The sequence below is a fragment of the Schistocerca serialis genome, chromosome 4 (genome assembly GCF_023864345.2).
Source record: "Schistocerca serialis cubense isolate TAMUIC-IGC-003099 chromosome 4, iqSchSeri2.2, whole genome shotgun sequence".
Lineage (NCBI taxonomy): Eukaryota > Metazoa > Arthropoda > Insecta > Orthoptera > Acrididae > Schistocerca > Schistocerca serialis.
Genome location: NC_064641.1, coordinates 802,029,937 through 802,174,115, shown reverse-complemented (window position 1 = coordinate 802,174,115; position 144,179 = coordinate 802,029,937). Strand labels below are relative to the sequence as shown.

Here is a 144,179-nt window from a genome sequence, read left to right as displayed (position 1 = left end):
TTGAAACCGAGCCAATGTTGCACGCAACATCCTTTACTACCAAGCAAGCTAGTGTCATCAGCAAACAGAAATATTTTAGAGTTGCCCGTAATACTAGAGGGCGTATCATTTATATAAATAAGGAACAGGAGTGGCCCCAACACTGATCCCTGGGGCACCCCCCACTTGACAGTACCCCACTCAGATCCCACATCACTGCCGTTATCAGCATTTGCTGTCTGTTGCTGAAGTAAGAGGCAAACCAAATGTGAGCTACTCCCCGTATTCTGTAATGATCTAACTTCTGGAGCAATATTTTGTGATCAACACAATCAATTGCCTTAGTTAAATAAAAAAATATGCCAAGCATTCGAAACCTTTTGCTTAACCCATCCAGTACCTTACAGAGAAATTAATATAGCATTTTCAGTTGTTAAACGACTTCTAAAGCCAAACTGTACATTTGATAGCAAATCATGTGATACAAAATGATCAATTATCCTTACATACATGGCCTTTGCAATAAATTTTACAAACACTGATGCCATAGAAATAGGTCTAAAATTATCTACATTATCCCTTTCTCCCTTTTTATAAAGCGGCTCTACTACTGAGTACTTCAATCGCTCAGGAAACTGACTGTTCCTAAAGGAATAATTACAAATATGGCTAAATACAGGGGTAACATGTGCAGCACAGTACTTTAATATTCTGCTAGACACTCCATCATAACCATGAGAGTCCTTAGTCTTCAGTGATTTAATTATTGACTCAATCTCCCTCTTGTCTGTATCACAGAGGAGTATTTCAGACATCAATCGCGGAAAGGCATTTGCCAAGAAAGTTATATGAGTTCCTTTAGAAACTAAATTTTTATTTAATTCACCAGAAATGCTCAGAAAATGATTGTTAAATATTGTACATATATCTGATTTATTAGTAACAGAAATATTATTACTGCAAACTGACTTTATATCGTCAACCTTGTGCTGCTGACCGGACACTTCCTTCACAACTGATCATATGGTTTTAATTTTATCCTGTGAATTAACTATTCTCATTGCATACCACATACTCTTTGCCTTCCTGATAACATTTTTAAGCACCTTACAATATTGTTTGTAATGGGCTACTGTAGCTTGATTGTGACTACTTCTAACATTTTGATGTAATTCCCGCTTTGTTCTACATGATATCCTTATCCTACTAGTCAGCCACTTGGGCTGCCCGTTACTGCTAGTACCCCATTTAGAATGTTCTAACGGAAAGCAACTCTCAAAGAGCATGAGAAATGTGTTAAGGAAAGCATTGTATTTATCATCTATGTTACCGGCACTATAAACATCCTGCCACTCTTGTTCCTTGACAAGGTTTAAAAAACTCTCTATTGTTGTTGGATTAACTTTCCTACATAGTTTGTAATTAAATATGACATTGGTGTGAGTACAAATGCCTTTTAGTGTTAAAATTTGTGCATGATGGTCTGAAAGGCCATTCACACTTTTACTAACAGAATGCTCATCTAGTAATGAAGAATGAATAAAAATATTGTCTGTGGCTGTGCTACTGTTCCCCTGCACCCTATATAGTAGGAAAAAACACAGTTTGCATCAGATCATATGAATTTAGGAGATCTAGCACTATCCTTTTTCTTGCACCATCACATACAAAATTTATATTGAAGTCACCACATATAACAAGTTTATGGTACTTCCTACAAAGTGAATCAAGAACCGTTTCTAGCTTGAGCAGAAATGCTCTGAAGTCAGAGTTAGTGGACCTATAAACAACAACAATTAGAAGCTTAGTTTCACTAAATTCAACTACCGCTGCACAACATCCAAATATCTGCTCAGTGCAGTGTCGTGATACGTCTATGGACTCAAAAGGAATACTGTTTTTTACATACAGAGCCACTCCCCCACCCCGCAAGGAACTCCTTGAGAAACAGCCAGCTAATCTGTAGCCTGGTAAAGGAAGCCTCTGAATTGTCAGATTATTTAAGCGGTGCTCTGATATACCAATAATTTCAGAGTTAACATCTATAAGCAGTTAACTAACTTTATCTCTAACACCTCTTATATTTTGATGAAGTATGCTAATTCCTTCTCTACTTGGAAACATTACATCCTCGGAAGGTGAGCCCTTAGTTAGAGGGACTTCCTTTATGCAGGTATGCCTATCAGCTGACTTCAATCTAAAAAAGGTGCACCTCTAACACCAACTACTATAGGAATTTTTCCATGAGTGACACCACCACCACCACTACCACCACCACCACCACCCACCACACTCACCTATAAGCTTTGCCAGCATTGCCTGTCCATACCTATTGAGGTGCAGGCCATGCCTAGTGAAACCCGATCTACTGATAGACACAACTGGCACCACTGAGATGTGACCCATGCCCTCTGCCATCAGCAGCCTCCCCAGCCCCAGGTCAACGCGCCCTACGGCCGCATAAAGGTGAGGTTGATCATGATGCTGAAACAGTTGTACAAAGTACACATTAGTGCCACCAGTTTGAGCAGCTATCTTTATCAGGTTACCACCTACATCATATTCCCCGTCCCTATCGAGATTGTTCCCTGCTCCACCCACTATCACTACCTGATCCTCCTTCGTAAAATTCTTATATAACTCCCCTATGCTGTCAGTCACCTGAGCCAACCCTGCACTATGCTTCACAATGCTGATAGCCTGGTACTCAGTCCCCAACACTTCCGCCGGCCACGGTGGTCTAGCGGTTCAGGCTCTCAGTCCGGAACCGCGCGACTGCTATGGTCGCAGGTTCGAATCCTGCCTCGGGCATGGATGTGTGTGATGTCCTTAGGTTAGTTAGGTTTAAGTAGTTCTAAGTTCTAGGGGACTGATGACCACAGATGTTAAGTCCCATAGTGCTCAGAGCCATTTGAACCATTTGAACCCAACACTTCCTGCAACTGCTGGCCCACACCTCTACCATGAGAACTACCTAGCAGCAGAACCTTCTTCTTTCTGATAGACTTTGTGACTAACCTAGGCCTCCTAATTGCTGAACACTGCTGCATGTTCCCTACATCTACAGCTACGTGAGGCTCCTCTCCACTCAGCTCTGACAGTTGGTCATATCTATTGCATGTAAAACTGTCTGAATACCTCCTCTTCCTAGCTGCCTTCTTGCCAACTACCAGTTCCCATTCCCCACCACCCTTCACCCTCCTCAACCTATCTGGTTCCTCCTTTGCTCATTGTAACTGCACCATTAAGGGCACAGATCTTACGCTCCTGCTCCTCTATCAACTTATTTCTACTACAGATTCTGCATTCCCAGGAGAGGATCTCACTAAAATGACCACTGGCTTCCCCACTGCTTTTCCCCCAATGAAAATACTTTGAACAAATCCCACACCATAACCCACTACTCACAAACCTACGACAAAGCCCATACTTCTCACTCATGGTAAAATTTTACAGTTACTGAAAAAACTATAAGTCTACGTTACTTAAGTTCAGTTCCAGCAGTAGAACTATTTAAGAACTAACAATAACAGTCTCGAAATTCTCTGCCTATTAAGAAAGAAACTACTCGTATTAATACTACTACACCACAGCTAATACCAATACCAACAAAATTTCACAAAATTATTAGCTAAAACCAAAAAATTCAGACGGCCACTGGAACACTATGCGAAGTTAAAACAGTGAATGAAAATTTTAATGAAATGTTTCACTAGAAACAATAATAAATATCAGTTGAAAATTAAAGCACAAAATTCACTAAATGACTTCGACGCACAGAAAACTCTGAGAAACACAGTGAGGAAACGATTACAGAAGTTTATTAAGTTGTTATTTCAGCACAAACAGCTGAAAAACATTAAATTTAATAACTGTATTACAGAGCACAAATAAGTTTGTCGTAATTAGCTTTAAAACCGCTACAGCTGCAGTGCATACCACAAAATGTAAACACACTACTGAGCAATAACAAAAAACAATAACTCTGCCGAAAACCCGGAAGCACACAATTAAACAATCACATTGAGAAAACTTGAGAGATCACATAAATAGAAATAATTTTGTGTCTTATATTGTGGTTGTGCACATCACAATTCCTTCAAAATTGATTTGTTTTATGAACATTAGGCTGTGATCAAAGGAATATTTCTCTGCCCGATACTTCATCTGCCAATGGTGGAGAGAATATCGAAGGGATAAATATGCCTTGAACTATGGGCTACTGCAGACAAATATGCCTCTGGCCATGACCTAATCACCTTAAAACAAATATCATCAAAAATGAGTTTGTGTCAGAGTTTCAGTAGTAACTTAAACCAAAGGAAATGTGTGTTATAAACTAAAGAAATTCTTTGTTTTCTGTGTTTACAGATGCATAATTTTCAGTTGCTTAATATTTGTTAAATATAATTCAGGCTTACGACTGAGTGCTTGTCAATTTTAGTCTCAATGAAGTATCACATTCTGCCTGAAAACCTCTCATTTTTGTTTGACAACTAGTTCTATGATATGATAGAAAGTGTTTTGTCCCTACAGTTGCAAATGTACTAAGCAAAACATTATGTGGCAACATAGCTGGAAATCAGTTTTGATGAGGTGAATTGATACAGCTGTCAGGAATTTGAACAATTGCATGTCTGCATCATGTGTACTGGTTTTGGTCATAGCAAACATTTCACAGCAAGATAATATCAACAGAAACAAATGAACAATGCACACACAGGTTAAAACAAGTAAGTTGTCGAGTTGATTAACATGAACATAAGGGAGTACAATCCAATGGAAAATTGAGTTCCATATCTGTATGAAGTACAGCTGTTTTGTTAGTATTCTCACATGTTTACTTTATCAAATTGGCAACTTTTTTTGTTATCCTGTGTGTACATTGTTCATTTATTTCAGTTGATACAGCCTTCTTGTGAAGAATGTTAGAAAATACCCTGATCAGCCAAAACATTATGACCACCTACCTAACAGCTTCTATGTCCATCTCTGGCACAAATAACAGCAGTGATGCATCATGGCATGTAAGCAATGAGACCTTGGTAGGTCACGAAGGGAGCCGGCACCTCATATGCTCACCTAATTCATGCAAATTGCGGGGAGGGGGGTGATGAGCCCTGACGCCACATTCAATCACATCCCAGATGTGTTTGATCAGGTTCATATCCGGCAATTTGGGAGGGGGGGGGGGGGGGCAGCACATCAATTGGAACTCACCACCATGTTCCTCAAACCACTACATCACACGCATGCTCTTGTGACATGGTGCATTATCTTGCTTAAAAATGCCAGGAAACATGATCATCATGAAGGGGTGTATCTGGTCTGCAACCAGTGTACAATACTCTGTGGTCATCATGGTGGCTTGCACAAGCTCCACAGGGCCCATAGATTTCCAGGTGAATGTTTCTCTGAGCATAATAGAGCTGCTGCCAACTTGTCTCCATCCCAAAGTACAGGTGTCAAAGAGATGTTCTCCTGGAAGATGATGGATTTGCACCCTCCCTTCGGAATCTTGAATAAAGTATTGGGATTCATAAGACCACACAGTGCCCTGCCCCTGCACCAACATCCAGTGCCAATGGTCATGTCCCCTTCAGTCACAGTTGCCAATGTCATGGCATTATGATTTGCATATGCATGGATCGTTGATGGCGGAAGCCTGTCATTAGGAGTGTTTCATGCACTGTGTGTTCAGAGACACTTGTACTCTGCCCAGCATTACAGTTTGATGTTAGTTTGACCATAGTTTGCTGTCTATCCTGGTTTATCAGTCTGTCCACCCTACAACATTTGACATCTGTAATTGGGGATGCCCACCCAACCCTACAGTGTCTGTACATGATTTCAGCTTGGTTTTGCCATGTGTTGAAGACACTCACCACATCACACCTTGAATGCCTGACAAGTTTTGTAGTATCCAAAATCCTCATCCCGAACCTCTGGACTGTCACAATCTGTCCTTGTTCAAACTCAAATAGATCGCATGCCTTCCCCATTCTACACACAGAAAGCTCGCTCTGTGATACTACATGCACCCTGCTTGTGTCTGACTAGCAGTCATTTCCTCACCAGGTGATGCTGCTATCACCTGGATCACTTTATATCAATAATAGGTCAGTGGTCATAATGTTCTGGCTGATCAGTGTAAATAATAAATTTTTGCATCTGAGACAATCAAGCAACTCTTCAAAGCTGATACAACCTTAAATTTTTATTTAATAACTTCATTATCATTCAGAAAATGGCATAACTAGCAATTAAATGCCTAAATAATGTTGTTTCAGTTATCCCACTTGGAGAATTTATTGGAACTAAAAAGTCAGCGCATAAATGAATTATCAACAGAGTTGCAGCATTATCAGCAAGAAACAGAGCACACAGCTTAATGGACATGTGATGTGGAGAACAAATTTTATCAGAAGCAGAAGAATATTTGATGTTTCTAAAATAAAAGAAATACATATAATTAAGATGTTGTTCATGAATTACTTTTTTAATCGATATCTTTTTCAAAATTTCAATATAAACATCATGTTTAGGTGAAGCTTTGTAGTTACTGTAATGTGTTTCTAGCAAAAATGATTTGAATATACATCCAAAAATATATCTACCATTGAAAAGTTACCAGAAGATAAATTAAAAGAATTGACATACAATATGTGTCATTATTATATGCCAGAATTAACTTTTCAAACTATATCAATCTACTACAAAGATGTGCAAACTGTATTTAATTGTTAATCAATATGTTTTGACACCTCACTCAAAACTGGACATGTTAGTGGACAATCTAAATTTAAATATTCTTTTATCACTCCATATAACTCTGTCTTTGAAGACCCAGTAATGAAATACAATCAGCTTGTAACTGAGCAGGTGTGGTGGTATATTGGAAAATGTATTAATTAATACTGCCTTACTATCATTGTAACAGGGAGAAAGCTATTATGTCAACAAAATTTAAACATGACTGGGCCAGAATTGTATCAGTTGAATGTCAGTGGCCAGTTACTTGAATACACAGGTACTATGCTATTAATTAATCATGCGGACAGTGTGCCAAGGAGCATCTCACATTTGTAAGATGCCACAAGTGCCACAACCCTGACATTTTACCATGTCGTTGATCTGACACTCAAAGATAGTCATTATCTTCTGCTCTCATAATTTCTCACTGTAGTTATTAGAGAGTTATCTTAATAAATCAAGGTGGCTTGGGAAGTGGGAGTGGTTAGTTAAATAAAGAGATCGGAACTGCAATAAACCATTCAGTATAACTGAGGAGCACTTCGTCCTCTTCTAATCTGCAGTTTACATCACCAATGATACTTGTAGTCATGTTTGGAACCTATGGTTTAAGATGAGAGTGTTACAGTGTAAAGTCAAGTGACAGTATGCAAGTTGGTAATGATAGAAAACAGATGTGTGTGAGAAGATGTCAGCCAATTGCACACTGGCTGACATCTCTCCAGGGTGACAAACAAAAGCAGCAACTCCTATGGGAAGAGGGCATAAGTGCTGTGAGTGTCTCTTATGGTGTTTTTTCTATTCAGTGTTCTCAGGGAGCGTTGCAGAAATTTTCTTTGCTTGTGTGCTTATTGCCTGCCTTGTCTGTTTATCACATTTACCTGTTCCACAATGAGCAACCCACCTCTCCCACTCCATGCCAGGCACCACAGCTGCAAGCAATAGATGCAACACAGCTAACACAGATGTTTCAGTTTCAGACGCAGCAGAACTCAACACTGCTAAACACAGTCCAGCAGCTACTCTCCAGTCAAGCCACAAATAAAGTGTAACATGCAACAATGGTAGCTCTGGGTGCCATACTACCTTTCCGCTAGTTTAATGGTAAAGAAGAGGAATGACTTGAGTGGTTGTAGCAGTATGAAACCCACACCATTGCTCACAAAGTGTCAGGTACTGTGAAACTACATTACTTTTTGTCAGCGGTAGGAAGTGCAGTCTTTCACCTCATTCAGAAATTGTTCCCTAATGCAACTCCTAGTGAACTTTCCTACAATCAGGTCATAGATTCTCTCACTTAACTATCATGACCAACAGGTGAATGTGGTGACAGCTAGGTACCAATTCTTTCCTTACAAGAAAAGGTCAGAACAAACTTATCGTGAATGGGTAAGAGATTTGCAGGGTATGACAAGGAAATGCAAATTCACATGCTTTTGTGGTGCTTTATATTCAGATGCTATGTTGCATGATTCAATCGTGTGCAATGTAACTGATGTTAAACTTGGAGAACAGATTTTGAAACAGTGGTCCAATTAATCATTTCAGCATGTAGTGTAAATACCATATCAGCATTATTCAAGTGCTGTAGTGGTCAATACATTTAAGCAGCCACCAATTTGTCAGGTCAAGTTGTCTCTTGCTTATGACTGGCTCAGTAGACAGCAATAGCATGCGTGCGCCATGCCGTATAAACAGTTCTCCACACCGTGTAAGCAGTTCTCTAAACAGGAGAACAGAATTAAGTAAGGCCTTTGGTGCTATTAATAGCACAAACACCAAGATTGCCCATCCAGACAAGCAGAGTGTTACACTTGTGGCATGAAAGGTCATGTACAATCCCTATGTTTGCAACGGAACAAACATAAGAATCCTGCCCACTCACACAAATCTAATCGCAAGGCCAATGTAATCAATGCAGAACATTCACAACCTGCTGCAGGCATTCACAACACTAGCAAGCAAACAGTTCCTCCAGTGCTATGCCAGTCTAACAAACTATTTGTTCATTTGCGTATTAGTGGAAATCTTGTGAAATTTCTGTTGGACACGGGTGCCTCTGTTACATTGCCAAATCGTAACATGTATAAACTGTTAAGCTCCCCATGCCTGTCTAAATCTAGCATGAACATGCTGGCTGATAATGGACCAGACATTCCTGTTCTCAGAAAACGTACTTTTACTGACATGTATCATTCGCATAAGTGAACTGTAGCTTCCACTGTGCTATAATGAAGCACAGTTTTCATATTCAGGACAATGTGTTGCCAGCGACTGCATTCAATGCAAAAAGACAGTGTAGCTTGCTTGCTGAAAGAACTCAATGAACTCTTTTCTGAAGGTTTAGGCAAGGCTAACAGTTTTACTACACATATTACTATGAAAGACAATGCTCAGCCAAAATTTTGCCGGGCCAGAACTGTTCCCATTGCATTACGGGACAAAGTAGCTGCTGAACTTAAACAATTGCAAGATAGTGGAGCTATTGCACCCATACAAGCTAGTCAATGGGCAAGTCCACTGGTTTTGCTCCCCAAACCTTTAGGTCACATTCACCTTTGTGTTGATTTCAAGTCTACTGTCAACCCACAAACTGTGATTGATACTTATCCATTGCCATGCCCAGAGGATCTCATGGACAGATTAGGTGTTGGTCCTACTTTTCAAAAATTGATTTGTGTGTCACATATCTTCAAATACCATTAGATGAAGAATCTCAAGCCCAGTGTGTTGTGAATACTCATTTGGGATTGTTTAAATACCTGTGGTTGCCATTTGGTAGTGCTTCTGCACCCACCATTTTCCAATGGTATTTGGAACAGCTGACTCCAAAGGCACCAAACTGTTCAAACAATTTGTATGATATTGTCAAAGCGGGTTGTACACCTGAAGAACACAATGCAAATTTGCGCACTTTGTTTTGTGTTTTATCTGATGCAGGACTAAAGTGTAGACTGGACAAGTGTAATTTTTTGAAATCTGAGTTGCAGTATCTTGGTCATGTCATAAACAGTCAAGGTGTACATCCTCTTCAGTCACATGACCTGCCAGTTCTTTGCAATGTCACAGAATTGCAGTCAGTCTTAGGGAAAATGAACTATTATATTCGGTTCATACCAAATGCTGCACAAATAACAGCTCCATTGCATTGTTTGCATCACAGGAATGTACCCTTTGTTTGAGTGCCAAGAAGCTTTTCATAAACTTAAAGATGCATTTCTCAGTAATCAATGCTTGGTTCACTTTGATCCTGATAAACCCATTGTGTTGCAAGCCGATGCTTCCTCTTATGGAATTGATGCAGTGCTTTTGCACAGATTTGGTGATAATGACAGGCCTATTGTTTTTGTGTCAATAGTGTTGTCCAAAGCTCAGTGTAATTATTCACAAATAGAGAAAGAGGCAATGGCTATTGTGTATGTTGTCAGCAAATTCTGCCATTATTCTTATGGCAGAAAATTCTACTTAGTGACAAATCACAAGCCATTGCCATTCTTGTTTCATGTGATGAAGCCGGTTCCTGTATGTACTGCCTAGATGCACTTTCATGTCTTCTTATTGGCTCTGATACAGACTTCGATGCTTTTGTTCCATCTTGTTGTCACATTGATGCTAAGGATTCTGAATTCCATCGATCCTCTCCTCTGAATTGTCAGAAAATTGCACAGGCCATGGAAGCTGATTCAGATTTGAACATTTTGCTAAAATACATTCGCACATCTTGGCCTCACTCATTGTGTAGCATAAAGAAATCTGTTGTACACCAATACTTTGCACATCAGCATAGCCCTGCCATACAGCAAGGTGTGTTTCTTGTTCAAAGTGACAGTGGACAGTTGTGTGTTGATCGCCAAAGCATTGCAAAAAGAAATGTTGCAATTACAACACCAAGGACACTGGGGGATTGTTTGTACTAAACAGTTAGCACATCAACACTGAACTTGACAGGGACTGGACACCAGAATAGAACTGATCACGTTACAGAGTCACGCATGGGCAGGAAATCTGTCCGTTCTACCACAAAAATTCTCTACTTGGCCTAAGTTGCAATCACCATGGCAACATGTGCACACAGACTTAGCAGGCCAATGAACTCGACAATGTCATGTAGCACAATTCAGTCGTTGTCCTCTATTTTTTGCCTTGACGGTTTGCCTGAGGTCATAATGTTGGATAACGGTCCTCAGTTCACATCAAATGAATTTCAAATATTCTGAGAATGCAATGGCATACAGCATCTAACTAGTGCACCATTCCCACATAGTCAAACAGTGAAGTGGAATGTTTTGTCAGAATATTCAAGCAGCAGATGACCAAACTTCGCACCACACACACCAACGATCAAGCATTGCACCTGTTTCTCACCTCCTATAATTCACATCCATGAGACGGACCATCATCGGCGGCATTGCTTCGTGGTTGCCGCCATTGGACACTGCTCCACATGCTTCACCATCCACAGCATCCAGCACTGTAGGAAGGCTGCAAGTACCACTTCGCACTGCATGATATTGTGTTTTTCAGGGTTTGCCAACAAATAGTGGGCATGAGGCGAGATCCTTTGTCGACTTGGCGCATGCTTGTATCTCATTTCAGGCCTGGACAGATTGCAACGCTGACATCACAATCAAATTTGGCACTGTCATGTGGATGGTGATCCTTCTGTATCTCTTCCCCCAGATTCACAGATCCCAAGGACAGCATGGCCACAGCAGCCACCAGAGGGCGTCATCACAACACCATGGGCTGAGCCCATGGAGAAGGAGCCTTTGTCTCTTCCACCTCCTCTCGTCCTACCGATGGAGCTGGACCTGCCCTCGGTGCAGCAGCTGACAGCTTCTACATCTTTGTGTAGGCCTTCCGGGTATTTTCCAGGGGACATTTGCACCAAAGCGATGGCCGGATGGTGGAGTATGACTGAAAGTCTGACGTCCCCAGCAGCCAAAGTTTCCAGGTCATCTTAGCATCCATGCTCCTGCTCCTCTTCCATTGTTGTGCTCCTTATTCAATGACAGTCTGTTAATTTGAGAGGGGAGGAATGTTATGTCGTAAAGTCAAGTGCCGGCACGCCAGTCAGGAAGGATAGAGAAGAGATAGCTGTTAGAAGATGTCAGCCAATTGCACACTGACCGACCTCTCTCCAGGACAACAACACGACAGCAGCGACCCATATGCATAGAGGGCATATGTGCTGTGACTGACTGAGACATCCCAGTTCAATAGTAGCTTAAAGATGAGTGATTGGGATAGAATTGTCAATGATAGTTACTTTGCTTGTACTGTCTATGTAGCACAGACTTGTTTATACCAAAGACAACTGCTTATTTTGTGTGTCGCCCTTTGCTTGCAACAATTCATTGCAATTGTCAAAGTTAAGTATTGTCATTTACTTTTTTGTAATAAAACTCATTAATAAGATTTGTTTGAATGTTTATCTAGCGAACATAGTAAGCAGGCTTCCTAGACCCCACATATTTGACAACAAGCATGGGACATAATAGAGAGGACATGAAAGAAAGCAATATTAGGCAAATGTCTTCCCTTATGCACCATTGATGATACTTCAATCAATTGTGTTAACAGTAATCTTTAGCATGCCCGAGGAATACATTACAGAGGGATACCCTGCATATGTTAGTCACTTATAGAAAGCCAAGAAGGCTACCTCATTGACTTTGAAATTTAGAGTGGCTATGATTCTAAAAAGCAATATGTAATTTAACTCTCACTGACTCATTCAGTATGTTGTTGTTGTTGTTGTTATGGTCTTCAGTCCTGAGACTGGTTTGATGCAGCTCTCCATGCTACTCTATCCTGTGCAAGCTTCTTCATCTCCCAGTACCTACTGCAACCTACATCCTTCTGAATCTGCTTAGTGTATTCATCTCTTGGTCTCCCCCTATGATTTTTACCCTCCACGCTGCCCTCCAATACTAAATTGGTGATCCCTTGATGCCTCAGAACATGTCCTACCAACCGATCTCTTCTTCTGGTCAAGTTGTGCCACAAACATCTCTTCTCCCCAATCCTATTCAATACTTCCTCATTAGTTATGTGATCTACCCATCTAATCTTCAGCATTCTTCTGTAGCACCACATTTCAAAAGCTTCTATTCTCTTCTTGTCCAAACTATTTACCGTCCATGTTTCACTTCCATACATGGCTACACTCCATACAAATACTTTCAGAAATAACTTCCTGACACTTAAATCTATACTCGATGTTAACAAATTTCTCTTCTTCAGAAACGCTTTCCTTGCCATTGCCAGTCTACATTTTATATCCTCTCTACTTTGTCCATCATCAGTTATTTTGCTCCCCAAATAGCAAAACTCCTTTACTACTTTAAGTGTTTCATTTCCTAATCTAATACCCTCAGCATCACCCAACTTAACTCGACTACATTCCATTATCCTCGTTTTGCTTTTGTTGATGTTCATCTTATATCCTCCCTTCAAGACACCATCCATTCCGTTCAACTGCTCTTCCAAGTCCTTTGCTGTCTCTGACAGAATTACAATGTCATCGGCGAACCTCAAAGTTTTTATTTCTTCTCCATGGATTTTAATACCTACTCCAAATTTTTCTTTTGTTTCCTTTATGGCTTGCTCAATATAGAGATTGAATAACATCGGGGAGAGGCTACAATCCTGTCTTACTCCCTTCCCAACCACTGCTTCCCTTTCATGTCCCTCAACTCTTAGAACTGCCATCTGGTTTCTGCACAAGTTGTAAATAGTCTTTCGCTCCCTGTATTTTACCCCTGCCACCTTTAGAATTTGAAAGAGAGCATTCCAGTCAACATTGTCAAAAGCTTTCTCTAAATCTACAAATGCTAGAAACGTAGGTTTGCCTTTCCTTAATCTTTCTTCTAAGATAAGTCGTAAGGTCAGTATTGCCTCACGTGTTCCAGTATTTCTACAGAATCCAAACTGATCTTCCCCTAGGTCAGCTTCTACTAGTTTTTCCATTTGTCTGTAAAGAATTCGTGTTAGTACTTTGCAGCTGTGGCTTATTAAACTGATTGTTCAGTAATTTTCACATCTGTCAACACCTGCTTTCTTTGGGATTGGAATTATTATATTCTTCTTGAAGTCTGAGGGTATTTCGCCTGTTTCATACATCTTGCTCACCAGATGGTAGAGTTTTGTCAGGACTGGCTCTCCCAAGGCCGTCAGTAGTTCCAATGGAATGTTGTCTACTCCGGGGGCCTTGTTTCGACTTAAGTCCTTCAGTGCTCTGTCAAACTCTTCACGCAGTATCGTATCTCCCATTTCATCTTCATCTACATCCTCTTCCATTTCCATAATATTGTCCTTAAGTGCATCGCCCTTGTATAGACCCTCTATATACTCCTTCCACCTTTCTGCTTTCCCTTCTTTGCTTAGAACTGGGTTTCCATCTGAGCTCTTGATGTTCATACATGTGGTTCTCTTATATCCAAAGGTCTCTTTAATTTTCCTGTAGGCAGTACTATCTTACCCCTAGTGAGATAAGCCTCTACATCCTTACATTTGTCCTCTAGCCATCCCTGCTTAGCCATTTTGCACTTCCTGTAAATCTCAGTTTTGAGACGTTTGTATTCCTTTTTGCCTGCTTCATTTACTGCATTTTTTTATTTTCTCCTTTCATCAATTAATTTCAATATTTCTTCAGTTACCCAAGGATTTCTACTAACCCTCTTCTTTTTACCTACTTGATCGTCTGCTGCCTTCACTACTTCATCCCTCAGAGCTACCCATTCTTCTTCTACTGTATTTCTTTCCCCCATTCCTTTCAATTGTTCCCTTATGCTCTCCCTGAAACTCTGTACAACCTCTGGTTCTTTCAGTTTATCCAGGTCCCACCTCCTTAAATTCTCCACCTTTTTGCAGTTTCTTCGGTTTCAATCTGCAGGTCATAACCAATAGATTGTGGTCAGAGTCCACATCTGCCCCTGGAAATGTCTTACAATTTAAAACCTGGTTCCTAAATCTCTGTCTTACCATTATATAATCTATCTGATACCTTTTAGTATCTCCAGGGTTCTTCCATGTATACAACCTTCTATCATGATTCTTAAACCAAGTGTTAGCTATGATTAAGTTGTGCTCTGTGCAAAATTCTATCAGGCGGCTTCCTCTTTCATTTCTTAGCCCCAATCCATATTCACCTACTACGTTTCCTTCTCTCCCTTTTCCTACACTCGAATTCCAGTCACCCATGACTATTAAATTTTCGTCTCCCTTCACTACCTGAATAATTTCTTTTATTTCATCATACATTTCTTCAATTTCTTTGTCATCTGCAGAGCTAGTTGGCATATGAACTTGTACTACTGTAGTAGGTGTGGGCTTCGTATCTATCTTGGCCACAATAATGCGTTCGCTATGCTGTTTGTAGTAGCTTACCCGCATTCCTATTTTCCTATTCATTATTAAACCTACTCCTGCATTACCCCTATTTGACTTTGTGTTTATAACCCTGTAGTCACCTGACCAGAAGTCTTGTTCCTCCTGCCACCGAACTTCACTAATTCCCACAATATCTAACTTTAACCTATCCATTTCCCTTTTTAAATTTTCTAACCTACCTGCCCGATTAAGGGATCTGACATTCCACGCTCCGATCCGTAGAACGCCAGTTTTCTTTCTCCTGATAACGACATCCTCTTGAGTAGTCCCCGCCCGGAGATCCGAATGGGGGACTATTTTACCTCCGGAATATTTTACCCAAGAGGACGCCATCATCATTTAATCATACAGTAAAGCTGCATGCCCTCGGGAAAAATTACGGTCGTAGTTTCCCCTTGCTTTCAGCCGTTCGCAGTACCAGCACAGCAAGGCCGTTTTGGTTACAAGGCCAGATCAGTCAATCATCCAGACTGTTGCCCTTGCAACTACTGAAAAGGCTGCTGCCCCTCTTCAGGAACCACACGTTTGTCTGGCCTCTCAACAGATACCCCTCCGTTGTGGTTGTACCTACGGTACGGCTATCTGTATTGCTGAGGCACACAAGCCTCCCCACCGACGGCAAGGTCCATGGTTCATGGGGGGGGGGGGGGGGGGGGGGGGGGGAGATTCCAACATAAACAATTGCTTGTTTGGGCATAACAACACTGAACAAATGAACAGAATGTAACACTACAGATATGCAAAGAATTGGCCATCTGTGTGATTAAACTTCACTTGAGAATGCATCCATACTGTCTTTCTAAAGACCTTTAAAGTTGGAGATGATACTTGCATAAACTGTCAAAGTAACTTCCTGTTTGTACACAATACTTGCATGTAACAATTGCAGAAAAACCCATTGATACTCAGATAATGTTTCAGACACTTGGAGCAGTGTCCAAAAAGCATTAGTGCTCCAAAAGCCCTAAAATAAATCCTAAATTAACATTTTTACAGAGTGCTCATTTTTGTGTCCTGCCTCTAAGGCAGCCCACTAATGACACATTGTTTTGAGTGTTCCAACACCTTAACTGGCACCCTGTCCACTGAACATATGCTCCTGCATTGGTGAGTCACATTAGATGTACTCACTTTTGCAATTGAATGAAAGACTACAAAATGTAATGGAAGTAACTAACTCATTAGGAACTGTCTTCTGTTATCTGCTTTAGAATACTATTAAAATAAATACTTTTTAACCTGCAGAGTTAAGAACTTCCTTCTTAACTTGGACTCACCATCTTCTATAAGAAATTTCCAGGAATCCACCTACTTAATGCCATTTCAAGTGCTCCTTCTTATGGACTTCTTTTCTTAGAATTTAGATGAAACCTTTAAGTTATTATTATTATTGTTATTATTACCCAAAAAATTTTCTTGTGACTTTTAATGAAAGTAAAAAGAAAAAGATATTCATACTCCACCTCCATTTTATTAAATGCTGCCAATCATTTAACACAATAACGAACTGATTTTGTACAATTTTGAAAATAAGAAAAAAACTTTGAACAAATTTTTAACATTTCCTAAAATTCCATTGAATATCTATCAGCTGAAACTCATTAACTTTCCAAAATCAAATTATTTTTGACATTATAATGTAATGCGATAGATAAAAAATCTACTCACCATGCGGAAGCAGGACAATATACATATAAAAAAAGGTTTTACCTATGCAAGCTTTTGGAGACAGTGGCTCCTTATTCTAGCAGAAGGGTTGAAGGGGAAGGACAGGGGTGAAGGGAAAGGAACTGGAGAGGTTTAGGAAAAAGGGTAAATTTCAGAAAAGTCACCCAGAACCCCTGGTCAGAGAGACTTACCAGACAGGATGAGAAGGAAAGATTGTTGGGGACTGCATCAGATGAGATCTGAAAACCTGAGAGCTTCAAGGTGGAACACAGGGTAATATACAAGACAGAGATTACTACTAAAACATTGCACACAAGTTAATGAGAGTGGAAAGCTAAGTGCATTAAATGTGGTGGTAGATTAGAGGGTAAAGAAAGGAATAGTTACAGAGCAGAAGTGCTAAGTCCAATGAAGTTAACATAAATAAAGGGCAGGCCAAGTGGATAGTGAGAACCAAGGACATATTGTAATGCCATTTACCACCTGCAGAGTTCTTAGAAACTGGTGTATGGGGAAAGAACTCAGATGGTGTGTGTGTGGAACAGGCATCAAGGTCATGACTGTCATGTTGTAGAGCATGCTCTGCAACAGGATGTTGCGTTTTACTGGCATACACTCTCTGTCTGTGCCCATTCATCCTAACTGATAATTTAGTGATAGCTATGCCAATGTAAAGGTCTGAACAGTGTTTATATAACAGCTGGTATATGACAAGTGTCATTTCACAGGTAGCTCTGCCTTTGACAGTATATGTTTTGCCAGTTACAGGTTCCAAAATCTTGCACAAGTAAAATCATTTTTTTATATGTGTATTGTCCTGCCGCTATTTGGTGAGTAAATTATTTTTCTATTAAATTTCAGTAATATCATATGAAAATTATTCTTAGATATGTCAAATTGCTTATGCAGTCCATTTGCTTAATATGAAATAAAAAATTTACACCATAACCAGAAACAAAATTGTTTAGCCATTTCTACAACCTGTTGTGACTTTGAAATCAGATATCAAACAAATGAAATAATTAAATGAACAACATATGAATCAGTTTCGGCATCCTTGGAAAATTATGCGCATGTGGTTCTAAGTATTTTAAAATGAGGTGCAAAAATCGCATGCGGGTGCAAAGGTGGCTATGTTTTTTACGTGTTAGATTGCAAAAGCAGCCAAATCCTACTTGGGTGCAAAAGAGGCAGAGTCTTAATGGGATAATGGCCACCGACAAAGGGTACAGTTGCAGAACCGGACATACTGTCACATGTAACACTTTTTAAAAGTTCAGATTTTTAGCAACATGTGACTAAAATGTTTGAGTTGGCAGTACTGAGTAGATTCTTGCATGTTTTTGCTTCTATTGCTACGTTGTAGGAAGGAAAGTGTGAGAAGGCATTGTTATATAATAAAAAGACCTACCAGCACACTCATTCCACTGTGTATTTTTAAATGACTGTGTAGGTATTTTTTAATGGAGTACAGTTCAAAATGGACAAGGGTAATGAAGAGGAAATTTCTACTACTGAAGTACATTTTGATGAACTCAATGACAATAGAGCTGAGATTATTGTTAATGATGAGAAGGAAGATACTATGAGAAACTCTACTTATAGGAAGAGAAGATGGAATGTACAGCAATGGAAATGAAACATCGAGAAATGGAAGCAGTAAGAAGGACCACTGCTTATAGTAATACAAAAATATTCATTAAATGTTTAATGTTGTTGGAATTAATGACCTAGCAACATTACCTAACGTTTTCTGGAACAGTTTCTTGTAAATTCAACATACTTGGAAATAGAAACACTGAACTTCTGATTGCATTGACACAAAACAACTATCAGTTGGCTTTCAATTTCATTTTTAATTTATCTATAGGTACCAACTGAAAGGGTTTCCACAGATGCCAAACTGTAAACATCCTGCTGGAAAGCTGAAATGTAAAGAACTCACTATGCAGGACGTAAGACAGATCCGTCAAAAATTTTATGAACAAAATAACTGAGAATGGCAGAGCAACTACATTCGACAACATGTCACTGTGTCATCTCCTCAAACATCTAAGCTTACAGAAGACAAAGTATGAAGAAAGCAACTAATTATGGAGTTTATACTCCTAAAAAAACCTGAAGGAGTTTCTATAAACAGCAGGGTTTGCAGAGCAGCTTTCATGGGGATTTTGCAGATCAGAAAAATGAGACTCATCAAAATTTGTCAGAGTATAATGAACAATTTCTCACCTGCAACTGCTGGAAGAAGAGGAGGTGACAGAAGAATGAAGTTGTATGAAGATAGGAAAAATGCAGTTGTCACACACATTGAACAATTCAAGCTGATCGAAAGTCACTACTTTAGAGGAAAAATGCTACACTACCAATGTTTTCCCAGTGAATTAAATGTAAAAATAATGTGGGAAATGTTCTGCGACAAACATCCTGATCTGGACGTAAAGCGTGACTACTGCTGGACAATATTCTGCAATAATTTTAATACTGGCTTTGGAGCACCTTATATTGATACATGCTCATCCCTATAAAGCATGATTTCCTTGGAAAATTGGCCAATGAAAAAGAAAAATTTTGAACATCAGCTTACAGCTCACAAAATTTGGAGTGATATTTTTTTATGAAAGACTGAAGGAAGAAATCCAAGGTCAACTAATTTTAAGTTATGACTGCCAGAAATTTTAGTCCTTCCAAAAGTCCCAGATCAGGTGGCTCATTATTCCAGACAGATGTACTTATATAATTTCACAGTTGCCGAAGTTCCTCTATGAGCAGTCAGATGAAAGAAAATGTGACCTCATATGTTTGGCTGGAGAATGAATTTGAAAAGGGGTTGAATCAGATTGCTTCATCCCTTCATCATCAACTGCTTAGCACCAGTTTGCGTTGTGTCACCAAAATATGCCTCTTTTCGGATGGTTGCAGTGGGTCAGACAAGAATGCAACAATTATTAGGATTTTGATGTACTGATTCCTGTGCGCTGCTCCAGTACACCTAGAGAGCATTGAAGTGTGGTTCCCAAATGTTGGTCATTCTTTTATACCCCCGATAGAGTTTTTGGAAACACGGAGAGAAAATGTTCAAAATTGAGCATAATTGAAAACCCTGTAATATACGTCGGCATAATGGAAAAATTCACCACATTGGTGCAGTTGGGGTCGGGCAACTAGAAAGTGAGAGACTGGGAGAAGGTTGCCACTGGCATCATCAAAGCTGCTGGATCCTGGCACTTCCAGTTTCAAAAGCCGAAGAGAATAATCATCATAAAGACAGCAAACAGAAAATTATGTCTTGTGCAAGGAGAAGCATTCTTCAATTGTGAAAGTGGAGAGCCAAAATCTATTCTTAAAAGAGGCAAACATATCATGAAAGAAACTCTTCCTGAGGATATTCCAAAAGGTGTCCCATTGAAAAAAGCTAAAATTATGGACATCAAGCAGCTCTTAGAACTACACTGGGGAGAGACATGGCCCAAGGAGGAAAAGTTAAAATTCTACACAGATGTTTTTGAGCAGCAGAAGATCATGGAAACAGATGAATGTCAAAATGTTGAGGATGAAGAACTTGATTTTGAGCTTTTAGATGACAATGATTCCCTGAACATAGCTCAAATGTTATATGCTTAATTTTACCTTGTTATCGTTTCTTTGCAATATTTCATTTTCCAAAGATTTCTCACTTTCATGACAGGTGTTAAGATTGAATTCAGTGATTAAATCTGAGTAATATTAATATTGTACCTTGTAGTACTTCATGTTTAGTTTTTTATGTACAGGTTACAGTCTTTTTGAAGTATTTAAAATAAAACAGTATTTCAGCACTTTGTTTAATTTCCTTCCTTTCACATTATTTTAGTATACTACTGTAGTCTACCATTCTTATCTAAATAGCCAGATAAACACAGGAATTAATTTTTTGGCTGGTTTTGCAACCAACTGCACTCCGTCATGGCTACTGAGGCCGTTGTAGAAGCGGCTAACTGGCCCATTCAGTTGCAAAACGTGCTAAGTACATATTTGTACATGAAATTACTAATAAGTGGTTAATGTAGGATTATAGAGACATTTATGATTTGGTCTCTATGTTTTTTCCTTTTTCTTTGAGACATTAACCATCGCTGTAATATTGCTGTGAGACCAAGGCTACGTTTTTCAGCTTTTCCCAAAAATCTTTTAAAACTGACTTAGCCACTTTTGCAACTGGTCTACTCAATTGAAATTATGTCTTTTCATCAGCAGAAAATTTTGATCAATAGTAGTGACTTAAATCTATCCCTCCCAAGTCCACAAATAATAAATGACCAAGCTTTTATACCACATTTTCTATGTTTGTCTGTTTGGTACACCCCTCCAATTCTATATCATAATTAGTATTCACTTACAGTTTTTTAGGCCTGGGTATGTTTCCTAACCATTGTTTAAATTTCACATGCTTTATACTTTGCTGAGATTTAGACCTTTTGGCTCTTTTACCTTGACTTTAATTGTTACATCTGCTTATACTTTAAAAGCTTCATTTAAATACCTTTGGCTTCCAGGAATTGTGCAGTGGATAAAAAAATACATCATTCCTTTCCTCATCAATTAAACAATTTTCTCTCATATCAAATTTACACATATATGAGGTCTGTTCAGATAATTCTGGAACATTCGTAATCTCTTGTCACTGGTGTGTTGGAGCAAAATGTGGGTGGCATTCCTGTACATGCCTGTGTTTAATGTATAACTGTTGGAAGTTTAATTTTTGTATGTGTGTTAGTTATTGTTCAGTGCTGTAGTGAGTAGAACATCATGTTGCAGAAACCCTGTGGTGATGAGTGTACAATGTACTTGCTGTTACGAATGGTTCACATCATTTAAAAATGGCCTTGTTCAGGACACCCTTCGACATCTACCAATGATTCTCTTGTCAGGAATGTCAAAGAAATTGTACATGCCAATCAAACAATGACTGTCTGAGAGACTGCAGAAGAATGTAACATTTCAGTTGTGTCATGTCATGAAATCCTCACTCAACATCTTGAAATGCATTGTGTTACCGTTAAGTTCATCCCACAGCTCATGAGTCAGGACCAGAAAGACCTTCACTTCACAATCTATGAAGAGCTTTTGTATCATGAAAATGAGAATGAGATGTTCCTTAAGAGAGTCAAAACTGGTGATGAGGCACGGGTGTATGGTTATGATGTTGAGACCAAGGTTCAGTATCCGTAATGGGTCAGGAAAAGTTCTCCAAGACCAAAAAGAGCTTGTCAGGTCAGGTCAAATTTCAAAGTCATGCTGATAGTTTTCTTTGACTTTGAAGGATTAGTTCATCATGAGTTCACATCACAGGGACAAACTGGTAATCAATGGTACTATTGGGATGTGTTGCAAACACCTATGAGAAAATGTGAGAAGGAAGTGGCCTGAAATGTAGTGAGACAATTTATGGCTCTTGCATCATGATAACACACCCGCATATTCATCCCTGTTGGTGTGTAACTACTGCAGAACAAACGAAATCACTGAGCTGCCTCATCCTCCATATTCTCCAGACCTGGCCCCTGCTGCGGATTTTTTTTTTTTTTTACTTCCGAAGTTGAAACCCCCATTTGAAGGATGAAGGTCTTCAACGATGCTGAGATAAAAGAAAATTCGTAGATGGTGTTTTATGTGACCCAGAAAGTGGAAATGGTGTTGGGAGTGGTGTATCAATTCTGGAGGAAAGTATTTGGAAGGAGACCATGCACAATAAGTAAAAGGTAAGCATAGAAAATGTACAAAATCTATGTTCTTAGCTACTTAAAAAAAAACATACACTGTGTACTTGGTTGCTGTCGCCATGACAATAAAAATGCTATTGTTGGGGGTAGATGTAGAAGTGCGGGAGATGAATGGTTGTGAAGGGTGAAGAAAACCATTCACCAGCTGGGGACACACACCTGCCAAACAGTGCACCAGTGACAGGATGACAGATCCCCTATGTACTTAATTCTCACTACTCAGAACATAATTCCTTAACTCTATGATGTTCCCAGTACCAAATATATTTTTAGATCTTGGAGGCATTAAACGATAAACATTTTCATGGAGACATGATTGCACTATGAAGGCACCATGATATACTGGAAGAAACCTTTTAGTTTCATTGGATTTCTTCTCTGATATCTTCTAAGACTAAATCACACCTGTAACTCTTCCATCATGCCTTGTCTTCCTCTATTGGGCTTTCTTTTTCATTTTACTCCTAGCTAGTTCTTCCCTCTCATCTTTTGTCAACAACTGGGGTCACAGGGAAACTCACCTTCTCTGTGACAATATTGGCTAGCTCTTCTCCCAATATTAATTCACAATGAGTAAATACTGCCATTTTACACCACAAATCATTGATTGTCCCAACAAAATCAGATATAAAGTTCTCTCATCCTGAGTTTTTCTGATAACAGAAAGTACTACACAACTTAGTCAATTTCTTCATAACTCTTTCACTATGGTTTCCCTGCAGAAAATAATGTGTTATTCTCACATGATCCACCCTTTCAGATTCTGAGAAACTTTTGTGTCATTTTTTTTTTGATATTTAAGCCTTTGTGATCAGTTAAGATTTCTGCTTTGTTCTTCAACATGTATTCATCAAATTTTTAGAACTCAAATATGGATGCCAGTGTCTCCTGTCCAGTTACATTCTGGTTATTTAACATTCCTACTGGATCACTCCCACCTTGTTCTTCTCCACTATGAAAAATCACAACACCAATCCCATATCCATACGTGTCAGTTGACATAAAACATGGCTTGCTAAAATCAGGGTTGTATGATGATCTACTAATGGCTGATTACGTTATCAAGCTCTGGAATGCTTCCTCACATTCTTCCATCCATACCTGTATAATAACTTTCTCACAAGCTGTGAAGAAATACACGATCACAATACTAGAGGTAGAGAGAGACCCCACATCATCTCTCATAGAAGAACACTTTATGAGAAAAGCCCTCACTATGCAGGCATAAAACTACTGAACTGCTTCCATCCTAATATCTCCAAATTGCCCATTACAAAACTAAAAACGAAATTAAAATTATGATTCCTAAACAATATTGTATATTCAATAGATGAGTTTCTAGATTTAGTAAACTCGTATGATGGAAGACCATCTATCTAAAAATAGATGTAATCTCAGATCTTAGACTGTGTCACAAACTGTAAATATTGGAATGTCAGATATGAATACTATGTCACAAACTGTAGATTCCTTAATTTAAGTATGGCAATAACAATTTTTTATGTATAGTCCATATATGTAACTCTGTTCAACAAAACGTTGTGCAGATAAAAGTGCCAGCCAGTAATATGTAACCCTAGTAAGTAAGTCTCTGACTCATCCAGAATACTGGAACAAAAAACCTTTTTTTGTAATCAGTTGATGTTGGATCAAAATAAATAAACAAATAAATAAGTTGTTCATGGATTAAAAAAGTGATCTAGGAGGTGTAGAATAAATTTATTTTCTTTCCATCAATGATCATAAAACATTTGGTCCTCAGGCTACAGGTTTTGGTCAGCAATGATCAGCTTCAGATCTGCTTTGTAATATGTCCTAATATAATTAAGCCATAGTGACATCATCACATAATATACTCAAAATCAGCATCATCACACACATTCAAAATATAGTGTAAGCTAAGCCACAGTGCTGGCAGAGTCATCCTGTCTATTGAACTGCTATGAACAGTAGAACTATTGGTAATACGGCTCCACCAGCACTGTGTCCTAGTTTACACTGCATTTTTAAAGTGTAGAACAATGCTAAGCTTATTTTGTACATATTTTGTGATGCTGCTGCTGAGGCTTTGTTATGTCAGAACATGTTATAAAATAGATCTGAAGATGGTCATTACTGACCGAAACTAGTAATCTAAGAACCAAAAGTTCTGTATCATTGACAGAAATAAAAAATAAAAAAAATATTCGTCTTTCTTTAGTAAAGAATTGAAATGTGAATTATTAAATGCTGGGGTAAAAAAATTTTTTTAGTAAAAGCAGAATGAACAAAACATGGTTTTTAAATGCTTCTTATTGTTAGTGCTGGGGAATTATAGTATGCCTTCCAATTTAGCTTCTTCTGTCCTAATACCCTGCTCACTACTGCACCCTAAGAATTTCACATATGTTTTGACAACCTGTCTTGCTCAATTTTAATCTCATTCCTCATCCTGACCTAGCACTCAATGCTTCTGTTATAATTAGCAATACTCTTCCCAATTGAGAGCAACTAAAATTATATCACCTACATAGGCGACCATTGTTCCATTAAATAAGGACCTAAAATCTGCTTCAAGGCCCTAACAAATGCACATACAGCAATTTTAAGCCCAAATGGCACTGTACATAACTAATAACAAATACCATAATGCAGAAAAACATTGTGTTTCATAGACTCAGAGGCCAATCTTAAATTCCAATATCTACATGTGGCATCCATCAAAGGCAGAAATTTTGCACCATGAAACTTTTGAAGCAATTGATCCACTGGAAAATTGCTCTTTCTGCTGTATCATTGAGCATTCTTGCACCTAAAACTAAGCTTGCATTCCCATTACACATAGGAAAAACTAAGAGTGGATTTATATATTCAATTCTAGATTGCTTAACAAATCCCTGGAATAGCATCCTATCTAATTCTCCTTTTACTGCTTCTCTTCGTACATACAGGACAGCATATATTTTTGCTGCAAACTCATCATGTGATATTACATTTAATCAACATTCAAAGTCCTTAACCTGCCTTGTAGATTCTGAAAATAGTTACTTGAAACTCATAATCACTTCCTTAATATCCCCTTTCTGTCTGTCAGATAAAACTTCAATTTTCTCTACTCTATTCTACATTTCTTCAAAAGTATCCTTCTGTTCAGATTCTCTTTGTATATACCTTTTCCTTTTACTTTTCTGAAGCTTATCTGGTTTGGTACATTGCCTACCAAGAACTGTTCAACAAATAAAATATCTGAATTGTCTCTTTCAAACTTAAATTAATTTTAAATGGAACTACTCTCAGTCTTCCACACACAGCTTCATATTTTTACCTTCAAACTCTAGAGATTATTTGCACTCATTCAAGAAATTTATACCTACCAATCATTTTACACTTAGATTTGGATTAATCAAAAAATTATGCTCTCTCTTCATGCCGTTCAGCACATACATAACAGTACTTCATTCTCCATGGCTCTAGAATGTTTCCCAGATGCACCTAAAATTTTCAAACCCCTAACTGGCAAAAGTGAAAATTTTTTTTCTTTGGGACAGATTCATAGAACTCTTCAGGCAAGGCTGACATCTTGAAACCACTATCTATTAAAATATCAGCAGTGACATCAACTAATTGAGCACTAAGTACATGACTTACATAATTCATAACATTTTCATTATCATCTTATTCTTCCAAAAGATCCTTAATGATTTCTCTCCCATTAAAATCAGTACAATTCCTTGATTCCTGATTGCTGGTAACAACTAGTAAGCAACAATGAAATGTGGCCAAAGTACCATGAAGCAATGAATTGAACATATTTTGAGCCTGATGCTGCTTCTCCTATGCATCCAAATGCTGAATATCCACATCAATAATTATTCTCTCAAAAGCATATTTGGAGAAGTTGGGTACAGTGCTGGCACAATGATGTACTAAACAGTGCAGTAAACTTACATTTCATTGAACAAATATATATTTAGGTAAAAGGAACAGGGCTATTCATCATGGACATTAAACTAACTGAAATCTGTGGCCAAGTCATGGATATTGCACTCACAGCCAATCAGCAATGTATATACCATAATGGATGTCCCCACAGAGACCCTTTGGAATAGTGGAGAGCACTGAATGGAAGATTAGAGTGGAGTCGGTGACTGTGGAAGTGGTAGGTACAGATTTACATGACTGTGGTTGGCACTTTCATGAGACAAGACCGGCCAATTATTCATAGTGATGCTGGGCAGATGCATGTGATCAGCCATGCCTAGCTGGCAGTTACGTGAGACATGACTCGGCCATTTCTTGATGTCACAGTGAACGTGGTATGAGTGCTGAACAGGTGGTATACTGTAGCTGATTTGGGAAGTGTCCACATGGGACACCAGTGATACGACTGAAGAGATGGGGGCACAGGATTGGTGGTGAGGATGCTGGCATGTGGAGGCCATGCATGCCAGGGAGACATTGGCCTGTTCAAAGTGACATATGTTGAGAGAGTAGTGCGACTGATGTGAGCTACTAATTTATTAGCAGGTGTGAACTTCGATGGGTGCAGCCTGTGGGTGGCTGTCTGTGACAGACTGGATACCATGAGGGAGCAGGAATGCTGAGTACTGACCAGTTTTGGGTCGTGGATGAAATTGGTGTTGACAGAGATAACATTGTAGAGATCACTTTGTTGTGGTAAGCTCGTGAAGGCACACCAAAGTTGTCAGTGTCAAATAGAGTCAAATTTTTCAATTGAAGGTGATTGAAACAGTGTCATGTTTTATTTGTTTCCTCTGATGTGTCGCGGATATCATCAGCCTGCAGTTGGTAGTCAACCATGGAACCAAGTGAACATAGCCAATGGGGGTCAGTATTGTTTTGTCAGGATTGGCAGTAGGCAGCAGTCAAGCTGCATGGCAGTGAGTGGTGCAGGAGAGACATGGCAACCATGTGCTGTACAGCTAGACAGGAATTACAGACGATGCGTGTGGAGGGGCATATGGGTGACAAGGCGAAGTGCAGTGCATCAATATGTGTGTTTCATGGAGTGTTTGGGATTGGTGAAAGCACAGATATTGGGTGAAGTGAGGAGTGGTCACAGTCAGGTTTCGGGTGGGTGTGACTGTTTGCCAGGACCAGGATAACATGTATATGAGGGCATCAGATATGTCATCATTACATTGTGGTAGCAATGTGTTCTTCATACAGAGTGTGTCAAATGATGCATGGCAATCAGCATAGTGTTGGTGAATCACAAAGAGCTCATCAGCTGAGGAGGCACCCTGCTCGAGTCTGTCAACAGATGTACTGTTGTCTTCTTACTGTTTGTTTTGAATGGTCAATGTACCAGGTAGGTATAGAGGTGCCAGGACAACAATTATGTGCAGATTGCCTCAAGGTCACAAATGTATGGGCATGAATTTTACCTCGTACATGGCCATTGCAGATTGTCGGGGTCACCAACGTAGAAATCAGGTATGGTGTGGGTATGATCAAACTGAGGTAGAATGCAGTACACTAGACTTACACTTTACTGGATGAATATACACACAGGTAAAAGACACACGACTATTCACCATGGGTGCCAAGAACAAACTGAAGTGTCTGGTCAAGTCACAGATATTACAATTACATCATGTTAGCAATGTACTTCATAGTGGATGTCCCCAACCAATTTATACTCATTACCTTCTTCATCTTCAAAAATAAAACTCCCTAATACCCTCCTTATTACAAACAGGCACATTATTATTATTATTATTATTATTATTATCATCATCATCATCATCATCATCATCATCATCATCATCATCATCATAATATTAGCTCCACATTCACCAATCAAATTGCCCTCAATATCATTTATCTTTCCATATTTCTCTTACAATTGTTCTTCAGTTTCAGCAGACCACATGTTCCATATTTCCATTGCTGAAGTTACGTGTACCCATTATGTTCTACTTTTAACTGACATCAAATAATGCTTGTGCTTTTGGTTCTTAAAATAATTCAGAAAGGTCATAAAAACTGCCTGAAATCTGTTTTCCCATAATTTTAATCCCATTATTTACTTTTATATCACTGCCAAGACTTAATTTCTGATTGGAGATGAGTTTTGTTGCCATGTACTGCAAGTGGAATAGACTGAATGACTGTACTGCCACCAGCAACCCCTCCCCCCCCCCCCCCCCCCCCCCCCCCCCCACCCAACTTCCAACATATTATGATTCAGTTGCAATGCCACCTCCAGTTTCTGCTTCCCAGTCACACAACATCTACATTTCAACTTCACTCAAGGGCTCTGCGTGTATTTGTGGGGCCTCAGATATCTGATTGTTGCTAGTCACTTCTGCGCTGAGTCATTCCTTAGTTTAATTCTCTGTCATATGTAGAATTGTCTTTAAAGTTGGGATTACACACAGGCTTTTGTCAATGATGTCCTTGACCCCTATCTGTGCACCCTGGATGTGCACATATTATATTTAGCTGCCTATGTTCCGCCCACAATGACTGCCAATCTCATACATTGTTGTTCTGCATCTGTAAATGCACTATCCTATTACGATAATGTGGATAGTTTTTATATGCCTCATCCATTGCTGGCAGCATAGTTTCTTGCACTGCACAAGGCAAAATATGCTCCAATCTACAACTGAATGAACTTATGTCCATGCCAGTCTCTATCAACTTTTCCTTTGCCCACGAAAGTTCACAGAAAACATTTAATGAGCCGTACCCTGACTGCTAAGGCTCTCCATTGAAGAAATCTCTTAAGTGAATCTTCCTGGAATTATCTAGACCTGTAATATGGCAAAAACTACTTCTGAAATGGCTCCACAGTTTTAGAGTTTGTGAAATTATTCACTCATGTAATGGCATCTTTTTGGAAGTATGCAACAATAAAAAATATTTGCTCTTTTATCTTTCAGGGTGTAGGTAAAACACTGTCAAATTTTGAATGAATAATTTTGGATGTACTTCTCCCTTAGCAATAAAGTAATCAAATTTTCTACACCTAATTAAGGCCATATCTTCTGATCAAGAAGCTGAACTATGCAAAATTATATGAGTCAACTTACTGGTCAAGATCTGAGATTTGTGGGTCTGCTATTTTATTAGGAGCAACCTGTGTGGCCTGAAACCATTTCTGTATGCCAAGCTCATGATTAGTTTATCTACATTGCTTCATTAATGATTTCTGCATCTTCTGTCAACACTTCGTTACTGAAAGTTACTAATTTATCCTCAACAGCTTGCTCATGGGCAACTTTTTCAGTTACAGTCATTTGCTGAAAGTCATCACATTCCTTTTTATGAGTTTTAAAATCTTTCAGCACTACTGATGTGGAATCTCTAAACAACTGTTTGCATTCATCAGAAACCAATTTTCTCTCCCCCCTTAATTCTTTACGCATTTGCAACAATTATGACTCACATTCTCTTTCAATTTGTTTAGAGTGCTCAACAAAACATTTAACTAATTTGACTCTTAATTTAGTCAATTCACCAGAAAGCTTACTCTTTACTTTTTCATATTGCTTCTTTAAGATTCTACTAGTCACTCTACATTTGAACTTACAGGTTCTACATTTAAATTAAATGTAAAGATTTTATTTTTGATTATACATTTGCATTACTACTATTTACAGCAATTAATTGAGCACTCAGTGCGCTCAAAAATGACATATGCTGGTTATTTCCATCGCCAGCAAGTACTTGTTCAGAATGCTTATATTGTTCTTACTCTACCATGATCCTACTACTTTCAGTATAATAATTGCCTGAATCACCTATTCTCCACTCCTCAATTATTCCCTCCCTAGTCTATATACTGGGTCAACTACATACACACTCTCCATTCCATTGCTTGGAGTGCCCGCTGCACTATTACCAAGTACTGTCTCATCAGGAGGTGGAAACCTATCCTTGTATGCTTGCTCAACCATTTTTCTACTCATTGCTAAGACACTTCCTAGCAAACAAAACAGTTTACAATGACTTTAACTTTCTCTTGCAGCACCTCACAGTGATGCACTGATACAGCATGCTGATCAACATAGCTGCTGCATGTAACTCACCTCATTTGATGAATTTCACGACTCTGATTGCTAGCTGCTCGACCTTACCTCCTCTCTGTTGATGATGGGTAAGTGATGAGTTACATTACATGTTGTTCTGTGCGGACTACTGTAACTCTCTGTTCTGTCTTCTGCTGGCTGCTAATGCACTCCACTCACAACATGCAATCAGTGCTTTTCTGGTGATGTCTGCTGCTCAGTGACTGATGCACTGTGGGATAATGATTTTGCACAGCAGATTACACTGAGGAAATGTGATATTTGTCTTTTCTAATACTCAGTAATTAATAATCACACTTTTTTGGCTAATGCAAAATTACCTTTTTTTGTATTTGCTTTTCGCCTACCAAGGGACTCTAAAGTAACACTTCTAATTCCAGGTATCACATTGAATATGTCACTACTGAAATTCTCCCACATGTATGCATCATGATTGTACTTTACTGGATGACTGCACCATGTAAGAACTGAGCAAGCACAGAAATATATTTATTGTGTATTAATTAATACTACAGAGTGACCAACCACCTTTGTAACTATAGTGGGTCATTTGCTACTACAAACTAGACACGTTTCTTGTTTTTTATAGAATTAAATCGTTAGTTAAAAAAGAGAGATGAAACATAAAAGAACACAAGATACATAAAACACAATTTGGGAAAGGAAGGAAAAAAACACAAATTTTACCATATTCTTAACAAGAAAATAATACATGACAGTAAGGATATGGGTAGCAAAAGAGGTACCTTTACCTAGCTATTTCAAGTAGGAGGCCTTTGGTAAACACTTCAAGCCTGTTTCACCAGCACTAGCATATTCTGTTCTATGAGGTTCATTCAAATGAAACCTGGTCAGGGCATCTACCTTTGCCTTACACAGAAGGTGACACCACGTAACTGTGGGTATCGTGGCACCACGTATTGGTAGAGACACTAATGCTTGCACAGTGTTTGATGTTGCATAGCGCCAGTGTGGTTTCACGTCAAAGAGAATGTGGTCATGCAAGTTATCATCCACTACCGAGTATGCAGGCAAGTGAGCAGGAACAACGAGGAATGATTTGATTTTTGGTGGTGGAGGGAGTTGGAGGCTGTGAAATGTATCAATGGGTGGATGCTGTGTATGGTGAGTAGAGTCTGAGGCACTGAAGTGTTGCAGAATGGCACAAATGATTCCTTGAGCAGAACAAGTCACTGGAAGATGATGCTCATCCTGAACTGGCTCATCGTGTCATCACACTGGAATGGTTGTGGAAGTGAATGCTTTAGTCTTGGAAAACTTCAGAATCACAGTGGGCAAGATCCATTGGTTACTGTGTATTAGTGTTGGCACTGCCCACATCATAATGCATCAACACTTGAACTTTTGAAAACTCTGTGTGCAGTGGTTTCCACCCCAACTGACTGCTGAACAGCACAATACTCGAATGGTGCTGTCTTTGAGTCATCTGCAATGTTATCATGAGGAGGAATATGGCTTTCTGTCATGTATTGTCACAGGTGATGGAACATGGTGTCACCATTTTGAACCAGAGCAAGCAGTGGGAACATTCAACTTCACCACCTCCAAAGAAATCAAAGGTCATGAACACCAGTTCCGGTAAGGTCATAATGTCCTCCTTTTTTGACCACAAGGTCCCACTGCTTGTTGAATTCCTGGAACAGCCAAAACGCCAAGGCATGTTGTCCAATGGTATCATCATCCTGCATGATAATGCGTGCCCACACATGGCCAATGCAGTGAACACAACACTGCAGCAGTTTTGGTGGGAAATGCTGGAATATCCTCCATACAGTTGTGATTTTTCACCATGTGACTTTCATGTGTTTGGACCTCTAAAACAAGTTATTCGCAGACATCAACTCACAATAGATGACATAGTGTGTGACTGACAAAGTGTGTGACTGGGTGTGACAGCAGTGTACTAGCCTCTTCATGGATGGAATCAAATGACTAGTGTCACAATGCGATAAATGAGCCAACAGCTTTAGCAACTATTTTTGAGTATGTGTACTATGTATAAATTTTTGAGTTAACAAAATCATTACCATTGCTTTACACTAGAGACTGGTATTCATTTGAATGCCCCTTGTACTACTGCTACTACTATATGTATGTAGATTAGATTAGATTAGTTTTTCGTTCCATAGATCCATGCTGAGGAGATCCTCGTGGATGTGGAACATGTCAACTTTTTTTTTTTTTCTTAGCTGAAATAACAATACTAATAGTATGAACATATACAATACATCATTTGTTTCTATTAAAAAATTCGTCAATGGAGTAGAAGGAGTTGGCCACTAGTAAGTCTTTCCGGCTCCTTTTAAATTGATCTTTATTTGTAACTAAATTTTTTATGTTTGCTGGCAAATTATTGAAGACGAGTGTTCCTGAGTAGTGGACCCCTTTTTGAACTAAAGTAAGTGCTTTTAAGTCTTTGTGCAGATCATTTTTGTTGTGGTACGAACTTTTCGTTATCCTTGTATAAGGTGTGACAGTACTATTTGTTAATACAGTTGCTTCCCTACTTGGAGGTGACTTTGAGTCTCATCTCCCTGAATGGGGCTTGTCACCTGTGTTGCGTGCTTATGTTTGTGCATTTATGTCTTATTATACTGCATATGTACATTATGCATAATTTTATAAAGTTCACATGTTTTTTCAGTCTGCTTCTTATACATTTCATGAATTATACAATTACATGCTTGAAAATAATGATTCAAAGAACTAAATAATTCTTGTTTTACTTGTACAAACAGGAAAATTCATTATTTTATTTCTATTACTAGCTTACTTCTAAATTCAGTGTACACTCCTGGAAATGGAAAAAAGAACACATTGACACCGGTGTGTCAGACCCACCATACTTGCTCCGGACACTGCGAGAGGGCTGTACAAGCAATGATCACACGCATGGCACAGCGGACACACCAGGAACCGCGGTGTTGGCTGTCGAATGGCGCTAGCTGCGCAGCATTTGTGCACCGCCGCCGTCAGTGTCAGCCAGTTTGCCGTGGCATACGGAGCTCCATCGCAGTCTTTAACACTGGTAGCATGCCGCGACAGCGTGGACGTGAACCGTATGTGCAGTTGACGGACTTTGAGCGAGGGCGTATAGCGGGCATGCGGGAGGCCAGGTGGGCGTACCGCCGAATTGCTCAACACGTGGGGTGTGAGGTCTCCACAGTACATCGATGTTGTCGCCAGTGGTCGGCGGAAGGCGCACGTGCCCGTCGACCTGGGACCGGACCGCAGCGATGCACGGATGCACGCCAAGGCCGTAGGATCCTACGCAGTGCCGTAGGGGACCGCACCGCCACTTCCCAGCAAATTAGGGACACTGTTGCTCCTGAGGTATCGGCGAGGACCATTCGCAACCGTCTCCATGAAGCTGGGCTACGGTCCCGCACACCGTTAGGCCGTCTGCCGCTCACGCCCCAACATCGTGCAGCCCGCCTCCAGTGGTGTCGTGACAGTCGTGAATGGAGGGACGAATGGAGACATGTCGTCTTCAGCGATAAGAGTCGCTTCTGCCTTGGTGCCAATGATGGTCGTATGCGTGTTTGGCGCCGTGCAGGTGAGCACCACAATCAGGACTGCATACGACCGAGGCACACAGGGCCAACACCCGGCATCATGGTGTGGGGAGCGATCTCCTACACTGGCCGTACACCACTGGTGATCGTCGAGGGGACACTGAATAGTGCACGGTACATCCAAACCATCATCGAACCCATCGTTCTACCATTCCTAGACCGGCAAGGGAACTTGCTGTTCCAACAGGACAATGCACGTCCGCATGTATCCCGTGCCACCCAACGTGCTCTAGAAGGTGTAAGTCAACTACCCTGGCCAGCAAGATCTCCGGATCTGTCCCCCATTGAGCATGTTTGGGACTGGATGAAGCGTCGTCTCACGCAGTCTGCACGTCCAGCACGAACGCTGGTCCATCTGAGGCGCCAGGTGGAAATGGCATGGCAAGCCGTTCCACAGGACTACATCCAGCATCTCTACGATCGTCTCCATGGGAGAATAGCAGCCTGCATTGCTGCGAAAGGTGGATATACACTGTACTAGTGCCGACATTGTGCATGCTCTGTTGCCTGTGTCTATGTGCCTGTGGTTCTGTCAGTGTGATCATGTGATGTATCTGACCCCAGGAATGTGTCAATAAAGTTTCCCCTTCCTGGGACAATGAATTCACGGTGTTCTTATTTCAATTTCCAGGAGTGTATATATTACTTGTAGTATTGATGCAATTGTGTGATCTGCTACTACGCTGTATGTGTATCTGATGGTATTGTACTATTTGTCTCATCGTCTATGGCTATATTTTCATCTGTGTATGAATCTCTTTTCCCCATGCATCATGTTAGGGTGCAGGGTATGTTTTGGGTCATGATCTTGCATTTGGTCATTGTTGCTTATAAGTCTTGTGTAGTGCACTTGACATTTCATCAGTGATGCAATTAAGGATGCTCCCGTTACCTGGGCCTCTTAAAGCTCTTTGATTTCTGATGTTAGCCTTACATGTTTGTGTGTGTGTGTGTGCACCACATTTTAGTGTTATGTGTTCAGGGGATCCATGCTGCCCACATTCACATACATCACACTGTGCAGGTATTTAGGGTAAGGGCCATGGCCTGTCAGGAAATGTACCATAGTGTGACTTCGATAAATACGTCTGAGCATCGACCATTCGCAAAGGAGAAAACCTGACTGCCCTTGTCAGATGTTTCCTGTTCTTTTTGCTATGTTTCAACCTTCCAAAGATTTAATTGACATTTTTCTGTAATATGCTCCCCTGTTATCTTACATATCTTATCCAGTCTTCCCCTTTTTAGCCATTATGCTGCTGCCCTGTGTCTGATGGTTATGTCAATAAGGTATGTTGCAAGTACAATGCATAGGGCTTCAATGGGCAGGGTGCCAAATGACCCTGACATTCTGAGCAATAGATCTCTTATTCCATGCCTCAGAATGGTTTTTCAATCAATGTGGCCATGCACTTGTTACGAAATACATTATATACTCAAAGAGGTCTGTATGATACATCCACAGTGTCTGCATAGGTAGTTTGTAGTGAGATGAGTTTAGCGTGGCGAGTTTGTGCATTAATCTAGTTGCTTTTTCAGTTGTAATTCTTATGTGCTCATTTAATGTTGGTCATTCATTGAGGTGTATGCCTAGGTATTTTGTTGTTAGATTCCTCTTTTGCTTTTGTTGTTCAGCTTAATGGTGGGATTTTTTCTGCAAGACCCCTTCAATTAGAAAATATACCATATTGTTTGCCATAATTTTGAGCTTGTTATGGCTGCACTAGTTATTATTTTTGTAGGGAGTTGTGTAGCTGTGCTTCCGAGTTGTGGTCCCAAGTTTGCAGTTATTGCTGCCAGCAAGTTGTCAGAATTTGGTTACTATACCCTCCAACGTATCATCTTTGTCTAGATTGTTTAGGAGCTGCTCTATGCAATACCACGGAAAATTGGTCCATAGATTGAGCCCTGTGATTGAGCCCTTTTGTTATTTTCTTGATAATATTTTGTGTTCCTGCCATATTTGCAATAGAGAGTAAAGCTGTTGTACAAGACAGGTGATGTCTGCATCTTGTAGTCTTGCAAACAAGGCAGGCCACCAGAGATTGTCAAAGGCACCTGATATACCTATTGCTATTGCTATTGCTATTGCTATTGCTACTGCGTATTTTTCTTGTGTGTCCTGTATTATTTCCAGTATGCAGTTATTTGCATCATATATTGAGCTTTTTGATCTAAAACCATATTGATGTGGACTGTGTGGCTGTTGTTGATTACATAGGAGCCTCTCCTGGAATTAGCCAAACTGTTGAAAAGGCAGATGGGCCTGCAAGTCTTTGGGTCTTTTGGGTCCTGATCCTCTGATTTTTTAATGATTACTACATTTCTGTTTTCCACATGGCAGGGACCTTACCTTGCAGCTGTGCTTTATTCAGTAAATCTGCTAGAAAGGGGGTGATACTGTAAAAGTATTTTTTAGTGTTTCTGAATGTATTTCATCTGGACTGGGAGTTTTCTTATTCTTTAACTGTTTTATTGCCAGCACTACCTCTTCATGGGCAAATGCGACAGTAAATGGGGCCATTTGTGTAGGTGTCATCCATTTGTCTTTGTAAGTCTGTGCAATGTTGCTGGTCATTCACCTTTTCATCATCAGGGAGAAGCTTGTTTGGCAGGTACTCTGCTGAACATCTCCAGCTCCTTGTAGTAGTGCCATCTGCGCCCCAAAGAATTGACTGTACTGTTGGCGTCTTTGCCTTACTTTTTAGAAGTTCCAGTGGTCCCCCCCCCCCCCCCCCCCCATCCAGGTATTGTTTTGTAGCTCAATTTTGACAAAATTGTTTCAGTGATCCTGTCTGGTCTTATTTAATTTATTTTTATATTTTTGCTTTGTATCATGGTATATTTCCAATATTATCTCCCTCTATTGTGCTGTTTTTGCTTTTTTTGGTAATGGTTTATTTTGTCTCTAGCATCTGTTTTTAGCTTTTTTAACTCAGTGGATCAGGAGAATTTCTATTTTGGTGCATGGTCAGTCTTTGAGATAGTTAATAGTTGTGCTTTTTGAAGCAGGTCCATCAGAATGTGCGTCATATAGTCTATGCTACCATCAACTGTATGGAGGGAAAATTTTTCAACTACATCCCTTAATTTTTGCCAGTCAGCCTTGTTTAGAAGAAGTTGTCATTTTTGTTGATGTGAAGTTCATGTATTTGTGTTTGTGTATGTATTTGTGTGGATGAGTATGGCATTGTGGTCACTGTGTGTGGAATTTTCTAGTGTTTTTCATTTGTTGACATATATTACGGACTTCACATTTACCAGTGAGATGTCAATACTGTTGGTTCCTCCTATGTTGTTCCAGCATGTAGGTGTTTGTCCTGCTTTGTTTAGAACAAAGAGGCTGCATTCATATACTGTGTCAACTACAATTTGTCCCCCATTGTCTGTTTTGTCTGCGTGCCATAGAGTCAACTGTGCACTGATGTCACTAAGTATGAGTAGTCTTTTGTCCCTTGAAAACTATGCTGTATCTCTTATTTGGTCAGCAAAAGGCTCTATGTCATATGAATACTGTGCATACATGGATGCGGTAATCCAAGAGTCTCGTCTTTGTTCTGAACATGTAGCCACAGCTGAAATTATGCAAAGTTGTGTTATTTTTGTGATTTTGTAACTTTTTTTTTCCTATTACAATTGCAGCCTTGGCATTTTGGGTAATTGTTAAGAGATGTTTTTGAAGGCCTGAAAGTCTCCTGCCATGCATGTATAGCTCTTGGAGACAGATTATATCTGCCTGTACTTCGTGCAGAAATCTATCCAGTTCCAGTCCAACCAGAGTGCTACAATTGTAATTTAGTTGTAAGACCTTCACAGCACAGGGTATTTAGCAATGGTGTAGCACTTAGGTGCTGACTTTTTAAGGTCATAATATACACACCCATGTGCTCTGATGAAGTCCTCATAAACTTTACATATGTTTAAACCTTCACCTCTTCATGCGCATGCTTGTCTAAGAATCTGCAGAGCTCATGAAGGTCAGTTGGCAAGTACTCTATCCTAAGTATCTTCCTGTCAGTCTGCTCTGTTGTAGGGAAAGATAGTTTTTCCCCTTCTACATGACAAGTGTGAAACCAGATGTAGAGCAGTCTGGAAAATTTCGCTAATTTCTGACCTACTTACATGTAAGCTACACTCAAGATTATCATAACCAATTACATTATTATTGTGTTGTTTAGGTTTCCTGTGTGTGTGTGTGTGTGTGTGTCCTGTGAAAGATCCTGACATTTGTCTTCCTCTATTGATTTTGTGTACACTAGGAATTGCTTGTGGATGAAGTATTTTTAACTTACAGTAACATATTGGAAAATGTATTAATTAATCCCACCTTACTATCACTAACTGGAAGAAAGCTGTTATATCAACAAAATCTGAACCTGAATGGGCCAGAATTGTATCGATTGGATGTCAGTGGCCAGTTACTTGAGTGCATAGGTACTACGTTATTAATTAATCAGATGGATGATCTGCCAAGGAGCATCTCACATTTGTAAGAAACCGCAAGTGCCACAAACGCTGACATTTTACCATCTCATTGACCTGGCACCCTAGGCGAGTCATGATTTTCTGGTCTCATAAGTTCTCACTGTAGTTAATAAAGAGTTATCTTAATAAATTGAGGTGGCTTGGGAAATGGGAGTGCCTAGTGACAAATAAAGAGATAAGAACTGCAGTGAACCATCGAATATAACTAAGAAGCACTTTGTCCTCTTATAATCTGCAGTTTACATCACCACTGATAATTTTAATTGAATTTTGCACCTATAGTCTAAGATGTGAAGCATACAAAAGACAGCAGTATCAGGCTAATGTCTTCCCTTATGCACCATTAATGATATTTCCATCAGTCAAGTTAATAGTAATATTTAGCATGACTCAGAAACACACTACAGAGAGAGACTCTATATATGTTAGTCACTTAATAGGAAACCAAGAAGGTTACTTTGACCAGGTTACTTTTAGAACAGGTATGACTCTGAAAAACAGTATGTATTTAAATTTGCAGTGCTATGTTGTACTTTCAGCAGTTGTTCTGAAATAAACAATAGCTTGTTGGGGCATAAAACTGAACAACAGATTGGGATGTAACACTGCAGACATGTGACCAGTCAACCATCTGTGTGATTAAACTTCACTTGAGAACGCAGTCCTGCTGCCATTCTAAAGATCTTCACAGCTATAAATAATACTTGGACAAACAGTTAAAGTAACTTCCTGTTTGTACACAGTACTCGCATGTAATAATTACAGAATAACCTGTCACTACTCAGAGCTGTTTCAGACACTTTGGAGCAGTGCCTACAAAACATTAGTACTCTGAAAGTACTAAATTGAGTAAAAAATAAATATTTTTGTAGAGTGTTCATATATGTGTCCTGCCCCTAAGTGGTCCACTAGCAGCTCACCATTTCAAATGTGGCAACACCTTAGCTGGCATCCCATCCACTGAACAATCCTTCTGCATCTGTGAGTCTCATTAGGTGTATTAATTTTACAAATGAATGTTAGATTATGAAATGTAATAGAGGACACTAACTCATTAGGAACTGTTGCCTATTACATTCTTCCTAATACTATTAAAAAATAGCTCTTAACCTGTATGTTTAAAAACTTATGGAACTATTTTATATCTTTTGCAACATCTCAAGATATGACATAGCAGACCAGTGTGGGAATTCCTATCTGACGTAGTTGTTCCATAAGCTTTTAAGCTGACAGAAAGGGCCTATCTATGTGAAGACTGTTCCAGAAGTTTTGAGATACTCTCTGCTTTACTATGCAAAAATGCCAAACCCAAATACTTCTAGCTGTGCTACTATCATACTTTGCAACTTGCAGTGACACACCATCTCCTACATGTAACATTTCGGCATTAACCAGCTTAATGTAATTTCAAGTGCTCCCTCTAATGTTTATTTGATTATAAAGTAAATAGGTTACATGCATTGCCTTGTGGGTGGCACAAATTCTCTTTGAATTTAGGTGAAGCCTTTAAGTTGTTGTTGTTATTATTATCAACCCAAAAATTACTTGAGACAAAGAAAGAAAAATGGATGAGGAGACATTTATTGTAGTTACTATGATACAAGCTCTTTAATACCCTTTAAAAATGAATTTATTTATTTGTGCATTCTGTGATTTCACTGTATAAACTGCAATGATGACCTCTAAGGTGAAGGAAAAGACTGCATGTGCCAACTGATAGCATGCCTATCATTGAATAAAGTATTGATTAGTCTGAATTTCTATTTCAAAAGGATCTTTCTACAGAACATGCCATCTGTCAATTCACAAATCAAAATTTAAATGGCAAAATATTACTAACTGGTATTTCCAGTGCCTTATCAAAAGCACTTGACTGTACAGTTTATAGCATTCTTCTACAGAAACTCAAATATTATGTTATCAGAGATCTTGTGGGTAACACATTTTCAACCTATTTGGCTAAAAATATTCAGCAAGTCATATTACGAAACCCAGAGAGTGTACAAAATAAAACATCATGTTCAGAATGGGCAATTATCACTGCAAGTGTACCATCAGCATTAGGTTTACACTTGTTCTTCTTATATATAAATGATCTGCCATTATGTATCCAAAAAGCAGAAATAATTCTCTTTGTTGATGCTGTGAATCAAATTTAATAGATAAGAGTCAACATTTGATAATGTAAATAAAATATGAAAATTTATAATTGATTCTCTGCAGATAAAGTGTAATTGAAGTCAGATAAAACACAATACACACAGTTTAATACTGCACAATATCTGTTCATGCCTTTAGAAACAATGCATGAGGAAGAAACAACAAATTTTCATTGAAAATAATCTCAGCCAGAAGTCACATATTATAGATCTTGACATCGAAGCTCTCAAATTTTGCATTGTGAGTAATATAATGTAACTGAATAGATAAAAAAAACTACTCACCAAGTGGCAACAGGAGAAAACATATACAAAAATGTTTTTCGTGTGCAAGCTTTTGAAGCAAGTGGCTCTTTCTTCTGACAGAAGGTTTGAAGGGAAAGGAAGAGGGGTGAAGCAAAGGGACTGGAGAGGTATAGGAAAAGTGGTATAGTTTGAGAAAGTCACCCAGAACCCTGGGTCAGGGGATACTTACTGGATGGGATAAGAAGAGGTACTGTAATTGTAAATTGACTTGTTCCTCTTCATAGTAAGAGATGGCAGTTATAACTTATGGAACATGCAAACAGCTAATTAATAACAATACCTTTTTTGATATCTAAAATTTACAGTCTTTAATATTTAACTGCTACTGTTTTTAATACTGTCTCTCTAGCCAAATGGTTAATTCAATTCAGTGCTCAGAAAACATAATTTTACGTGCATGTGCATTTTCAACTAAGTATACATTTTACATGTTTTTAGTTTACATTATTTCTTATTACATTTTAGTTCATGACAAATTCAAGTTATAAGGACATTTCTGGATAAGCCATAAGCCACTGCTTGACTTACTTTTTAAATGTATTCCCTGTCAAAATCTTAACTTTGTTTGATAACAGCTCCTTTGACATAGGGGATTTCTGCTGTTAAATTTAATCTCCTGTTAACTATATGACAATCTTTTCTATGAAATGTTTCATAGTTGTAAATACCCATGTTTCTTTTTGTGATCTTAATGTCTTCTTTCACTAGCATTACAGTTTCTAGTATATACATGGCATAAACTCTGAAAATATTTTGTGTAATGAATAGGGTTTAAAAGAAGTTCCTGGTTTTACTTTTGCTATGATCTTCAAGGCTTGCTTCTGCAGTATGAAAACCCTTTTCATATCAGTTTGGCATGTCCCACCCCACAATACAATTCTATAATACAAGAAACAGTACACCAATCCATAATATACAGTCATTAGGATTCCAGAATTAATATATGGTGATAATCTTCTAAATACATATAGACTGAGTGTTTTTTTTTCAGAAATAATCAGCTTGCTGCTTCCATCTATGCATAAACCCAAGAATTTACAGTCTGTACAGGTTTTTGGTAGAATTTCATCAATCACGGAATTTTGTCTGTTTGGACTACTTAGAAAAAACTAATATTATTTATTTTAAGCTATGTTTACTTTTAAGTTCTCTCTTTCAAAGTGAGCTTTTGCCTTTTCAGTAAAGTTATGTACCTCTTGAACTAGGCTGGGCTCACTGTCTGCATAGCAGACACCAGATGTATTGTCTGCATACACAGTGATCAACTGCTTAGTGCCAAGAGAACTTGGGAATTCATTTACATAGCATATGAGTAGGACAGGGCCTAAAATGGAGCCCTGAGAAACACCAAAATGTATGTACTTGACCTTCTCTTCTCCAGTATTTCTTCATAGAGTACATAATCTCCGTGCACTGTTGTCTACCCTTTAAATATGTTCCTAGAAATTGCATGAGTTTTCCAGTGACACCACTCTTTGCAATTTTTGATAAGAGCATGTCATGATATTCTCTATCAAAAGCCCTTGTGAGGTCAAGGAATACTCCTGCTGCTTGGTATTTTTCATTAATTTTTTCGACAACATGAAGGCCAAATTACACTGCTGCTGACATGGTACTTTGACCTCTTCTGAAACCATGCTGGAAATTTCTTAATATGTCAGCATTGTTGTACTGTTCCAGGATTTTTTTTAAATATTATTTTCTCCATCAGTTTGCTGAAAGTTGAGTTTAAGGCAGTGAGTCTGTGGTTCTGTACATGCTTTATTTCCCCCTTGTTGTGTATTGGTTTCACTACAGACAGTTTCAACTTGTCAGGGAACACACCGTCTTTGACAACACAGATTATTATATGAACTAGTGGTTTCATTAGTTCATGTTTGTATTTCTTCAATAGATATGGAGAAATTTCATCTAATCCTGTTGATTTTTTGATTCTGAAGTTATCAATAACCTGCAGAACGTCGTATGTGCTTACTGCTGGTAGTGTACTGCAGTTCTGTTTGTTACTGGACTCAAATGAGTACTGTATATCATGTTTCATAAACACATCATTTTCAACAGTATCTGTGAAGTAATTAATAAAAATATTGCTGACTTGAAGAGGATCAGAGATAAATTCATTATTCACAGTTAATTGTAGATTATTAATTTTAGTGTCTGTTTCATTGTTTCTGATTTTATTTACAACTAACCAGCAAGTCTTTACAAGCAGTACAAATATAAGTACCACAAAGAAGTCAGGAGATTGAAACATTATCTGAACCTCATATCTGTTGGCCGATTCTTTCTGATTTTAGAGTTCTTTGTGTAACTCTGAGTTAGTCACTCTGTGTGAGCTATACATGTTTTCCATTTTTTCTTTCAGATCTTTTGGTTTAAAATCTAATGGCACAGGTTTCGATTTTGAAGGTTGATTTTTCTGGATACTCACATTTTTTTAATGGCTTGGCTCTACTTAAGTGCTCAGTCATAATTTCTGTGAACATGTTCCATTTATTGTTGACTCTAATGGGAGTCATAACTGATTCCCATGATTCCTGGCTTAAGCTATGTCTTAGTGTAGCAATATTGTTTGCAAATAATATTCACCCGTCCTTGTACATTTTTCTTGGTTTGAATTTGGTATCACATTTTAGCACTAATGTTTGGCCCAAATGATCTGAGAGGTATTTCCCTGCCTTCAGTGCAGAAAGATGCGATAACTTCTCAGATTCTTCTGAGGTAGGGAGATCTGGAACAGGGCTCGATCAACCACTTAAGCCCAGTTGAGGAGCTACTTGAATAAAGAAGCAGTGGGAACATCAGGACTCATCTACTAGCAATAATGAATGGAGGAATTAGCAATATGCTGATCACATGTCTGACAATCATAGCTTGCTTGTCATACTGCCTTGAAAGCAGCAGTTCATCAGAACAGATTTAAGGTGTTTGCAATTTTTATTAATGTAATAATGTAAAACACAACCTCTCCATGCACTACAGTATATGCAAATTTAAAAAGGAATTACTGTCACACACTGGCATTACTGATAAATATCAGTCCAAAGGCCAACTTAGCAGCCATATGGAGTATATGTATGGCAGATCTCCACCTTTCTGAACAAATCTAGAAAACAATGTTGGTCATGTTTATAACTAAGTTTCTCATAAGGAACATCCACAATATTTTAGTATTTAATGGCTAACTTTTTTAATATGAAAGATTGAATGTCTGTGTACTATTCAAATTTATCAATGAATGCACAGTCACATGGCAACAATATTTCTCAGTATCAAACTGCAAATCCAAAGGTTCATGGCTAAGTTAACAATTTGTATCAAGTTTTTTCTCTCTGCCGCATGTTTAATCATGATACATACAGATTTTTTACGAAACTGCATATCCCCTTGTAACTTGTGTACATGAGTTCACAATTCTGGGTGGTAGCACATTATAAATGATTGCATCTATTGTATAAGTGGTGTCACAAAAGATCCATTTCTTGCTTGCTTCATCAATCCTTCATCATGATATATACCAGCATTGATATTATTGTTTTATCTTTAATTACAAGTGGTTTAACACAAGTTACAGATACATACATCCTTGTTTTTCATTGTCATAACTCCTGTTGTTTGTTATATGTGCTATAACAGTGTATATTTTATATTTTACAGAATGTAAATAAAGAGTTGTTAATTCTGTTCATTTTCACTGGTATTGTTTTCATTTCTTGGTAATTTACATAACAGTGCAATACTGAGTGGCACTGAGTGCACTTAGCTCTCTTTTGTAACTTCTATATTTATTTCCAATTCTGTTTTTTCATATCACCGATTACTGTTTGATTCAGCATGCTACTGCAAACTTGTTTTGCATATGCCATGTTAATGTAGAATGTTAATGAAAGACCTTTATTCTCTTCTACTCAAAATTCAAACAATCACAAATGACCATATCAACTTCTTAATGAACAGAAAAAAATTTCATTAGTCTGGTAAGAAAAATTGCTCATTGTCTAGCATAAAATCCACAGTTAAAACATCTTGGATGTACACTACTTCTAAATTTACTTTTATTCTTATGCTACAGTCTGATAATGTAACTGAAACTTTGCATTTGGTTTTGGAGATAAAGACACCACATATGCTATCTGAAGATGTGTTGCATTCCTTATGTTTGCCTTTAACATCTTCTAACTACACTATTCTTGAGACATATTTTAGTCACTTAATGACAAGAGCAGACATGGTTGTTTTATCTTGAATGATGTTGCATTTAATGTATCCCCATTTTGATTTTACATTAGTCTATTATAGTGAAACAGTTAGTATGTTCATCTGTTTCTTCCATACAGTTAATAATCCAGAAATGTACTTAGGAGTGCAATTACCACCAAAGTAGATTCATTTCCCAAATATGATTTTATGATCCACACAGTGCTAGATCTCGACTATTTGATAGAAAATTCAGTGGAATAATTTCTCTTATTTAGCTGCACCAAAACTCCATTAGTTAGGATAATGTAGTTTCTCTGAGAATTAATTTGACTTTAGTATGTGTAGCCACTTACTGTTAAATTACTTTATGGAACTGTGCACATGAGGGCATTTAGAGATATTTCCTTTATCAGTTTTTTTCAACAGTAAACTATATTATTAAGGTAGAGTAGCATGATGTGACTTACAGAAGAACCTAGTTTCAGGACCAGCTGACATAAGTATACCAGTAGTGCTAGGTGACCATAAAAGGAAAAAGGTTATACAACTGAAATACAAACAAATACTTGAAACAATCAGTGGGCAGAATTTCTTTATAACAATATAGGACAATGTTCATCCAGAAGGTTCTCTCAGAAATCTTGTTTCATCTTATGTTTATGTTTAATATGCCTTCAGTTCAAAGTGCACTAGGAAGGTTGAAGATAATTGAAAATTTTGACCTCATAAAGTAGGAAATTCAGTAAGTGGTTATCTCCATTTTAATCAGAAAAATAAAACAACTGTAATGTAACTACGAACAATACTGTAAAATTCTGAACACTAGTCAGAAAAGGAAATTGCATTAAAGCAAAAATTTCCAAGTATAGAATAAAATTCATCTGAGCATTGATATTAAATCATAAATTAGTATAAATGTTGAAAGAAGTGAAAATGAAAAGAAGCAGATGCCTTATGGATACAAATTTCTCAGCAGCTGTTCAGCACCCATTACACATTTGTAGCATACTGAAACAAATACCAGTTACAAATTTTTTATTACTGTGACATCAAAAGGTGAGGATAAAATCCTGATAAAGATGATCAAAACCAAGTTAAGTAACTTGAATGTTAAATGCTCACAAATTAATTTATTACAAAAAATTATTTTGAATAAATATATTTTTTTTTACAAAGACACATTCTACATTATTCTACATTATCAATAATTTGCTCTGTTGTTGATTAAATATGTACCATATGTGAAGATGTGTAAGTATGTACCAATTGAGAAGATGTATAGGTTTTGGTCACATCAGCTTTTTCCTATTCATGGATATGAATACATTTATTCATGTGTTTTGCTTAACTTCTCAAATACCTGAGAGAGATAATTTCACACAGATGTATTTGTTAAAATTACATTATTAAAAAAGCTTTTCTGAAAAGTTCCTGTTAACTGATTTTAAATAAAAACCTAGCACACAAAATTTAAATGTTATTATCCAACAGGTATAAAAGGTTATCAGTGGATTCAGAAAGTTCTGAAAAATGGGAAGGCATTACAAATTTAAATTCATGTGTGAACTGCATATGTAAGTACCACATTCTGTTCTGCATGGGTGATGTATGCATAGTGGCAGAGTTCGTGGGAATCCTAAGTGATTACATTGGCTCAGGTCATTAAAATGCAGTCAAGGAGCTCATATTGCCACACACAAGCCACGTGATAGCTTATCAGCCAACTGTTGCATTAGTCTCCTTCCATTTGAGTGTCCTACAGAGATAGACTCCCTGAGCAAAGCTCAGATCAATACCTGACTGCCTGAAGCTGGAGTGGAGGTGGGGGGAGAATGCATGTGTGTGTCTGTGTGATGGCTCAGCAGAAGCTCCTATAAAACTCCTGATTAAGCTGAATAGGAGTCTGACTTGTGGAATTTGCTTATCAAGTATGCTGTTCAAGGAGAAGAGAAGGAACTGTATATGAGATAAAGCACAACTGGATGAATGTTGCCTAGTGTTTACTTTGTACAGAATTCTTTTCTGGGGTTAAACTTTGTGGTACAGCAGAGTAATTATTAAATAGTTTGAATATTTTTCAATAAAATTTTACAGTGGGGAACAGAATTAGTGTTTTGTGCAGAAATTTTTAAAACAACTCAGACTGTGAATAAACTGTTGCAAAATTTTATGTGTGAATAGAAACAACATTTTGTGAACACAGATTGTGAAAATCATGTTTCTCATATGGAACATTTTATCTTTCTTCTTCAACAAATACACTTTTGGTGTGGCCCTTTTGCTGCTTGTGCTAAAGCTGTACCTCAAATTTACAACTGGATATTGCAGAAGTGATGCTACTATCCATGGAAAGACAGTTCTTATCACAGGAGCTAATACAGGCAAGATTTGAAATACATATTTTGGCACATAGCTTGGCAACATTATTATGAACTTTTTCATTTTCCTTAAACTTTCAGTGCATTTATGCAAGTAATTGTAGTTCCAAAATGGTTTCATGATAAAAATGTGTTTTGCATGTAAAATTATGTAAACATTCTCTCTGACTGGAAGTATTTTCCTATTGTGAGGTGAATTTTGGCACTTGATTCTGAGTCAATGATTTAAAATACTGTGCTGAAGATTGTGATGTTCTGCATTGTTTCAACCTGTGTTTTAACTCTGCGTCTCACTTACAGTGGGATATTATAAGCCAATTCTGTTACTCAACAAAAGACAATCCTCATTGCAGGAAATAATTTATTACTTCAAAATTAAGATATAATAACTAAAGCACAGCAAAGGGAAAATATTCTCATTTCGAAATAAAAATAGTGAAGTGTAAACACACATAAGGAAAAAAGTAACCATTTAATATCTTAATGAACACACATTTTCTTAGTAAGTACACTATTACATTTAGGAAAGTGCATTTTTTCTTTTACTGAAATTTATAATTGGTATAAAAGCCATATTAAAGCTGTGATAGGACTGAAACACTACTATTTGAATGAAGCCGCATGACATGGAAACTAAACACAACACTTAGGGCCTAACACACAATATTCACTTTGTGTTGTGTGAGTTCTTCATGGGCTCACTCTGTACAGTTGTAGATGTTGTAGAAATGAAGTTAAAATTCATGACAAATGTATTTCTTAACACAGAAGTCAACACAGCTAAGAAATGAAATACTCAGTTTAATAATTTACTCAGTTTTAATGCTCTGTGTGTATCATGTTTCGGTGTGTTGCTGTTTGTTACAAATACACCACAAATTTCTGTTAAATATTGGTAAATATTCCCACTGTCTAAATTTTTTACATTATGTTGAGATAAATTTTAATGTTAGAATCTGATTTGGTGCCACTTTAAAAAAAAGAGTTATATTCTTATAATTGGTAATAGTTAACTAGCACTCACTGTTTAATACTTTCTTAGTAAAAACAATGCCTTTTTTTTAAGGCAGTCCATTTTTACTCTTAACGTAATTTTGGGATTAGCATAAAAGTCTTGTTCAATCACTTATATATGGTACAGTTGCTAGGAGAACTGTATCACGTGCCATAGAAAAATAAATGGCTCACTTAGCAAACAGTGGAAAATCCAGGATGGAATGTAACAATATTATGAAAAGGATAGTTGCTGAGTCACAGATAGGTACAACAAGAAGACTATCACAAAATGAGCTTTCGGTATACAAGGTCTTTGTCAAAAATAGACAACAGACACATACACGCACACATATATATATACACGCACATTTTTGACAAAGGCCTTGTTGTCTAAAAACTCAGTTTGTGACAGTCTTTTTGTTGTGCTGTCTGTCTGTGATATGGTGAGTAGCAACTATCCTTCTCATAATATTGCCACTTAGCAAACAAGTATTACTGTAAAACATTAATTATTTTATTTTTGTCAGTTCATTTAACAAAAGTTAAAACTGGCATATAAAGCATATACACTGCTAGATATTGAGAAAACCTACTGGTTCCCCAAATAAAAAAAACTTAAAACAATAATTATTAGTTAAAGAATATGACTAAAATTAACAAAATGAAATATGCATTGTAATATTCCACAAGTCATATAAATGCCTCAAGCACCAGTACAGAAACTAAAAAACTGTGCAAAGCTGTTAATGATGTTAGGATGACATATTCCATGAGAGTATCTGACAACTGCTATCTAAAAATTCAGCTCAAAAGACCAATGTAAATATTCAATGTGCTAAGCAGTCTGCTGTTGATTGTATTTATATATGAGATGAGTCCAAAGCTCTGAATATATTCCCATTAAGTTTCCAAATATTAGCAAAGTTATTCTTTCAAAAATACACAGCAGAAATTAATAAAATTAAAAAAATGAAAAGTCCAGGAATTTCAAATGTAGGAAAATATACAGGCAAAATTAATCAAATTATCAAGGTGATTAATCTTCAAACTCAGAGCAGACATTACTGAAATTGACAAAGCTATCAACTTTAGGAAACTGCTGATCAAAATTAATAAATAAAAAAACGTTATTGACCTTCAGAACACAGATCAGCCCTTAATCAAATCCAATATAAAAGGCCATTGTTGTAGCCAGTAACAAAGAAAAAAGGTATTGCCTCACAATTTTATAACACTATTAGAAACAATATTTAAATTAAATTGCACTGCCCTATCATCACAGAAGCTGGTGATAACTTAGCAACCAAATGAGTTTAGCCAAGGTTAGTTGCATTGGAACACCAGTCACTGTTTGAAGAACACCAAAACACTGGAAGCAAATGACTGAAATACTTCTCACTAATTCAGTTGTTGGTCAGTGATTACTGTCAGTGCATGGGGATGATGTCACCAATAGTAAGTTCCTTATCCCAGCTGATCTCAGTTTGACACTATCCTGAGCTCTAGGGCTACAACATGTCTCTCCAGAATGCAGTCCAGCCCACATGTTGTCTTTAACTCACTAGTCTGTACAGCGCACGGTCTACAGTACTTGACAGGTGGGCCCTCTCACATCTAAACTGACTCAGGGAAACTTCAATACAGAATGAGAATGAGCCAGTGTGGTGAGCCCTTTATAAGCTGGCCGGCAGACAGGACACATCGTCTGGTGTGTCACCAGCACACCACTTGCACATTTGCTGTCCCATTAGAAACTGACTGGTGTCCAATGGATGACAGACTCAGGCTTCTTGCCAAAGCAACAACAGTATCTACTGTTACTTTGCAAACTGGACCAGGATTTACCCATGAATAAAATGGTCCCACAATTGTAGCATGTGGAAACAATGGTGTGAAAACTGCAGACAGTTTCTTCTGTGACCAGCAGTGGGTAGTACACAGATGGCTGACTGCATGACATGCACTCCACATTCATGAAATCTTCTGCATATGTATTCAATTATATCATCTCTCTGGTATTCTGGTGGCAACAAATAACAGAGTTCAAAAACCTACTCTTTTGGGTGCATAACAGTAAATATCAATCCATACAACTCTTGGAATCTGACCACACTTGAACAAACCTTTTACATACCAGCCCTGTATTTAGAAACTTTTGCTATAGTTCACATACATTTGATCACTTATGTCCTACATCCTATCTATCAGTTCATGGTTCATCTGGTAAACATTACCTCAATAGCATTTGACTCAGTTAACAGTACTGTATACCAGCATTCCTCTGCCACACTGAAAGAATTAATTAATGTCTATCAGGTGTTATTGCTATTTTGTTTATGATTTCATAATTTTCTAGAGTGGTTTGTAATTTGAAATGTTCCATTGTACTATTTGTCATAAACACACAATTAAAAAGAGTGTTTAACAATTATGTATGCTAGGTACACCTACAAAATATTTGCAATGTCTACAATGAGGAAAGACTACAGAGCTGCACTATGAATTAATACACAATACATTTGCCATAAAAATATTTAGATAGCTGAACCACTAACCAAATTCCTTCAGTCAACAACTTTGATGATATATTTTTGTAGGGGGAGACATTCATTTATAGTTATATCAAAGGAGAACCAAAGGGAGGCAGGTGTGTGCCGCTCCCCCCACCCCTCCCCCAATATATATGAGGCAACAGTTTGTTGCGAAAGCTTGAATTTTGTGTGTGTGTTTGTGGTTGTTCGTGTGTCTGTCGACCTGCCAGCACTTTCATTTGGTAAGTCAAATCATCTTTGTTTTTAGATATTTATTTCCTACGTGGAATGTTATATATATATATATATATATATATATATATATATATATATATATATATATATATATATATATATAGTTTTTAGATATTTATTTCCTACGTGGAATGTTATATAACATTCCACGTAGGAAATAAATATCTAAAAACTAAGATGATTTGGCTTACCAAATGAAAGTCCTGGCAGGTCGACAGACACACGAACAACCACAAACATACACACAAAATTCAAGCTTTCGCAACAAACTGTTGCCTCATCAGGAAAGAGGGAAGGAGAGGGAAAGACGAAAGGAAGTGGGTTTTAAGGGAGAGGGTAAGGAGTCATTCCAATCCCATAAATGTTTGGTCTTTAAATATGTCTGCTTGTGTCTGTATATGTGTGGATGGATATATGTGTGTGTGTGTGTGTGTGTGTGTGTGTGTGTGTGTGTGTGTGTGTGTGTGTGCAAGTGTATACCCGTCCTTTTTTCCCCCTAAGGCAAGTCTTTCCGCTCCCGGGATTGGAATGACTCCTTACCCTCTCCCTTAAAACCCACTTCCTTTCGTCTTTCCCTCTCCTTCCCTCTTTCCTGATGAGGCAACAGTTTGTTGCGAAAGCTTGAATTTTGTGTGTATGTTTGTGGTTGTTCGTGTGTCTGTCGACCTGCCAGCACTTTCATTTGGTAAGTCAAATCATCTTTGTTTTTAGATATTTATTTCCTACGTGGAATGTTTCCCTCTATTATAACCATATATATATATATATATATATATATATATATATATATATATATATATATATATATATATTATAAAAATTGAAATACACATAGATTTTATTCTGTCTTGACACCATCATATTTCTTTGAAACGATGTCATTGTGAGCTTTAGACTCTAAACTGTAGTTTATACGGTTCTCAGTGTAGACCAAGCGCCCTTTCCACACACTACAGTGTGACAATACTTTGAGATAAAATTATTCTTTGTTATGTAGAATTAATAAACAAATCATTTCTTAGTGACATCCTTTCTTCCAGGATTCAGAAAATGCAGGAGAGCTCTTGGGAAGTATGGAAAATAGGGTTCAAATACTGGTTCAACAAACAATTCAAATTTATCAGGAAGTTTCAGCTCTAAAGCAGCTCTTATGATTTATTTTGATACCATATACTCTCTAATGGCATATGATGCTGACATTAATAACCACCTTATGGAGGAGGTGTTGAGTTGCAGATATGCACAATGAAAAAGTGTGTCTGAAAGCTGAAACATTTCTAGCAAACACCTACTTCAGCAGTGAAAAAATGTAGATATTCACATATGTTTGTCCACTATCTCTGGGCACTAAGGCTTGATTTATACTGGCCTCAGTGCCTAGAGACAGTGTACTGGATTATGAGTGTGTTATGGTGTGAATGTGTGTGAATTTTCTACTTCAGAAGAAGGATTTTATCCAAAAGCTGAAATATTTCTAGCATTCCTCTTCGTTGTTCCTGTCTGCAACTCGGTGCATCCTCTATGTAACTGTAATAAGCAGTTGTAACAGTAACAATCTGTTTTATCTAAAACCATAGTAGAAGATACGAAAACTGTTCCAACACAGATTTGGCAGACATATCTAATGGATAAAGGGTTGAGGTTTCATATCCCAATGTATAAGCTATTAACAAGCTACCACTATTAATAACACATGCAATTTGGATTATGCAAGTATTAAAAAAATTCAAAACTTACTTTATTTACTGCTTCAGTAATTTTGCTGTGTATCATAACTCTAAAGTTACAAATCATTGCACATGCAGTAGGTAATGATGGACATGGTGATAAAGTACCCCGTGTTATACAGATCAAGATCTTAAAAACTCAAGTAAAGAATGACTATCCTATGATGACTGGATGCTACTCACCAATACTGGAGAAAGGTGTACAGTGCTGTCATTCCCACAAAATTAAAAAAAAAAAAAATAGTGGTAAAATTGTGAACTTTCAGAGTTTTTTTAAAACACTAGTAGCTTCTTCATTATTGTTCCTAATCTTGAACTAAGAGGCACATGTTATACAAAGTGATTAAGAAAATACATTGGAGTAATAATCCAAATGATGATAAAATGAAATGATTGGTCATTTAATCTCATGTGTCATCTTTATGATGGAAGAAAGCATAGGTCCTAAAACTGAGAAGTCAGATACAGAGGCAATGGGTCTACTTATGTAGATACTGTAGTCACACTACACAGACGCCACTTATGAGGACACAATTAGAAAGTGACAACAAAAGTCATTGAATCATTAAAAATGCTAGTTCTTTTGGTTGAGAACTGAAATCTTAGACTGACATGAGAAGTTGTAAATTGAGTGTCTTCACAAATCAATCAAAAAACTGAAGTGTAAGTACAGAAAATATTAAATATACAGCAACATCTATTCACAAAAATGAAGATGAGCAAGTAAACTTTACTTACAGCCCTATCTCATTTCTTCTAGGTTTTCAATAGCCTATGACAAAGTAGCTTATGATACAATTCAAACTCACTTCTGTGGCAGTAAATTGTTAATACTCTATCAGTCTGGCTTCTGCAAAGGAAGGTCTGTAAATAAATATCGCAAATAAAGATTTGACAGATTTACACGAGATAAACTAATACTTGCATATTTGGTAAACCAGCTATCAGTTGAACCTGTATTCTCATGAAATTTTCATTCACCAAAATGACACTAAATTTTGTGTAATTCATTTAAAAAAGTGTTTTGCATAAATTGTTAAAAATGGCAGTAATACACACTTTGGTGTTTTCTCCACAGTGACCCTATGAAGAAACATGTGTTAAGTGAACAAAATTTTCAGATCTGCAGAAAAACTTATTAACTTTTAACTGACCAATAATTATTAAAATTATTAACTTATGTACTGAATGTAAAAACTGTAGGAAAAAAGGAGGCAACTTAGTGAATAGCAGAAGCATTGAGTCCTCAACAGGCACACAAGAGAGAATGAAAACTTTGCTCTCCTTTGAAAGAAATTCTTAACAAGCTAGAGTATAAATACATACATACACATATGCATGCACACTCACACGCATGCATGCACACTCACACACATACACGCATGCATGCAAACACGCACGCATGCATGCAAACATGCTTGCGCACTCGCACGCATGCATGCACACATGTGCACATATGCCGCCCGCTGCCCTCCCTGCCACACACACTTACATTGTATTAGCTGGACACACATCCAGCCAGTGCAGAGAGAGAGAGAGAGAGAGAGAGAGAGAGAGAGAGAGAGAGAGAGAGAGAGAGAGAGAGAGAGAGAGAGAGTGTGTGTGTGTGTGTGTGTGTGTGTGTGTGTGTGTGTGTGTGTGTGTGTGTTTGAACTCTAGTTCATTATAGGATTTCTTCCAAAAGCTAGCAAGGTTTTAATTCTGTTTTGTGTAGATGTTAATAACTCAAGGCTTCTGCTACTTGGTGAGTGCTCTCTTTTACTCCTAAAGTGTTTACTTTATGCATTGTTCATTTTTGTATGATGTATCAAGCAATATCACACTTCGACATATTTTCAAAAATGTCCCGAGCTATTTATGTATGTATGTGGCTGAATAGCATATGCTTATGACAAGATATACTTTTCTTAATAAAAATAAAAGGAGACTGGTTCCTTTCACAAGAAACATGGTGAAGTACAAAATTCTGGAATTCAGTAATTCATGTTTTACGAACCCTGCTAACAACAAAACTGAGAGCTGAGCGAGCTCTTGAATCCAAGACTTTACCTTCCTCAGGCAGTCTCAGCTTTCCAAGCATTCTTGACAGAGAAGGTATCAGTCTGCCAGTGCCTGTCAGCTGTCATTTGCTTCAGAGAAGAGGGTAAGAAGTGGAACCCTTTTCTCTCCGTCATTCTGTAGAAAATGATTGATTCATGGGGTGATCCACATATGTGGAACCACCTTTCTAAAACAAAAAACAGTTGGATAAACAGAAATTTAAAATCAAGTTGTATGAGATGGAAGGGGAGGCCTGGGAAGGAACCTTTGAGGCTATTTTACCATTATTGTGGCCATTTTAGAAGCCACCATCTTGAATACTACTAGTAATTTTCAAAAGGAAAGAGAGGGAGGGGGTTCATGTGAAATACCAAACAGATAGATAATTACACTAGAAAAACAACAGTTCTTTCATTTGAGCATAGTTAAACTGATTCTAAACTTTTGTTGCACTTTGTACAGAAAAGGCAAATGCTGGTGATAGCATATAAAGGCTAAAAGATGTGCTTGATGAGTTGTCCAGCATGTTGTTATGTTATTGTTAACTCTTCCACATGTTTGTCACGGACTTCAACCAGCACATGCACCAGAATATGAGCACAAGTATCAACCATCCATTCTCCGAAGTGTGCAAGGTTTCTGGTCTTGACTGTACACAATATTGTTTTCACGTCTTCACAGATAACAGTGTAAAGGACATAAATCTGGGGAATGTGGTGACCACTGCATCAGACCTTTACAGCTTATCCATCTCTGGGGAAACTAGATGTCCAGGGATGTCTGGACAGCTAGCCCATGCTGAGGTGGAGCATGATCATACTGAAAGAATGTTGGAAATGTCCTACCTTCAGCCAGCAGTTATGGCAGCACACATTTATCTAACAACAGATAACAGGTTGTTTTTGGCATACCCTGAATGAAGAAGACACACCAATAAGAAAACCATACCAAACTATGACTTTTACTGCAACAGTTACTATCAGAGGATCTGTTCAGTGAGGGTATCTAACTACCTCTGATTCTCCATTCATATATAATTAGCTTGATACATAAACAGTATGTCACATGGGTGATGACAATTTTTATCCAGTTTGTGTCTTACCTGTTCTGCTTACTGAAACCAAAAATCTGGATTATCTTTGGTGAGATGTTGTAGCAGTTGCATTTTGTAAGGGTGCCACTTACGTGTGGCCAAATTTATCATTATTGATGTATGGTGGACCCCAGTCTCCTGTGAGAAGCAGTGACTACTGCACTCTGTCTCTTATTGAACAGTGCCAGAAAACTGGTTGATTTGCTTCATCCACAGTTGTTTTCAATTAGTCAGTTCTTGGTTAGTCTGTAGGAGAGCTAGTTTCATAGAATTTCACAAGAAGTTTTCCCAGTGGGTAAAGAGTGATCTGTATGAGTGGTGTTAGTTGAAATCTTTGCAATAACACGGGTTCTCCTCTCCTGATGTCAAGATGACCTCAATGTGTTCAACTTGTGTTAATGCTATCAGCTTTCATGTCACCTGTCAGGAAAAAATAATCAGTCATAATGCTAGGATGAGTAAAATTATATTCAAATGAAAGACACCATTGCTTTTCTTATGTAATTCTTTAACTGTTTCTCCTATCACATGATCCCCTTTTCATTTGAAAATTACCAGTTGCCTCCAGGATGGCAGCTTCCAAAATGGTTGCCAAATTGGTAACATAATAATAATAATGTCATGTGATGAGGGCCTTCCGTCGGGTAGACCGCTCGCCTGGTGCAAGTCTTTGGATTTGATGCCACTTCGGCGACTTGCGTGTCGATGGGGATGAAAATGATTATGATTAGGACAACACAACACCCAGCCCCTGAGCGGAGAAAATCTCCAACCCAGCCGGGAATCAAACCCATGCCCTTAGGATTGACAGTCCGTCACACTGACCACTCAGCTACCAGGCGCAGGGGGAGGGGGGGACCAAATTGGTAACATAATCTCACAGGTTTTTGCTCTTTCCCATTTCATACTATGTGACTTTAAATTTCTGTGGATCCACGTTTTTTGTGATTCTGATTCAGTACACTATAGAAAGAAGGATCAAATGTGAACATTCATACATTTTTCCATATTAGAAATAAAGAGTTTTGCATTTTTCAACATATTTTATGTTCTCTTTTGGTACATTTTCCAGTGGGTATGATATTTCAGATGTAACAGCATCATAATTTCTGCTCTTAAAACACTTCCTGAAGTAGCCTGAATATTGGGGAAAGCACATTGCAGGCGATCTGGACTAATGAAAGGGTATTCAAGAGTAGCCCAATTCTGTTTCCTCTCCATTAAAATGCGTAACCTTGCATAGTTGTGCAGGAGTACCTTCAGTCAGATTTTGGAGTTTGTCTAGGGAAATTAGGGTGCCTGATCACTGTATGATAATGTGTAATATTAACTGGCCTTTATTTTTTTTAGAAAGTTAAGATACTAAATATCTTTATAGTATTAAAAAGTCGTGCAGGAGTGGGACAAGAATTGTCAACCAAACATCAAGATTAGCAGAAATATCAAATTCAATTGCTTGGCCTTTGCTGATGATCTAGCACTGCTTGCAAATAGCATGGATGAGGCTAAACACCAAATTGAAGAACTAGAAAAAATAGCAGCAAAATGTTGGACTACGGATCTTGTTTGAAAAGACAGAAATGATGCCATCATTCAAGGCTGAAACACCAACCATTACACTGAATGATAACAAACAAATTAAAATTGTAAATAAATTCAAATATCTTGGGGAGGTTATAAGTTGGAATTAAAATGAGAAAATGTCAGTAGATAACAGAACAACTAAACTGAAACAAGCGCAAGACATCGCCTGCCCAACATACAAGAAGAAATGTCTTTCGATAAATGCAAAACTCAGACACTACCACTCTGCTGAACCTGAAGCTAGTCAAACACTGTTCAATATGAACTCCAAATCAACCAAAGGCAAACTAGAGAAAGCAAACAGAAGAATCCTTAGAACAATTATAAAGAAAAAATACCAAATTGAGGGACAGTGGCAACTATTACCTAACGAAGCTGTATACCAAGAAACTAAGTCAATAATTGACACAATGTGGAAAAGGAGGGTTGCTTTTTTCTGTCACATTTCCAGACTATCAGAAACCAGGCTACTGAAACAACTGTTCACCTACTTTTGGAAAAGTTCATGATGATTTAGATGAGTTAGGCTTGACAATGCAACAAATTGAAGGCAGAGAATAGAAGAATAACCTGAAACACAGTGACCCCAGATTTAAACTAAAGACATTAACAAACAAAAAATAAAACATTTCTGATGAAGAGAGGGTAGCCAGTTCAGAAAGGATGAAGAACTTTTGGTTAGAAGAAGAGGAAAGCCAAATCTACAACTAGTACTAAGACTTAAAAGTATATGGATTGAATAAAGTGCTCCAATGTGGACATAAATTATGTAAATAAATAAATAAAAAGCTTTAGCCAGGAATTCACATTATCTTTTATGCCAATATTTGACATAAGACTTCAATAGTGTTTATTTTTTGTATTGTCTGAACAGTCTCTGCCAGCAGTTTTTGATGTTGCTGAGTGACAGTCATACAATATTTTATAAAGGAACACACTGCACTTTGACTGTTTTATTGCTTATTTAATTACAACACTAGTTTTGGCCCTTTATGGCATTTTCAAGTATTTGGTATGTAAGCCCGTGTAAAATTTCAGAAGATGTAAAATGTCTTTACAATGATTGTAAACTGGTGTATAATTATGAAATATGTTCTTACACTTTATGTCTTTAACATATATTGCAGGACACTTAACATGTTGTCAAGATCCAAGTTGGTCATAAATTAAGAAAATATTGGCTCCCCATGAAATTACAGATGTAAAATCACCATGTTTTTACAGATCGGTAAATAATTGTGGGAGCACATCATATTCAGTAAAAACAGGATTACATTGGTAAATAAATATGAGTACGTGTTCCTAAACTGTAATGGTAGTGAAATCAAAGAATATGAGTAATCCACCTTGAATCCGGACCCCTTCCACACCCCTATCCCCTTCCAAATCACCCCCTCCTCCACGTCTTTTGGTCTCTCTGACATTCTCTCATCTCCTGCTCTCTGCCCTACCAGCATTACTATATCAACCTAATCTAATGGATCTAAAAACAAAGATGATGTGACTTACCAAACGAAAGTGCTGGCACGTCGATAGACACACAAACAAACACAAATATACACACAAAATTCTAGCTTTCGCTTTTGTTTGTGTGTCTATCGATGTGCCAGTGCTTTTGTTTGGTAAGTCACATCATCTTAGTTTTTAGATATATTTTTCCCACGTGGAATGTTTCCCTCTGTTATATTCATATCATTAATCTAATGGATCATTATCCTTCTCTGCCCAACCACTCCCCCATCCCCCCATTCCTTAATGATTTGTATTTAAGTTTCTTGCCCCCCTCCATCCACCACCATAACTTTCTCCCACCTCTACTTATACTAAATATGATGTGTTCCAATGATTAATTAATGATCTATGATTTTGCATCTGGCATTCTGTGGGACACCAATATTTTTCTTAATTTACAGCCAACTTTGAGTTTGACAACATGTTAGGTGTCTTGCAATATATGTTAAAGATATAAAATGTAAGTACCTATTTTATAATTATACACCACATTACATTCATTGATTAAGACATTTTACATCTTTTGAAATTTTATGTGGTCTTACTGTATGAAATTTTTCCTTTCAGCAAAAACTGAGAAAGGGCATACAAGGCCCAAACCTCAGTTGTACTTAAATAAACAATAAAAGAGTCAAATGGTGGTGTGTTCCTTTAAAAAAAGTATCTGTAAAATTTGATCAACTCACTATTTTCATTCACAAAATGTTTTGTCAATCCACACCACAAAATACTTCATTTGCATTTAAGCTGGAAGCTATTACCTAACTGTAGCTATGCATGCAATGGAACTATAGTGGCAGGTCTTACACTTATGTCATATTTGACTGCTCCCCTCACATGTAACTATGCATCTATGCGATCCATCCTGGTATGTAGCATTAGCTTTCATATTTTCTGGCATTTGAAGCTACTTTTATGTACTGAATGGAAATATTTATGCAGGTATTGGAAAAGAAACTGCTAAGGACCTGGCAAGAAGGGGTGGAAGGATTATTCTGGCATGCCGTGACCTCGAAAAGGCCAAAAAGGCAAGAGGTAATTTTGTATGAATTTTATGATTATTATGATACATTTTATACTGATGTGACTTATCAATTTGTATAAATTATGTGATTCATGAAAAGTTTCATCTTTTCAGATGAGATAATTGCAAGTACAAAGAATGAAAATATCATAATCAAGAAACTGGATTTACTATCTTTGTCATCTGTAAGGGAGTTTGCAGCTGATATTAAAGCCAGTGAAGAGAGGCTAGATATCCTGATAAACAATGCAGGAGTTGGTGCCATGCCACAGAGGCACACAGAAGATAACTTGCTTCCAACAATGCAAGTTAATTATTTCTCTACATTCCTTCTCACACTTCTTTTGATTGGTAAGTGTTGTCTACAACATCAAAATAATTCTGTGTTGCCGTACCCATGATTAGATCCTTTGCACACCATGTGAAGGGAACTTCTTAATAGTGAAACCATTTATTTGTTCTTAAAACACTCATTCACATGCGCAATGAAAAAATACTGCTAAAATATCAAAGCTTTCGACAAAATCCTCCTTCTACTGTAGAAAATGCACATACATTCACACAAGCGCAACTCACACACACAGGGCCACTTCTCAGTGCACTGGAGCAGTCAGTAGACAGTAGCTTGTGTGTGTGTTTTCTATTGCATAAGAAGGACTTTGAAAGTTTTAATGTTGTGGTTGATTGGTTGGTTGGTTGGTTCATTGGGGTTGAAGGGACCAACAGCAAGGTCATCAGTCCCTTGTTTCAAAGGTGGTCCATTCAGACAGATTTACATCTCAGAAGAGTCATAATGATAAAAGGTAAAAGGCTAAAAACCTTAAAAGTGCAGTTGTGTTGTCAATGGTGAAAACAAAAGGAGGGAAGTCCACAAGTGGGCACCCGAAGACTATGCTAGAGGCAGGAAATACCCCACCTCTGACGCAGTACAGGCAAGACCACCTACTATTCAAAAGCATCCAACTGCTAAAAATGCAAAAGTACGTATAGTAAAAGGAAACTAAACAAATCTAAAAAATGATAAAAACAGAGTAAAAGAGAGAGAAAAGAGGATCTTGGCCGGGAAGAGGAGTCAGAAATTCCAAACACAGGTTACAGTGGGAGACACCCCAACCCTCACTGTCCTGCCCTATGCCAGAGGGAGATTAAAAACCTTAGAACTGAAAATAAAAACCACTCTCATGGAGGAAACTGAGAACCAGTTCAACCATCCGGGAATCATCCACCAATATTAAAGGTAAAGTACGGGGAAGTCTTTACTTAGTACGCAGAGCCAAAAGAAGGGGGAATTCCACCAAAATATGGGCTACTGACTGGAAGGCTCCACAACCACAAAGTTACACAAAAGAAAACCATGGGTCAGCCTGGTATGGCCGATGTGGAGACAACACAGGGTGGTCGAGTCCTTTCAGGAGAGGTGGGAGGAAGAACGCCACGGGACAGGTGTCACCTTAGTTACACGAAGTTTATTAGAGAGGGAGGCAGCCTCCCAAGAGTTGGCCCACGATTGTACGAAGTGGGATTTGATATGAAGCCTTAAATCCGCTGCAGGAGGGGTTACAGAGAAGTGGGGGTAAGTGACTGCTCCCCTAGCCAAACGTTCAGCAAGCTAATTACCTGGGATACCAACATGACCAGGGACCCAGAGGAAGTCAAGCAGCATGGTGAAGATCAGTGAGAGGGACATCAATGGCCAAGACCAAGGGATGGCAGGAAAAACAATGATCAATAGCCTGAAGGCCACACATTGACTCCATACATAACAAAACGCAATTGACTTGGGAGTGTTTAATAAAGGTAAGGGCCTGGGAAATTGCCATCAATTCCGCAGTAAACACCCCACATACAGTTGGCAGGAGATGATTTTCCATGCCAACAGAGGATGTGAAGGCATATCCCACACAATCAGCAGACTTAGAGCCATCAGTGTAAATAACAACAGCATCCTGAAACTCCCATAAAATTCGGCAGAAGAAACAACAGAACACCATCAGGGGAATGGAACCTTTTGGACCTTGGTGGGAGCCATCCGAATCTGGGGCGAAGGAACTAACGAAGGGAAGGGGGGTGTTGGGGAGGGAACATGGGAGACAGGACAAAGAAGGAAGCTGAAAATCACGGCGAAGAGACACAAAGGCGGAGCCCAACCAGTAAACCCGCCCAAGGGCGGGAATCAGGTGGGCGACGTCCTTGGACTGGGAACAGGATAGAATAGAAAGGATGAGTGGGAGAGGAATGGACAGTGATTGCATAAGAAACCAGAAGTTGGGACCGCTGAACAGAAAGGTGGGGGGGGATCCCAGCTTCAACCAGGAGACTATCAACAGGGCTAGTAGGGAAGGCACCAGTGGCCAAATGGATACCATGATGGTGGACTGAATCCAGGAGATGCAGTGTGGAAGGAGCAACCAAACCATAAACTTGACAACCATAGGCCAAGCAAGACAACACTAAAGCCCAATAAAGATGGAGAAGAGTGGAACGATCTGCACCCTAAGAGGTGTAGGCAAGGAAGCAAAGGACATTGAGTTTAAGGAAACATCCTATCTTCAGAAGTCTGATATGAGGCAGCCAAGTGAGCTTGTTGTTGAAAAGAAGACTGAGGAAACAAACCTGTGGGACCACAGGTAATCATTGTGCATTGAGGTAGAGCTCCAGATCAGGGTGGACAATAGTATGGTGACAGAATTGGACCACCCGCAATTTTAAAAGAGAGAATTGAAACTTGCATGACAGGGTCCATGCAGAGGCATGCCATATAGCTCCCTGGAGCTGCTGCTCTGCAGAGGTCATCAAAGAGGAACTAACCCAAATGCAGAAATCATCCACATACAGAGCAGGGGTGACCAAAGGACCGACAGAGGCCGTAAGTCCATCTATAGGAATGAGGAAAAAAAGTACATTCAGTACAGAACCCTGTGGGATGCCGTTCTCCTGGGTCCATGGGGAACTAAAAACAGTGCCTACTCGAACCCTGAACAGCCAATGGAACAGGAACTGGTGGATAAAAATTTGAAGTTGGCCCCAAAGACCCCACTCATGAAGTGTAAGTAAGATATAATGGCACCAAGCCATGTCATAGGCCTCATGAAGGTCAAAAAATACTGCAACCAAATGGTGGTGCTGGGAAAAAGCCTGCTGAACTGCGGATTCCAAGCAAAGTAAATGATTGATCAGAGACCATCCCTCTTGGAAGCCACACTGGTAAGGGGACAATAAATCCCAAGATTCGAGGACCCAATTGAGCCAACGGGCTACCATCCATTCAAGTTACTTGCAACCAACGTTTGTCAGACTAATTGGTCGATAGCTTTTGGCAAACTGGGGGTTCCTACCAGGCGTAAGGATGGGAACCACGATGCTATCCCTCTATTGAGAAGGGAAGTCACCCTTTAGCCAAATACAGTTAAGCACCCAGAGAAGATGATGTCATTGTAGAGCACTGAGATGTTGAAGCCATTGGTTATGAATGGAGTCTGGGCCAGGAGCCGTATCATGAGAAGAAGAAAGTGTGGAAAGAAGTTTCCATTCAGTAATAGGTTTGTTTTAAGATTCCGACTCACAAGGGGTAAAACATAAGGTGGAAACTTTGGCCCACTATTTCTGGTGAAGGAAAACAGCAGGATAGGAGGTTGATGCTGATGCTGTTGCAAAATGGGTTGCAAAATGTTCCGTGACAATCAGTGGGTCCATGCAAAGGCCATCTGGGAGGGCAAGGCCTGGGAGGGTAGACAGCCGATGGCAACCTTGGAGAGAGTGAAGTGTAGCCCACACCCATGAGAGAGGGACAGTAGAACCAAGGGAAGAACCAAAGCATTCCAAACCCATCTGTTTCCTCCATTTCATTAAGTAATGGGCTTTGGCATGAAGGCGTTCAAAGGTAATAAGATTGACAGTGGATGGGTGCCTCTTAAGTTGTTGCAAAGCTCGGTGGTGATCACGGGTGGCAATGGCAATGGCTGTACTCCATCAAGTGACTTGCCAGTGGTGAAATGGTGCATATGAGCATGGGATAGCAAGGCTAGCAGCACAAACAATCACATCAGACATGTCACATAGGACGTCATTAATACAACCTGACAATAAGGGAGGAAAAATGACCTGTGCAGTATAGAGAGGCCAATTGGCATGTTGGAAAGACCACTGAGGTTACCTGTCCATTGGGGAGTGGGGAGGTAGTGAGAGAATCACTGGGAAATGGTCACTATCGCAAAGGTCATCGTGTGGTGACCAGCGTAATGAAGGGAGGAGGAGGGAGAAGAAAGAGAAAGGTCAATGGCAGAAAAGGTACCATGACTGGCACTGAAATGGGTAGGGGAGTCATCATTAAGATGGCACAAGTCGCACTCTGCAAGAAATTGGTCTATGAGAAGACCCTGACTGGATGGAAATGCACTAACCCACAAGGGATGATGAGCATTAAAATCCCCGAGAAGGAGGAAGGGAGGAGGAAGTTGCTGAAGAAGGGCAGTTTAGGCAGCCGGTGTAAGACTCCTGTCAGGAGGGAGATAAAGATTACGAACTGCGACCCCAGAGTCCAGGTAGACCCTAACAACAACCACTTCCAATGTAGTAGGAAGAAGAATCCATTTGTTAGCAACCTTCTTATGGAGCAATGTACAAACACCACCAGAGGCCCACAGGGGGCCAGCCAGATTTTGGCAGAAAGCACGGAACCCACAGAGGGTCGGTGAGTGATCATCAGTAAAACGAAATTCCTGTAGAACCATACAAGCTGCAGAGTAAAAAGAAATAAGGGATTTCAACTCTGGAAGGTGACAGTAATATCCATTAAAATTCAATTGTATAACCACAGAACGATGATTCAAATGGGGCGTGAACAGGTTAAAGCCAGTCATGCCACTGGTTCACCATCCATACCAACAAGGAGGAGGTGACATCCATGAACAGCAGGTCAGAGTCAGGTTGCGACACCAGAGGCTCCTTGTCTCCTGGGACTTATGTTTCTTCTTCTTTTGTATTTGAGATCGAGGAGGGCTGCACTACAAAAGGGAGCCAGCTGCAGCAAGATCTGGATCAGAAAGTGAGCCAGTGACCTGGGGCCCACAGACTGTGGTTCTCGTGGTCATCGTGTGGCAGCAGACCTTTGAAGTGGGACACTTCTCCAGCTGGGGAGGGGGAACAGCACCCAGAGGGGAGGGTGTGGTAACCACAGGGGAGGGGGGGAGGAGAGGGGTGTGGGACTGGGGTAAGGAAGGGGGAGGAAGGGGGTGAAGATGTAACTAAAGCATAGCTAGACATCATTGACACAGGATGAAGATGTGCATACTTCTTATGAGCCTCAGTGTAGTTTAGATGATCAAGGGGTGTATTATACTCCTTTATCTTCTTTTTCTTCTTATAAGCTGGGCAATCCAGTGAACATGGAGAATGATTGCCATGACAATTACCACACACAGGAGGGGGGACAGGAACTCACCTCATGGACTGGACATCCAGACTCACCACAGAGAGGGGTCTGTGAATAGTGGAAAGACATGTGTCCAAAATGCAAACACTTAAAAGATCTCACAGGTGGTGGGATTTATGGCTTCACATCACATCGATAAACCATAATCTTAATCTTCTCAGGGAGGGTATCCCCTTCAAAGGCCAGGATAAATGCATTAGTAGCAATGCAATTGTCCTTCGGGCCCTTCTGAAATTGCCAAAAAAGTGAACACCCTGCTGTCTTAGATTGTCCCTAAGTTCCTCATCAGTTTGAAGGATGAGATCCCTGTGAAAAATTACACCTTAAACCATATTCAAAGATTGGTGGGGGGTAATGGACACAGGAATTGTGCCAAGATGTTTACAGGCACGAAGGGACACAGACTGGGCAGCTGAAGCAGTTTCGATCAACAATGTACCCAACCGAATTTTGCTCAGAGAGTCCACTTCACCAAACTTGTCTTCAATGTGTTCCACAAAAAATAAAGTCCTGATGCAAACCAGATAGCAGGGGAAAGGTTTCGCCCCCAGCTGACGAGCCTGACCCTCCTCCCAGAGGGTAGCCATGGAAGGGAAGGCTGAAGGGGCAGAAGAAGCAGCACTAAAAAAAAATCAGTTCCATTCAAAGAGACAGCCATAGAAGAATGGTCATAGAACAGCCAGAATGCTGGACCCGTATGTGTTTCATTTGTATAGTGTCCACCCTGATACCACCCACTCCAATCATGGGCACCACCCAGCTACAGCAAGGGCCGTTTGGCTCCAGGATGACAAGCAACCACTCCTAGGCTTACATGAGGTGGTCACAGCTCAGGTATCAGAAGTTTGATCCCTGTGTTTTCAGGGGGCTCAACCAAAAGGGTACATACTGATCCCACCACATGGGCTGGCTATGTACCCTAGCATCAGATGATGACATGAAGGAAAAGATGGAAGAAATTAGGAGGGCACATGCTGGAGACACTAGGTAAGGTGCTCTTCCCCAAATGGCTCACACTAGGGAATAGAAATTTAGTAATGGATGTCAAACCCCAGAGGAGGACCAGAGGATGCCAAAAGGATTAGGTAATTGCTCAACAAAACCAAATCACAAAGCCAACATTACCAGGAGGATAGTGGGGCCAACATAAACAAGGACACCAAGAGAGGTTGAGGAGAGGGTGGAGGGGAAGGAGCAAGACCAGGAAAGGAGGGGACGGGAAACGAAATGCAACCCAGGAAAGAAGGAAGGCTGCAATAGCCTGGGCCCCATGCTTTCCATGCACGTACTCACGAAAGGACTGTGAGCCCCCTGGGGGATTTAATGCTTTGGCAGTCTTTTTCATTGTGGCTGTCTGCAACTCAGTACCTCTGTGTGGTGAGTAACAATCTATGCTTTCCATATTGTTGTTACTCCAGCCCGGACTTTCCATTGTTGATTCATTTGCATCTCTTAGATATGCATTTATAATTATTATTTCTTTCCTTTCTCAGACGTTATGTCTGGTTAAAAATGGAAAGTGACACAGACCTTGATCAAGCATGACTTCCTTTTAACTGTACGGTATGTTACATTGCATTTAGGAACTTTCGGGTAATTGAACATGTATCAATAATTACAGATTTCTGTAGTTGTAAATGTACGTTTGGATATAGCTGTATTGCATTGATGTACTGGTGGATACTGTGTGGTATGACTCCTGCAGTTGATAGTACAATTGGTATAATGTCAACTTTATCCTGATGCCACATGTCCTTGACTTCCTCAGCCAGTTGGATGTATTTTTCAATTTTTTCTCCTGTTTTCTTCTGTATATTTGTTGTACTCGGTATGGATATTTCGATTAATTGTGTTAATTTCTTCTTTTTATTGGTGAGTATGATGTCAGGTTTGTTATGTGGTGATGTTTTATCTGTTATATTGGTTCTGTTCCTGTATAATTTGTATACATCATTCTCCGGTACATTTTGTGGTGCATACTTGTATGTGGGAACGTGTTGTTTTATTAGTTTATGTTGTATGGCAAGTTGTTGATGTATTATTTTTGCTACATTATCATGTCTTCTGGGGTATTCTGTATTTGCTAGTATTGTACATCCGCTTGTGATGTGATCTACAGTTTCTATTTGTTGTTTGCAAAGTCTGCATTTATCTGTTGTGGTATTGGGATCTTTAATAATATGCTTGCTGTAATATCTGGTGTTTATTGTTTGATCCTGTTTTGCAATTGTGAATCCTTCCATCTCACTGTATATATTGCCTTTTCTTAGCCATGTGTTGGATGCGTCTTGATCAATGTGTGGCTGTGTTAGATGATACGGGTGCCTGCCATGTAGTGTTTTCTTTTTCCAATTTACTTTCTTCATATCTGTTGATGTTATGTGATCTAAAGGGTTGCACAAGCAGTTATGAAATTGCAGTGGTGTAGCCGATGTACTTATATGAGTGATTGCTTTGTGTATTTTGCTAGTTTCTGCTCATTCTATATAGAATTTTCTTAAATTGTCTACCTGTCTGTAATGTAGGTTTTTTATGTTGATAAATCCCCTTGCTCCTTCCTTTCTGCTTAATGTGAATATTTGTTGCTGAATGTATGTGATGTATTTGATATTTGTGGCATTGTGATCGTGTAAGTGTATTGAGTGCTTGTAGGTCTGTGTTACTCCATTTCACTACTCCAAATGAGTAGGTCAATATTGATATAGCATTAGTATTTATAGCTTTTGCCTTGTTTCTTGCTGTCAATTCTGTTTTCAGTGTTTTTGTCAGTCTTTGTCTATATTTTTCTTTTAGTCCTTCTTTAATATTTGTATTATCTATTCCTATTTTTTGTCTGTATCCCACATATTTATAAGCATCTGTTTTTTCCATCACTCCTATGCAGTTGCTGTGGTTATCCAATATGCAATCTTCTTGTTTAATGTGTTTTCCCTTGACTATGCTATTGTTCTTACATTTGTCTGTTCCAAAAGCCATATTTATATCATTGCTGAATACTTCTGTTATCTTTAGTAATTAGTTGAGTTGTTGATTTGTTGCTGCCAGTAGTTTTAGATCATCCATGTATAGCAAATGTGTGATTTTGTGTTGGTATGTTCCAGTATTATTGTATCCATAATTTGTATTATTTAGCATGTTGGATAGTGGGTTCAGAGCAAGGCAGAACCAGAAAGGACTTAATGATTCTCCTTGGTATATTCCATGCTTAATCTGTATTGGCTGTGATGTGACATTATTTGAATTTGTTTGGATATTAAGAGTGGTTTTCCAATTTTTCATTACTATGTTTAGGAACTGTATCAATTTAGGATCTACTTTGTATACTTCCAATATTTGTAGTAACCATGAGTGGGGTACACTATCAAAAGTTTTTCGGTAATCAATGTATGCGTAGTGTAGCGACCTTTGTTTAGTTTTAGCTTAATATGTCACCTCTGCATCTATTATCAGTTGCTCTTTACATCCTCGTGCTCCTTTGCAGCAGCCTTTTTGTTCTTCATTTGTAATTTTGTTCTGTGTTGTATATGTCATTAATTTCTGTGTAATGACTGAAGTTAATATTTTGTATATTGTTGGTAGGCATGTTATGGGGCAATATTTCGCTGGGTTTGCTGTGTCTGCTTGATCTTTAGGTTTCAGATAAGCTATTCCTTGTGTAAGTGTATCAGGGACTGTGTATGGGTCTGCAATTTAACTGTTAAATAATTTAGTTAGATGTGAATGTGTTGAGGTGAACTTCTTTAGCCAGAAATTTGCTATTTTATCTTTTCCAGGGGCTTTCCAATTGTGAGTAGAATTAATTGCTCGGGTGACTTCATGATGCAAAAGTATCACTTCAGGCATTTGTGGTATCATCTTGTATGTGTCTGTTTCTGCTTGTATCCACCATGCATGCCTGTTATGTTGTACCAGGTTTGACCATATGTTGCTCCAGAAGTGTTCCATGTCTGTTATGTTTGGTGGGTTGTCTATTTTAATTTGTGTGTTATCTATTGTCTGGTAAAATTTCTTTTGGTTTGTGTTGAATGTTTGGTTTTGTTTCCTTCTATTTTCACTTTTTTTTGTATCTTCTAAGTCATTTGGCCAATGCTTGTAATTTCTGCTTCTTTTCATCTAATTGCTCTATCGCTTCTTGTTGTGAGATTTTACCTAACCTTTTTCGTTTTTTGTCTGATATTTCATTTCTTATAAATTGTGTTAGTTGTCTGATGTCTTTTCTCAGTTTTTTTATTCTGATCTGTAGCCTGTGTTGCCATGCTGGTTTAGTGAGTTTCTTCTGTGTGTTGGTTGGTTCTGATCTCTCCCTAGTGTGTATATTTAGTGTAGTGAGTGCTCATATATAAACCAGTAGTTGTAGCTCTTCCATAGTTGTTTTTTCATTTATTTTGTTGTGTATGATTGTGTTGATAGTTGTTATTGTTGTTTCAACAAGTGGGGTATTTGGTGGTCTATGCAAGAATGGTCTAATGTCTGTATTTGTGTCTTTATATTCTATATATGTCAGCTGAAATTTTTCTTCTATATCTAACATGTGTGTCACTTCGTGTTCTATTTGTGCTTGTTCTGGTGGCTGTCTTAAGATTTTGTTTTCCTCTGATTGTTTAATTGATGCATCGAGTTCTTTGTTTGTTTGTGCTGGGATGTTTGAGTCCATTACTGTATTTTCTTCTTCTTCTGATTGCACATTATTTTGTTCCAGCATTTGTTGTACTTGTTCTTTGATGTTTTATAATTCTGACTGGGGTATCCTGTTATTTTTGATTATTACATAGATCTGATCAGCTAGTCATTGTTCTGTTAAAAATTTTAATTCTGGGTATCTGGTAATAAATGTTGTGTATACTTGTGATCTGTATCCAGTTGTGTTGGTTCCTAAGTTTGTTGCTTGGTAATAACAGAACATGAGGTGTCGGTTAACTTCATCTGACCATCTCATCCTCTGTCTTTGTTTTCCTTCTAGAGTGGTTGCAGGAAGCATATCCTGCAAAACACCTCTATTTGGATTTAAATCATTTTCCGTGTGGCTAGCAGTGTCGTTACCATTGTGGACGGGCATAGGGTTCAAGCGTCATCCCCGACCATGACAGCGCTTGTCCGAGGGTTCATTAGTTCTGTCCTGAACCAACTAATCACACTAAAAGGGGGGTTAGCCCTATTAGTGGTTTGTTCCTTTCATCGCCTTGTATGACTGGCAGAACATACCGGAGGCCTATTCTTTTCCCAGGCCTCCACGGGATTTATTATTATTATTATTATTATTATTATTATTACCATTTCACATTTTTACCCTTATACAGTGTTCAAACTTGAATGTTGCCTTATATTCAAATTTTCCTTGCTTCCTTATTGTTTTCCTCTTCCCAAATTTCTTCATTCTTTGACTATGTTCCTGTTTCCTATGTTCTGTCCATTTTTCCCTGTTTATTTCTTTCTTTTTACTTCAAATTTTGCATTCATAATTTTGTTTCTGAATTTGTCTCTTTCCTGTATCATTTACCTATTGATCCCTGATTGTGTTAGGTCTTCTTCTATTTCTCAAAGACAGTTGTTGTTTTGATTGAGCTGTTTATTGCGCTAAAATCCTCTTTGTGAGTCTGTTGTTGTTCATTCTATGTATACGTCCATAGATGTTAGTCAGCATTTTCTGATCATGTCTGTGAGTCTCTCTGTGTTTGTATAATTCTTTGGATAGTCAGTTCACCACTATATCATCACTGTGTGTTGCTAAGGAAAATTTTCTGAGGATTTTATATTCTGTTTACTCTGTCTCACCAAGCTGGAAGCAAAATGGTATAGTTATATGTGTGTCTTCAGTCTTTCTAAAATGGCTGTAAGAAGATGAAAATGGACTAAAATTGTTACAAAAGCCAGCAGTGGACTGAATAAGTACATCTTGACTGGGAGAAAAAGTGGAGATGGGAGTAGTTATCACCCAGGGCAGCATTGTGCACTTGACACCATTTTTGAGAAAGTCAAGTTGGAAGCAATATGTATTATGGGCAACTGATGTGGATTTACATCTCAGTAGATCAGTGGGAAAAATAAATTGTTTTAACTCACAAAACAATCACTCACCTTCACACTGCCATGTTATCAATGTACATGTCACCTACTGACACTATTTTGTCATATTAATATTTCTGATGTCAAGTGAATCATAGTTGCATATAAGTCAATCCAATGACATATGTTTCTGATGTGACATGTGCCTTCATTAGTTTTGTGTTGGAATTATTAGGGCCAAACAGGCAACTTCTGGTTTAGCATATATTAACTGGTGGCTCTGTCACTATGTACATTAACTGTGACCCATAATTTTAATTGACTACAATGAATGCATTTGGTTCTTTTCTTAGTCCTACATATGCATTTACAATGACATTACATTCAAAGCTTATCCCTCCAACCCACTTCATCCTCATCCTTGAGGAAGCTTTATTCACCATACATAACATTTATCATGATGAAACGTAACTGTACATGTATAAAAACTCTTATAATAATGAAACACTGTTTCCTTGAATGCAATGCAGAACCAGGCAGGTGTCTAGATGCTGCTCTCAGTAACTAGATGATAGATATCCTCCCTACCACTGAATTTGAGAATATTTCAAATGGAAAATAGTTTTCTGGCACAGCTTGGCTCAAATTCCCTCCCCCTCCCCCTTACTATTTCCCGCTCCTGCGTGACCCCACTCACATAATCATCTCTCTCACTCCTCTCTTTTATGTTGCAAACAAAAACTTTTCTTTCTGAACCAACTACCTTCATTGTCTATCACTATTCACACAGTACTTGCATTTCCTCACCACCTCTGAACCCAATGTTGCTAATGTAAGACTATGTCATGGTGCTTGCCTCAGATCTAAGCCAGTTTGAATTTTGGTGGTGGATTAAATTTTTGCTGCCAATATATGACCAGTAAGGGGAGCAGAGATGGTGGCATCAAGTTCATGATAATCAGTCTTTGCATCAGTGTCCAGGATTATATTCCAAATAGCTCCACAATGTCTCATGCAGTGAGGGCATGTGACACTGTTGATGGTTAACCATTTGTCGGATGTGGATGCTGATCTTGACGCACACTGGTGCTATTCAAGAGGGGCAGGTTATGTGCCAGCAGCAGTTTTCCCTCTCCCCCTTCTATCATCATCATCATCATCACCACCACCACCACCACCACCACCACCATCAATATCATCACCATCAATATCATCACCATCAATATCATCACCATCACCATCACCATCATCATCATCATCATCATCATCATCATCATAAGTATCATCACCATCATCATAAATATCATCATCAACATCATCACCACACGTATCCATTACACTCACCTATGCTGCACAAACATGCAACATATCTTCAAAGGAACCATTTCTGACTAGGCAGCTGAACGCACCTCACGGTATATCTCAGGCAACAAGGCCATTTGACATTTAATTTGTAGTGCTCCTGTCACTACCTCACAACACTGACTCTCTCTCTCTCTCTCTCTCTCTCTCTCTCTCTCTCTCTCTCTCTCTCTCTCTCTCTCTGTGTGTGTGTGTGTGTGTGTGTGTGTGTGTGTGTGTGTGTGTGTGTGTGTGTGTGTGTGTGGTTTTTTTTTTCTCACTTGGATGGTTGTTAGTTGGACTGCAGTAACGTGCTTGCTGAGCTGGCTACATGAAAATTACTTCACAATTCCCTCCAGTATTCATGATTCATGATAACACCACAAACATGTCACATATTTGAAAAAAGCATCTACACAAACGGGGCAAAAGTGAGGCTGCATTTATCTGTACCCTGATCAGGTTAGTAACTAGATCTGTGAATTTCTGTCATTACTTATGAAATTGTTCCTGCTTCCCTAGAACATGGCTCTAGATACTCCACCCTCAGAAGGTGGTAATCAGTTCTGCCACACCCCTAATTTGACACTGCCTGACTAGTCTCAATTAGACCAGCTCTAGCTAGATCCGTACAATTTCTGAGTACTGAAGGAGAAATATGATACCAAACATGAAAACACTCCAAAGACAACACAGATATTGATGAAGTTACTCATTAAGAAAGAAAATTGAAAATAAAAAGTCAGAGAAAGTTAGAAAAGAGGGGCCTTTGTATGAGGAGGAAGGAAGGAAGGCAAAATGTTTGCACAGGATAATGGATATAAGAATTTTTCGTCTTCTTAAATAATTCTTTGAAACAATTCCCAGTCATGATTTGTATTTCAGGTTAAAAAATACTAGAAATAACATGGAAAAGCAATGTAATTAAATGTATGACTAAGTTACTCATTCTTGATGTTGTTGGCCACTAAAACTGTGGTGTGAATAGTGTATGATTTTGACAGATGCAGAAATTGGTCATGATTCATTTTCTTTGTATGGTTTTCTATTCATACTGTTAATTGAACATAACCTACTTGTAGGCAGTGTGTAATATATTTCCCAGTTATTTTTAATAACTTTACTCTGAGTCAGTGAACTTGTCTTCCTTTCTGAATATTGTCCTGAGCCTCACTTGTTAGTGCATCATTCTTATTTTACTTTTTTAATCTGTTAGTAGCATTTACAGCTAATATATCAGTCAATAACTGACAGCATTTTTGGTTTGCTTCTAATTATCAAAGAACATTGGGGATGCACAATCTTTTCTAGAGGAATGATGAGTTATCACTCAGGATTATCAAACTCACATCCTAATACAGTAAAAGGTGTGAATAATGTTGCTATACCTAACAAAAATGAAAACAATGGCCAAAAAAGTGGTGAATGATGCTTACTTGCATTATTTAGATCCAAGAGGAACATCTACTTACTTCCCATTGAAAATAAGTGGCTAAAGTGATCATAGACATCTGCAAGGGAGAGGTAAGAAGGGGCACTGGCCCCTCTGGAATCTAGAATACAGAGCTTTCATTCATTACAGAAATCTCTTACACTTCTAGAAATGAATGGATAATCATAATTTCTCTGGGAAATGACAAATTTTTTGAGCTTCTTATAATATTTTGTTCTTGTAGTTTGATATGTCTCAAAACTGACCAACTCAGTAATATAAAAAAGTGCTGTTTCATGATCTGACCTGTGCAGATGCCTATGGAAGTGATACATAAAGGAATGTATGATATGCATTGAGAATTCTGATTTGTTCTTACTCTTTTCATGTATCTTGCATTGCAATTGATTGTCAGATCATATCCCCGGTGAGTTTTACTTCTCCACCTTCTTTATCACTTTCCTCCTATACTTTCTTCTTCACTGTTTTGATAGATATGGATTGTTATGGACTGATACATATGGATTGATATGGGTTGATAGATATGGAATGTTCCAAAACAGCACATACGAAAATGCAATTTCTTTAGGGGGTCATACCTCAGGTTCTGTTTGTCACAGAGGTAAGTTGTTAAATGTTTTTGATAGCCCTTGGCCTAGCAACCATTTGTATACCTATGTGGGCATACTGTATCTTCCCTGCACTACAGGGACAAATTATAAACATTATATCCTGTTCCAACCCACGTAAATTGTGGAAATTGTTGGTTCTTTGCATTAGGTGTGGTCTAGGGTGGAGATTAGAAAGCTATGATTTTTTGGCAGGTAAAGCACCATCTGTGCCACTTTTGTACTTTCTGTTCATGCAGATTGTTGAAATTTTTACCATGCGTTCTTAAGGTGAAGCTCTCAGGGAACATCAAAACCTTTTCTAATATGATTAACCATTACCAAAAGACAGAGATTCAGAGGTACCCTAATTATGCAGAAAACCACAAAAACCATTTCTTAGCCATTTTTACACCCTGGGCAGCAATTATCATAATAATTAAGCATAGTAAATGGCTCAAATACTAACTTAAATTATTTACATATTCATCTAGAAATATCATTTTCTCATTTTTGAAAATCAGTATCCATTATCAAGATATTTATACACACTCAAAGCATGGTTTTTGGTTACCAAAAGTATCAGTTGTGGAGATGGTCACTTCTATAGTTTTTATTCTTGGCAAATCATCAAAATTTTTCTATATGTTCTTAAGATGGTATTTTGGAGGAGCCTTGAAACTTTATTTGGTATCGTTATCTGTTACCGAGACCCAGAGGTTAGAAGTTACCATACATATGCATGTAAAACTGGTCTAAGGCATAAATGTAGTTTTAAATGACATTGTGACCACATGGCAAAGGGTTCTAGGGTCATTGCAAAGGTTTTGAGGTTGCCATACTGTCTCTAGTCAGCATTTTTTCACCAATGGAACATTAGAATGCACTGTCTCTGTATAATGAGCACTTCATGCATATTCAGCTATCCCCAAAATGGTACTGTAGTGACAAAAAATTGATTAAGAAGTGCCTTAACATGCCTAGAAAGAACTTAAAATGACTTCCAAATTCAGTTTAATATTTCCAACACCATGTTTACTTGCTTCAAATACAAATCATAAATGCATGTATGCAGACTGATGTGATGAATGAGAATTTGTACCAAGGCCAGGATTCAAACCTGTGTGTCCTCACTAGGCAGATGAGCTCACTACAACACACCCTGGCTGACACAATGGCTTTGCACAACTGCATAGTCTACCCTAGTACATCTCTGTCCTCAATGCAAATTCCTATGCACACTTCAGCTCGCTTGGTATTCCCCCTAAACTTGAACAGCATTGCAGAGGCTCTCCAGCTGTATTGGAATAGCACCATAGCATCAGATGAAATAGGGGATCCTGCCTGAAACCCAGGCATTGGTGCTTTAATCAAACAAAACTATGTAGTTCCAGACACTATCTGAAATCTCAAACATCTATGACGTATGCATGCAAACTGAAGGGACGAATGAAAGTTTGTGCCAAGGCCAAGCAGATCTGCTCACTTGGAACATGTGCAATCCACTATGCCACCCTGCCACAATGGCATTGTATAACTACTCTGACTACCCTAGTATACCTCCCTCCTCAAAGCAAATTTCTATTTACACCTCAGCTCACTTGATATTGCCCATACTTTTGAACAGCACTGCAGAGGCTCTTCAAGTGTACTGGAATAGCTCACAGTTTCGAATGAAGTGAGGGATCCTCTGTAAAAGCCAGGCATACGCGCTTTAATCAGATGAAACCATATGGTTCATTTGATGCTGAGGTGCTACTCCAATACAGTTAGCGAGCCTCTGCAATACTGTTCAAGTTCAGTAGGAGTACCAAGTATGCTGTGACAAGAATTGGAATTGGGATTGAGGAGTGAGGCATGCTAGGGCTGTTTGTGCAGTTGTGCAAAGCCACTGTGCCAGGGAGGTGTAGTGGTTAGTACATCTGTCTAGTGAGCAGGAGACCCCCCCCCCCCTCCCCCCTGGCACACATTTTCACTTGTCACTTCATACATCACAGATGTCTGTGATCCTCTCTGGAACCACATAGTTTGATTTGACAACTCATAAACAGGGTATTTTTCATGAATTGAACTTGATGAGCAAAGTACCCAGAAAAAATGTAAAGCAAACAATTTTGTGTTAACCTTATTTCATGTGTACTTATTTGTTGTTTATAAGTTTCAAAATATATAAATGTGCTGAAGTATATAATAAACTGTCAAAGCTTTACTGACCTATAGAATTCATTTTATATAAGCAGCACACCATGCTGGAACCAGTGGAAAAATGCTCCTGTCAGAGCACAAAAAAGACAAATATGTTCCTCTTTAAAAGATTCTAACAGAAAGAGGAGAACTAGCTCCCTCAATCTTCATTCCACATTACTCACCAAAACATTTATCCACGCAAAACATATTTATGCTTTTATGAGCTGAAAGAGAGCAGCAGAGAGACAGAGAGAGGAGACTGTGCCAATGGGCCAAAGAGAAAGGAGATATTGAGATCAGTGAGAGACAGTGACAGTGAAAGAGGAAGAAATGTGGGTAGAGATAGATTCACTGCATACAAAATAGAGAGGGGACAGTGTAAATAAAAAATAGAGATAAGTAAAGGCCATACAAAGGCTTGGGGTGGTCTGGACCTCCACACAGATGAACTTTAACATGGCAGTATAGGAGCAGTCACATTTTAGACAAAAATTTTAAACACATGGTTAAAGTGTAAAAAATAAGTTGAAACCCCCCCCCCCCCCAAAAGGAGTTTTGACTTTCTGAGGTATGGTGGAGACAGCGCCACTGGGAAGGAAAGATGAAAGGAAGTAGTGGGAGAGAGACATATATACAAACAGTGGCAGTGAGACGGAGATGCTGAGTATAAAGGCTCAACTACAAAGAGAGACTGGGTAAAAGGATTTAGAAAGTTCTTTGTTAAGAGAGTGCAGATATGTTTACATGCCAAAATTTTTGATGCTACGCTGAACTACTCTTTGCATCTCTAATGTGACGTTCTGTTGATATAGTGTGATAAATTTATATGAAATTGAAGTAATGTTTCCCAATGATTTCAGATTTACTGAAAAAGTCAGCACCCAGCAGAATAATAATGGTCTCTTCAGTAGCTCACAAATATGCAAAACTAGATTTGAGCACCATCAATGTACGTAAGGCATGTGGTCCTCAGAGGCTGTACAACAACAGTAAACTGTGCCTCATGTTGTTTTCCAATGAGTTGGCTCGAAAACTTTCAAAAACAGGTATGTTCTGCAACAGTTTTAATAGAGTCTCTTCTACTTATAATAATAATAATAATAATAATAATAATGCTGCCTGATCTGACCATGAAGATAATATACACTATGTGATCGAAAGTATCCAGACATCTGATTGAAGATCACTTACAAGTTTGTGGCACCCTCCATCGGTAATACTGGAATTCAATATGGTGTTGGCCCAACCTTAGCCTTGACGGCAGCTTCCACTCTCACAGGCTTATGTTCAGTCAGGTTCTGGAAGATTTCTTGGGGTATAGCAACCCATTATTTATGGATTGCTGCACTGAGGAGAGGTATCGATGTTGGTCAGTGAGGCCTGGCATGAAGTTGGTGTTCCAAAATATCCCAAAGGTGTTCTATAGGATTCTGGTTAGGACTCTGTGCTGGCCAGCCCATTACAGGGATGTTATTGTCATGTAACCACTCTGCCACAGGTGGTGCAGTCTGAACAGGTGTTTGATTGCGTTGAAAGATGGAATAGCCATCCCCGAATTGCTCTTCAACAGTGGGAAGCAAGAAGGTGCTTGAAACATCAGTGTAGGCCTGTGCTGTAATAGTACCATGCATAACAACAAGGGGTGCAAGCCCCCTCCATGAAAAACACGACCACACCATAACACCACTGCCTCCAAATTTTACTGTTGGCACTACACACACTGGCAGATGACTTTCACTGGGCATTTGCCATAACCACACCCTGACATCGGATTGCCACATTCTGTACTGTGATTTATCACTCCACACAACATTTTTCCACTGTTCAATCATCCAATGTTTACGCTCCTTACACCAAGCAGACCGTCGTTTGGCGTTTACTGGCATGATGTGTGGCTTATGAGCAGCCGCTTGACCATGAAATCAAAGTTTTCTCACCTCCCACCTAACTGTCATAGTACTTGCAGTGGATCATGATACAGTTTTGAATTCCTGTGTGATGGTCTGGATAGATGTCTACCTATTACATATTATGACCCTCTTCAACTGTCGGCAGTCTCTGTCAGTCAACAGGCGAGGTCAGCCTGTATGCTTTTGTGCTGTCATGTCCCTTCACATTTCCACTTCACTATCACATCGGAAACAGTGGACCTAGGGATGTTTAGGAGTGTGGAAATCTCACATGCAAATATACGACACAAGTGACACTTAGTCACCTGACCATGAGGAAGTCCGTGAGTTCCACAGTTTTCCCCATTCTGCTCTCTCATGATGTCTAATGACTGAGGTCGCTGATATGGAGTATGTGGTAGTAGGTGGCAGCACAATGCACCTAATATGAAAAATGTATGTTTTTGGTGGTTTCCAGATACTTTTGATCACATAGTGTAAATATCTGAGAAAATTAATAAGACACTGAGCTAAAAATCAGCAGAGATGCTGAATTCATTTCACTTGTAGAATTTAGTTTATTCTGATAGCAGACATAATTTATGCTAGTTGTGAATTCAGATAAACAATATGCTTACATTTCAAGGAAACATTCAGCCTCTGTCCTCATAATGGGGTCCATTTTATTGCATCAAAAGATTCGTCTGTGATTTGCTAGGTTTTCCAGATAACTGCAGGTATTCGCTTTTCCATTCAACATAAAAGTGATTGACTATATGGGCACTCTAAGCTGTTGTAAATAAAATCATCATCTGTGAAATACCATCACTTTCTTATGTAACTGTTTCTAATTTTTTTGTTGTCTTCAAAATTATCTGTATTTCACTTGCAGCAGGCTGGGGTTGCAAGGATGGCTACTGGGGGTTGGGAGATGTCTTTTCATTTGTCAGGAGACATTCAGCTCCCATATAGAGTGTCCTAGGTTCATAGGAGTGATACGGTGAACCTAATACGAATATTGAAAGAAATCAGAGACACAAGAGTGTGAAGGTTATTCAAGAGTGTTTACTCTGAACTTGTGTAGGAAAATATAAAATGTAAAAAAGAAAAAAAAAAAAAAGAACCTGTAATGTATTAGTGCTTTTGTTGCAGCTAGTTATTCAAACAGTAATACAGTCAAATAATTGGTAAACAGAACAGTTCTTTATCATTCCATTAAACTTGCACCATAACACATATTTGACCTCATCCCAGGCACACAAGCACAGCTTGACATTGTCCTGGTGCCAGTGGAGCAGCTGTGATCCTCGTCCTTGCAGGATACTTACATGTTTAATGATGACACACCACACATTTAAGGTGTAATGGAAGATTCAGGACTCGGTTTGATTTAGCAGCCAGCTGGAGCCAAGTGAAGACTTCTAAGTTGTGGCCTGGTGTCTCAGTGATGTGACAGTTGATGAAGTTGCCCAAGAGATGAACCTGGGATCTTTAACTGCAGCACTGCAAAAGGTAATTTGGACTCCAGCAGCTGGGAGCTTGGCAGACCTCTGTTCATGCCTCAGACCATGAGCTGGCTGCAAATGGAGGTGGCTTGATGGAGAGGCAGTCAGGCAATGGTCATAGGTTTGCATGCTAGCTGAGATGAGGGGGAGGTGGTGTGCATGGTCCTGCTGGGCTGACCATCATATCTACTGGGTAGGGGTTGTATATATGGCCAAAGTGGGCTTTTCAATGCAGCAGACAAGCACTGACACATTTTTCAGGGATTTTGACACTGCCTGAAGACTGGTAAGTGCATAAAGAACTGCATTTAAAATAAGGAAGTGCCCATTATGTTGATATTCTGCATTGTCTGGATGCAGCTAACATCCTGGATATGACACTGCCTCCTTGCTTTCACCTGTGTTGCTACATTTCCTCCCTCACAGGAAAAATCCAGCTCACTGCATTCCTGTATGAACAAGTAGCTGCAACAGAAGCTCTAATATATTACAGGTTTCTTTTTTTATTTTTTTCTCCTGCACAAGTCCAGAGTGATTAACTTAAATAACCTTTACACTCTAGTGTGTCTGATTTCTTTCAATATTCACACTAGGTTCACTGTATCACACCTATGAAAGACAAACATGGAGTCTGTACATTCTATTTGCAATATTTTACAACTCTTTCTTTTAAGTCTGGTGAGCAAGTGTCATTCCACCTCATGAGTGGAAGTGGGTATCAGGGTGGTTTCCTAGCAATACAAACTTATTTGTGTTTGTCTACTCCTTCTGGTATCATTGGTTCGTAGTTCATTTTAACAATTTACATTCTGTCTCTTCCAGTTATCATGCAGAATACACATACTGTGGGCTATGCCCTTGGGGAACAAAATTAACTACGTGAATTGAATGACGCATGTGCTGCCCTGTTGTTTGGTGATACTGGCCTATTGTTGCACATTATCCTATTGTACAATATTTTATATCATAGCTTTTAGGAAAAATTTATCAATAACATTAAGAAATTGCTTTAGTCATGTTCTCAAGACACTGGGAATGGGGAATCTATCCAAACTTCCATGCACTAACTTAATTCTCTTTCTACTCTTTATTAATTCCTCTTATTCCAAGAGATTTATCCAAATTCTCTGCTACAAGAGCTGTATGATACCACTGACCCAACTGCAGGTGCTACATCAGCTGCACCTATGCTGTCCAAATGCCAGAATTCTCCTTAATTCTTCCCTGGCCACAGGCACCTTACCTGTCCCATGTGTTTCGTATATAAAAATCCCTTTACTTCCACATATCTTCCTAATATTTGATTTATTTTCCTGCAGAGTGGCATCTTTCGCTAGATTGGCTCTTGTAGCTGTATCTACTGCTCTCATGAAACTTGCTTCTCGAGGAATCTGGAGCAGTTCAGTTGATGATCATCTCACTTCTATGTGGTATCTCAGTGCTTTTACTGTTTTTAGACAATGCTGTAAGATGTAACTTATATTACTGAACTAAGTGGTACCTATTACCTACTTCTGTAAGCTAATATTTTCAAGATTATATGTTCCAACATCCCTGATTTATGCTCAATAGCTATGACCTTAAATCCTGTGCGATTCCTATCCTCAGTTACTGATATTGGTATGGTGCTCATATCATTCATAATCATCCTAAAATATTCACTCTATTCTTTAAAATTCCTACTAAAAGGAAAACACTATGGCTGTTCTGACCTATGCCTAAGCTTTTTGGGAACCCAAGATTCCCCACGCTTGAGTCAGGTGTACTCATGGCAATGGTTGGCACACAGCTCGTTTCATTGCAATATCCAACGTACTACTGCATATGACTTGATGCATAAAGTGGGGTATCCAGGTAAGGTGCATGTTACAAGACTTAATGGTTCTGGTTCTGGCTCTTTACCTAATACCCTGACACTATCTAATCCTCATATCAAGGGGAAAATAGTGAGAGGTACTGCCCAAGGATGTAGGGAAACTCATGAGTGAAGATTAAAATCCAAGCTGTTTTTACAGATGTGGCTGCTGTCCATACTGATTCTTCAGCACTATTGTCTCCATCTATTCCATCCAATTTCTGTCACCAGAATGTACCAGATCGCTAGTGGAAGGATCGCTACTGGGCACTGGGAGCCATCATGCATTGGTCAGGAGGTGTTCTTTCAACTCCCACCTGGAGCATCTTGGGTTTGTATCCTGATGCTGCAGACAAGAGTATGTAGTGGACGACTGTAGCAAAACAATGAAAATAACAATTCTTTAATATTCCATTAATCTCAACAATAACATGTATGTGCCCTCATCCCAGACTGGCCTGGTGTTGTCCCCATGTCAGCACAGCAGACACTGTGGTCATCCTCATGGGATGCTTACACAGTGATTTCTGACATGCCGGATGAAGATTCAGTAGCAGTGATCACAACACTTAGCTCTATTTTGCAGCTTGAAGGAGCCAAGTGCAGACTTCTAACATGATGGTGCAGGGTCTCAGCAATGCAACCGTCAATAGTTGAACAGGGAATGAAGGTGGGACAATTGACAGAAGTGCTGCAGCAGATCCCAGTGGCAGAAAGCTGAGGGGACACCCATTCATGCCTTGGAGCATGAGCCTGCTGCAGAATGAAGGCAGCCTCATGACAGAGCTGTCAGGCTGCAGTATTAGGGTTGCAGCCTAAAGGCCCCATTGTGCTTGTCACCTGCTCTGCTAGCAAGGTCAGAGTAGCCTTGCCAGTGTGGCAGACAAACACTGAAACATATTTCAGGCATATTGACTCTTCCTGAAGTCTGTTCAGAGCCTGGAGATCTGTGACACAAACAAGGAAGTGGCTGGTATGTTGGAATGCTGGCTTTATTAGCTGCAGCTAACTGCCAGAGATGGAACTGGACCTTTGCTTTGCTTTGCTTCACCATTTACAAGTTTGCTTCTCTAACATACTCATATCATATCCTTTATCTATGGCTTATTATGAGCAGGTCTTAAAGATTGAAAATTCAATTTCATATTGTTTGGGATCTTTGGATTTGGTTAGGTTGCTTCTGGTTCATTTTTTATGTTTACTAAAATTTTGATGTTTTTGCCTCAAAACTTTTTGCTTTGAGTAGTACTTTCATCCTCTTAGATGTCTCATGTTGCAGTTGCCTGTTTTTGATGATGATGGTCCGCTACTGGAATATATGGAGAATGTGTATTATTGTACTGAGCAGCAGAGATTTACTTACGGCTACATTTTCTATTTCATCTTCTGTATGACTGCATCATAGACTGTATGTGACAACTCATTCCCCTTTCGTATTCCAAGATGTGTTCATCCACATAAATGTCCCATTTTATATTTGCATTTTCAAAGAAGGATTAGGAATATTTTTAACTATTAAAATGCATTTTGCAAACTTTTCAACCAGAATAGCTTTTGAGATCCAACTAATTTGTTTTTTCGTGCAGTTTGTGTTATCAATGTATCCATTACTTGTGGACATGCTATATTTTCAAGGAAATTACCCATTACTGCATTAGCTACCACAGTCATCTCCATTACACAAGTATTAAATAAGATTAGATAAATTACATATATTATTATATGTTTGTCTCATAGATCCACAGTGAGGAGATCCTGCCCCAACACCATTAACCAAAAATACACAATACATACTGAGAGAGTTCTAGGTGGCAAGTTCAGCATAAAATTAGTTACCAACATGTTTACTCATTTATAGATGGTGATAATACAGAAAACTTCAGATTTCTGATGCTTTATGGGAAAATTCCCAGTTTTAAACAATCAAAAATTCTGTACCCCCACAAAAGCTGCTATATATAAATGAATAAGTGTGTTACAATTTTCTACATAATCTAATATGAGCATTATATATTACAGCAAGAATAATTTTTCATTTTTATACAATAAATATTGGACATAATTCTTGTTTTTCTTTCTTTTTCATTAATTAATTATTCTTCTACTAAAGCATTTATACCATTCTTGGTTTTTGCCTTAGAAAGCATCAGAAAAATGCAGACAATTTTGTGGTATTGTTATTCATCATTATTATTTTTATTTTCTTTAAAAGTCAAATAACCATATGGATTTTAATAAAAGCAGTTCTATTAATTATCAATTTTGTTAATGACATAATATTTATGTACTTATTCAATATTATCCTTTTTGTGAGCTACATTTTACTTATTGTAATCTTTTATACTTATTACAGTATTCTACTTATTGTAACAGTAGAGTCTATTGCAACCCCCCCCCCCCCTGCCCCCCTCCATTTTGCTCTAAAATGCCTACCTTAAGAGCTATGAGCATGTGCTCATTTTTGCTAATTGGAAACACGACTCTTCTAATGAACAATTGCTCATAACTTTTAAGGTATGCATTTTAGAGCAAATGCTTACTGGACATTTTTTCTTGTTTTGGTCTATGCTACTACTTCCCAAAATGTGAAAAGCAAAGAGCTTGCAGTAGAAGAGTTTGCTTCACAGTATTTAAGATGAAAAATTGTTCGTAGCTCTTAAGCTATGCATTTTTGACCCTACATTTACTGAGACTTTCTAGTATTGTGTACTTTCAACTGTATGCATTTACGCCATTAATTATGATACACCCAGATTAATCTATGACCATTCACCATAGCAAGTGCCACCACCTAAGTAGGGCACTAAAGGATCTCAGATCACAACACATTATACTCATAAATATTGTTGTAACTATGTAGTACACAAGAATGGTCCAAAGTAACCAAAATATGACTTTATTCACGACACACAACTACAATGGAGAACAGACTCCTGTGAATCCACATGTAACACAACACCGTACACTGAAGTGATGCCTTCCACAGGTGACCTCATCCAAAATAGTCACCCAGGCACTGGAGTAGATGCCGTGAGCCTGAAGAGAGATGCATGCAACAGGTCCAGAGTGGTGGTAGCCAGTGCTGGCGGAGGGGGTGGAATGATATGACAGCTGGCCACTGGAGCAAAGGGCGAGAATGTGAAGGGGTACAGGTTCTCCCAAGGACGGTGGTTCCATGAGGTGCCTGATGACTGCACAAGAGGGGAGGGTGCTGGAATCACCATCTTGATGTAATCTCTGCAGGCAGATCCCAGTGTGGGGGCAGCAGGGCTGGACCCACTATCAAGGATTGCTGATGTGATGATGGAGGAGGAGCCAGCAAAGGTGGCCTGACTGTAGAAGCAGGCTGCAGCAACAGAACTAAGCCAGACACCAACTGGCACCTGGCACCAGGAAGCTAGAACCTCAGGGTGCCACACATGGAGGAGACACCCAATGGGACAGGGGTGCATCCACAGCAGGCGATGACAGGCTCAAGACAGAAGGCAGCAGCATGGATTGTGGTGATGTGGGCTGCACCCATGAACCATAAGCTTCTGGCAGCAAGCAAGGGCCCAGTTGATCAATATGGCATGCTACCAGCTCGTTGACCAAATGGATGTCACACAGACAGCACCACTGGCTGCGGACAACAGTTGCCAGAATCCACTTGGGCCGGTGACCAAATATTTGCTCCCACACTGGTGATCCCAGCACAAAGCAGCAGCACCAACCTGACCACGGCAGGTGTGATGCTGGCTGCAGAAGGTGGAGGAGCATGTGTGGGTGCCAACTGTGAAGCAACTCACACTTAAAATATACAAACTTTGAGCTCAGTCAACATTGATGGACACCGGAGAATGTAATGAAACTGGGAAAATGCATCCACAACCAAGAGCCAATAGGAATTCAAGAAGGGATATGCAAAGTCTACATAATGCACTCCCATGGCTGGTGTGGTGTGGGACAGGGGGAGATGCCCTGGGAGCTGCATATTGTTGCGCACATTGCTCACAACCCATGGCAAAACGGACAATGTTGCATTAATCCCTGCCCAAGAAACATCTCTCCTTGCTAATAATTTAGTGTGTGAAACTCCCCAATGACCCTATTGGAGGGGGCTGCTTATTGTTGGGCACACTGCTTACAAGCCGTGACAAAATGGACGATGTTGCATCAATCCCTGGCCAAAAACATGTCTCCTAGCTAATAATTTAGTGTGTAAAACTCCCCAGTGGCTCTCATGGAGATGGTGTACAATATTGCAACATAATATAGTGGGAACGACTACTCTTGGAGAGAGGTCTTCCATTGATAAGTGCAAAACACTGTCAAAAACAGAGAGGTGATGACATAAGGAAAAATAGTTTGCACAAAGGGTCCCAGCATCTGATATGGCCAGCCCTCTTGAACAAACCAAACCATCTCGCAAAGAACTGGATCAGTGGCAATTGCATCTGCCATGTGCAAGCTCGTTATTGGGAAACCCTCAACCACAGCCTGTGTTTCAGTGCCAAGATGGAAAAAAGCAATTCTTCACTCCAAAGTCAGGATCAGGATCCAGAGGAAGGTTGGACGTTGGCATGTTTAGATGTGGGTCGAAAATGGATTTCATAATTGTATCAAGACAAGAACAGTGCCCAGTTTTGGAGATGGTGTGTTGCCTTGTCAGACAAGGAAGTTGGAGGGTTAAACAAGGAAACCAAGGGTTCATGGTCAGTAATAAGGTGAAACTTGGAGCCATATAAAAAATAAAAATAAAAATAAAGAAGAAGAAATGTGAAATATCTTGAGAGCATAAATGATGGAAAGAGCCTCTTTTTCCACCTGAGAGTAATGCTGCTGGGCTGTAGTGAGAGATTAATAGGCAAAAGCAATAGGCACTGAAAGAGCCATTGGCATACCAATGAGTGGGGACTGTGCCATGGCCACACTGTGAGGTGTCAGTCACCAAAACTATGTGTTTGTCTGGAGAGGACGCAGCTAAACAAGGAGCTGAGATTAGTTTGGATTTCAACATTCAAAAAGTGCATTTGAAATCTGGGCTCCAGCTAAAAGGTATATTGTTGCACAACAAGACATGCAACAGGTGGGTCAAGGTGGCCACTTTTGGCAGGAATTTATGGTAGTAGGCTATCTGTCCTACGAAGGCCTGTAGCTCCTGATGGATAAGGGGCAAGGCATATAGATGACAACAGAGATGTAGTCTGATAGAGGGTGGACCCCATCGTTTGATCCCTCAAACCCAAAATAAACAATGGAAGGTTGAAAAGAACTGAGATTTTGCAAGGTTACACCATACACCCATGGACTGTAAGACAGAAAACAAAGTGTGCAAATTTTGCAATTGAACAGCTGTGAAGGAGTCCATGTCAATAACATCACCCAGATAATTAATGCAACTTGTTGGAAAATAGCAGGGGCGCTAGCCACATGAAAAGGAAGGTGCAAGTATTGACAGAGAACAAAAGGAGTATTCAAAACCTGTAGATACACTTTAGACAGATCAGTTTTATAAAAAATATTGGAAAACAGATAATATCAACAACAGGTCCTCCTGGCATGGGAAAGGATAAATATCCACAACTGAATGCATGTTGACAGTAGTACTGAAGTTGCCACAGAGGCATAGCTTCCCCAACAGTTTCCGAACGACAACTGGCGGAGATTACCATTCAGTAGCCATTAAAAGATTGCACCACCCTTAGAGATTGGAGTCTAGCCAATTCTCCTCAAACAGTGTTTCCAGCAGAGAACTGCATCAGTGATAGAAAATCCAAATGTCTGAAATGAATCCATGCCAAACAAGTTCTTACCACCGGCATCAGCAACCACCAAAAATATAATAGGGTGAACCACCGACTTGTAAGACGCAGATGCCACAAATTGTCCCAACAATACAGTGTTTTGTTCATTATAACGGACTACTTCTGCATGATCAGTATCAATGGCAGTGAGCCTGAATTCACATAGGTTTGAGACTTCAATAATGTCACTGCAGCACCTGTATCAACCCATAGCTGTTCACTTGGCAAAAAACACTTAACTCGATAAACAACTTGGGAGAAGTCACAAGGATTGAAGTTACGCAGTTTATTTCATTTCCATATCCTGAACAACCATCAGTGAATAACACATGGAGGCAATGTGGCCTTTCTTCTGGCAAGCATTTACAAGCAGCCAAGTGCTCAGGGCATGCTGAACATACATGCTGCACAAAACAGAAAGGACAAGACGGAAACAGAGAACGCTAACACTGGTGCTGTGGAGGTTGTGATTGTGGCTGCTTTGCCCAGCCTTGGTTTGCTTGGCACTGGGCATGCATGTTTCCTGCCAACACTGTCATATCCTCCTGCAAGCTATCTGTGCTCTAGTGGGCACACGGTCTGACACTACCGCCACATCACCTCATGTTTCAGTTTCAACACTCACTGCCTGAGAAACTTCATAAGATTGTGAAAAACCTCTGTTGGATGGAGTTTTGCAAATACCACAGAGTAATGCCTTCTGGCACAGTGCCTTGTCCAGAGCTAAGCATATAATTGCATTGTGCACCATATAGTCTGAAAGAGTCATTATGGGCATTAGTAACACATGGGGCTAAGGCTAAGGTCGGCCGCCCAGGCCCTGTATGAGGGGTTTGGTTTCCTGTGTGATCAGTAGAGTTCAATTTGTGCTGCTATGACATGTGGTCATTTGAAATAGTAATTGGACAATAAACTGCACATGTAATCAAAAGTAAGAGCTGCCAGTTCTTGTAAAGGGCAAGTTGCCAAGTAATTGATACACTGTATGTGGAATCCATGAGAGGAAGAATGCTTTGTACAAATTCAAGTCTTTCACACCAAAAGCCAACAAATGCTATTTGAGTTTTTTTTTGGTAAGATTCCTAATCCTCAGCTGAATCATTATATGGAGGGAACATGGCTGGATGGACTGGTACCTTGTTTAATAATGGAAGCTGATAAGGTGGCCACAGCCAAAGTAACTGTTCAATCAGTGCCAGTAGCACAGCATCCATAATGAATAAACCTGATGAAACTGCACATGAAGACTGCACTTGTGGAAACCATCCCAACCTTGCTGCCAATTGTTTTGCAATTTTGTAGGACATGAGACCTGTCCAAAGTATCCCAAATATTTGTTAAGGCCTCAACTACATCAGAAAACAGTGTCCTGTAAATCCACATGTAACGTGACAGTTCACTAAGTGAATGGCACATTGGAAAGACACAGAAGAGGGCCATTAGTGCTGCTCTGCACATATATATATATATATATATATATATATATATATATATATATATATATATATATATATATATATATATATATATATATATATATATATATATATATATATATATATATATTAAAAAGTGAGTTGCTGGTAGACAGCACAGTGGAGACCTGGTTGGTTGTACACCTCCAACAGATGGCCTCCAGCATCAGCCTGTACTGATACAGTTGACGGCCAATTCAAATGTGCACATGTGGTGACACCACACACTGTGCATATGCACTAGTTGCAAGATATAACATGTCAATACATTTACATAAAACAAATTTGAAACCAAGTGCATTGGTCACTTGGTAAACATTTCTTAATAATTGTTGCATTCTGAAATTACGTATGATCAGCAATTCTCTGTCATATTCAGTTATAGTTCTTGTCACTCAGTGTGAGTCAGTTACACACTGTATGAATCCCATTTCTCCGCAGCCATGAGGCAGTAGACCAACTTGATATTATTAAGTATAAAATACAATATACACTTGTAATAACTACATTCACTTTCTAACATGCACTATTAGTTCTCACTAAATTATTTACAATATTAAACTTAATTTTAAAATAATACTATTTTGTCATGTGAAGCATGCATTTCTTGTGTCCAAAATATAAATTATCTAACTCTATACTCAGCTCATGTTTGACATAGTCAATTTGAAGTCTGTTTTAATATTTAAATCAGATATATTAGATCTGTTGTCATTAAAGCTATATGATAAAATTCCAACCTCGACTTTTACAGCAGTAGCTTAAGATATTATTGATAGCAGAAGGTAGAAAATTTTCAGTAGTAACTTTTCAGTACCAACTGTAGTCAGTATTTTACTGTTACTATTTATAAATCATAATTGTTTTTTTACTAACAGAAAATGGTAAATTTCAATTACTAAACGAAGCAACTTTTTTTGTAGTAGCAACAAGTAGTAAGATCTTAATAGTAAATGATGATTACAAAATCTCAATAGTGACAGGAGCTAGTATATTCTTAATAGTAACAAAAGGTATTACATCCTCAGTAGTAACAGCTGATAGTACTCTGATAGTAGTAACTAGAATTATTAACTTGTTAGTAATAACATAAGATAGTGACTTATCTTCTATCAAATCTGTATTACCGCCATTTCCTACACTATCAAAAGATACCACACTACCATGTAATTCCTCAAATTGTAGTTCCATTTTATTTCTAATTAATGTACAAGTTTGACTTACCAAATGAAAATGCTGGCAGGTCGACACACACACAAACAAACACACAAAATTCAAGCTTTCGCAACAAACTGTTGCCTCATCAGGAAAGAGGGAAGGAGAGGGAAAGACGAAAGGAAGTGGGTTTTAAGGGAGAGGGTAAGGAGTCATTCCAATCCCGGAAGCGGAAAGACTTGCCTTAGGGGGAAAAAAGGACGGGTATACAAAGATGATGTGACTTACCAAATGAAAGAAATACGTCTGCTTGTGTCTGTATATGTGTGGATGGATATGTGTGTGTGTGTGTGCGAGTGTATACCCGTCCTTTTTTCCTTTTTTTCCCCCCTAAGGTAAGTCTTTCCGCTCCTGGGATTGGAATGAATCTTTACCCTGTCCCTTCAAACCCACTTCCTTTCGTCTTTCCCTCTCCTTCCCTCTTTGCTGAAGAGGCAACAGTTTGTTGCGAAAGCTTGAATTTTGTGTGTATGTTTGTGTTTGTTTGTGTGTCTGTCGACCTGCTAGCACTTTCATTTGGTAAGTCTCATCATCTTTGTTTTTGGATATATTTTTCCTACGTGGAATGTTTCCCTTTATTATAACCATATATATATATATATATATATATATATATATATATATATATATATATATATATATATAAATTAATAGAGGGAAACATTCCACATGGGAAAAATATGTCTAAAAACAGGGATGATGTGACATACCGGGCGAGGGCGCTGGCACGTCGATGGACACACGGACGGGCACGGCCATGCACACAAAGTTCAGGCTTTCGCGGCGGGCTGTTGTCTCGTCGGGAGGGAGGGGGGGAGGGGGGGGGACGGGGAGGTGGGTTTTGGGGGGGGAGGGTGGGGGGTCGTTCCAGTCCCGGGAGCGGGGGAACTTGCCTTGGGGGGGGGGGGGGGGGGGGGGAAGGGACGGGTGTACGCTCGCACACACACACATATCCATCCACACATGTGCAGACGCAGGCAGACGTAATTAGGGACAAAGAGTTTGGGCCCGAAGTCATGCAAAGCTTTAGAAATTTGTTCATGTTGGCCCAAACTCTTTGTCTTTAAATGTGTCTGCTTGTGTCTGTATATGTGTCGATGGATGTGTGTGTGTGTGTGCGAGTGTATACCCGTCCTTTTTTCCCCCTAAGGCAAGTCTTTCCACTCCCAGGATTGGAATGACTCCTTACCCTCTCCCTTAAAACCCACTTCCTTTCGTCTTTCCCTCTCCTTCCCTCTTTCCTGATGAGGCAACAGTTTGTTGCGAAAGCTTGAATTTTGTGTTTGTTTGTGTGTCTGTCGACCTGCCAGCATTTTCATTTGGTAAGTCACATCATCTTTGTTTTTAGATATAATGTACAAGTTTTTCATTCTTGATTATAACTTGTTCCAAAGTACCTGATGTAATTCTTTTTATAACATTTGCTCTTCATGTACTGGAACAGCCTCTTTTGAAATAACATAAAAATAATCTTCAACATTGCAAACTACTGTTTCTTCCTGATAGTGTAACAATCATCTAAATTGTGTATCTCTTTAAGATCTACATTAGCTAGTCCTCCCTTCACGTCAGAAAACATAATATCCATTTGAGAAAATCTTTTGTCCTGCTGAGTAAGGGACTGCATAATTGATGTGAATGCTTCATTTCCTCAATGAGAGGCACTTTTGTCAGTCTCTTAACAATTATGAATGTACTAGGGTAAGTCAATTATTATCTGCAAAGTAGTTATAAAATTTTATTGTAATCGACTAGGAATCTTACAAGAACATCATTTTTCAACATAGTCTCCATGCGTTTCAATGCACTTGGTCCATCATTGTACAAGCTTCCTGATGCCCTCATAAAAGAAGGTTCTCGGTTGAGCTGCGAGCCAGGAATGCACCGCTTCTTTCACTGTTTTGTCTGAGGCAAATTGACAGCCCCTCAATGCCTGTTTGAGTGGACCAAACAAGTTGTAGTCAGAAGGGGCAAGATTGGGACTATATGGACGATGATCCAGTACTTCAAATTTGAGTTTCTGGAATGTTTCAGCAGTGTTGGCAGCAGTATGCAGACAGTCACTGTCGGGCAACAACACACATTTTGACAGCAATCCTTGGTGTTTGCTTCGAATTGCATGCTTTAGCCTGGCAATAAGCATCTCACTGTAATGTACACTGTTTATTGGTGTGCTCCTTTCCCCATAATGTTCCAGTACTGAACCTTGTGCGTCCCAATAAACCATAAGCATCAGTTTTCCTGTGGATGGTTGGGTATTGAACTTTTTCTTGCATGGTGAGTTTGGATATTTCCAATCCATAATCTGCCATTTACTCTCCAGCTTGTAATGATGGATCCATGTCACCAGTAATGATTCTAAGAAGTTGTCCCCTTTGTTACCATAGTGATCTAAGTGTTTTTTGCAGATGTCCAAGCGTGTTTGTTTATGCAACTGTGTGAGTTGTTTTGGAACCCCTCTTGCAAAAACTTTATGAAACCCAAGTCTGTTGTGGATGATTTCATGGGCAGAGCCATGACTAATTTGCAGATAATGTGCCACTTTGTCAATAATTAATCATCTGTCTAAGAGAATCATTTCACGTGAATGCTCAGTGGTTTCTTTGTTTGTGACTGTAAACCATCATCTGGGTCCTTCATTGGGCATAACACTTGTGCGACCATTTCAGAATTTTTCAATCCACTCGTAGACACTCCATTGTGGAAAAACACTGTTCCCATACTGTACTGAAAGTCTGCTATGAATTTTGTCCCCTTATATAACTTATGACCACAAAAAACAGATCACTGAACATTGCTCTTCTTTGGTGCAAATAGACAGTGGAGCAGCCATGATTAACAGCATGGCAGTGATTACAAAACTAACCTAGCAGCTTGAAAATTGCAAAGATAACAATGAATAAACAAAGCATGCGTCATCAGTGTAAAATGACATTCCTACCAAAATAAACAAAAATATAACTAAACTGCAGATAATAATTGACATACCTTGTACATAGTTATTTTCAATTCCAGTCCTGTGACTAAGACGGTACTAATAGTAAAGAATATTTTTTATTATATCCCTACCATTTACTAACTAATGAAATGTCCCTAACAAGTTTTCTGTTATAACTGGATACTGTCTAACAAATAGACTTTGTAATTTGGTATTCACCTAAAAAATTAACTTATTATCAGTGTCAGTACATAAGTTGCAATTTAGAACACACTCCACAATAAATTTTATCTTAAAGAAACAGAACCCACTGGACTTTGATGGACTGAAGCTATCTGAAGGTTCATATTTAAAGTGTCAACTGCAACTCATTGTCTGCTGTTGTTACACTCATTTGGATGCTCATGTTGGATGATGCCTGCATCTGCTAGCCACACCATGTAGAAACTATTGACTGTGAACTGCAGGCTGTGTTTGAGTTGACCAAGGCACCACTTAGAATGACAGAGCTGGTCCTATTAGCATATATTAAGGTCACTAACTTGTGGTTGGAAAATGGAAACACTGTTACATCACATTGATCTTGGGCACATTTAAAATTAACAAAGATTTTGTCAATGCATGCTAGTTCCCTAGTAGGTTTATTGTTAACTCACTGTATATTGAACTGTTGTAATAAGGTTTTCAGATCACTAACACTGTGCTAATCAGTTGACATGTCAAAATCAGAATTAAGATCAACACCTCTTACAATATCATAGTTGATAAATCTGTTCTCAGTGACATCTGATTTTCCTAAGAATACACTAATAATACTACTGGGAGACTTGTACTCTGAAAGAGGAAACTGCCTGGCAGAATTCTGGATAGAGCATAATTTAATCAACACTAACACTTGATTTAAGAATCATCAAAGGAAGTTGTATAAGTAGAAGAGACCTAGAGTTGCTGGAATGTTTCAGATTGATTATACGGGGTGGGGAATAATTTGGGATAGAGCTGAGATACAGCAGGATGTTTTAGATAAAACTTGTAGGTGGCAAAGAAGGTCATGCATTGCTACTAATGGCCCCGACCTTGAACGTGATTTTCAATGGGATTTGGAGGTTAAAGTGATTTTTTAAAATTTCAAACCTAGTATTTGATTTAAGATTTAAATAAAAAGCAAATTTTACATAAAAATGATACATTATTCAACAGTGCAGCAAGATTCAGCAAAGGTCAAATAAGCAAAATGCTAATAAGATTATAATATTCCTGTACATAGCCATGAAGAGAAATGTATAGACACTTTGTCAAGTATCAGAGATATGTGAGAATAAGATTAACATACCAAGACCAAAGGAACTTCAGATTGTCAATTGTAAATAGCATCCAGAACCAAGTTAAGTTATTTTTATGCTTGTTATTATTATAATAAATGTGTGTAAAAATTAATCACGTTCTGTTTAAAGTTGGTCACCATCAATCTGCTACTCTAATCGTGCAAGTGGCATTTCTATCGTCTGACCTAACGGCAGAAGACAAACGTGCCACAATAAGACCACGAGACATATTGCTGACACTCGCCTACTTCGCTAGAGTGATAAGTCAAATAATCAGATGGTGTGTGTACCAAAGGTCTTACAGTACGCACACCACACAGAACAAACATAAATTTTATTTATTTATGTTTTTTCTGTCTCGCAAATGTCAAAATAACATTTATTTGTTGTGATGTATTTATTTTTGCCCATAAATGCATTAATTAAAACTTAACATTCAAATCTCTCTTCACTCTTTCCAAACCAGACATCACAAATAGAGGTTTCCAGAAACAAAATTCAACCTTATATTGACCTTTGATAATTACCTTTAGATAATGGTTATTGGTAATGAGAAGTGATTCATTATCCCCCTTCCAACTTGTATCCAATATTTACTAGAACCAACAACATATTTCCTTATTTGACCTTGACTGAATCTTGCCATGACCTTGCATAGTGTATTACTGTATATGTACAATTTGCTGCTCTTTTCAAATCTTAAAATCAAATATTAGGGTTCCAATTTTAAAAAATCACTTTAACCTTCCAATCACCTAGAAAATCAGGTTCAATGTCACAGCCATTAGTAGCAATGTGTGTCCCTCTTTGCCACCTACACTTTTATCTGAAATATTTTCCTGTATCTCATCTCTCTCTGGAGTTATTCCCCATTATGAATTAAAATGGTCCACCCTTTATAATGGTAAGGCAGAAATTTCAAAACTAGATTTTAAACTGTCAGACATTTCCATGGGCAGATAGATGTGGACTCCCATCACAATTTGTTGCTTATAAACTGAAGATTAAAACTAAAGAAGCTGAAAAGGAAAATTAAGGAGATGGGAGTTGGATAAGTTGTTGGAAGTAGTGGTTGTTAAGAGTTTCAGAAAGAACATTGAACAACTACTGACTAACACAGAGGAAAGGAATACAGTAGAAAGCAAACAGTTTGCTTTGAGAGATTTGTGAAGACAGCAGGGGATCAAACAGGTAAAAAGGCAAGGTCTTGTAGTAATCCTTGGCTATAACAGGAGAAACTGAATTTAATTGAAGAAAGGAGGAAATACCAGCCATGACTAAACTATTCCACCTTGTGTCCATAGTGTATGAGACAGGTAAAAATACCCCCAGACTTCAAAAAAAAAATATTGCAGTTAAATTCCAAAGAAATGAGGTGCTGAAATATGTGAATATTACCGAACTATCAGTTCAATAGGTCATGGTTGCAAAATACTGACACAAATTATTTACAGAAGAATGGTGAAACTGATAGAAGCCAAACTCAGGGAAGAACAGTTTGTGTTATAGAAAAATGTAGAAATATTTGAGGCAGAACTGACCATACGATTTCTCCTAGAAGATAGGTCAAGGAAAGTGAACCTATGTTCATAATATATGTAGGTTTACAAAGAAGGCTTTTGACAGTGGTGACTGGATTACACTTTTGAAAGTCTGAAGATAGCAGGGATAAAGTACAGGGAAAAGAATGTTATTTACAACTTGCACGGAAACCAAATGGCAGTTATAAGAGGTGAAGGGCATGAAAGGGAGGCATTGGTTGAGAAAGGAATAAGACAGGGCTGTAGCTTATCCCCAATGTTATTCAATGTGTGCACTGAGTAAGCAGCAAACAAAACTGAAGAAAAATTTGCAGAAGGAATTAAAGTTCGGGGAGAAGAAATAAAAACTTTGAGGTTTGTGGATGACACTGTAGCTCTGTCAGAGCAGTGAAGGACTTGGAAGACCTGTTGAGTAGAATGGATATTATTTTGAAAGTAAGATATAAGATGAGGACCAGCCAGAGGAAAACAAGGGTAATGAAATGTAGTCAAATTAAATTAGGCGGTGCTGAGGGAATTAGATTAAGAAATGAGACATTAATTGTAGTAGATTATTTTTGATACTTGCGCAGTAAAATAACTGATGATGGGCAAAGAAGAGATAATATAAAATGTACACTAACAATGGCAAGAAAAGCATTTCTGGAGAAGAGAATTTTTTTAACATTGAATATAAATTGAACTATTAAGAAGTCTTTTCTAAAGTATTTGTCTTGAGTGTCCCCTTGCATGGAAGTGAAATGTGAACAATAAGCAGTTCAGACAAGAAGAGGACGGAAATATGGTGCAACAGATGAATGCTGAAGATTAGTTGGGTAGATCACATAACTAATTAGGAGATACAGAGTAAGACTGGGATGAGAAAATTGTGGCATAACTTGACTAAATGTGGGAAGGGTAAAATTTGTAGAGGGGAACCAAGAGATGAGTACAGTAAGCAGGTTCCAATGGATGTTGGTTGCAGTATTTATTTGGAGATGGAGAGGCTTGTGCAGGATAGAGTAGCATGAAGAGCTGCACCTAATCAATCATTGGACTGAAGATCTCAACATCTATGGTAGGCATTTCTTTGAGTCTTGCTCCAAAACTTTAGGGTCTCCAACAGCAGCTATCATTATCATGAATGGATGGAGTGTCATGAGGGAGAAGGGGTGGGAGAACCCATTTGTGTGCATGTGACACACAGTCCAGTACCTTAGTTCTGAAAAGGAGATAAGACACACAATAGAAGATGGAACATGAGGTACATTTGGCACCTCTGATATGAAACTCCCTGTAATTCATCCACAACAACTCTTTGTAGAAGCTTCCAATTACTTGACAGCTGTCATGGTGATATTGAGCTACTTTATTTCAGAGTAACCTAATGCACTAGGGCAAATGTTGAAAAGGATTATGAAATTGCAGCTATAAAAATTACTCAGTTCAACCTGGTTATTGCTACAGTTTACCGATCACCGTCCGGGAATTTTGAACTTTTCTTAAACAAAATGGAGTCATTGCTAAATAAAGTAAATAAAATAGGTTGTGAATTGATAATCTGTGGTGACTTCAATATTGACTTCCTCACGAATAGTGGAAATAGGGAGACCATTTTGAACCTTGCAACGTCCTACAATTTAAAGGCTGAAGTAAAAGCAGCTACCCGAGTATCAGAAACTTGTCAAACAGCTCTTGATCAGTTTCTAGTAAAGAAGGGTTTACACAACACCTCACTAAAAATTTTCAATGCAGGTTTTAGTGATCATCTTGCTCAAATATTAAGCATAAAAGTACAAGGCAGTATTATTAACAACATGTCTCTTAGAACAGCATATCGAAGCTATAATCAGCCTAATGTGAACTACTTCAACAACTTATTACAGAAAGAAAAATGGTTAGGAGTGTACAAAATGAATGATATAAATGAAAAATTCGACACTTTCATTGATACATTAACCCATTTCTTTGAACTTGCATTCCCACTGAAAACATTAACCATACGGGGAAACTCTAGAACAAACAGCTGGATCACAAAGGGAATAAGGGTTTCATGCCAGAAGAAAAGACTACTTCATGAAATATGTAACTCAAAAAATTCCTCACCTGTAGTACGCGCATACTATAAAAAATACTCCAAAATATTAAGAAAAGTAATAAAAGCAGCAAAAATAATGCATAATGATGAAATCATTTATAATTCAGCTAATAAATCAAAGGCTATGTGGAGTGTTATAAAAAAAGAATGTGGAGAATACAGACAACCTTGGAAAAATATAACACTATCACATAAAAATAAAAAAGTAACAAACCCCTTAGAAGTAGCTAACACATTTAACAACTTTTTCACAGGTGTTGCTGAAAATATGTTACAATCAAACTTTAAGAGCATCCAGGCAAATGAATATAAAATAAGTACATGTAGAGGATCAATGTACATCAGTTCTGTTTCACAAGATGAAGTAGCTAAAGCAATAAAAGGACTAAAAAATTCCAAATCGGCAGGTATTGATGGTATACCTGCAACAATGTTAAAGAAGAGCGCATCAAACCTAATTGAAGTACTCACACATTTATGCGACTGCTCACTTCGGGCAGGCACTTTCCCTGATGTGTTAAAAACATCAAAGTTATTCCTGTATATAAAAAAGGGGATAAAGACAATGTAAATAACTACAGACCCATCACAATTTCCTCCTGCATCTCTAAAGTACTGGAAAAAGTTATGTATGAGAAACTTATGAAATTTATAAATAAAAACAGCATCCTATGTAATGAACAACATGGATTCAGAAATAAGAGGTCAACGACAACTGCTGTCTATGAGTGCATCAATTCCATCCTAAACCTGATGGACAAAAAACAGGAAACAATAGGAGTCTTTATTGACTTGTCAAAAGCATTTGACATGGTGGACCATAAAATTCTGCTATCAAAGCTAGAAAGATATGGTATTCGAGGTCTGTCCAACAAGTGGATCAGTTCCTTCCTGACAAATCGTATGCAGGCAGTGTGCGTCAAGCACACAGATATTGAACTAAAAACTGTATCTAATCACTTATCTGACTATAAACAAATAAAATGTGGTGTACCCCAAGGATCCGTATTGGGACCCCTTCTGTTTCTTCTGTACATAAATGATCTAAGCTTAAATATTGATGCACACAAATCAATCATATTTGCAGATGACACCACGATTCTATTAAAAGGAGACGACGATGAACAGTTACAGCAGACAGTAAACACGGTCACGAAACAACTTAGCAGCTGGGCACAGAGTAACCAGCTTGTAATAAACAGTAAGAAAACCGTTGCTCTAAAATTCCACAGTGTTCCTAACAAGGACAAGTTTATCCCATCAGTCTTTATCAATGACGAACCAGTTGGTAACAGTACTGAAACCAAATTCTTAGGACTTTGGCTGCAGAGTAACATCAGATGGAATAAGCATATTGAATGTCTCAATACAGAACTGAGCAAAACATGTTATCTTCTTTGTTCATTAAAATCATGCTGTAGTGAGAAAACAGTAATGAATGCATATCATGCGTACTTTCATTCTCGTCTTAGATATGGGGTCACCTTCTGGGGAAACTCTAAAATAGCTAATAGCACTTTTAAACTACAAAAAAGGGCCATTAGAATCTTGTTTGGGTGCAAGCCTAGAGACTCTTGTAAGCCCCTGTTTAAGAAATCTGGTATTCCCCCATTATCGTGTGTATACATTATGGAAACCCTTTTGTTCTTTAAATTAAATGTAATAGGCAAGGACCAGAGGCTACAAAAAAACTGTGATATACATGAGCACTTTACCAGACAAAACAGGAACTTACATATGACTCAAATCAGCACAGCACTGTGCCAAAAAGGTACTTTTCACATGGGAGTTAAGCTTTATAACAAACTTCCTGAAAACATAAAAGCTATCACTGAGGTCAATACATTTGGAAAATCTCTAAAGTCATATTTACAGCATCACTGCTTTTATTCCATTGAAGAATATTTAAATTTATGAAATGTGTTATATAAATACTTGTGTGTAAAGTGTATTATTGTAAGCTTAAATATGTATGCCTTGAAATTACTTTCAGCCTGTATATTTATAACTTGACTTGTCCAATGTCTTATGCATAAGCTGCTATGTAGACAACAGGACCAATAAAATACAATCTACAATCTACAATCCACCAATATCCCATGAGTCGCTTACCTTCTGCCTCATTGTCAGTCCGACAGTCATAAGGTCAGAGGGCTGGACAGCCATCAGGCATATCATGAAATAATAATCTGTGCATGTGTACAACTGTGTGTTCTAAGCTTTATATGAAGAACTATGAAATTCTTGTGTATCAAGGAAACTACATATAGTGTAAAACTTAAATCATGACCTGTTTTTTTTTCTCATATGTGTTTGACATGATATCTTACATTTATACAAACATCATATGTTCAGATAAATCATGCATTTATATATACAGTATGATTACAAAAGTAATAAACAGATGAAAAATAACTAATAAATAAAAAAATACTAAACTTTTGCATAATGAGGAACATGAGAAGAATGGTAGCTGTCAATAATTCATGAGTGCATCTGGATGGATTATACCTTGGATGCAGGTTCAGCTGCATTTCTGGAGGAGCACTTTATGTTTACACTTAGCTTACAATGTTAACATGATTCATTTCTATAATCATTTTGGCAGATGTGTTTAGTAATCAATAATCAGATGGTTTTGAAATCATCCCCTGGTAACTAAGAACAGTGATAAAGGGAATAAGCTTGTTTCAAATTATTTTTTCTCTTTCAGGTGTTACTGTGAATAGTGTTCACCCTGGTGCAGTATTAACTGATATATTTAAGGGAATACCGAAGTTTTATTACCGTATATTCCTTGTTATTGCAAAAGCCTATTTTAAGGTAAGCTAGCAAACACATTAATGAAGATTTATTGTTTCTTTGCTTGCCCAGATATGGGCTACCTTTTCATGCTGCTTTGTTTTTATTCTCTTGTGTGAAAATCATAATTATAACTAATCATAATCATAGCAATAACTTTTTAGTATGTCTTTGTGAAACAAGCAAGAATCATCACAAAGATTTATAATAAGGTTGCTGCTTGATATATCTACCCTGTGTCTTCAAAAGTAACTGGTATCTCAATTTTTCCTTTTTTGATTACACACAAATGTGTGAAAAGTGCAAGCTATTCTGCAGCATTTCTCATAGATTTTCTATTGTGTCATGTAATTTGATCACAAAGGCACAACTGCAACCTGCAATTACATGTGTAGCCCTCCCAAACATAGTCTCCTAGTATAATCCTGTCATCAAAGAGAGGAGAGAACCATTTACAAATTCCAAAAATATTGCTTGCTGGAAACTTGAGTGTTGTAAGTGTAAACAAGTAACTTGGCTGAGAATTACAGTAATGTGAGCATATTTAGTTCCCCTAACTTTCATCATTCCAAAATCTCCCCCTGGTTCCTTAAAGAGCTGCAAAATCATTTATTTATGTTCATCCTCTTGGAGTTTTGCTCATTCTTAATATGTTTTGCTGTGCACATAGAAAATGGTTTGGAAATAAAAATGATCATGAGTTACAGATTCACGTATGTCTTCAACTTTTGTAGTCCTGGAAAATTCATAGTTAAGATTTTGTCAAGACACTTATCCCCATTTTCAAGAAATGAAATCAAGATTTTTGTGCCAGACACCGCATATTTTTAAATGAAAATTATTCACTCATAAATGTTGACTTTTTTTCCTCCCCTTCCACAGCAAAGAGTGTAACCAACAGGGATTAATAAGCATGATGTCATAATAGTGAGTAGAGTAGGTTACAAAAGTAAATAAATCAGTCATTAAGGCTAGGAGTGTGTTTTTGCTAATAAGAACAGATAAAGGGTTGTTAGCATGTAACTTAGAGAATGAATTGACATCATTTAGTTCATATTTGATGGACACAGAGTAATTGGGACAATGTTTAAACAGATTGTAAATCATGCGCTATACAATTATGTGCCCAGTTAGTGGATTAAGGATGGACCAACCATGGTTTAACAGCAAAACTCAGATGATGATGAGGAAGGCTGTTGCACTCTTGGTTCAGAAGGGTATGTACAAATGATTACTGGCAAAGGCTGGTAGAGCTTTGTGCATCTGTGAAAAGATCTATGCGTGACGTATACAACAAATGTCACCATCATACCTTAGTAAAAGATCTGTCTGAGAATATTATGGTCCTATGTAAAATCACTAAGTGAATCTAAGCCTTCCGTCCAGTCTCTCATTGGGCAGTCTGATGAGGTAGAAGAAGACAGCAAAAGTAAAGCCAAAGTCTTAAATTTCACATTCAAGTAATCATTCACTTGAGGGGGATCACACAAACATACCGTCAAATTGTCCATTGCACAGACTCACATATGGAGGATATAGTAATTAGCTTAGCTGACAAAGAGAAACAGCTGAAAGAGTGGAAAGCAAATAAGTCTCCTGCTCCTGATGTAATCCCAGTTAAGTTTTGCATAGATAACCCTACAGCAGTGGCCCCTTACTCAGGTTGCATTTATCACAAATTTCTCGCCCAGCACAAAGTCACAAGTAACTGGAAAAACATACAGGTGACTCATGTATATAAGAAAGATAAAAGAATGTACCCACAAAATTACAGACCAATATCTTTAATATGGGCTTGCTGCAGAATCCTTGAACATATTCTCAGTTTGAATATGATAAATTTTCTAAGAGAGGGAAAAACTTCTGGCCACATATAAGACGTTTTAGAAAGCATTGCTCATGTGAAACTCAGCTTGCCCTTTTCTCTTATGAGATCCTGATGATGGATGATAGGCAATAAATTCCATATTTCTAGATTTCTGTAAAGTATTTGACACAGTGCCACACTGCTGACTATTAATGAAGATAGAAGCACACAGAATAGGTTCCTAGGTGTGTGAGTGGCTTGAAGACTTCTTAAGTGCTCATTAGAGACAAGTGCATCATCAGGAATACCCTAGTGAACTGTGGTAGTACTACCATGATTTTCTGTATTCATAAATGATCTGGTGGACAGGTGGGCAGCAGTCAATGGTTGTGTGCTGATGATGCTGTGGTTTGCAGGAAGCCAAAGTTGAATTACTGTAGCAGGATAAAAGGTTATTTAGAAAAAATGTCTTGTTGGTGAGATGAATGGCAGCTAGCTCTAAATTTAGAAAAATGTATGTTAATATGGATGAGTAGGAAAAAACAAATCGATGATATTCAGTTAAAGCATTAGTAGTGTGCTGTTTGACACAGTCACATCATTTAAACATCTTGATGTAATGTTACAAGCAATATTAAATGGAATGAGCATGAGAGAATTGTGGTAGGGAGGGCGAATGGTCGACTTTGGTGTATTAAGAGAATTTAGGAAAGTGTTGTTCATCTGTAAAGGAGACCACATATAGGATGCTGCTTCAGTCTGTTATTGAGTACTGCTAGAGGTTTTGGGATCCATACCCGGTCACATTGAAGGAAGACATCAAAGCAATTCAGAGGCAGCTTGCTAGATTTGTTATCGGTAGATTCAAGCAACACATAAGCATTACAGGATGCTTCGGGGACTCAAATGGGAATCCCTGGAGGGAAGACTATTGAGAAAATGTGTGAGTGGAGCAGGAAAGAAAATGGCTAGTAGTGATAAAGGTACCATCCACCATTCACTATATGGTGGCTTGTGGTGTATGTACGTAGATGTTTTGGTTATGTGTTTAAAAGTTTACTTCAGCTGTTTCTTATGTAGGAATACAAATTTAATATTTGGCATAATCCATGCTTGGCGAGACTACTCTACATGAATATTCATTCAGTAACTTGTAAAAATTACAAAAGTAATGCTGTGGTCCTCCAGACTGGTGAATGTTTCAAGAAATGCTATCAGTGGACTTTTTTCCCACATCCAAATTTTTCTCTTTATAAGTTATGTGTAATTCACTTACTTTGTCACTGGCAACATACATCAGGTCATGAAATATTTCGTGTTATTGATCAGACACATCCTGAATATTGCTTGACCTGTGGAACAGAGAAAAAGAAAGTAGCAAGTCGAAGCTATGAGGGTCTTTGCTCAGAAGCCAATTTTTTTGTGACCTTTAGATAATTATTAGCAGTTCCACATATGTTTTTAGTATTACAGCTAAACCCATTCTAAACCCTTTCTCCCCCTCTCCCCTTACAAAAATCTTCCACCACATATCTGTACAATGTTGTTCCCAGTTTGAAGGGTTAGAAGGGTTTAGTTCTAAGAAATATCTTATTTTTCACAAATTTTCATTCTTACATCTACATGACTTCTCTGCAGTTCACTCTTAAGTGCCCTGCAATGGGTTGACTGAATCATATTCACTCTATTTCTCTACCACTTTCACTCTCAGACAAAGTCTGGGAAAAATTAACACTTAAATCTTTCCATGCAACCTCTGATTTCTCTTATTTTATTACAATGTTCATTTCTTCCTATGTAGGTGCATGTCAATAAAATATTTTTATGTTCAGAGGAGAACACTGGACACTGAAATTTCCTGAAAAGATTATGCCCCAATGAAAAATGTCTTTGTGTAATGATTGCCACTGCAACTGATGTATCATCTCCATGGCACTCTGTCTGTCGATCCTATCTGCTAAGTACCCCATACCTCATTGCAGTATTGCTACTCTAGCAGAGGACAAACAAGAATAGTGCAGTTAGTCTCTTTAGTAGACCCATTGCATCTTCAAAGTGTTCCCCCAATGAAACACAGTGTTCAGCTTGCCTTTGCAACAAAATTGTCGATGTGATCATTCAAATTTGGACTGTTCATAAATGTAATCCCTAGTTATTTAGTTGAATTGATAACTTTGAGATTTTTGTGATTTGTCTTGAATCAAAATTTAATTTATTTCTTTTAATATTGATGTGGATGATCTCAGAGTTTCCATTATTTAGGGTCAATTACCACTTTGTACATTATACAGATATGTCTAAATCATTTTGTAATTGGTTTTGATGTTCTGGTGAGTTTACTAGGCAGTAAATGTCATGTGCAAACAATTGAAGATGGCGACTCTGATTGTCTCCTAAACCATTTACATAGATTAGAAAAAGCAGAGGACCTATAAGACTTCCTTGGGGAACTCCAGATTTCACTTTTATTTTACTCATTGACTTTCCATCAGTTACTATGAACTGTGACCTTCCTGACAGGAAATTCTCTCTTCATCTTTATTGAAACATTCCACTTGGGATCTTTAAATATGTCTGCTTGTGAGATGTCTGCTTGTGTCTGTATATGTGTGGATGGATATGTTTGTGTGTGTGTGCGAGTGTATACCCGTCATTTTTTCCCCCTAAGGTAAGTCTTTCCGCTCCCGGGATTGGAATGACTCCTTACCCTCTCCCTTAAAACCCACATCCTTTCGTCTTTCCCTCTCCTTCCCTCTTTCCTGATGAGGCAACAGTTTGTTGCGCAAGCTTGAATTTTGTGTGTGTGTTTGTGTTTGTTTGTGTGTCTATCAACCTGCCAGCGCTTTCGTATGGTAAGTCACATCATCTTTGTTTTTAAATATATTTTTCTCACGTGGAACAAACTGTTGCCTCATCAGGAAAAAGGGAAGGAGAGGGAAAGACAAAAGGAAGTGGGTTTTAAGGGAGAGGGTAAGGAGTCATTCCAATCCCGGAAGCAGAAAGACTTACCTTAGGGGGAAAAAATGACGGGTATACACTCGCACACAGACACATATCCATCCACACATATACAGACACAAGCAGACATATTTAAAGACAAAGAGTTTGGGCAGAGATGTCAGTCGAGGTGGAAGTGCAGAGGCAAAGATGATGTTGAATGACAGGTGAGGCATGAGCGGCGGCAACCCAAAATCAGCGGAGATTGAGGCCTGGTGGGTAACGGGAAGAGAGGATATATTGAAGAGCAAGTTCCCATCTCCGGAGTTCGGATAGGTTGGTGTTGGTGGGAAGTATCCAGATAACCCGGACGGTGTAACGCTGTGCCAAGATGTGCTGGCCGTGCACCAAGGCATGTTTAGCCACAGGGTGATCCTCATTACCAACAAACACTGTCTGCCTGTGTCCATTCATGCGAATGGACAGCTTGTTGCTGGTCATTCCCACATAGAATGCATCACAGTGTAGGCAGGTCAGTTGGTAAATCACGTGGGTGCTTTCACATGTGGCTCAGCCTTTGATCGTGTACACCTTCCGGGTTACAGGACTGGAGTAGGTGGTGGTGGGAGGGTGCATGGGACAGGTTTTACACCGGGGGCGGTTACAAGGATAGGAGCCAGAGGGTAGGGAAGGTGGTTTGGGGATTTCATAGGGATGAACTAACAGGTTACGAAGGTTAGGTGGACGGCGGAAAGACACTCTTGGTGGAGTGGGGAGGATTTCATGAAGGATGGATCTCATTTCAGGGCAGGATTTGAGGAAGTCATATCCCTGCTGGAGAGCCACATTCAGAGTCTGGTCCAGTCCTGGAAAGTATCCTGTCACAAGTGGGGCACTTTTGTGGTTCTTCTGTGGGGGATTCTGGGTTTGAGGGGATGAGGAAGTGGCACTGGTTATTTGCTTCTGTACCAGGTCGGGAGGGTAGTTGCGGGATGCGAAAGCTGTTGTCAGGTTGTTGGTGTAATGGTTCAGGGATTCCAGACTGGAGCAGATTCGTTTGCCACGACGACCTATGCTGTAGGGAAGGGACCGTTTGATGTGGAATGGGTGGCAGCTGTCATAATGTTGCTTGTTGGTGGGTTTGATGTGGATGGACATGTGAAGCTGGCCATTGGACAGGTGGAGTTCAACGTCAAGGAAAGTGGCATGGGATTTGGAGTAGGACCAGGTGAATCTGATGGAACCAAAGGAGTTGAGGTTGGAGAGGAAATTCTGGAGTTCTTCTTCACTGTGAGTCCAGATCATGAAGATGTCATCAATAAATCTGTACCAAACTTTGGGTTGGCAGGCCTGGGTAACCAAGAAGGCTTCCTCTAAGTGACCCATGAATAGGTTGGTGTACGAGGGGGCCCCATTACATGCAGTCTCCCATCCTTCATCAAAGACACCAACCACTTTCTCGAATGCCTGGAATCCTTACCCAATGTTTTACCCCCGGAAACCATCCTTGTAACCATTGATGCCACTTCCTGATACACAAATATTCCACATGTCCAGGGCCTCGCTGCGATGGAGCATTTCCTTTCACACCGATCACCTGCCACTCTACCTAAAACCTCTTTCCTCATCACCTTAGCCAGCTTCATCCCGACCCACCACTTCTTCCCTTTTGAAGGCCAGACATACCAACAATCAAAGGGAACAGCCATGGGTACCAGGATGGCCCCCTCGTACGCCAACCTATTCATGGGTCGCTTAGAGGAAGCCTTCTTGGTTACCCAGGCCTGCCAACCCAATGTTTGGTACAGATTTATTGATGACATCTTCATGATCTGGACTCACAGTGAAGAAGAACTCCAGAATTTCCTCTCCAACCTCAACTCCTTTGGATCCATCAGATTCACCTGGTCCTACTCCAAATCCCATGCCACTCTCCTTGACGTTGACCTCCACCTGTCCAATGGCCATCTTCACACGTCTGTCCACATCAAACCCACCAACAAGCAACAGTACCTCCATTATGACAGCTGCCACCCATTCCACATCAAACGGTCCCTTCCCTACAGCCTAGGTCGTCGTGGCAAACGAATCTGCTCCAGTCCGGAATCCCTGAGCCATTACACCAACAACCTGACAACAGCTTTCGCATCCCGCAACTACCCTCCCGACCTGGTACAGAAGCAAATAACCAGTGCCACTTCCTCATCCCCTCAAACCCAGAATCCCCCACAGAAGAACCACAAAAGTGCCCCACTTGTGACAGGATACTTTCCGGGACTGGACCAGACTCTGAATGTGGCTCTCCAGCAGGGATATGACTTCCTCAAATCCTGCCCTGAAATGAGATCCATCCTTCATGAAATCCTCCCTACTCCACCAAGAGTGTCTTTCCGCCGTCCACCTAACCTTCGTAACCTGTAAGTTCATCCCTATGAAATCCCCAAACCACCTTCCCTACCCTCTGGCTCCTATCCTTGTAACCGCCCCCGGTGTAAAACCTGTCCCATGCACCCTCCCACCACCACCTACTCCAGTCCTGTAACCCGGAAGGTGTACACGATCAAAGGCTGAGCCACATGTGAAAGCACCCACGTGATTTACCAACTGACCTGCCTACACTGTGATGCATTCTATGTGGGAATGACCAGCAACAAGCTGTCCATTCGCATGAATGGACACAGGCAGACAGTGTTTGTTGGTAATGAGGATCACCCTGTGGCTAAACATGCCTTGGTGCATGGCCAGCACATCTTGGCACAGTGTTACACCGTCCGGGTTATCTGGATACTTCCCACCAACACCAACCTATCCGAACTCCGGAGATGGGAACTTGCTCTTCAATATATCCTCTCTTCCCATTACCCACCAGGCCTCACTCAATCTCCGCTGATTTCGGGTTGCCGCTGCTCATGCCTCACCTGTCATTCATCATCATCTTTGCCTCTGCACTTCCACCTCGACTGACATCTCTGCCCAAACTCTTTGTCTTTAAATATGTCTGCTTGTGTCTGTATATGTGTGTGGATGGATATGTGTGTGTGTGTGCGAGTGTATACCCGTCTTTTTTTCCCCCTAAGGTAAGTCTTTCCACTCCCAGGATTGGAACGCTCCTTACCCTATCCCTTAAAACCTACTTCCTTTCGTCTTTCCCTCTCCTTCCCTCTTTCCTGATGAGGCTACAGTTTGTTGCGAAAGCTTGAATTTTGTGTGTATGTATGTGTCTGTTTGTGTTTCTATTGACCTGCCAGCGCTTTCGTATGGTAAGTCACATCATCTTTGTTTTTAAATATATTTTTCCCGCATGGAATGTTTCCCTCTATTATATTGATATCATTAATTTGAACCCAACAATTACGTTTGTTATTGTCAGTGTTGCATTTCGAAATCTTTTCTGTCGTCTTATTTTGTCTTTCTGTTTTTGCCAGTAGTTTCACTTTGTATTCACCATCTCCTTTTTACCGTAATCTGCTATACAATTTTATCCCGCCTATATATACTCAATAATACGTAACCCACTTCCAATCCATAACCAAAAAAATTTTTTTCCCGCTTTCAACACTACCGCCGCTATAAAATCCACCATTTCTAGTTCACAAACAGTTCCTTTCACCTTTTAAACAACCATTTCGGCTAGTTCTAATAACTTTCGCTTTATTTCCATTTCTGTTTTTCCCACATCACTGATAATTTTTAGCCGCTTCACCCAGGTTTTAACGTCATTATTTCTTCGTCAGATAATTGTTAGCCTCATTTTCATAATTTGCCACCACAAAACCACTCCTTTTAATATATTACACGCAGTTTTTTCGAAATTTTCCCGAATTTCTCCGTCCTCTAACGTGTTTTGGCGGCAACACAACCACCTAACCTTTGTGCACATCGTTGTCTACCAACCCAAGTCCAACATAGCCCAGCTGTAACCAACACCTTTTCGCCTTTTTTCACACCAGATCTCCAGTTACTTTCCAGTCCACCTTTATCTCTCCCCATATATTTTTATTTTCATTTTCATTTCAGCCTCATATTACACTTTCCACCTTCTAATACCATGTCACCCTCACAACACCCTCACAACGACCCCATTAAGTTTTATTTACATTCCCTCCGCAAACATGCCTTCGCCCTAGCCAGATTACGCTCCCATATTCTATTTTCTCAGGCTTGTCTGACATTTGGCATTACCCCCAAAGGCCTCACACTTAAAGTTCCCATCTCTGGCTGTAACCCTTCTTTCCATCAGTCCCTATACCAGTTCCAAACTGAACAATCCATTGCCCTCACCCACCTAATCCTTCATCTACACATCAACTCAGCCAATGAACACACCCGTCAACTCCTATCCTTAATAAAAGTCTTTAATCTTTCCTCTCCCACATCTACACCGGCTGTTCAGAGAATCCTCCTACAGGCCAACCGTAAATTAGACCAGTATGCCACCCTCCACCTCAAAAAACTATCCAATCTCCTGGTTTCCCACCTCCGGAAAGGCAACTCACTCACCCTTCACAACCTTTCCAACAAACATCAACCTCCTCTCATTGCACACAAACCCAGTCTCTCCCATCTACTCAATCTCCCACTTCCAGCTCCACTCCCTCCAAAACCTCAAAATTCCAATCAACACAATCAGGAACCAAAACACCCTAATTCAGTAGTTAACCTTTCCTCCAAACCTCTCTCCCAATCCGAAACCTCTGTCCTATCCAAAGGCCTCACCTTCAGCCCCACTCCCAGATTCAACCAAACAGCCCTCATCAAAGATTTACTGTCCTACACTCGTACTCTCTGCTGGAAATATCACTTTGCCACGAAGAAAAATGATCCTAATCCTACTCCTAATGATCCAACTCCCCAAGACACCATCCAAATTGAACCCTGCCTGGAACAGTTCCGTCCTCCGTCGCAGCGGGACCCACCTCCTCTTCCTCAAAATCACCCTCTCCAAACCTTCCAGGAATTTCTGACTTCCAGCTTTGCATCTCAATCCTTCTTAAAAAACCTTAATCCTACTTCCATCAACCTCCTGACCCCACTGACACCCCGCACCCCTACCTTCTACCTTCTTCCTAAAATCCACAAACCCAATCATCCCGGCCGCCCCATTGTAGCTGGTTACCAAGCCCCCACAGAATGTATCTCTGCCTACGTAGATCAACACCTTCAACCCATTACATGCAGTCTCCCATCCTTCATCAAAGACACCAACCACTTTCTTGAACGCCTGGAATCCTTACCCAATGTGTTACCCCTGGAAACCATCCTTGTAACCATTGATGCCACTTCCTTATACACAAATATTCCGCACGTCCAGGGCCTTGCTGCGATGGAGCATTTCCTTTCATGCCGATCACCTGCCACCCTACCTAAAACCTCTTTCCTCATCACCTTAGCCAGCTTCATAATGACCCACAACTTCTTCACTTTTGAAGGCCAGACATACCAACAATTAAAGGGAACAGCCATGGGTACCAGGATGGCCCCCTCGTACACCAACCTATTCATGGGTCGCTTAGAGGAAGCCTTCTTGGTTACCCAGGGAACAATTAAAGGGAACAGCCATGGGTACCAGGATGGCCCCCTCGTACACCAACCTATTCATGGGTCACTTAGAGGAAGCCTTCTTGGTTACCCAGGCCTGCCAACCCAAAGTTTGGTACAGATTTATTGATGACATCTTCATGATCTGGAATCAAAGTGAACAAGAACTCCAGAATTTCCTCTCCAACCTCAACTCCTTTGGTTCCATCAGATTCACCTGGTCCTACTCAAAATCCCACGCCACTTTCCTTGACGTTGACCTCCATCTGTCCAATGGCCAGCTTCACACGTTCATCCACATCAAACCCACCTACAAGCAACAGTACCTCCATTATGACATCTGCCACCCATTCCACATTGAACGGTCCCTTCCCTACAGCCTAGGTCTTTGTGGCAAACGAATCTGCTCCAGTCCGGAATCCCTGAACCATTACACCAACAACCTGACAACAGCTTTCGCATCCCGCAACTACCCTCCCGACCTGGTACAGAAGCAAATAACCAGAGCCACTTCCTCATCCCCGACCTGGTACAGAAGCAAATAACCAGTGCCACTTCCTCATCCCCTCAAACCCAGAATCCCCCACAGAAGAACCACAAAAGTGCCCCACTTGTGACAGGATACTTTCTGGAACTGGACCAGACTCTGAATGTGGCTCTCCAGCAGGGATACGACTTCCTCAAATCCTGCCCTGAAATGAGATCCATCCTTCATGAAATCCTCCCCACTCCACCAAGAGTGTCTTTCCGCCGTCCACCTAACCTTCGTAACCTGTTAGTTCATCCCTATGAAATACCCAAACCTTTTTCTCTACCCTTGTAACCACCCCCCGGTGTAAAACCTGTCCCATGCACCCTCCCACCACCACCTACTCCAGTCCTGTAACCCGGAAAGTATACACGATCAAAGGCAGAGCCACATGTGAAAGCACCCATGTGATTTACCAGCTGACCTGCCTACACTGTGACACATTCTATGTGGGAATGACCAGCAACAAACTGTCCATTCGCATGAATGGACACAGGCAGACAGTGTTTGTTGGTAATGAGGATCACCCTGTGGCTAAACATGCCTTGGTGCACGGCCAGCACATCTTGGCACAGTGTTACACCGTCCGGGTTATTTGGATACTTCCCACTAACACCAACCTATCCGAACTCCGGAGATGGGAACTTGCTCTTCAATATATCCTCTCTTCCCGTTATCCACCAGGCCTCAATCTCCGCTAATTTCAAGTTGCTACCACTCATGCCTCACCTGTCATTCAGCAACCTCTTTGCCTCTGCACTTCTGCCTCGACTGACATCTCTGCCCAAACTCTTTGCCTTTTAATATGTCTGCTTGTGGCTGTATATGTGTGGATGGATATGTGTGTGTGTGTGTGTGTGTGTGTGTGTGTGTGTGTGTGTGTGTGTGCGTGTGCGTGTGCGTGTGCGCAAGTGTATACCCGTCCTTTTTTCCCCCTAAGGTAAGTCTTTCCGCTCCCGGGATTGGATTGACTCCTTACCCTCTCCTTTAAAACCCACATCCTTTCGTCTTTCCCTCTCTTTCCCTCTTTCCTGACGAAGCAACCGTTGCTTGCGAAAGCTAGAATTTTGTGTGTATATTTGTGTTTGTTTGTGTGTTTATCGACATGCCAGTGCTTTTGTTTGGTAAGTCATATCATCTTTGTTTTATATATATATATATATATATATATATATATATATATATATATGGGGGGTGGGGGGGGGGGGGTGGGGAAGAATTACTGAAGCATCCGATTCCACCCGTCTGCTTTGACCCATGACGTCACAAATATGGCGGAAATGACCATACACTATGACTCCAAATGGCGCCTATGATGTCATTACGTAAACATGACCACAAACACAAAAATACATTGAAAAACTAACACACACACACACACACACACACACACACACACACACACACACACACACACACACACATTCCACAAAACGTGGAAAATTGAGGATTTTTGGGTGGGGACAAAGTAAATATAAGCAAATTTAGACACACACCACCATACCAAACAACACAAAATGACAAAAAACACAGACTACACAAAACTCCCCAAATTCCACTAAACACAATATCCTCTGGTATCGAACACTTCCCTTGACTTATATAGCTCAACAGCAGCTCCCAATCCCACAAATTGGAATCAGACACTTCCCTTGACTTATATAGCTCAACAGCAGCTCCCAATCCCACAAATTGGAATCGAACACTTCCCTTGACCTATATAGCTCAACAGCAACTCCCGATACCGGAACATCCATACCCACAGCCACAGCTGCAACCACAACCACAACCACACACTGGAATTGAACACTTACCTTGACCTGTTATCCTTATGACATCTCCACATATAGCCGTCCCTGGTCTGAGACACCGGAACTTAAGTAAGTCTCATTTCTTCATGACACACTGAACACTTCACGACTTCATCCAAAAATCCGAATAGTTGAAGAAATTTTATTAAAGGCAACGCTCTGTCCCCCATCATCGCTGACAACCGAAAACTGTTGACCTTGCCAGTCATATCCATACCTACCAAAGACATAAAAAAAGCAATTTACCAAAATTCACACACAACGAACAGAAAAAAACTACAATAACATCGACATAACAAAACCAAAATCGTTAACTCACTGAAAAATATTCCACTGGAAGCACAGTCACTACTGATACCATACACATTCCCTGCTACCATGCAAATGAACCCCCTACGCCACGTAACACGATACCCATAAACATACCACCAGAGAGAACCACCGACCATAACAATATGCCACCTATAAACACGCCACACACGCAAACTAAACCAAAAACATCACCTAACACACAACACATAAACACACCATCAGAGAGCACTACCAACCACTTAAAAACAACACCTACAAACACGCCACTCTCACAAACTAAATTCCATGCTGTCATGACGTCACACACCATAATAGCCTTACGTCACAGGTCAAAGCCAACAGGTGCGATTCCTCTCTATATAGTTCAGGTAAGTTCTTGCAACACGTCCTCTATTACTAGAATCCTTCCGGGCTCAATCTACACTACCCTCTGCTACTTACCTTCCTACACCATGTCCCAGGATCCTACCTTCACTCATCCCGCACCCACACCCTCTTCCCTACACTCTCCCTTCCTATGTTCCTTAATCCCTCTCAATCCATTCCTCCATGTTATCAAGTCATCATCATCATCCACTGCACAGACTCACTGGTACCACAATGTGTTCCTGTCCCATGTGCCTACTCCATGAGGTACTCCTATCCAATGCACTAGCTGCCTCCCTCTCAGCCATCCTATCCCAAACCTCCTTCCTGTTCCACGAGTACTTTTTCCCCTCATCCATTCAACCTGGTACAGTCCCTCATCTCAGTCAAGCTGCAGAACTACAGTTCTGACACAGTGCATAGTTGTTACCTTTACCATTAAATTACTTATGGTCCACCAGAACTATCTATTAACATGGTAACATAACTGTTCATTCTCTGTCTTAGTTTTTAGTATTGTTTGATACATCATAAGACTATGTATAATCTCATGGAGATAGTAGTGAGACCTGCAGTTGTGCACTTTAGAATACTGAATTACAAGTTAAAACTGAATACACATAGTTTGCATTAAGACTGCATTCTTCATGGGCGTCATCCATTTACCAAGAGATGAACAGAATTACAGACCTATAATTTTCCAGATAACTTCTTGTTAAACAGCAATATTTATTTATTAAAATGCCTAACAAATATAACAGTCCTGTTCTGAAATAAATCTACTATGGATTAATCCACTCAAATTTCCAATATGGGATTTAAATCTGGGAGGGATGGGAGAGGAGGTGACAACCACAGACCATATGGATAGGGTATTCAGTTTCAGAAGAGAACAGTTACAACAATAATTGCTAATATAAGCAAACATCAATCTGTAGGGACTATTTTATCAAGTATGTCTACTTTTGTTTTTAAGACAATTATTTTTCTAAAAGAGAATGCAGAAACAAGTGTAATGAATAGAGCCTTGTTTTGTTACAATAAATGAATTAGACATGATTGTCACTAGATACTGACTGGTAAAGGAGGTACAGATCACATCTTACTAGAAGATAGTTCTATAAGCGGTTGCTAAAAATATAAAACAACTCCATGGATATATTTTAAAGGGCAAACTGAAACAGTTATTAAATTTTATACTCAGTCAGTTATTTCTGACTCCATTATCTGTAGTACTGTTTTATGTCTTCAATTGCAGTACATTAGTATGATCAAATATTTATATGATAGTGTCTGACACACACATTCATTACATTTAAAGCATTTATATTGTTTTAGGTACAAAGATTATTTTGATTATTAACGATCAGTCAAAATTTGTAACTGATACTAAGACTTTTATAAATACTTGAGAAAAATTGATTTTTAACCTGTATTTTAAGATAAAGATTTATATTTTTTGTAGACTCCTTATGAGGGGGCACAGACTTTGGTGCACCTGGCAGTCACTCCAGGTCTAGAGAAGATTACTGGAAAATATTTTGTGGATTGTGCGGTAAGAATAACTTTTTAAAAATCAGTTTGTTCAAAATATGCATGACTTTAAATGTAAATTCTGAATACTGAGCATAAAATACCCTTTATCATCAGAGCTAGTTACAATTTTAGCAAAATGGACATGTGCAATTGTTTTATTTTTGTGTCAGTTTCTCTAACAGTTTTTTTATATATATCACACACACACTCTGTATTGTAAGACCTACAAAAATAATAAATTTTAAAGTAGGTAATTACATTTTTTGTTTTATAACTTTTGCTTTTCCCTATATATCCTCTGCATAATAATTTAAAAATAGACTCTTTTACATAGTAGTCATCAACAGGGAGTAAATCCCCTACCATTGAAAATTAGTTGCTGTACTGAAGTGCCACACTTCCACATTTGTAATTAATCTTGTCACAATGCTATTGTAACTAAAAACAAATAATGTTTACCGGCAAGATGGCACAGTTGTCAGCACCCTGGACTTGCCCGCGTGGCTAGCCGCGCAGTCTAATGCTCTGCTTCCCAAGCAGGAAGGCATGCCGGTCCCCAGCATGAATCCGCCCAGTGGATTAGTGTTGAGGTCTGGTATGCCAGCCAGGCTGTGAATGGTTTATAAGGCAGTTTTCCATCTGCCTCAGTGAATACGGGCTGGTTCTCCTTATTCGCCTCAGTTACACTATGTCGGCGATTGCTGCACAAACACTGTCTCCATGTACATGTACACCATAATTACTCTACCACGCAGACATTTGGGGTTACACTCATCTGGTATGAGATATTCCTGAGGGGGGGGGGGGGGGGGGGAGGGGGGTCTACTGGGGGCCAAACTACACGATAATCCTGGGTTCGGTGTGGGGCGGCGGTGGGCTGGGGTGGGTGGACTGCTGTGGCCTGTTGTCGGGTTGTGAACCACTGAGGGCTATGATGGGACAAAGTGTCTCCATCATTTCTAGGTTCCTGGTTCAATACATATACACATACACATACACCATGGACTTTAGGAGGATGATGGTTCAAATCCAGTCGAGCCAGCTGTGTCCTGCTACTAGTGCACATGAGTGCAAGTGTGCCTAGTGTAGTGTCGCCATGCTTGTGTACTTAAATCAAGCACCAACTGTACCAGCAAGGGCCGGCCACTGGGGACAGTGTGTAGGAAGGGTGCACAAGCCACAGTCTCTGTCGCAATGTCTATCAGTGACTCGCACCTATATACACGTGGAGCAGTGCTGACTTATTCTCACCATGTTCTTTCATTTTGTACCATTTGCATCAGTTGTTCTGTGTATCTCTTATGTTGCAACTTCTGTATGATTCTTTTGTCTTGTTACATGTAGAGTCACAAGAGGCTTATTTCTGTTATTGTTTGGAGGTTTATGAATAAAGCTCTATTTGTATTACTTGGTTACTAAATGATTGGTAATGAGTTTGGAATAGTTTCTGCATGTGCAGCGTTAAAGTGCTGTTTCATCTTGTTTAGTCACTATGGACACTGTAGTGTTGGCCATGACTGAATAGCTTACTTTGGCAGTGACCACTTTGTTGGCTTCCTTTAACAGTCAGGGTACCATTCCACCAATCTGTCCACCCAGTTTTCCTCCATACGATGATTCATCAACCGAGTGTTTGAAAGCTTACAAGAAAAGACTCATTTTTTGGCTGTCAGTGTGAATGTGCAGGTTCAGTCCAACTACTATTGCAGACCAATGCATGCCATTGCAGAGCAAGTTGAATTCTACTTATGCTGCAAGAAACCAAACTAGTCATAAGGCCCTGGGCAGCTGAATGTCACAGCATTATTGTTGCCTGTAATGACTTATGTAGACTGTTTGGTGCTCTCCGCAATTATGGCTTAACTTTGTGAAAACCTCCTTTGGCAGAAGCTCTGCAAATAGCACAACATTTTGAAGTTTTACAGACAGCTTGTGACCATATTGAAGCATGGAGCAATGTGGCGGTAGTGCCACAAGATGTGCCCACTAGGATGAAAGATAGCTTGCATGAAGAAGCAGCAGTGGTGGTGGTAAACATGCAGGCCCAGTGCCAGGCAGATCGAGGCCAGCCCAAGAAGCTGTGACCACCACAGCGCAAGTGTCAGTGTTCTCTGTTTCCATCTTGTCTTTTATGTTTTGTCCAGAATTGACATTAGCATGCTGTAAGAGCTCGGCTGCTTGTAATGCTTGCCAAAAGAAAGGCCACATTGCCTGCGTGTGTCATTCACTGAAGGTTGCTCAGCATATGGACATGGATGTAAAACTGTGTGTCTCCAATGCTTGTGACTTCTCCCAAGTTGTTCATCAAGGTAAGTGTTTTTTGCCATGTGCTCTAGCTACAGGTCAACCCAAGTGCTGCAGTGGCATTATTGAATTCTCAAGCCCATGTGTGTTTAGGCTACCTGCCATTGACACCAGTCATGCAGTAGCATTTCAGTTATAAAAAACAGACCATTGCACTGTTTGACAATTTATGGCATCTGGCTCTTGCAAGTCAGTGGTTCGTTCCATTACATTTTTGATTGTTGCTAATGCCAGTGTTGAGAACTTACTCAGGATGGATGTATTTCAGGTATTTCGAGCTTCTGTCACGGTGCAAGCTGTTATGTCTAGTGCATGGTTGTCTCCACTGGTTGTAGTTCAGGAGCTGTTGGGGAAACTATGCCTTTGTGATGACTTCAGTACTACTGTCAACACACATTGATTACGGATACGTTTCACCTCACACGCCAGAAGGAACTGTTGGTGAAATTATTGAGTGGCCAGTACTTTTCTAAAATTGATTTGTCTGAAGTGTATCTACAGGTTCATATGGACAAAGAGTCTTGGCAAGTCCTGGTTTTCAATACTCCTTTTGGTCTCTATCAATATTTGCACCTGCCTTTTGGTTGGCTAGCACCCCTGCTATTTTACAATGATTTTTAGAGCAACTGACTATGCCTGTCCTGGATTGCATTAATTATCTGAATGATATTGTTGTCACAGGCTCCTCCACGGCCAATCACTTTAAATATATGTGGACTTCGTTTTCTGTCTTACAGTCAGCAGGCTTATGGTGTAGCCTCAGGAAATCTCAGTTTTTGCAGCCTTCTATTGTTTATTTGTGTTTCAAAGTCTCATGGGATAGGGTTTGCACTTTGCCAGATCACAGCTAGGTGATTATGTTTAGGCCTCTCCCCTTGTCCATGAAGGAGCTTTAGGCCTTCCTAGGGAAAATAATCTACTACCATAAAGTCCTGCTGGGGATAGAATCATTGGTCCACCCATTGCATGCCTTGTTATGCAAGAATGTACCTTTTTGCTGGGCCCTACATTGCAAATGTGCTTTTCAAATTTTGAAACCCAAATTACTCTCAGCCCCTTGTTTAGCTAGGTTCTTTCCAGACCAGCACATACTCTTGATGACTGAAACCTCACAGTGTATCCTCAGCATGATCCTAGTGCACCAATATGCCAATGGCTTTGAATGAACTGTTGCTTTTACACCTAAAACTCTCACTCTGGCCCTGCAGCATTACCCTCAGGTGAAAAAGAGAGACTCTTACCATAGTTTATGCTCTTCAGAAATTTCATACTTTTTTGTTCCCAAGATGGCAGTCATGTTATGGCTCCACCATTCCACCCTCAATCAATTAGAAAGGTGGAACCATTAGTGAGTATGTTCAAGTCCCAAATGAAAAAGTTTTCTGTGGATTCTTTGCCATGTGATGCCCTTCTCCATTTTCTGAGCACCTGTTGCTTCACACCTACATGCTTCACTGCCTTCTGCAGTCTGTGCTGCACCTGCCATGGTTGGGTCTGTCTGGCCGCTTCATGCCGGCATTGCTGGTGTGGGCACCAGGGTTTGGTTGCTGGCCCAAGTGGATACCAGCCACTGTTTTACACCATCAGAGATGCTATCTTTGTGACATCCTTACAGCCAATGTGCTGGTAGCATGCTAGTTTGATCAGATGCATCCCTGATCATTGCCTGCACTCCCAATCACCGCCAGGAGATACCAGTTCACAGGTGTGGCCCCTGTCACTGCAGCCCACCCTACCACCCTCTGCCTTGGGACCATCATCACATGCTGTGGAGGCATCCCCATCATACTGGCTGCCTCCTCCACATGTGGGGCCCTGGTGTTCCAGCTTCCCGGACTAGGCGCTGGCCTGTCTCTGACCTAGGCTATGTCGACACAGCCTGCTGTTTTGGTTGGGCTGCCTCCACCATCCCCTCACCATCACCTCAGCCATCATCGTCGGAGGGTATAGCACGATTTCTTCCACGCTGAGACCTGCCTGCTGATAACAATGCTGAAATGGCAATAGCACCAGCCTCCCTAATGCAGTTGTTGGGGGCTGCATGAGCCCATCACCCTCGGGCATGCCTGCATTTCCATGCATTCCTGCCCTGTGCTCTAGTGCTCAACCGGCTCATTGTACCACCCTAGCTTTGGCACCAGCGGCCATTTCTCCAAATTCGACATGTGTGTGTCTCGTCAGGCAGCCGGCAGCTCCTACATGGCCTGGGCACCCTTGTCGCATGAGGGAGAGATGTGCTGTATCCAGCTACAGGTGCATGTGTGTGCGAGTTTGCTGAGAATAGTGTTGCTGCATGTATGTACTTAAATCAAACACAAATGATCAGCATGGGTGGCCACTAGATGCTGTCTGTAGGAAGCACGCATGTGGCACAGTCTCCATTGCACTTTCTACTGGTGACTCATGTCTATAAACATGTGGAGCAGTACTGACTCTCACTACAAACTTTTAGTTTGTACCACTAACAACAGTTGTTACTGTGTCACTGATTTTGCACCTTCTGTAGGATTCTTTTGTACTGTTACATGTGGAGTCATGAGAGGCTTATTTCCATTATTTATTTTATTTGAATTTTTCTTGCATTACTTCCTTGCCATAGAGCCATCCTGATTAGGTTGACCATAATTTGCTTCAGGTAAATGCTGGGATTGTTCCTTTGGAAGGCATGGCCAATTTTGTACCCCATACTTTTAACAATCTGAGCTGGTCATCTATCTCTAATGGCCTGAATGTCAATAGGATGCAGTAGTATACCGACCCAATACTGGTTACATAGTGACTTACGACCCAATACTGGTTACACAGTGACTTGTCCATGGAATGGACATTTCATTATTCTACATTACTTGCATTGAATGGTATACTCACTTTACCTTAATGTAGTTCTTACTTAGATGACTGTTGAGAAGCTGGCTTTGTTGTCTTCTTACAGAGGTATGCATGAATAATGAATTTTTGTGGATATAGTTTTATACAAGCATGTAAACTGATAAAACAAAATTTCCAATACTGTACAGTATCAGATAATTCTGATTATATCTCAAGCTTGATTATGCCCTCAGAATTCCACAGGTAAGTATTTACCAGATGGAGGGTGGGAATCCCTCGGAACAGTGATGCAACAACCCAATGTTAATAAAAAATTTCACCTTTTCAGTATAAAACAATGGAAAATCCAGGATGGAAAGTATCAGTATTATGGAAAAGAAAGTTACTACTCACCATATAGGGGAGATGCTGTCAGAGACAGGCACAACAAAAAGACTGTCACAAATAAAGCTTTCGGCCAGTAAGGCCTTCATAAAAAAAAAATACAGATGACACACACACACACACACACACACACACACACACACACACACACACACACACACACACAAACAAACAAACAAACAAACAAACAAACAGAGTCTCAAGCCACAATGCGAGCAGCAGCACCAGTGCATGATGGGAGCAGTGACTGAGTGGGGTTAAGGAGGAGGCTGGGGCAGAAAGGGGAAGGGATGATAGAGTAGGGGTGGCAGACAGTGAAGTGCAGCTGGGGAGTGTGCAGGGATGACATTAAGAGTGGGTAGGCTGCTATGTGCAGTTGGGAGGTTAAATGGAGGACAGGGGAGAGGTGGTGGGGGTTCATAAAAGGAGAGAAGTAAAAGACTGGGTGTGATGGCGGAATGAGGTCTGTGTAGTGCTGAAATGGGGGAAAAGGGAGGGGCTGGATGGGTGAGGACAATGACTAATGAAGGTTGAGGCCAGGAGGGTTATGGGAACATAGGAAATGTTGCAGGGAAAGTTCCCACCTACACAATTCAGGAAAGCTGGAGTTGGTGGGAAGGATCTATATGGAACAGACTGTGAAGTAGTCATTGAAATGAAGGATGTCATGTTTGGTGGTGTATTCAGCAACAGTTGTTTCTTGGTCACAGTTTGTTGGTGGCCATTCATGTGGACAGACAGCTTGTTGGTTGTCATGTCCATACAGAATACAGCAGTGGTTGCCACTTAGGCTGTACATCATGTGACTGATTTCACAGGTAGCCCTGCCTTTGATGGGATAGGTGATGTTAGTGACTGGACTGGAGTAGGTGATGATGGGAGGATGTATGGGGTCTTGCATCTAGGTCTATTACAGGGGTATGAGCAGTGAGGTATAGGGTTGGGAGCAGGGGTTATGTAGGGATGGATGAGTATATTGTGTGGTTTGATGGACAGCAGAATGCCACTGTGGGAGGGGTGGGAAGGATAGTGGGAGGACATTTCTCATTTCACCCTGGCAGAGAATGCAATTCAGTTGCTCCAGTCCTGGGTGGTACTGAGTTACAAGGGGAATGGTTCTCTGTGGCCGGACAGTGGGACTTTGGGAGGTGGTGGGAGACTGGAAAGATTTGTTTTTGTACAGGAGATTTGTTTTTGTACAAGGTTGGGAGGATGATTATGGTCCGTGAAGGCTTCAGTGAGAACCTCAGTATATTTTGAGAGGGTCCTCTGTCACTGCAGTTACAATGAGCTTGGATGGAAATTGGCAATTTGTGTTTAGTTCCTATGGGACCAAACTTCTGAGGTCATCGGTCCCTAGGCTTACACACTACTTAACACAACTTAAACTAATTTATACTAAAGACAACACACAAACCCATGCCCAAGGGAGGACTTGAACCTCTGATGGGGTGAGTTGCACAAACTGTGACAAGGTACCTCAGACCGCGTGGCAACCCTGTGTAGCTAGGCTGTATGGAAGAGACTTCTTGGCAATGAGTGGGTGGCAGCTGTCATAGTGGAGGTATTGCTGGTGGTTTAGTAGGTCTGATATGGACAGAGGTAATGATGTAGCCATCTTTGAGGTGGAGGTCAACATCTAGGAAGGTGGCTTGTTGGGTCAAGTAGGACCAGTTGAAGCAAATTGGGGAGAAATTGTTGAGGTTCTGGAGGATTGTGGATAGGGTGTCCACACCCTTGATCCAGATTGCAAAGATGTCATCAACAAATCTGAACCAGGTGTGGAGGTTAGGATTGTGAGTGTTTAGGAAGAATTCCTCTAGATGGCCCTTGAATAAGTTGGCATATGATGGTGCCATGCAGGTGCCCATAGCCATGCCCAGGATTTGTTTGTAGCTAATGCCTTCAAAGGAGAAGTAATTGTGGGTGAGGATATAGTTGATCATGGCGACTAGCAAGGAGGTTGTTGGTTTGGAATGCGTCGGGCATTTGGAAAGGTAGTGTTCAATAGCAGTAAGGCCATGGGCATTAGGAATGTTAGTGAATAGGGACATGGCATCAACAGTGATGAGCAGGGCACCATGTGGTAAATGAGACAGGAACTGTGGAGTGTCAGTGGAGGAAATGGTTGGTATCTTTTATATAGGAGGATAGGTTCTGAGTAATAAGTTGAAGGTGTTGGTTTACAAGAGCAGGGATTCTCTCAGTGGAGTCACAGCAATCGGCCACAATGGTGTGTCCTGAGTGGTTGGGTTTATGGAATTAAGGAAGCATGTAGAAGGTAGGAGTGTGGGGAGTGGTAGGGGTGAGCAGAGAGGTGGACTTGAGGGAGAGGTCCTGGGATGGGCCTAAGATTTGGGGAGTGACTGGGTATCCTGCTGGATTTCTAGAATGGGGATGTATCTGATAGCTGGTTGATTCCTTCTGCCATGTATCACAAGGATGATCTTGTCTTCTGGTATTGATCTGCAATCAATTCCTCTACCATGCTTTTATCAGCAGTTATGGTTCTTACTCTGGTGTCCATTACTTCAATACCACTTCCTCATAGCATCCATTTGCTCAAGTACATAGGCACTAATCTTTCACTTTATTGTTTCACTATCAATTTGGCCTATAAACATAATCTTTACTCTAGTTCAATTGGCAATATATACACATGCTAAAACAAATAACTCATTTGGAAGGAACGGAATTAGAAGACTGACCAGTCAAAGAAAGCAAGGTAAAATTTTCTAACACGTACCATTCAATCAACAACAAAGCAAACGTCATCATTAGCAGTTATTACATTGAAACTGTTTTCATGTGGGCTGTTAGGTGATCAGTAGCATGTTCTAATGACAATTAAACAATTTTAATTGTACATAAATTTTATACACAAGAAAATACAGGGTGATTCAAAAAGAATACCACAACTTTAGGAATTTAAAACTCTACAACGACAAAAGGCAGAGCTAAGCACTATCTGTTGGCGAATTAAGGGAGCTATAAAGTTTCATTTAGTTGTACATTTGTTCGCCATGTCAGCCAATAAAGTTTTTGGTCCCTTTTTCTTCGAAGGTGCTACTGTAACTGGACTACAGTATCTGGAGATGTTAGAGAATTGGCCGTTCCCTCAGCTCGAACAAGAAGCACAATAATTCATATTTCAGCAGGATGGAGCGCCACCACATTGGCACTAATCTGTCCGTAACTACCTGAACGTCAACTACCCGAGGCGATGGATCGGCCGCCAGGCAGCCCGTGACAGAGCACTTCATCACTGGCCTCCAAGAAGCCCTGATCTTACCCTCTGAGATTTTTTATTATGGGGGCATGTTAAGGATATGGTGTTTTGGCCACCTCTCCCAGCCACCATTGATGATTTGAAACGAGAAATAACAGCAGGTATCCAAACTGTTACGCCTGATATGCTACAGAGAGTGTGGAGCGAGTTGGAGTATCGGGTTGATATTGCTCGTGTGTCTGGAGGGGGCCATATTGAACATCTTTGAACTTGTTTTTGAGTGAAAAAAAACCTTTTTAAATACTCTTTGTAATGATGTATAACAGAAGGTTATATTATGTTTCTTTCATTAAATACACATTTTTAAAGTTGTGGTATTCTTTTTGAATCACCCTGTATAATCATTAAATGTTCTTACATTAGTGTGTACACCAACAGATAAATGGACAATCATACTAGCATACTGAAACAGGTCAGGATATGACAGCGTGTTTCACAACATGTCTGCAACTTGATCAAGTGAAATAAATTTAACTTAGCAAAGCTTTTCATATATACCTGTCCAGCAATAATGAGCTCTCCCCCCTCCCCACCACACCCAACATTCTTTGCTATATTGTTCATAGTAAATTTAATGAAATGCACATAAGTAAACAAATCCTAAGTCTGTGCCCAAATGCACTGCCATGGTACCCAGAATAATTTATAATACAAAATGGTTGTCAACTGACACAGGTAACACAATAAAAAAGCTGTGCATAAATAAATAACATCTGAAAATATTTTATAATGCTAATTGAACTGATGTATCTCATTCTGTATCTATGATCAGTATTTTCACTGTGAAATTTATTTCATGAAGAAACAGACAAGATGCCTCCAAATAATGATAAAAGTGTAATATGAGGGGAGTCAAGAAGTTTCTAGCCTAACAAATAGATGATAGGTATTATATTGAAAAATAAATTGGTGTTATGAAATTTCTGTGTACACTAATACACTTGTGTACACACTCAGATAACTTCTGTAAACCATTAAAATAAAATATCTTCAATTTCAATTCCAACCAAGCATTCACTGCATCATCATTGTCAAATGGTTGTCCTTTGAGGTCTTTTTTTAGGTTTGGGAAAATAAAAAAGTCTGATGGAGCCAAAGCTGGAGAATATGACAGATGATTCAAGCCCACAGCCATGCAGACTTCCCAGTGTTATGAGGGCTTTGTGTGCCTGTGTGTTGTCCTGATGCAAAAGAACTACGTGAGCCAATTTTCTGTGCCTTTTCTTCTTTATCACTTCTCTCAAATGGTGCAGGAGGGTGCAATAGTATGATGCATTGACAGCTACACCATTTTGCAATTAATCAATCATAATTACCCCTTCTGCATCCTAGAAGACTGATGCCATCATCTTACTAGCTGATTTTTGAACATGGAATTTTTTTGTAAGGGGGATGAAGGATGTTTCCAATTTTGTGACTGCTGTTTTGTCTCGCTCAAAGCGGTGAACCTACATTTTGTCCATTGTCATATACTTTGCAAGAAAACGTGCTTCATCCACTTCAAATTGGCGAATTATTTCTTTACAACACTGTACATGCTCCTGTCACTGATCTGCATTCAAGTCTTTTGAGACCCACTGAGATAAAACTTTCCATACTCCCAAAAAATCCACAACAATGCCATGAGCACACCCATGGGAAATTCCAAACATGGTTTCAATGTGCTGAAACATTGATTGTCAATCCTGTAAGCTCATACTGTAAATTGCAGTCATTGTTTCATCAGTGGCAATGGTGGCAGGCTTTCTGCTCCTTGGCACATCTTCCACACTAGTTATTCCATGTTAGGAGTCAGATAATCAGTTTTTCACTGTTGCATAAGATGGGACACTGTCCTTAAGTGTATTACGCATGTCCTCCACAATTCCATTGAGCGTCATTGCTTTCAAATGAAGATATTCAGTCACAGCACAGTTCATGGTTCTCTTTATATTTGCCATTTTGCTTACACTACGGTATGCAATGCATCCTAGCAGCAAAGTTAATGAATCTGGAGTCACAAAATTTGACTTGCATACCCACTGGGTCACCATAAAAGTAGGTGGTGTTCGTGTGAGACATTATTGTAACTATCTCGGACAAGACACTTTTTGACTGCCTTTGTATTTCATGAAAAAATTAGTAATGCCTCCAAAGGTAATGGCAATCAGTGTATATCATGTAACTAAATGCACTGACAAATCATATCAGCACATCATAAAATACTGAAGATTGTAAGTAAATCAAAGGAAAATGTAAATATCCTTAACCAGTCACATAAGTGATAACATTCAGTCAATGTTCATTCATAAGTATTGGTTTTCTGAATGCCATTCAAAGTCAAAGTAATGTATGTGTTTGTCAGTGAAAGTAACATGTGTCTGTGACTTTACACAGCAGTGTCAAAATACTGTAATCATGTAGCAGAAAGACTAAATCATGTAGCATGACAAATCCAGTTTATCAGCCTTTTACATTACACAGACAAATATTGAAAATTCATTTGTTCAAGAATGATAAGTGTCATCACATTTTGTTAATAGTATATATTAGCATTTGAAGTTGTTTTTATGAAAAAATAACTGTAATTAACACATGAAAAAAATATTTGGAAAACAATAAAATTTGCAAAATTAATTTATGTCAAATTCTCTGAATACATGGTTTTAGTTCAGTAAGATTCTTCAGTCCAAATGATTTTCTTAATTTCAGATAGGTCAGCCCATAAGTATTGGGGTATGGGTTTGCCAATACCTCAAAGGGACCCCATGTACATATCAAGAATTTTTTAAAACTCAGCTGTCATCAGTTTTGATTTCTCATGTGTCTCAACTAAAAACAAGTCTACTACATTCACCTGTGTTATTTTACCCCTAATATCATGTCTGTTTTAATGGTGTCTCTCTCCTGTGCTGAGATAGGTTTACACTCTGGAAATTCAATGAGTTTATCAATAAGATTAGGTGTTTTTTTTTATCAATTAGTGTTTCATGTGGTAAAAGCCTGTGGACATGTCTTGCTAACTGTTCATCACGTCTTCACTGTTAACTAAGGGTTCAACCCAGGATGGGTGTCTGACTGCAATAAGTATTGCACAGCATATTGATTTCTCTCACATACCTCCCTGCAAGACTACTGGATGATGATAAACTGATATTAAAATGTGTTTTATTTCTGACCTCTCAATGCATGCCTATCATGAATTTGAGACAAACTGTGACCTGTTATCAGACATCATTGCTCCAAGCATGCCTATCTGTGTAAAACAGTCCTCTATTTTTGAAATCAATGCTTCACTTGCTGTTTTTCTAATAGAATATAGTTTGATATATTTTAAAAATAAATCTATTATGACAAATATAAAACCATATCTCCCTTGTTTGTGGTAATGGACAGTAGAAATAGGCTTTTCTGGAATGTTTTTTTTCTGTGCCTTTGATAAGCTATGTTACTTATCTTCACTCACTGGTGTCTGATCACGAATTGAGATTTGTTTTCATACCTTATCCACCATATTCTAAAAGAACACATTCTTCTGTAACTTATTTAAGTATTTTTGAGCACCAAAATATACATATTCATGAGTGTTCATAATAAATTTGTCAGTATACTGTTGTGGCCAACACAATCTCCAATAATCTGAGTCTAAATTTGTTGTTCTTAATAGAATTCCTTTCTATATTCTGTAATATTTGTCAGATTTCTCAAAATTCTTTTTACCAAAGCAACTCTGCACTAGTTTCCAATTATCATCACGATTATGGTTTTTGCAAATGTCATTACAGATGGTCTTAGTTACCTCTTCATCTCTAATTCCTTTCAAAGACATAATCTTCAAATCTTTGTCTTTCTCCTCCCACTTAGTATTACTTTCACCTCCTGCTACTCACAACTGAGACACTGCATCTGCAACTACTTTTCAGGCCCCTTCACATATAGTACTTAATTTCATAGTCAAATTATTATAGAAAAATGGTCCATCTTGTTAACCTGCTGAAATACAGCTTGCACTCCTGAATCTGGTAAATGCCTAGAGTGTAGCTTACAGCTCTTTCTCAGTTACAGTGAAGTTTCTTTCATATTTTTGGAGTCCGTAAAAAACAGCATCAAAACAGATAAAAAAATGAGGATAACTCTGGTCTTTACAGAATGTTGCAGTTACACACAGCACTTTTTATAGAACACAAATCTTCTTTACATTCTGTGTCTCATACCAAAACAGATATCTTTTACAAGTTACACAGACATGCTGCATTCATACACCAACTACTAATTTACTTTCTATAATATCCATACATTCCAAAGGAAAGGACTTAAGTTTTTTCTTATTTTTGAGTACTGGAAACTCAAGAACAGCTTTAATTTTGTTAAAATCTGGCAATGAACTTTTCTCAGTAATGAAATGTTTCAAAATTTTCATTTCACTCATCAGAAATTTACATTTTTCCAATTTTAATGTCATTCTTCATGATATCAGTTTGTCAAATACCACTTTTAAAAACAAACAAGGCTCATTCCTACTCCAAGTGCAAAGCAAAATGTCAGCATATGTGGTTAATTTAGAAGGCAATTCCTGAGCTAATACAAGGTCAGTTACAGAAACATTTAACCCAAAGGACACAACCCAGTACTGGTGACATTTACCACTGTACAAAAATGCTGTGTATTTTCGAGATTCTGTGGCAAGTGGATACCTATGAAACCCAAATGTTAAATCTAGGTTATTGTCAGTTTGATACAATTGAATATATGCAATAATTCATTTATGTCCTCAGGATGGGCATTTTATCTATGTATAAATTTTTTCACATGTTTGGAATTAAAACATACTTGACACCTCCATCACATTTAGCTACAAACAACTACCAAAGGATTATTATAACCATTGCTACTTCTCTCAATTATACCACACTTTTCAATCTTTTGCATCTTCTTTCCAACTTCTGGTTTTCTTGCATTTGGTACATTGTACAGTTTTATAAAAATGGTAAATGAGGTTTCAATTTTAATACACATTCATAATCCTTTACGCTTCCTGGTACATCACTGAACAAGTCCCCATATTCCCATAACAAATCATTTAGCTCATTCTTTTCTTCGTCATGCAGCCCCACAGCTTCAGATATTTTTTCCTAAATTGTTTCATCAATTCCTCTTCAGCTTACAGTACTGTATCATCCTCTACTACATGACCTCCCTCATGTTTTTATGAGTTTTATCCTTTACCTCCATTATACATTTTGGTTGGCTTACGTTTCACTTCTTGTCTGTCATATATAATGTTTCATCATTCCAACCAACAGCTGCATTAAGTCTGTGTAACCAATCTGATCTGGAAATGAGATCTTCACTTAGGTATTGAATTATTAAACAACTACAGCCTCAGTTTCGGATGTCAGTAAAGTTTGATTTCTTACCACTTTGCTGTGTCTTCCAGTAGCCCCTGTAAATCTGACTGCTATTACTGGCATTTCAGTATAATTCTCATTTTGTCTAATGACATCACATAAGGCTTCTGATGTTACAGAAACTGCTACCTGAATCAAGTAATTTTTTTCTTTTCTAGATACCTATTTTAATGTAAGCTTCCAGCATATGGCTTTGTATCAATATTTTAACATAACAAATCTTATTCAACTTCACTGAATTCTATATCCTCACTGTTTTGAATGCTTTTGTTCTTGTTTCTAGTTAAGTCAGTTATCTTCTTCACCCATTCAATATTTAAACCAAAAATGTCACTGCTACTTATATTATCCTGGTCATACATAATCACAAATATAGTGTACAGTATCTCCATTACTCCACAACTTCCTACCAAGTGTTCACAAAGAAAGTGTTCCATAGAAAACATTTGAATGAAAGAGCTTTACATCATGTTCAAAGATATTAAATGTTATAAAAACTTAATAGATTTTAATGTACAGATTTTTATGATAAAGCTTTGAAATATACTCTAAATATACAAGACATAAGTAGTTATGTTTGACATAATTTTTTTTGTGGGTATAGATTTATACAGACATATAAATTTATAAAATGAAATTACCAACAATATTGGATGGTACTGAAGAATTCTGAATGTGTCTCAGTCTTGACTACATCACAACATTAAACCCTAATCTTTCTGTTAGCACACTGAACTTGCATTCAGGAGGATGACAGTTCAATCCCGCGTCCAGCCATTCTCATTTAGGTTTTCCATGATTTCCATAAATTGCTTCAGGAAAATGCCAGGATGGTTCCCTTGAAAGGGTATGGCCGACTTCCTTCACCACTCTTCCCTAATCTGATGAGACCGATGACCCCTCTGTTTGGTCTCTTCCACCTAATCAACCCCCACCCCCTAATCTTCCTACCTTCCACAAATAATGTTGGGAGCCATATTTAAAAGATTTAAAAGAAGAAAAAAAAGAAAAAGAAAAAAGTTAACTACTAATATACCATACAAGAAAAATACTCATCTTTAGTCTGATGATTAACAGGTGTGGCAAAAGGTATGATCTCAGTGATGACTTACTAATCTAATATTTCAGTATGGACTGCTGTTAGCCAGCTTGTAGCTCAGGTATAGTTTAGAATAAACTCTTTGACACTTGGTGTTAACTGCATGCTAATCACTCATTGATAGCTGCTAGGCAACTGAAGACTGATGACAACTGTCACAACAATTGGTGGGTAACTGCATCTGGACATCAATTGCCTGAGTGAGGACATGTGGCTGCTTTTATCCACAATCCGTGGATGAATTATCATCTGCACTCTATTTGTAGGATGTAGGAAATAGTCTCTGGCATCAGCAACCTCTGCAGCATCTGACAACTACTGGTGTACTGATAGGATACGTTGATGTTTTGTGATGGAAGTAGATGAAGGTCCCTGTTATGTGCACTATTTATGTGGCGACTGATCATAAATGAAGTGGCACAACTCTGTGAAGTACTTGGCTGGTGTAACCCTCTGAGGATACAGCTTTGTACTTTGAGAGACAGTGACCAGCAGACTCTGTACTTTACAGTTAATTTTCATTTTAATATAACTGATAATTGAAATAATGATACATGTTTCCAGAATGAGATTTTCACTCTGCAGCGGAGTGTGTGCTGATATGAAACTTCCTGGCAGATTAAAACTGTGTGCCCGACCGAGACTCGAACTCGGGACCTTTGCCTTTCGCAGGCAAGTGCTCTACCATCTGAGCTACCGAAGCACGACTCACGCCCGGTACTCACAGCTTTACTTTTGTCAGTATCTCGTCTCCTACCTTCCAAACTTTACAGAAGCTCTCCTGTGAACCTTGCAGAACTAGCACTCCTGAAAGAAAGGATATAGCGGAGACATGGCTTAGCCACAGCCTGGGGGATGTTTCCAGAATGAGATTTTCACTCTGCAAGTTTCATATCAGCGCACACTCTGCTGCAGAGTGAAAATCTCATTCTGGAAACATCCCCCAGGCTGTGGCTAAGCCATGTCTCCGCTATATCCTTTCTTTCAGGAGTGCTAGTTCTGCAAGGTTCGCAGGAGAGCTTCTGTAAAGTTTGGAAGGTAGGAGACGAGATACTGACAGAAGTAAAGCTGTGAGTACCGGGCATGAGTCGTGCTTCGGTAGCTCAGATGGTAGAGCACTTGCCCGCGAAAGGCAAAGGTCCCGAGTTCGAGTCTCGGTTGGGCACACAGTTTTAATCTGCCAGGAAGTTTCATGATACATGTTGCCTATGTAAACTGCCCTATAACACTCAGTGTGAATTCAGAACTACACTCAGTTTTATTTCAGAAAATTATGAGCTATTTATGAGGCACTAACAGAAACAAAAACACAACAGGTAAAAAATCATTAGCTCTCTGGGAACATAAGTTCTTATGTTCAGTTAGAAAGAGGAAAGAGTTGGAGAAAATATAGTTATTCAGGGACCAATTGAGAGAGTTTACTGAGAATCGCAAGTTCTAAGACACACAATAAGGCAGGTTGACAGGAATATCAGCACTGAAATGCTAGAAATGGGTCTCACACAAAAACCTGAGAAATGAGTGTAATACAAAATAACTGTAAAACACTTCCAATTTTATAACATCACAAATCTTGGTGACTCATTTAAAGTTTGTCACAATTGCTTTCTACTACATTGATACTATGTGTTCCACAAATTCTTTTTGTTGTGAGTGGGCTGGCTCATTCTTAATGGTTGAAATTTCTTTTAGACAACTACAGTGAAGTCAGATATTAACAAATGTTTGGTTGATGTTTCCAGTTCATCAATGATAAACACACTTAAATTACAAGCACATGTCTTAAAACTACAATTTATTTATGAGAAATTACAAATTAAATAAAACTTTAGACTTGAGAAGATTGAACTATATTAGCAACCTTTCTGACATCAATAATTTAAAGCCAACATTTTTAATCATTTTTGTCTCTTGAGATATCTGTTATGCAAATATAAAATTAATATAGTTTTCCACCTAAGTTCACTTTCAGATTTATTTTAACAAGTTTCTAGCTTTGAACATCTTCATAGCAGCTGTACATAAGTTATAGTAGTTCAAAAGAAAAATACCTTTTGCATACTACACACCAAGTTTTTCTTTTTAATTCTCTTGTGCACCCAGACACATCTTGCCTTAGTTACAAGGCACCTTCAGTGGGTGTCATTAAATATTACATAATGTTTTTGTTTGCATATATAGGTCATAGATTTAGATTTATAGGTCATAGATTTAAAATATTTCTTTGAAGTTTCTGTAATAAAATGGAACAGTACTTACAGGTCAGTATCTATTTCATTATTTTTAAGCCAAACAGCTTTCTCTCATGGGAAAAACTGGCTGAAAGTTTGCAGTTTTCCTTTTGGTCACTGTTTTCAACATGGGCAGAAAACTGTTGTTAAAGATCTATATGTTGAAAATAGTGACCAAAAGGAAAATGCAGAAAATGGCAATTAAAGTGCTATATACTGAAAACAATGATCAAGTGGAGAACTTCAGACTTTCAGCCAATTCATTACATGAGAGAAAACTGGTTTCAAAATAATGCATTAGATGCTGATCTGTAAGTACTTTTCCATTTTATTATAAAAATCTCAAAGAACTGTTTTAAAGGTATAACCTATACATGCAAATGATAACTTATATTGAAAACAAAAACACACCCACTGTAGATGCCCTGTGACTAAGGTAAACACGTCCAGGTGCACAAGATGATTATATATATGTATGTGGCTGAGGGACTGCATCAGCTTTCAGACAACACTACATACAAAGTTCGCCAAGGTAATCCCATTCCTGATGTCCAGGTGGAGCTTCACGGAATCCCCAGAACCTTAGGCTCCCTACCAAACCTTTCACCTGACTCCATCAACCTCCTGACCCCAGCGACATCCCACCCCTACCTTCTACCTACTTCCTAAAATTCACAAACCCAATCATCCCGGCTGCCCCATTGTAGCTGGTTACCAAGCCCCCACAGAACGTATCTCTGCCTACGTAGATCAACACCTTCAACCCATTACATGATGTCTCCCATCCTTCATCAAAGACACCAACCACTTTCTCGAACGCCTGGAATCCTTACCCAGTGTGTTACCTGCGGAAACCATCCTTGTAACCACTGATGCCACTTCCTTATACACAAATAGCCCGCACGTCAACCCAAAGTTTGGTACAGATTTATTGATGACATCTTCATGATCTGGACTCTCAGTGAAGAAGAACTCCAGAATTTACTCTCCAACCTCAACTCCTTTGGTTCCATCAGATTCACCTGGTCCTACTCCAAATCCCATGCCACTTTCCTCGATGTTGACCTCCATCTGTCCAATGGTCAGCTTCACACATCCGTCCACATCAAACCCACCAACAAGGAACAGTACCTCCATTTTGACAGCTGCCACCTATTCCATATTAAACGGTCACTTCCCTACAGCTTAGGTCTTCATGGCAAACAAATCTGATCCAGTCCTGAATCCCTGAACCATTACACCAATAACCTGAAAACAGCTTTCGCATCCCGCAACTATCCTTCCGACCTGGTACAGAAGCAAATAGCTAGAGCCACTTCCTCATCCCCTCAAACCCAGAACCTCCCACAGAAGAACCCCAAAAGAGCCCCACTTGTGACAGGATACTTTCCGGGACTGGATCAGACTCTAAATGTGGCTCTCCAGCAGGGATACGACTTCCTCAAATCCTGCCCTGAAATGAGATCCATCCTTCATGAAATCCTCCCCACTCCACCAAGAGTGTCTTTCCGCCCAAATGTAACCTATGATTTTCAGCTTTCACCTCCCAGCATTGATCTGTCAGGTGATTGCAACTCTTAATATTAATCTTGGTTATTAATTTTGATAACTTGTCTCCATTTTACATATATTAATTTTTTCTATTATTTTTGGAATTTTACTGTCTTCCAACTTCTTATTGCTGGCAGACTTTTTTTTTTCTTTTTGTTCTTTATTTTCATTCTTATTAAGTGAGGAAGAATAATAAATAGCAGATGAATGGAATCCAGCAACAGAATTAAATATGGTGCTGTTAAACACACTTGATACAGACTTATTTGTGAATGTGAATGCCACCAGTGAGAACACTTTACACTGAGGTTTAATTCTGTTGACAATGTGCTGAAATGAATTAACAATAACAGTGGAAAGTCCAGGTTAGAACAATTAGTTTGGCCCCTGTGTCCAGAGATGACAGTGGCCATGTGTATGTATGAATGTGTGCACGTGTTTTTCTAAATATAATGAGGGACTTGGTCCAGTAGCTTATTCTACTTTTAAATGTGCTTGTCTGCTGCTCTCTGCCTCCTGTATTTAGTGTTTACACTTACCAGTCATAACTGGACATAGAAGCAAATCCCCTGTTGGCTTTTATAATTGATTAAATTGTTTTATTTTCAATATGTGATTGTTTTAACCTACAATTATCTGCATGACAAGTTCGTTTCCTCTACAAACAGTTTAATCTCACACACAATATTTCATGACATCAGATTCCAACAAAGTTCAACATGTTTGTATTCTTGAAAATCAATGTATCACATAGTGCAAAACAAAGTCAATAATCATTTAATGTTAACTCCAGATTCAAAATTTGTACTCCATATCACCAAAACTGCCATGCTTTGTCACACATATTTTGTATAAAATTACTGTTTTCACATTATGGGAACGGGATGCATGTAGAGGTATACTGAACAAACTGTCCTACAAATATCTGCACATAAATATTTATTTCCACAGTAGACTTACACATGTACACAGCACGAGGCTTAAATGCAGACTGCTAGAATAACATGGCGGCTTGAATGTGCAATCTCTGTCTAAGATCATGTTGTTCATGGTCAATATGACCTATCGATACCACATCATCATCAGTGTAAACAAAATTTCCATGTCCATAACTATACACCTTTCATCCACCATTTCTTACCTGACATTTATAGGAGAGAGAGAGAGAGAGAGAGAGAGAGAGAGAGAGAGAGAGAGAGAGAGAGAGAGAGAGAGAGAGAGAGAGAGAGAGTCTCAAGTCTTATGTTAACTTAACCTTATTTATTTATCATTACAGGAAGACAAGCCATTACCTCTGGCAACAGATGAGGGTATGGCAAAGAAGCTCTGGGAGATCACTGAACAATTTGTGGGTCTCAAACCAGAAGAGAAATTCTGGTGATTAATATATGCCTTGGTTGTAAAAGGCTACTGTTACTAATATTTCTGTGAATCTACTAAGATATTTTGATATTTTAATAAAATATTATCTTCATGTTGAATTATGCTTTGAAATGTCATTCCTTCTAATCCATTTTCCAATGTATTTTCTGTGTTATCGGGGATCAGTTCCTGACATGGTAGTTTGTTGTTATGTATTTATTATTTGGTAGAATTTACATTAACATGCAACAAACAGGAAAAACATGGAGTAGAGGCCCAAATATAAAGAAAACATCAAATATATTGTTTTCATCTCAATTAGCATATTATGATACTCGTTTATACTATAAGTAATAGATGTATTAATCTGCTGTATGTATGGTTTGGGTTAGTTTAGTCCATAGATCATATTTTGCAATGATATTAGGCACATTGAGAGGGTATGAGATTTTCCGTGGTTTTTCCATTAATAATTCTTATTAAAGTCAGTGGGCTAATCAGAATCTTCCATACCATAGTAGTATGTAGATGAACCAGTTTGACAAATTTTACGTTACAGGGATGAGGGATAATATTGTCTTCTCAAGCACTAGAGTTACCTCTATTTGGAATTGTTGTTTCTTTGGAATACATGCTGTTGCTGTTCTGTTTGTGTGTCTGAGGTATTCCTTTTGGGCTGTGTGTGGAGCTGAGTTTGGTTGAACTGCACCTAATATCAATCCACAAGTGCAACAAATAGATGTATGTGCTGTACATTGCCTCAAGTAACACTAATAACCCAAATATCTGACAAACAAGAATGACGACAACATTAACCATTCTTTGTATGTTCATATTATGAGCTCATGTGTATAGTACAAAGAGTGAGTCATCATATAACAAGAGGAAATTAAATAGTGTTTTATCCACGAGTTGTTGAGCTGATCTTTCAGCAGAGTTACTAAAAATTACTGTAACAAGTAACTAAGAAGAATCTGTTGGGAGTCCATTAACTTTCACTGCATCAGAAGAGTTTGACAGTCCTGGACTATCGCACGATGTCACATTCCAAGTTTTATACCAATTAAACAATATTGATTAAAATTTTTGATTGATACAAAATGACAAAAAATTAATTAATAATAATGATGAAAGATAACCAACAGTAACCAACTATTGTAGGTATCATCAAAAACAATGAGAAATTAAATTTGTTGCAGTATAATGTAACGATGATGAACACTAATAGTCTGTATTAATTTACAAGCAGTCTTGCAGGCATAATGAGAGTATATAAATTTATGGACATATACCATACTGCTGAAAAATACTGAGTCATTTATACAAATTGAAAAACTAGTTTCTAGTCATATTTGCATCTTTACACATCTTCATAAACACAGTTTTCCACTTAATCTATATATTCTCTTATTCCATATTTTTAGCATTACACTTGGTTTTCACATGAAGAAGATTCCTTTACCAATTTTAAATTTATCTTTGTTTTATATATATATATGCCTGCAGGTATTCCTTCACCGTATACCAATGTCCAGAGATGAGATACTTTTTAGTTTTCATTCGAATGTGCTCATTGCCTTTTTGTTTTTTATGTAAAGTTTCAGTTTGTTATAAAATAAGCTTCCTGCTTTTATGGGGCTCCTATGTGTCATTTTCAGCCTTTCGCTGCAGATATGGCAATTTTCTCTAGTTCCTGGGTTGTGGTGATGAAAATGTGTCTCTGAGGTGCTGTACAATTTACCATTACAAAAAATATTGTCTCGTATATGTACAGACTCGGTACAGTTAATATTTTAAATTCTTTAATTTTTTTATGCAGCGTTCTTGTGGTCTCCATTTTGCTGTGCATCTGATGGCTATCTTTTTAAGTTTTAAAATTCTCTAATATGTATTCCTTCCCATATTGGTGTATCTGCTGCATGTCCCCATATTTGTATTCAGTATAAAATGTGTGGGCAGATAAGTCCATAGCACATTTTAGCAAGGTGTATCCACTGTATAGGACATTTTCTTTCCTAAGAAAAAATTTTATACTTATTTTTTAACGGGTCTTCTCAATGTGATTTTTCCATTTGGCCATCTCTATTCATAGAAACCTTGCATTTCCTCACTGGCTATCTTATCTAAGTTCTTTACTAAAATAATATCTGCCAGCAGCATTGCATCATTATCATACACACTTTTCATTTACTGCACTGCATTGCACAGGGTGATTCATGAAATATTTTAATATGTTATTCTACAAGTAAAACTAAAGAAAAAAGTTCATATAACAATACGTCCGCAAATGTTTAGTTTTGGAGTTACATGTAATAAAAGATTTTGCTTGAAATTTAGCAACTTCACTAATATGAAGTCATCGCAAAACTGTGTGAGGTTAAAGTAAAGCACTATTTCCATTTATTTTGTTGTTACTGGTCTGGCGAACCTAATAAAATGCAACCCATGTGTGTATCTGCAGTAGTTTTTCCAGAACATCCAGAGAAGCAAAGAAGTAATTTCATAAAATTTTTAATTTATTTATTACTTGGACCAATTTTTTTTTTTAAATCCAGCCAATTGCACTCAGTTTTCAACAGAAGTTTTAGAGAATTTAATTTTGGAAAAATGATGGTAATAACGTTAACTGAAACTGTATGAATGTGTCAGATAATCTGCTTTTATTAATACCATAGCACACTTGAATTCATGTTAAGCTGGAAAAAACAAAGCTCAGTGTTAAGGAAGTTGTACAGTGAACATGCAATTTCACAATACATTCACAATAAATGTTCAAAAATGCCACCACCAAGTGCAATGCATATAACTACACGTGTACGAACAGGTTTTGTAGCTTGTTTCAGTTTCACAGGGTTGTTTTTAATTTTGTCTATTGCACTCAATGTGAGCAAGTGACGCCTCACATGTATTGACTTTGTACTCATAAACTATGTCTTTCATCCATTCCCATACACAAAAATCCATTGGTGTTAAATTGGGTGATCTGGATGGCCATAGATGTGCAGAGCCACAACCAATCCATTTCTGGGGAAAATGTTCATTTAAATGTGTAGTAACAGTGTCAGTGAAATGTGGAGGTGTGCTGTCATGTTGAAAAACTAACTTGTTTCAAGGTTTGTAAATGACTGAAACAACTCACTAATAGTTGCCAATAAACATTTCTACATTCTTAATGGAAAGTAAACAAATTTACTTGTATAATAAGCTTTGCTTCTCTGGGTGTTCTGTAAAACTACCCCAAATAGACACCTGGGACATCATATACACAGAAACATCTTTATATGGAGTTTTCACTGTAGACAGATTTTCCACTAGGTTACTGATCTGTCCATCAACCACTGTTGTGGCACATGTTAGAGATGGTCAACTAGATTAAACTTCTATGTTAACCATTAAATTTTGTTCGCCACCTTCTTTAAACTAGAAAACAGTGATGCTGAAAATGAAGAAGACCACCTTCACAATACTGCCACATGGTAAGTAACAAAATACCGGATCTGCAGTAACAGAGACAGAACATGAAACAATATTCTTTAATCTATTTTTATTGGGAAAAACCAATAAACAACAACATTGCTGATGTTGACAAAGTAGTCACACCAAAACACAATGCAAGCAAGAAACAAAAGTATGTATCTCACTTCAGATCTTATAACAGAATAACAAAATAAAATGTTTTCCTTACAAGTCTCTCACTCAAGAAAGTCCACCAAAGAAAAGACAAACAAAACTACTAGAGAGTGGTCAGACAGCAATACAACAAAGCTGTCCAGGGAGGCCAGATCACTGTTACAGGATGCTCTTGAATCACAGCCTGAAGCTGCCACTCCTGAAAATCAGGGGCTACCAGCAGACAATGTGCGTGGATGTTGCGGCTGAGATGACAGATCCCTACAACTCTGGGTGGCTTGTTGAACTGTCTTCTGGCTGGCACTGTGCTGGCTTATAAGGCCAGTTGGTAGATGGATCACCTGAGATTATTTCTGATCATGTGAGTGGCGCAGGAAAATTATTTGCTTGTTGATCATGACCTTTGGTGCTGCTGTCAATATGCATTGCTTGGGTAGTGGCCCCTGGTGGCCATTGGCCAAGACACGAGGCTGTGTTTTCATCACAGGCAGTGGCCTCGGCCGTATTGCGAACATCTGCTTTAGTTTCACTCACTGTGATAAAGGCATTCCGCATCTCTGTTCTGTCATGTGGAATGTGGATGTTGCAGGCAGATGGAATGGACACTTTACAAAGAGCTCCCAAATATGGCCTGATGTGCATTTACATTAAAGAACTAACAACATTTACCTCAGACTGCACAGCAGGAAGAAAAACACTCTTGTGATGCTCACTCCGCAAACTTCTTAAATGAATCAGATCTCACACCTGTAATAAATGATTTGTCCAATTGCAATGGTCAACCACTAAGTTCAGTGAAATATGGCCAAAAACAGGAAAAACATTATTTAGCAGAATGCAGTGATTTTTAATAAATCAGATCTCACACCCGTAATTAATAATTTGTCTGATTGTAATGCTGCAACATTAACTGAGAAACAGCTAGTTCAGTTAAAAGAAGATAAAACAGCATTGTTCCCAAATAATGAGACATAATGGGAATGCCTACATAGAGTGGAAACTTGGGATACAGACAGGTGTATAATATTGAATACACTATCTGTACATAGAGAAATACCACTTTTTATTGATTATGATTACCTGAGACATCAAGCACAAGGGATACTAAATAGTCAGAGAGAGTCCACAGGCACTCTCTTTGGTCAGTGATGTTGTTGTTGTTGTTGTTGTTGTTGTTGTGGTTTATATCCACCGTGTAATCACCCCCCTCCATCCCCCCCTCCCCACAGGCAGTGCAGAGCACGGGGAAGGAAAAGAAGGAATGGCACCTAGATAAAGGAGTCACTGTGGCAGTCAATCAGCATCAAGTGTCTTGTGTGGCAAGTTTGCCTGACCAGCAACATCATGGTTGGCCTAAAAAGGGGAGGGGGGCATCACTGGAACATTTCTTGCAGGTGTGAATCTCTTCTGACTAACTGTGTCATGGCTGGGATAGGAACGAAGCACAGTAGGAATGCTTCTCATAGGTGATGACCAGCTGTGCTATGGATGGCCCTTTCACAAGACACCATTGTGCTGTTTTTTGAATTCATAGTGCATATCATAAATATGCTGAACAGGTGGTATGTCTGTGGCTGATGTGGGAAACATCCAAAGTGTCTATACAGGATGCCACTCGTGCAACTGAAGAGAGGAGGGGGGAGGGGGGGGGGGGGGGAGTGTTAGTGGTGAGGATGTCAGCATGTGGAGGCCATGCACACCAAAAGGGCTCTCATCCAATTAAAGTGATAGTGTTTGTTGAGAAGTTGGTGTGACCGATATGAGTCTTTCATTTATTAACCAGTGTGAGCTTCAGTGGCCATAGCCTGTATGGTGACTGTCCATGGTGGGCTGGAGGCTGAGAGGAGGCAGAAATGCTGGCCATCTAACCATCTTGGGGTCATGCTTGAAATCAGTGCAGGCTGAAATGGAGTCAGAGTGCCCAGCATTGTTACGTTGAACTCGGGTCAGGAAGAGGAATTTAAGTTGCCGGCGACAGTTGCAGGTGAATAATGCAACGCACTGGTGTCATGTTGCGTTTGATTTCTCTGGTGTGTCCTGAATGTGGTGTAGTAGAGGATCATCAACCTGTTGTAGATGTGCAGTAATTGAAGGGGGAACTAGTTGAATGTAGTCAGAGGTGTTGGTGATGTCGTTTGAAGATGGGCAGTGGACAGTGATTGAGCTACATTCCAAGGAGTCTTGCACAAGAGATGGCAACAGTGTGCTGTCCAGCTGAAGGGGCATGCCAGAACATGCCAGAACATGCCAGCAGCAGAGGAGCCAGATGGTGGAGAGAGACATGGTTTACCATTAGGTGTGGTTTGTTTCACATCCAAGATTGTTGACAGCCAGATGCAGATGCTGGGTGGAGCAAGGAATGGGCATGGTTGAACATCGAGTACGCACAACTGGTTGACAGGCTGAGGTCATGCATGTGCTGCCACACTCAGCATCAAGATGGCTTTGTGTAAGACAGTGAGCTGCTCACACACCATGGTGAGGGCAGTGGATGTGTCAGTACTACATTGCAGGAGCAATGCAATCTCCGTATGGAGTACGTCCAATGATGCATGGCTGTCAGTGTAATGTTGGTGACTCACCAACAACACTGCTGAGGAAGCACACTGCTTGAGTGTGTTAATGGCTGTACAATTTACTTCCTGCTGTTTGGCTTGAATGATCCATGCACAATGTAGTGGTTGAGGTGCCTTGGCAAAAGGTCCTGCGATGTAGTGGCTCATGTCAAAGTACAGAGTGCGGCATGATGCACTAACAAGTAGAGAGAGAACTGATGTAAAAAGCCCATTGCTAAGTCTAGTTTTATGATGTCCTTACAAGACCCTGCAAGTGCCATCATCTCACCACTTCACATGTACACAATGAAATCAATGAGCTGGCAGCTTCACGCAGTTCCAATGCCATAAGTTCATCCATTGTTGATGAGTGGTAGTGAGTTGATGTCAGAGGTGACCTCCGCTGGAAGGTGGTCCATCAGAAGTGGGACAGTCAGAGTTGGTAGCCAGACAGGATACTCATTAGAGTCTGAATCAGTGAAAAGTTTATGTTCATGGTGCAATCAGAGATTTGAAAGCTGGTATCAGTCGTCATGGAGTGAGAGGAGATTCACTGTCATGCGCAACATTGAGATGATTAGGATAATCTCCTTGAACAGATGAGACAATGAACAGAAAGAGATCTTATTAGAATCAAAGGAAAATACAGAATTACGCGCACAAAGGTATCCATTAGGAAACTGCGATTAAGAAGGGATTACACAAGTTGCAAGAGGTATGAGATAAAACTGACCAATAAGATAATAAAATAGGTAAGCATTACCCCATTCACAAATGAATTCTGTTTTGGAGAAGAGGGGAGAATGATTGAGATTGGAAGATTTGTTGGCA

At 39.2% G+C, this 144,179-nt stretch overlaps 1 protein-coding gene across 1 annotated transcript; it reads left to right on the top strand.

Moving 5' to 3' along the window:
• The first annotated feature begins 47,080 nt into the window (after positions 1–47,080).
• Positions 47,081–137,282, top strand: LOC126473400 (retinol dehydrogenase 14-like). Its single transcript, XM_050100411.1, has 7 exons — positions 47,081–47,722; positions 60,400–60,492; positions 60,596–60,832; positions 78,344–78,529; positions 101,803–101,912; positions 116,657–116,746; positions 137,078–137,282. Exons 1-7 carry the CDS (start codon positions 47,557–47,559, stop codon positions 137,180–137,182), a joined length of 987 nt encoding a protein of 328 aa, XP_049956368.1. The 5' UTR covers positions 47,081–47,556; the 3' UTR covers positions 137,183–137,282.
• Positions 137,283–144,179: the final 6,897 nt, after the last annotated feature.

Excerpts from the sequence above, each read along its gene's own strand:
- LOC126473400 (XM_050100411.1), top strand. The coding sequence starts at position 47,557 with ATGTTTCTCATATGGAACATTTTATCTTTCTTCTTCAACAAATACACT. Across the intron at positions 60,493-60,595 it reads AAAGGCCAAAAAGGCAAGAG|ATGAGATAATTGCAAGTACA; the intron begins GTAATTTTGTAT and ends TCATCTTTTCAG. Across the intron at positions 78,530-101,802 it reads TCGAAAACTTTCAAAAACAG|GTGTTACTGTGAATAGTGTT; the intron begins GTATGTTCTGCA and ends TTTCTCTTTCAG.